The sequence below is a fragment of the Lactuca serriola genome, chromosome 3 (genome assembly GCF_051521515.1).
Source record: "Lactuca serriola cultivar US96UC23 chromosome 3, Lser_US96UC23_V15, whole genome shotgun sequence".
Classification (NCBI taxonomy): Eukaryota; Viridiplantae; Streptophyta; class Magnoliopsida; order Asterales; family Asteraceae; genus Lactuca; species Lactuca serriola.
This window is the reverse complement of record NC_136410.1, coordinates 1,683,256-1,812,402: the sequence shown is the minus strand read 5'-3', so window position 1 is coordinate 1,812,402 and position 129,147 is coordinate 1,683,256. Positions and strand designations below refer to the sequence as shown.

At 36.9% G+C, this 129,147-nt stretch overlaps 9 protein-coding genes and 1 pseudogene across 9 annotated transcripts; 8 read left to right on the top strand and 2 right to left on the bottom strand.

Moving 5' to 3' along the window:
- The first annotated feature begins 13,792 nt into the window (after positions 1–13,792).
- LOC145094230 (vesicle-associated protein 1-1-like) lies at positions 13,793–15,768 on the top strand (annotated as a pseudogene).
- Positions 15,769–23,659: 7,891 nt separating this feature from the next.
- Positions 23,660–24,738, top strand: HSP23.6-MITO (mitochondrion-localized small heat shock protein 23.6). The gene is made up of 2 exons (XM_079029012.1): positions 23,660–24,030; positions 24,186–24,738. Exons 1-2 carry the CDS (start codon positions 23,805–23,807, stop codon positions 24,605–24,607), a joined length of 648 nt encoding a protein of 215 aa, XP_078885138.1. The 5' UTR covers positions 23,660–23,804; the 3' UTR covers positions 24,608–24,738.
- A 28,132-nt stretch (positions 24,739–52,870) lies between these two features.
- On the top strand, positions 52,871–53,788 carry LOC145094229 (uncharacterized). The gene is made up of 4 exons (XM_079032530.1): positions 52,871–53,009; positions 53,090–53,461; positions 53,554–53,615; positions 53,707–53,788. Exons 1-3 carry the CDS (start codon positions 52,881–52,883, stop codon positions 53,560–53,562), a joined length of 510 nt encoding a protein of 169 aa, XP_078888656.1. The 5' UTR covers positions 52,871–52,880; the 3' UTR covers positions 53,563–53,615; positions 53,707–53,788.
- Positions 53,789–53,972: 184 nt separating this feature from the next.
- Positions 53,973–55,313, top strand: LOC145094214 (uncharacterized). Its single transcript, XM_079032516.1, has 4 exons — positions 53,973–54,080; positions 54,169–54,435; positions 54,510–54,689; positions 54,790–55,313. The coding sequence occupies exons 1-4, from the start codon at positions 53,973–53,975 to the stop codon at positions 55,201–55,203; spliced, it is 969 nt and encodes a 322-aa protein (XP_078888642.1). The 3' UTR covers positions 55,204–55,313.
- Positions 55,314–64,520: 9,207 nt separating this feature from the next.
- LOC145094228 (4-coumarate--CoA ligase 2-like) lies at positions 64,521–69,655 on the top strand. Its single transcript, XM_079032529.1, has 6 exons — positions 64,521–65,824; positions 68,053–68,251; positions 68,326–68,471; positions 68,564–68,631; positions 69,200–69,302; positions 69,390–69,655. Exons 1-6 carry the CDS (start codon positions 64,703–64,705, stop codon positions 69,498–69,500), a joined length of 1,749 nt encoding a protein of 582 aa, XP_078888655.1. The 5' UTR covers positions 64,521–64,702; the 3' UTR covers positions 69,501–69,655.
- A 1,832-nt stretch (positions 69,656–71,487) lies between these two features.
- LOC145094213 (uncharacterized) lies at positions 71,488–72,105 on the bottom strand. The gene is made up of 2 exons (XM_079032515.1): positions 71,815–72,105; positions 71,488–71,721 (listed from the first exon to the last, which is right to left on the bottom strand). Exons 1-2 carry the CDS (start codon positions 72,103–72,105, stop codon positions 71,488–71,490), a joined length of 525 nt encoding a protein of 174 aa, XP_078888641.1.
- A 6,460-nt stretch (positions 72,106–78,565) lies between these two features.
- LOC145094227 (uncharacterized) lies at positions 78,566–80,337 on the top strand. The gene is made up of 2 exons (XM_079032528.1): positions 78,566–79,585; positions 79,683–80,337. Exons 1-2 carry the CDS (start codon positions 79,232–79,234, stop codon positions 80,229–80,231), a joined length of 903 nt encoding a protein of 300 aa, XP_078888654.1. The 5' UTR covers positions 78,566–79,231; the 3' UTR covers positions 80,232–80,337.
- Positions 80,338–80,414: 77 nt separating this feature from the next.
- Positions 80,415–81,825, top strand: LOC145094212 (uncharacterized). The gene is made up of 3 exons (XM_079032514.1): positions 80,415–80,933; positions 81,011–81,242; positions 81,329–81,825. The coding sequence occupies exons 1-3, from the start codon at positions 80,415–80,417 to the stop codon at positions 81,823–81,825; spliced, it is 1,248 nt and encodes a 415-aa protein (XP_078888640.1).
- A 24,064-nt stretch (positions 81,826–105,889) lies between these two features.
- LOC145091316 (phosphatidylglycerophosphate phosphatase PTPMT2-like) lies at positions 105,890–108,023 on the top strand. Its single transcript, XM_079029011.1, has 6 exons — positions 105,890–106,521; positions 106,808–106,930; positions 107,075–107,168; positions 107,256–107,338; positions 107,420–107,509; positions 107,585–108,023. Exons 1-6 carry the CDS (start codon positions 106,288–106,290, stop codon positions 107,900–107,902), a joined length of 942 nt encoding a protein of 313 aa, XP_078885137.1. The 5' UTR covers positions 105,890–106,287; the 3' UTR covers positions 107,903–108,023.
- Positions 108,016–119,632, bottom strand: LOC145091315 (uncharacterized). The gene is made up of 12 exons (XM_079029010.1): positions 119,464–119,632; positions 110,192–110,276; positions 110,051–110,102; positions 109,933–109,953; positions 109,792–109,845; positions 109,608–109,658; positions 109,314–109,376; positions 109,148–109,213; positions 109,041–109,079; positions 108,786–108,908; positions 108,624–108,716; positions 108,016–108,514 (listed from the first exon to the last, which is right to left on the bottom strand). The coding sequence occupies exons 1-12, from the start codon at positions 119,561–119,563 to the stop codon at positions 108,233–108,235; spliced, it is 1,029 nt and encodes a 342-aa protein (XP_078885136.1). The 5' UTR covers positions 119,564–119,632; the 3' UTR covers positions 108,016–108,232.
- Positions 119,633–129,147: the final 9,515 nt, after the last annotated feature.

The window sequence follows — 129,147 nt, the reverse complement described above, 5'->3', positions numbered from 1 at the left end:
ATCCACTTTACTATCTAAAGTTTTAAACTGAAAAATAATAAAATTAATACAACCATATTTCATGGAACATGAATAACAAATGGAATACTAATTTTCTGTTAGTCATAAATCATACATAGATATTTGTAACACCCTGTTCTGGATTATTTTGTGATTTAAGGCCCGTGGTCCTTAATCCGAGTATGAGAAGGTTTTGAGGCATTGAAAGAGAAAGGTTATGCCCTTTTGGGATGTAAGTGAGGTAGGTTGTGTGATAAAAGTGTTCGATTTGTGCTTTAGAGCCCAAATGTATTGTTAAGGCGTTGGTTCGGGCTTTTCATGAATTTTGGATATTAGTTCGAGTGGGATTCAGGAGGAATAAAGTTGATACAAGTGTAGGGCTTCTCTTTAGCTTTCCGTGGATATAAAGATCGTCGGAAACGGACTTATAACGAAGAAGTTATGACCTTCAGAAGTTTTGTGTTTTAGCCGAGTACGCTGGGCATAATTTGGAGTACGCTGGGCGTATTGACCAGGGAGGGTCGCGAATGTTCTTCAGAGTACGCTGGGCGTACGCCAAACAAACCTGAACGCTATTTTAGGGTCTTGGACCCTATTTAAGGTCCTTATCTCATAACCTAACGCTAATACCTTCAGCCCCCATCCCTCTAAACCCTAGAAATCGACCCTAAGCCTCCATTTGAGTGATTCTTGAGCATTTTGGTGATTTAGTGAGTTTTTGGTGCATATTGTGGAAGAAGGAGTTTCTTGAGGAAGCATTGCTTGGCTTGGAGCTTGTGGATCTAAGCCCTAATCATGTTGATCTAGCTCCAGAAAGCATAAAGTTTGAATCTTGGTGGTTTTCTCATATGGATCTAGTGGGGTGATGACTTATTATGTGTGGCCTTTGAAGAAGAAGGAGCTTTGAAAGAGAATAACTTGAGCATCTAGCTTTTAGATCTATGATCTACTCTTGTTGGTGCATCTTCCAGAGGTATCAAGTTTGAAACTTGCTTATTGTTGTACTAGTTTTGTTTTGGGTCCATTTTTGGGGTTTTTGGTCCCAAAGATTGAAGCTTTGTGAGTTGTAAAGCTCCATATCCTAATATATGTCCCTTTAAGTGTTTCTAGTGGAAAGGATTCATAAAAATGAGTCCTTGGATGTTGGAATCAATCCATGCATGAGATATGAGAATTTTGGGTAGTAAAGAGTGAAAGTTTTTGTGTTTGGGACTTGATCAGCCATGCAAAGGCTTAAAGTCACGAGCTTTATTGAGTGTGAGCCTTTATGGAATCCAGATCTAAGAGTATAGCTATGGTCTTAACTGATTAAGACCAAAAGGAGTTGAAAAAGTAAATCTGGGCGTACGCTGAGCGTAAATCTAGTACGCCCCGCGTACTGGGTTGGTGTCCCCGATCAGGATTCGTGTACGATGGAGTACGCTGAGCGTACCAAGGGAGGTACGCCCCGCGTAACCCCACTGTGGACTTTTTTGGCTAAGTCTTATATTGGGCCTTAAGTGTTGGGCCTGGAGTTTGGGCTTGTTGTGCTAGAGATTTGGACCAGAGAAATATGTATATGTGCCTTGGGCCCTTGAGTTGGGCTTGCCTCTTGGACTTGAGAGTTGGGCCTCGGTAGATTCCATTTATTATTGGGCCTTGGTGGGCCCAATGGGTTTTGGGGTTATTTATGGACTAGTTAGTGGACTACCTTTAGACCTAGAGAATGAGGGTTGGGAATTAGATCCTAATTTGAGATCATTGTAGATATGGCTCAGAGGTAGAGGCTGGTGCGCAACGACGACATTTGTAGGAGCCGTTCATCATTCGAGGTGAGTCTTCTCACTATACGTTACATTGAGTGGTATTATGAGTTGACCAGAGGGTCTTATGTGCTATGTATGAGATTACGTGCTATGTATGAGATTATGTGCTATGTGTTATATGTATGTTGTATGATTGTGTAGACCGGACCGGAGGGTCTAACGATATAGACCAGATCAGAGGGTCCAACGATTAAGATCGGGCCAGAGGGCCCAATGAGCTATGACTGGACCGGAGGGTCCGACGAGCTACGGGACTGGCGGGTCCCGCTGATACATCTTGACCGGAGGGTCGAGTTTAGCCTTGAGTGGCGTATTTGTGATATATGGTATTTTGGGGAACTCACTAAGCATTTCTGCTTATAGTTGTTGTGTTGATGTCTCAGGTACTAGCGAGGACCGTGAGAAAGCGACGGCGTGACACATACACACACCGATGGAGTTTATTATGTGTAGAGATTTTGGGATTTGTTTTGAAAACACTATTGATTATGGATTTGAAATTGTGATGTGATACATTATGTGTTTTTGAAAACGAAAAATTATTTTGAAAATTTACGGTGTTACAATATTTTTTCTTAATATTAAACAAAGTATTTGATTTTACAACTGATTGGTCAATTTCGATTAGAGGGCATAAATAATAAATAAAGCTTAAAAAAATTATAAATAAAAGGGCCTATATAATGGATTATTTGTTTTATTTTTATTGGATAAGAGATTGGGTCAAATTTTTGGAAGAGATAAGATTTCAAAGGTAATCAGATTAAACTTTAATATTATTTTATTCATGATTAGTTGTATTTTATGCTTAGAGAGTTGAACGTCTTAAAAAAATAATATTATTTTATTGGATCTATTTATAGAAATAATATGATTTCTTTTATAAGTTAATATATATATATATATATATATATATATATATATATATATATATATATAATATTTCTTTTTCTAAACCATTTAAGCCATCTTATTTGGTCAAAACTATCATCCATGCAAATCTGCCAAATAGATGAGAGTGGAAGGGGAAGCTCATAGAAGTTAGAAAGCACATTTAATATTATGATTAAGAAAGGGTCTTAATTATATTATTATTTATGATAAGTAAAATTAAGCAAAACATATAAAAAGTGCAATTATGTCATTTTACATGGATTCCAATTTTATTTCCCGTGAACTAAATAGAATCTGAAATTAATTTTAATTTCATTTCTTGTCAACCATACATGATATGAAATTAGATTCAAATTCCTGACACATTTCTTCATAAACATTTTACGAACTAAACAACACCTTTGAGGATTTGAATGGAATGGAATGGCGATAGTTGGTTTTAGTGATGACTAATGAGAGAGTGTTTTTGCACCTTAAGTCAAACAAATTATGGCTAGGTGGATGTCTATCTCTTTCTCTTGTTTGAGATTGGGGAAGTTGATTATGATGATGATCTTGACATGACATGTTTCTCTCTTGTTCTTGTAATTGTTGGAGGTAATTGTCTCGACTCACCTCTAAAGTATGTATGATGGATAGTACAAGAGCTTGGTGCTAGTATAATTTTAATTATTTGTCTGTTCACACAATTAACACATACATTGGCCTGACAATGGAGCGAGTTTTGACCCTGATTCGATCCAAACCCTTATGAATTATATGAGTTTGGAGCATAGTTTTTGATTCGTTTACCTGTTAACGACCCATACCCGCTAACCCTTTTATTAAAAGGGTCGGGTATAGATCATCACTGATCCGCTCCGTTTATAACCCGAATCGTATAAATTTTGAATTATTGGTTTATATTGTATATTTCTTAAAGTTCAATTTTAATTCCAATCGAAAGTCGAAAGGGAAAATGCCAAAGTCCAAAATGTTTATACATAAGAATCGAAGAGTCGATTTCTAGACTTCCAGTCTTCTAAGAATTATGATTTCATTTCATTTATATTTCATCAAGCAATTATCATATTTCATTCATAAATCAATAAATTCATTCATCAACTGAATGAAAGTTTGTCATTGATATTGTCTATCACTACAATTGACAGTAAAAAATAAATCAGAAGTTACTACAATAGTGATTTTCAATTCCAATCGGAAGTTCTCGAGTACGTAATGTATTTTCTAAATCAACATTTGTTTTATTTAAGAAATATTATTTTATGAATTAAGTAAAATATGTTTGATAATTCAAAAAGCCTATGAGTTACGGGGCGGGTTTGAATATCCGTTGATTCGGTAGATAAGAGTATGAATTTGATTATTTCAAAACCCGACGGGTTACAGAGCGGGTTCAAATCAGATTTTGAAACTTGTTAAAAGGGTTTGGATCAAACTCGATTCGTTCCAAACTCGCCCTATTGTCAGGTCTACACGTACATATATCATGACAAGACACCCATTAAATGATGAACATTATTAAGTAAAGACAAAACTGCACAAATGGTCATTGTGGTTTGCTGAAAATTGCCACTTTGGTCCAAAAAGTTTTGGACTAGCACCACAGGTCAAAAGTTTTCATTTTTTTGTGAGTTTGGTCCAATTTACTTTAAACTTTTTTGTAATGACGATTTTACCCTTCTTTTTTGTTTTTTTTAGTTTTTTTTTCTTTATTTAAATATTTTTATGTTTAAAAGAAAATACCTCTCTCTCTCTCTCTCTCTCTCTCTCTCTCTCGATCAAGGGTTCCAGACTTCCGACATTCACTCTTCCCTCTCTTGTTTCTTGGAAACTCAGATGATGTTCTTCAAACTTCATACATTCCCAAACACCAAAATTTGATTTAAACCCATCGATTTCTATCAAGCAAAACTATTGTTTAAACAAATTGATAAATAAAAAAACAAATAATCTAGGATATAGTCTTTCTATTAATCGTTATCTTCCAAAAATTACGTATTTATTGTCATTTTAATGTTTCCAAAATTTTGAGACATGAAGGTCTAATTTTTAATTTTAGGCTATGAAATCTGATTTATTATTAACATTTTCTTCATTTCTATTTTAAAATAATATAGAATATAAAAATAGTAAACAAATATATTTTGTTGATTTCAGATTTTCAAAATATCTGAAAATTCAAAAAGGCAACTATTCGAATAAGAATCCGAAAAAACGGATATCCGAACATCCATATATCTAAAGTTTTGGATAATTTCATTTCGGATTTTCGGCTTGGATTTACGGATACATATATTTTTTAACACCTCTAATGGCAAGGGAGTAGAGGAGAAGAGAGACAGAGAGGCAAAAATGAGAGAAAATAGGGAGGCAAAGGAAGATGACGAAGAAACTGAAAACAACATGGGAGTGCCAAGCTTGGCATGTTGAAGACTCTCGTTTTGGAGGCGGGGAGGTGTGGAGCTCGGCAAAAGCATGCAACATCATCATTGTTATGACAACACCCCCGACCTAACAAAATATGTCACATCATCGATAAAATCGAGAAATTTTTTTGTTGTCATTTAAAATATCTTATTTTCTGTATTGAATCATAATCAATCATACATATAATTAAATCAAATATATATGAAACTGTAGCGTCCCAAAAATGCCAATAAAAATTTTCATTTTAAAATATAGAGTCATACAAACATTGGTTCCAAATCCAGTCAATATCAATTGTATTTTCAAACCTCATAGTATATCAAAAGTAATCAATGCGAAAAAAGCCATCGGCGGATGCAGTGCAGTCAAGTCGGACCCTTCCTTCTGGAATTAGAAATACTTGAAAAATGTTTAAACCACAAACCGTAAACTCTAAGCTTAGCGAGTTCTCCAAAATACCACATACCATACATAGAATAAGGAATGTTATGTGCAATCCATAGTCTTACAATCATTATCATGCCATGAGCCACATCATGGTCTTTCCTTCCCATGCCGGGGGCCAAAACTCAGGTCTTACAAACAAGTGCCAAGAGCCACCTTGTGGTCTTTCATGCAAGAATCACAAAGACAACTAACATCCTACATATAACTGCCAGGGTCCAGACCTGATATTGCATACAATTGTTAGGAGCCACCTCCAGGTATTTTATACAATTTCCAGGGGACATCCCCTAGTCTTCCTATATGGTATAGTGAGAAGACTCACCTAACTCACAAAGCTGACTAAAACTCAGCTCAATGCCACGCCGTCCTCATCTATTAGATTCCCCCAACCAACGAATGGGTGCTAAACACCTCCTAATAATCCATACAAGGTAAACCCTAAGTCTACCTTCTAAAGATAGATATTTGACCAAAGGTCAACCTATGCCAAAAGTCAATGGCCAAGGTCAAAGTCAACAACCATCAATTTCAGCCATCTAGCTGTTGGGTAAGCAGTTTATCATACCGAGCAGTTTACCCAAAGGAGCACCGATCCTGTTTGTGAAGAAGAAGGATGGTTCACACCTGATGTGCATTGATTGTCCGGAGCTGAAAAAGTTGACGGTGAAGAACCGTTATCTACTTCCACGGATTGATGATCTCTTCGATCAGTTGCAGGGTGCATCTTGGTTCTCCAAGATCGATTTGAGGTCAGGGTATCACCAGATGAGGGTTAGAGAAGAGGGCGTGGAGAAGACAGCGTTCCGAACTCGTTATGGTCATTACGAGTTCGTGGTGATGCAGTTTGGGTTCACCAACGCACCCGCGACATTCATGGATTTGATGAATCAGGTATATAGGCCGATACTCGATCGTTCGGTCATTGTTTTTATCGATGATATCCTGGTCTATTCCAAGACCAGTGAACTGCATGAGGAGCACCTTTGAGAGCTGCTGGGAGTTTTGAGGAGGGAAAGGCTTTATGCCAAGTTCTCGAAGTGTGAGTTTTGGTTATAGGAGGTCCATTTCTTGAGACACCTCGTTAACCAGAACAGAATTCTGGTCGATCCGACTAAGATTAAGGCAATTATGCAGTGGGAGGCCTCGAAGTCTCCTTGAGAGATCAGGAGTTTTGTGGGTTTAGCAGGGTATTATCGGAGGATTATTTAGGATTTCTCCAAGGTTGTTGTACCTCTTATTCGTTTAACGAGAAAGGGTGTGGATTTTCGCTGGGGCCCTGAGCAACAGGCTACGTTCGAGACGCTGAGACAGAAGTTATGTGAGGCCCTGTGTTGAGCCTTCCGGAGGGCGTGGAAGATTTTGTTGTATATTGTGATGCTTCCATTACCGATTTGGGACAATATTCATGCAGAGAGGGAGGGTTATGGCGTATGCTTCTAGACAGATGAAGTCGTATGAGGTTTGATATCTGACATATGATCTGAGATATCTCATGGATCAACCGAATCTGAATATGAGGAAGCATAGATGGCTTGATGTGGTCAAGGATTATGACTGCAAGAGTATGTATCATCCCAGGAAAGCGAATGTGGTCGGTGATGCTTTTAGTCCCAAGTCAGCTAGTACTTATGTTGGGGGATTATGTATGAGGATTTCTATCGATTCACCGCTTCTGGATTTGATTGGGGAGGCTCAGGCTGAGGGATTCAAGAAGGAAAGTTGGAACCAGGAGATAATCAGGGGTGAGATTGACAAGTTTTCTACCAATAACTGCAGATTGTTGACTCGGTGCGGTCGGGTTTGGGTTCCAGATTTTGGTAGGGTTAGGCAGACCGTGATGGAGGAGGCACATAAGTACAAATTTTCGATATACTCCGGAGCCACAAAGATGTATCGAGATTTGACTTAGTTATTGGTGGATGTGCATGAAGAGGGAGATAGCCTGGTATGTTGAGAGATGCTTGACCTATCAGATGGTCAAGGCCAAGCATCAAAGGCCACACGACAAGCTTCAGCCTTTGGAGGTTCCCATGTGGAAATAGGAACATATCACCATGGGTTTTATCACCAAGTTACCCAGTATGGTTAATGGATTTGATGTGATATGGGTCATTGTGGATCGTCTGATCAAGAGTGCCCACTTTCTAGCTATCCGGGGAGAGTTCCTCAGCCGATAAATTGGTTGATGTGTATGTGCATGAGATTGTTACTCGACATGGCGTTCCAGTTTCCATTGTATCTGATCGAGATGTTCGATTGACATCAAGATTTTGGCAGAGGTTCCACGAGGAACTGCGTATGAGATTGCCTTCAACACCACTTATCATTCGCAAACTGACGGCCAGAGTGAGCAGACCATCCAAACGCTTGAGGATATGTTGAGATCCTTTGTCATAGATTTCGATGGGAGATGGGCCTCCTACCTTCCCATAGCTCAGTTTTCGTACAACAAAAACTATCATTCTAGTATTGTCGCATCGCCTTTTGAGCTTCTTTATGGGAGGAAGTTTTGGACCCTAGTTTGTTGGGGGGAGGTCTATCATAGGGTTATGGGAAGGACCGAGGTGGTTCTTCAGACGACAAAGCTTATCCAGTAAATCAGGCGGAGGTTGCAAACAACTCAGAGTTAGCAGAAGAGTTATGCTGACAAACGTCGATCCGAGTTGAAGTTCCAAGTCGGCGATATGGTTTTACTAAAGGTATCACCCTGGAAGGGTGTAATACGTTTTAGGAAGAGGGGTAAGTTGGGGCCCCAATTCATTGGTCCGTTTCGTGTAATGGACAGGATAGGCAGGGTAGCCTATCGACTGGATTTGCCCGAAGAGCTTAGCCGGATTCATAACACCTTGCATGTTTCCCACCTTCGGAAGTGTGTAGCTGATAATTCAACAATGGTTCCTTTGGACGATATTCAGGTTGATGATCACCTGAACTAAGTTGATTAATTAAAATCATTTTAATTAATTAATTAAAATCACAATAAAAATTTTGATTTTAATTAATTAAAATCATTGTTTTCAACCAAGACCCAAGTCATAAGAAACCAATGTCAAATTACAATTATTCCAAAATAATTCTATCATAATAATCCAAAACATGTCACCGAAGGATGTGTACGATCAAACTTTCGCCTTGACCTGATAATATAAAGTACCTGAAACATAAAACTTAAACTGCAAGACAAATCTTAGTGAGTTCCCCAAAATACCACACAATATAACATATAGAAATAATACATAATGGGTCCACAACCTCCCGGTTAGATTACCCCTGGCCCACAAACTTCCGGTTAGATTACCCCTGGGCCACAACCTCCTGATTGGATTGCCACAATAATATATATTGGGTTCACAACCTCCTGGTTGGATTACCCTTGGCCTACAACCTTCTGGTTGGATTGCCATAATATTACATACTGGGCCCACAACCTCCCGATTGCATTACCCCTGGGCCATAACCTTCCGGTTGGATTGCCCCTAACCCACAACCTTTTGGTTGGATTGCCCGACTTTATTGTTTGGTAGCACAAAGCAGTACTGTCTCAACCCTCCCACGCTATATCAACATGTAAAACAGATAAAACACATAATAGAAAAAAAGATAATCATACAGATCTTAACAGATCACTACTATATAGCAACATTCTAAACCAGAATACATAATCTACTGGCTCAACATTGGTGCATTCGACCCACAAGTACAACGAGGAAAACTCACTTGAACAACTCAACAGAAGCTCCACAGCTACCTCAGCAACAACATAGCCAACCCAAGCTTCCTAAGACTAAGCCGAGACTAATCCTTAGCTAAATATTCAATTCTACCTAAGTTTGACCAAAAGTCAAATTGGTCAAAAAGTCAACGGTCAAAGCCAAGGTCAAAATTGCCAGCAATAGGTTTCAACGTCGTGGCCTTCCTTGGTCGCGTCATGGGTACTAAATGCCAAAATAGTCGTTGATTCCCCAATCGCCATGCTGTGGCAGCCTAAGGCCACACCGTGCGGACTAGTTTGAACAACTCAAACGAGCTTAATCCATTTTCTTCCGATTTCAAGAGCTCTAGAGCTCAGATCTAATCCTTTCCAAGGTCTTAATGGATAAAGTTTCTAACTTTATCAATTAGGAACGTCCAAACCACCAAGATCTAGACTTTAAGTCTCAAAGGGACCCAAAAATGCATCTTTCTCAACTTAATCCATTAAATCAAAGTCTTCAACCTTCTGAATCAACATGATGTATATATGGATAAAGTTTCCAAGTTTATCCATAATAATGTCTCAAGCTTTCAAGATCTAGACTTTACCCTAAAATAACCTAAACGACCAAGATAACTTGCATGGATGAAAGAGAAGGCAAAAGATCAAAACTTTCATAGTCCAAGAGGTCCAAGAAAACATTCTAAACTGATCAAGAGGGTGTGGGAGTCTAGATCTGAAACATACAATGCTCTTGGGACCTTGGAGAGTAATAAAGTTGCAAACTTTATTCCCAAATCTCACTAAAAGCTCATTAAAATGGAACAAAACACCAAATACACTCAAGATGAATATGCAATAAATCTTGGAACTTTATAACTCACAACGGTCTAGAAAGTAGATGAAAGTTAAGATCTCTAATTGCCAAGCTTCAAGGATCAATCTTGCATGAAAACATTGCTCCAAAACCACCAAAAACTCCAAAAATGGATGAGAGAGGAGAGGGGAGGCTCAAATCTTGAAAATGGAGGCTAGGATTTCTCCCAAGAGGTTCTAGATATGATGGAGGCTAAGAAAATACCCTAAAACATGAATCCTTACCTTTAGATACCTTGAAAACCCTAAAAATTTCGTGGGCTTTGGGCTACACAGTTCTCATGTTGTGAGAATAGGTTCTCATCTCGTGAGCACTCTCACGTCGTGAGAATTACTTCTCACCTCGTGAGAATGAGTTTTCACCCAAATTCACTCTAACTTCAAACAATCATAACTTCTTCGTTTCATCTTTGTTTCGACGATCTTTATATACACGAAAAAGTATTGACGAGCCCCTTACTTCTATCTAGTCAATTTTGGCTTAACACACGCTGTACTAAAAACTATAATTCATGAAAAGAGTCAACAACATCACTTTTCCCATTTTATCCTTTTACTCCAAGACATAAACCAAGACTTTAATCACTCATCCAACATTCTCATCATCCAATAAAAGATCTAAATCCTATTTCCGTGAAGCCCAATACACTTACTTGATCAATTTATTGTTAGCAAGTAGTATTTTCCTAACTTTTAACGTCATTTTTTTAACAGAGTTGGTCATAAGAACCATCCATGGAACAAGTTAAAACAACAACGAAAAACCATATTAAAAAAAATTCCACGAAAACTATATATATATATATATATATATATATATATATATATATATATATATATATATATATATAGAGAGAGAGAGAGAGAGAGAGAAAGAGAGAGATAGAGAGAGCTAGGTTCAAGTATTCTAACTAACTAGGCGAATGCCCGCGCGTTGCGCAGAAACACCTATATAGTTGAAGTCTTTACAAATATATGATTTTTTAAATATAACAATAACGTTGTTGTTAAATTTGATATAATAATTTATATATACTAAATTGATATAATACATTGATTATTTTGAATTATATGATAATATATACATTTATTATAACTTCATAATCTCAATCGTTTGAATGACTTCTACCTGTGAGTTACACATGAATAAAATTAAATATAACATATGATTTGATGCTATTTATAGTTGTTTTTATTGTTAATTAATTTTTTAAAATTTATTTGCTTAATGTTTTAATTTCTATCATTATAATTATTTAAAACATAAAACATTGTTTTTTTATTTTAAAGCTAACAATATAATCATTTATATAGAGTTGTTTTTAACTATTGTTATTGTAAGTTATTTTAAGCTATTTATTTGTAAACTTTTAACAATTATAAAAATATATTTAAGAAATATTTTATTTAAAATTGAAATTACAATTTAGTTTTTGCTTTTATCACTACAATTTATCACTTTTAATTATTTACAAAAAATTCTTTAGTTTTTTTAAATGGAACTGAAATTTATATTTGAGTTGATATTGTAATGCGCAGAAACACCTATATAGTTGAAGTCTTTACGAATATATATTTTTTAAAATATAACACTAACTTTGTTGTTAAATTTTATATAATAATTAGTATATTAATTGATATAATATATTGATTATTTTGAATTATATGATAATATACAAATCTATTATAACGTCATGATCTCAATCGTTTGAATGATTTCTACTCGCGAGTTACACATGAATAAAATTAAATATTATATATGGTTTAATATTATTTATAGTTGTTATTTTTAACTAATTTTATAAAATTTATTTGCTTAATGTTTTAATTTCTATCATTATAATTATTTAAAACATCAAACATTATTTTTTGATTTTAAAGGTAACAATATAATCATTTATATAGAGTTATTTTTAACTATTTTTATTATAAGTTATTTTAAGCTACTTATATGAAATTTTTTAACGATTATATAAATATATTTAGGAAATATTTTAGTTAAACTGATATCACAATTTAGTTTTTGCATTTATCACTATAATTTATCACTTTTAACTATTTACAAAATATTATTTGGTTTTTTTTAGTGGAACTGAAATTTATATTTAAGTTGACATTGTAATGTTATATTTAAATTAACAATTTAAGTATTTTGTCCAAACTGTTAAAAAATTATAGCTTTAAACTGATAATGGTTTACATACAACAACATTTTAAATCTAATAAATTAATTATAATATGTTAAAATTTAAAAACATAACTTTATTAATAGAAGTAAATATATTATTTTAAAATTGAAATTTAGTCTATTTATGATTACACTTTAGGTTTGATATTTATTTAACCTTATTAACCAACTTACAATCATTATTAGAAAGACACTAGAATTTATCACTTTTAACTATTTGTAAAATAATTTTTGGGTTGTTTAAGTTAAATAAAATTTATATTTAAGTTGAGCCTATAATGTTATATTTTAATTAATAATTTAAGTATTTTATACAAATTGTTCAAAAATTATACATTTAAAATGATAATGGTCTACATACAACAATATATTAAAACTAATAAATTAAGTATAATATGTAAAAAATTAAAAAACATAATTTTATAAGTAGAATTAAAGATATTATTTTAATATTGAAATTTAGTTTATATATGAATACACTTTAGATTTGATATTTATTTAACCTAATTACAAAATTATAATTATTATTATAAAGAAATTGAAAAGTCATGGGAGTTTCAAATGAATGTGGTGAAAGGAAAAAAGAATGAGGGTTTCAAATGCATGAGATTTAAGAAAAAATGCTAGCTTTATAAGTATGTATGATTATTGTACATCTATTGTATGCTATGAGAATGATAAAGAAAATATGTTGTTTGATAAAATAAATACGTTCAATCTTACATAACATTGTCATTAACACACATTCTCACTAATTAAATCGTTTATAAGGTTATTATACACTTATTATTATTATTCTCATTTTTGTCAAAATGTTGTCAGAATGTTATATTGGGTCGTATTTTGTCAGAATGAAAATGAGTGAAAAACGATATGTGAGAACAAAAAAAATAATAATTAATGAGAATGCATGAAAATGACGATATTCTTGTAAGATTGAATGTATTCGCATTGCTAAACAACTTATTCTCTTAGTAATTCTTATAGCATACGATAAATGTACACTAATTAGTTCGAATAAAATAACCAAAGCCTATATATATATATATATATATATATATATATATATATATATATATATATATATATGCCAAACAAAAACTATTTGTATAACTTTTTTTTCATTACTGTTTGTATTCCATATCTATTATCAGTCATTTCTGTTCAATCAAACAACATCCTAAATAAACTATTCAGCTAATTAACACGATGATCTTTGATTTACAATATCAAACCACCTAGTCAACTAAGAATCGATGAAAAGTCAACGATTTGTCGATGATATACGTTTCTGCTTACGTTTCATGGAAAACACTTTCTAGTTCTACAAGGGAAATCTCTCTCTCGGATCACATATCTATCTCTAATAATCTTGTTATTTTTGGAGTAGCCAAACTGCAACAATCTTTTAATCAAGTTACTTATTGGGTTGATCGATTTTAACCTCGCAAAAAAGAAATGAGTACAAGGGAGCTTCTCAACTTCAAGCATGTGGAGCTCAAATTCCCTTGTAAGTTCTTCGATCCCATAAAATCTTTTCAAATAAACCGCCTTTTGTTATGTGATTCTGAAACTTGTTCTCTCTTGTTTTTTGTTTGATTAAATTAGTCGAATTTAAGAAACAAATATCTTGCTCCATTCAGTTGTCGAATAAGACAGAGAATCATGTAGCTTTCAAGGTAACATTCTACTAAATTCTTAATCAAAAATTTAATTTTGATTTTTATCTCAATTGATCTCGGACATATTATGTTGCATTTTTCTTTTCAAACTTTGGTTATGATCTAAAATATCGAGGAAAGGGGTTAGGGTTTCTAAACTTTAAGAAATACTGTGTTCGTCCGAATAATGGAGTTGTCCTGCCTCGATCAACCTGTGACGTTACAGGTATGGTTTCCCATAAAATTAGTTTTTGGCATCCAGAAACCGAATCAAAGAAGGTGAGGTTTTCAGTATTTGTGGTCTGTTTATTAAATTTGTGGTTTCTGCTACAGTAACGATGCAAGCTCAGAAGGAAGCCCTTGTTGACTTGCAATGTAAGGATAAGTTTCTCCTTCAGAGTGTAGTTGTTATGACAGAAGTATACAATCAACAAGACTAATAGAAATAAAACAAACGAAATTGAAATATATATGTAATATACAAGAATCAGTTTACAGAAAACATACTTGAAGATTTATGTTTACAACAGAAACATAAAAACGAAATTATGTAGATTGAGGTCTGCAAATTGCAGTGTCCTAAGACAGAAATTTCCCTAGTAGGGATCTGTCTAGAGGATTCAACAATCAATCCAAGAAGTAATCTTGAATCTGTCGAAATTTCTATGTCCTCTTCATCTTCAGGAAGAACGAATTTTGAAGAGAATTTGTGGTGATTGTTTCTGTAACCCCTCACAAATGATCACAAATGATAGAACTCATGTATTTATAGGTATTGATTATGACAGTTAAAAACTGTCAAAACCGAAAATAACTTCCAAATACCTGTTATTCAGTGATTACGAATTTAATAAAAATAAAGAATAAAAATTAATTTCGTAATTAAAAATTACTTAATTAATCATGAAGACCCCAAGAGCCCCAAGGCCATCTTTTGACCATTAAATATTCTCTTGATATTAGCCTATTTTGAGTCCAATTAGGCTAATCCAACACCACAACCCAAGCCCAATATGCTTAATCCATTACTTGACCCATTTAATTAAATGAGCGGGACAAGACATATAAGGTGGGAGAAGGTTTTCTCTTCCACCAATGTGGGATAAGTCCCACATTGTTAAGCAAAGTTCCAAAAGTAGTTGCAGGTCCTGGAGCAACCACAAAGGATGTTACCCCTGAAATGGTAAGAAGATTTGAGAATTTGATAGGTTTTAGCTATGGTGATTTTGTGTTAACTTAAACTACAATTCAGTAAGGAGGCAGGACATGATGTTGAAGAGTGGAAAATTGAGAGTTATTTATCTTCCTCCAGCCCAACGACCTCCACCAGTTCCAGAAGAAGAAGAACCAGAGGAAGGATCTTCACCAAAAGCTACAATATCCAATAATGGGAATTCTTCTAGTGGCTCTGAGGTTTGTTTTACTTTTACGTTTATTTAAAGATTTTTAGATCTAATAAACAAGGGCATGGATAATGGATTTTCAGATGAAATCTCTTATTTCAAAGTTGACAGATGAGAAAGATGCTGCTATCAAACAAAGTAACAGAATCCGTCAAGAAATGGTGAGTTTGATGTTGTTCATGGATGGTCATTTGTTAAAAAAAATGTTAATGTTTGGTAATTCTTTGTGTAGGAACTATTGAGGCGTGGAGGCAACAAAACTCAAGCTGTTGGTTTCTCGTTCATCTTTGTTATTGTGGTGGGGTTCATCGGTCTACTTTTGGGCTACATCATCAAGAAGTAATTTGTTTTCTTTTAAGTTGTTAAAAATTGATGTTTTTGATTAATTCTTTTTTCTTTTTCTCTTTCTGATTATAGTATTATGACATTAGAACTTGAAAGAAGACATTGTTTACATATTCTTTTGTGATTCTTGTGATAGATTAATCCATACCATGCATACGCCTTTTGAATGCGCTGATAACCAGTTTTCTTCTCACAACAATAGTTCAGATGGAAAGGATTAATTGTGCATTATCTTGTTTTTCAATATTCACTTCTAACAAGTTATTCAATGCAATGAAGTCTAGGTTTGTTTATGCAAAATTTCCAAGCTAAAATGAAATTCTGATTCTAAAATTAAAATACAGTCCAATGTTTTCCATTTTGGTTGTGTTTACCAACCTAGTTGACAAAGGTAGCTTATAAACTAACTAATAAAGTAATAACGTTTTATAAAAACTACCTGATAATCCAAATGTCAATTATCAAGGGGTTGAAGGTTGAAGTCTCGCTTGAGACATTAATACACAATTTATAGATAAGATTAGGAGCCGTTGAGCAGAACTAGATTTCAATTATCAAATGACATAAAATAACATGTAGATATATAACTAAAATGAGGTTAACATAAAATTTGGGTACCACCCATAAAAGTTGTCCTAACGAGTTTCTAAGTTTTTTCTATGAATTTACTTTTGTACAAATTTACTTTAAATTGTTTTTTTTCCAACTCTTTGCCTAGCTCTCTTCATTCTTCAAACTTCTTTTACATGTTTTTAAAAAACATGTAAAAGTGAATATGTTAAAAAACATTGTATATCTTTTACAACTTTTGTTCATTAGAATAAATATATACAAAAATGAACGCATACGGGCAAATACGAATAATCTCAATTTTTTTTGTATAAATGATTGAGGATGTTGGGAAAATTTTGTAAAAAACATGTGCACAAATAGCTACGAAAATATGTAAAATAATTGTAAAAAAGTTTGACAATATAAAGTTTACATCTACAATATCCCTTTTACATCTATGTACCGGCTAAGGTGCACATATACCGGTTTTGAACCGATTTTGGTTTTCAGAAAACTATTTTTTAAAACTGGTTATTGCCAAACATGATTCGGTTATAATTGGTTTGGTTTTTTAAGTGAAATTTCGTTAAATAAAACTGTCATGTGTTGGGAAAAATGGTTTCAAGAAAACTAGCTTCGGTTCGTTTGTAGGTGTTTTCAGAAAACCGGTCTGAAAGGTGCTAACAATTCATGTCCAAATATTTTAGGGTTAATGACCTAGAAAGGTAACGAATTTTTGTCTGAGTCCACATTTAGGTAATCATGTTTTTTTCGTTCACATTTGAACATCGAACTTGTTTGACCTGTTCGAAAAAGGGTAATATGACCGGTAATTACGATAATATTACCCTATTATGAACAGGTCAAACAAGTTTATTGGTCAGATGTGTACGAAAAAAACATGGTTACCTAAATACGGACAAAAACCAAAGTTTCTTACCCGTTTTGGTAATACTGGATCAAAACCGTTTTAGGGACTGTGTGCCCTGGAATCAAGCTCCGATAGTTAATGAACAATTATGTTAGGCTTGTTCTAACCCAGTTTAGTCCCGACTAGTCATGGGCTAAGCTGTGTTGCTCAGTCTTTAAAACACATACAACCTAGCCCCTTAGGCGTATACAACCTAACCCCTAACTAGCTGGGCCTAAACTGGGTTGGCCCAAGACTTAACCAACTCCTCATACATAAGACCAGACAACCCAATTTCATTTCACATCATTGGATATTATGACTACTTGCACTTAACATACATAACCCAATATTTCCAAAATAGGTAAGGAACTTTGATTTTTGTCTAAATTTCGGTAACCATGTTTTTTTTCGTACACATTTGACCGGTAAACTTGTTTGACCTGTTCATAATAGGGTAATGTTACCGCTAATTACCGGTCATATTACCTTATTTTGAACAGGTCAAACAAGTTCAATGGTCAAATGTGAACGAAAAAAACATGGTTACCTAAATGTGGACAAAGACCAAAGTTCATTACCTTTCTAGGTCATTAACCCAATATTTTATGGGCCCTATGTATCTACATTAAAAAAGGCCCCAAATCCGTATGCACAGTAATATGAAGATTATCAATTTAAACGAGCCTTGAAAAAAAAAACTCCTTGACAGAGAACCTTTGGAAAATATTCAAATCCATTGACTAGTTTGTTGATTGCAAATGGATATAAGAATTAAATTACATTTGTTTGGAATTCAAAGTATAATTTTTTTTATAAGATTTGAACCCACATTCTCTTCGTAGGAGGTTAAATAGCTAACTTTGCTGACATTTTTACATCATAACTAAAATCTATTTCTAGATAACGGTTATGTATTAGACCTTTTATATTTTTGGAAAATACTGGAGTACATTATAGAGCTGAGCTTGAGTATTGGAATACTTGGCTCATGAAACAAGCAAGCTTAATTGAGCATTGTTATATTTATATTTTTATCCTTTGGTTTATTCGTATTTACGTTTTGTATAACCAAACCGAGACGAACTCACGAGTTTAATATAATTTTTGTTGTAGTTTAATGTAATTTTAATTTTCTAATAGCAAATTGAGAAGAGTCGAGCCGAGCTCGAAAATATCGGTTGCTTTATCGTGCTGGAGCTCGAGCTTGAATTTAAGGCTCGAGTTGAATTTAATGCTCAAATTTTCTCTAATCGAATCAAGTTTCGACCTTGTCGGTATTCAACTCGACTCCTCTTGATTACATCCTATTAAAACCACACGTGAAACCATGTTGGCTTAAAACTTGCAAAACCATACACGGACATCGACAATATTACATAACTAGGTTATAATCCGTGGGAACCATGGTTATTAAAATAATTAAAATTTTATACTAAAAACACATAATTATTAATCAATTAATTTAATATGACATAGATAATAACAATAACATACTTACATGCCATAAAATTACAAAAACTTCTCGTATTCTAATAAAAACACTTCGTTCCAAGATTACTGAATATAAATTGTTCTCTTTGCTAACTATTTCTCAACTATAGGACCTTCTCTACTCCTTCCATGTTCAAAATCCTAAAAAGAAAATACAATTTTACAAAGTAGGATGCTATAAATAACAATTTAAAGAAAGTAGAATGCTATAAAAATGTTTTTTCTACAAGTTTTCCACCTATGTTAGAAATTCTTAGAAAGGGACCATTTTACAAAGTAGAATGCTATAAAAGATGTTTTTTATTTAATTTTCGGTCTATGTTCAAAAAAACGTTTAAGGAAAATAGAATGCTATAAATGGCATTATAATAAAGTTGATTGATATAATTGAAAAAGAAATGAAAGTATAACTCTATATTCACATTAAAATGAAAGTTGAATGTTATAATTGAAAAGAATGGAAGAAAAATGTTATAATCGACATTAACATAAAAATTGAATGTTATGATGGAAACAAAAATGAAAGTAAAATGATATAATAGACATTACAATGAAAGTTGAATGGTATAACTGAAAAAATGCAATTAAAATGTTATAATCAACAATAAAATGAAAGTTCAATGATATAATTAACAAGAACATGAAAGTTGAATGCTAAAATTGAAAAAAAATGAAACTATAATGCTATTCACCAATACTTGATCACAATGGGAAAGATCAATAATTAGAGTTATGCATAATGCAATTATCAAATACAACTTTTCAGGAATTAAGATTACCTGCTTTTGTAAGCCCTAGGACCAAAAATTCTAATTTCAACAAATTAATTTCTTTTTTCGGTTTTATGTAACAATATAATAATCACCTCATGCATAAGTGGCTTAACTTCCTTTGTTGTTGCTCTTATGCTAAAGTAGATTACACGAAGGCATCCCAATTCCTGAATGAGTGTAAAGAATAAAACACATATAAAAGCCAAGTTTATAACAATGACCAGTTAAGTAAAAAAATTTATAATGAACATGTGTGAACCTTTTGGAAATGAATGCCTTAATAACAAATGATATATTGTCGGCAAGATGGGCTATGATTAGACCACCTTCTTGCATCCCCATATTTTCATACTACAATTAGTGTCTTGATAAAAAATATATATTATATAATAGAAAGAACTACACTATTCATTCAAGTAAACAAAAGTATGGTGTTTCCCTTTAAATGAACCTTCTTATTCAAACAAACACTTGACGATTGTAAATCAAAATCACCAGCTTTTGCTTTTGTGGCGAATTTTGCGGCTAAAGTTACCTAATTTCCATTTGGTGGTAGTTAAGGTGTAAATTATCATGGGTTTAGATTAGAAAAATAAAAAAAATGAAACCTACGCTTCAGGGAAAATGTGTCCAACAAAATATCCGTGTGAAAATGGATGGATTTCCATAGAAATATAACCCTTCTTTTCCTATGATCTTTGCTACCGATCTTCAGCTGCAAGATTTCCATATAATATTTGAAGATGACGTGTTTTCTTTATTGGGTTTTTTTGGTGTTTTTATAATTTTCTATAAAAAAATAACAAATTATTGCTATATTAAATGAATTTTCAAGAGAATTTAGGCTGCAAATCAAAAAGATTATGATATGTCACATGTCCTTCGGATAAAGAAGATAAAAAGTTTTGCATTTTCTGCCAATGTCTTCCCTGTAACTGAAAATAACCAGAAAAAACAACTTCAATTCCTTAAACTATAAAGAATATCGAACCACTTTATAAAAAATACAAGCAAAAGCACTAATTTTTACAAGAACACAGAATTTTGGACAAATGGTGTTAAAAAAGATGGTTCTTTTGGCCATTAAATCTCCATAACATGTCCAAAGTTCTTAATTTGTGTTAATTTTAGAGTTTTGTAGTGTTTTCACAAGGATTATAAATTGCAATAAAAATTCAAGTACAATTGTTCGAAAGGCCAATAGTCAATTAGTCAAACACTTGTTTTTATTATGACTACCTGTTATGCAATCTCCATCTAGATACCCAAACTCCAAAAGGTAACGAAGGATTACAGGTGTTCCTATAAACTAAACAAACTCAAAAGAATTAAAGAAATGAATATAGAATATAGAAAAAGTTTAGGGTATTACAAAATGACCTTACCTGCAAGGAAGAGACATTCTCATGCTGTGGTATTAGCAATATACATTCCACCATGTCCCCTGCCCCTCGAAAAGATATATTAGATTATTAGAGGCTTAAATGGTAAACTTGAATATATGTAGGAAAGACCACTAAAAAGAAAACTTGAACCTACCGTGTATAACGTATGACCCCCATCAAACCCATGAATATTCCATAACTGAACATATTATTTTGAGACATAAATATACAAACAAATAAAAGAAGTAAAATATAAATTTACTGATTTCATTTTCACTCGATGCCAAATTCAGTTGCACAGATGCATGATGACCATGCTTGTTAAAAAAAGGTTTTTTGATTCTTCACCAATTCCATTATCTTCATTGTTTGCTAAAGTAAAGTAATCATTTCAGGCATTTCATCGAACACTTGCTCTGCAACTTTAAGTTCCCCATAGTTTCCATTTAACTTTGAAAACTTTAATACCCACTACCAAATAATAGCATTCCATGGATGGTTATAGCCTTTATAAGGATAATATCTTTGATGCACAAAGGAAAAAAAAACAAAATTGATTCAGAAAATGATCTTTGTACAAAACAACTTTTTTTATGTGAAGCTTACCATTGCAATCACTTAATAACAGCTGAAGTAAGGCAACTGAACATGGAATTTTGAGAAAGCACTTACGATTCTGATTGGAATATGCATATCCACTTGAAGTAAACTGCAATTTAAACAAAGATAAGAGAGAAACTTAGATCAGTGCAAGAATCGAAGGTGAAGATTATAGTGGTACTGTGGCAGGCGACCGAGTTATGGAGATAAAATGAGTGAAAAAAACCTACTGCTTCATTACTATTGTTCTATGATATATTGCGATTTAGAATAACATATATTAGTTGACGATTCATACGAGGGTTGTAGGTATATATTAAACGGAAACCCTAAACATGGAGGAGGAAGAATGTAACTGAAATCATCAAAGATATGAATTTTGACTTTCAAAACCTTAATCCTTCATTTTCTCCTTGATTCTTGGTATCATCAATTCATTATCAGTAGGGATGAAAGTGGGTCCAAACCTAGACCAAATGGACGCGAACCCGGAACTGGTTAACGAGATTTTGTAGAACCGGAAATCGGACCGGTATATAGGAACCAGTTCCGGTTCGGTTCCGGGTAAAGTGGGTCTAGAATCGGAAAACCCGGAAACATCAAAGTGGGTAGGTTGGAACCGGATAAAGTGGGTTAGACCCGGAAAACCCGAAAAAACCGGAATTTTTTGGTAATTACTTACTACTTAGCGGGTTGAATTTTGAAAATTTTCATATTGATATCCTGACTTTGGGGGACTGTAACTCATTGAATAAGAAACCAAAATTAACATAATTATAGTCTAAAATCATGTACAAACTCTAAAATATACTCTGGAAAAAACCGCATGTCAATCTGACTTTAAACAAATGAGATATGCATGTGTTAACATTTTCACAGAAAGCAAATTACAAAAACAAATAGCTGAAAAGTTGAAAATTTTCAGTTTTGATATCCCAACTTCAGAGGACTGTAAATCATTGAATATTAAACCAAAAATGACAAAATTATAGTCTAAACTCATGTAAAAACTGTAAACTATAAGTTGGAAAAAACCACATGTCAATCCATCTTTATACGAATTAGATATACATGTTTTAAAACTTTCACCGAATACAATAAAACTAAAAACTTCCAGCTTTGATATCTCGATTTTGGGGGAGTATAAGTCAATGAATATAAAACCAAAAATGGCAAATTTATAGTCTAAAATCATGTACAAATTCTAAACTACATATTGGCAAAAATCGCATGTTAATGGGAGTTGAAACGAATGAGATATGCATCTTTTAAATGTTTCACAAAAACCGGTTCCGACCCTAAAAGTGGTTCCGGTTCCAAACATTGGTTCCGGTTTTTAGACCCGGTTTACCCGGACCCGATGGACCCAAACCCGGATTACTCGGATAAAGCCAATTTTAAAACCCGGAACCGGAACCGGTTCTATATTTTCCGGTTTCGGTTCCGGTTCTAAATCTCATCCCTAATTATCAGTGGATATAAATGGAAACAAACAGGTAATTTAAAAGTATGAGCTGATTTATAAGAGATGATATAATCGAATTTGTGGTGCAAAGAATGGGCGGGAATTTGAGTCAAAAGACATCTCTGGTAAGGACACATGGCAAGTTGGAGGTGCAAAAGAGGGACACGTGGCGTGCAAAGTACTCTTTTATTAAGAATAGAAGAGTTTATCTTTAGATAACGAAATGGACACAGTTCAATTTTATTATACACTAGGTGTGAGACTCATGTATTACATGAGTTTATTTTAAAAAAATTAAATATGAAACTTTAACAATTTGAAAAGTTTGAATATATATAAAAAATGAGAAATTTTTTGAATTATTAAAATTAATAAGTCTTTAATGTATTGAATACATTATATATATAAATCATTTCTAATAAATACCTTACATATTAAATGTGGAATTTTAATTTAATAAAACGAAAAATACAATAAAATAATAAGTGGAAAATATAAAATTTAAAAGTTCTAAAAAATATCATGTGATCAAATGAAGGAGAAAATGACATGTTAAAAAAAAAAAACTTTATTTATTTATTATATTAGATTACTTTTTATAGTAATATTCAAAAGATTAAATTAAAACAAAAATAATTGTTGTGCTACGGGAGAAAAAATGAGACTTTAAAAATGAAAACCGATTCCAGAAACATCGAGTGTCTTTCTGGAAGAATCGACACCTCTCTTCAAGCTTCTCATTTCTCCACCTATATATACGTATGAATATCATCGGACCCTGCTTTGCTTCACAACTCAACAAAGCAAGTGACTTGACAGTTAAAGTCGTCATCCAGTAAAGAATCTAAACCTAGACAATAGTCATCAATTGTTATCGGAGAAATGGCAGCTTCACTCGCTGTTAAGAGGGGCACCATTGGCGTTGCAACCGTGCTTAACAAGCTATTAAATCCACTCCGATCTGTTTCTGCTGTTCCTTCCGTCCAACGGTGCTTCAACACTAATTCGTCCCAGATGACTGCCTATGACGATGACAATCGCGGTGTCGATGTCGATCGCCGCGCCGATACAACTGTCTCTCGCCGCCGTGATAATGATCTATTTTCTGGTTTGTCTTTGCTTCCAGTTACTCGGTGTCTCTTTTTCTACTTGATTGTCTTAGTGGCTTATCTAAAATAATCGCAATTTCGAAATTATCTCTCATCAGATTTTGTTGTTTCTGGTTTTCCTAGTATTAACATCTCCAATTTGCACTGGTTTCAGACGTATTCGATCCGTTTTCTCCACCGAGAAGCCTAAGCCAGATCTTCAACATGATGGATCAGTTCATGGGGAATCCACTTATGTCGAGCTCTCGAGGAGGAGGATTCAGTACGAGACGGGGATGGGACGCAAAGGAAGACAACGATTCTCTCAACTTTCGGTTCGACATGCCAGGTATAGACAAAGACAACGTTAAGATCTCTGTGGAACAGAACACTCTGGTGATTCGTGCAGAGGCGGAGAAGGAAACGGAGGATGAGGAGGAGCCGCCGCGGAGGTACTCTAGCAGGATTGATCTGCCGCTAAACGCATACAAGGTTGATGAAATAAAGGCGGAGCTGAAGAACGGTGTACTGAAAATTAGGGTTCCGAAAGTGAAGGAAGAGGAGAGGAAAGATGTGAGGCAGATTCAGGTGGAGTGAATAGTGATGATGTGGATTTGTTGAGACTTCTACTTTTGTTTTTTGTTTATGTGATGATGATGTGTCCGTTTTCTAGTGATATATGTAGTGAAAAAAAATAATAATATACTGCAACTAGTTTTCAATGGGAATTCAAATTCTTCTCTTTTTACTGTCAATTTATCATCATTTTTATAGACGATGCAATTAAATCATAACACACTTAGCTCCAGTGATAGTATCAAGCAAGTTGTTTTGTGGTTTGGCTGGTATTGGCTGCCGGTGGAGCTGGGCTTCATTTGCATCGTCGACTGTTTTTCTGATACTACCCACACACATGTTCTCTTCTCTTGATCCATGATCCATTGTTTTCTTCTCCAATGGAATCCATTCCCTCCATCTACCGATTTCTCTTAATCACTTGATGATGATGCTATTTCAAAATCTTTAATCTTATTTATGGGTTCTTCTAGATATTGGTTTTCGCACCCTTGACACACCCGTCGACCTTGATTTGACACCCTCTTCTTCCTGGCTTAGGCCTAAATTCTAAATATCGTATAAGTCATAAATACCCAAATCGATTTTTTTGATTATTTTTATTGATTTATAACATTTTTTACAATTTTAAAATCATTAAAGCTAAAAAACATTTGAAATAGATAGTTTTGCCCTTGTTTTTAAATTCCAAAATTCATACCCACGTGAACAGATAGAAATCGCAGATTCGCATCCTGCTTCATCAATCGGCTTCCCTTGCGTCTTCGTCGATCAACAATCACACACACAATCCTTCCCCGTCTTCTTCATTGAGTCCCTGGTCGTCCGTAGGTAAGCATTTCACAATAACTAAAGTAGGAAAACAACGTTCGAAATCATCATCGTCATGATCAAAAGTTCTTCTTCTCGACCTTTAATTAATGTCCGCTCTCTGATTCAGTCTATCCAAAATCTATGAGGTACACCTTCAATTTCATATGTTTCCAATTTTTGGAAATTTTGATGATGTTTTTGAATTGTTAAACCTTAAATTTCATATGTTTTTTTCAATTGTTGATTATTTTTCCGACATACTTGAAAGGATGGTGAACATGATTGATTTATTTACCATTTACTATCTTTTTTAAAATTTGTTAGTTTTCCGTGGTTAAAGCATTTGACACGATTTCGTTATTCATAACATTATCTTCCATAGGTTCAACTTTTTCCTTGACATTAGATTGTGTTTGTCATAGCTTTTAAAGTGATTTTTTTACTTTTTTTTTTTTTTCTAAAAGTCAAAAAGATGTTTGGTAAAATGAAAATGACTTTTGTAATCAACTTTTTCAATAGATGAAATCTTGTCTTGTTGAAAAGTCACGTAAATAGTGACTTTTTCAACTTTTCAACCACTTAAAACATTAAATTACCTTTATATCCCTAGCTACCGTAATCAATGTAAATATGTAAACATGTCACTTTTAGTCATTTTACATGTAAAAGTTAAACCAAACACTTTTTAAAAAACAGCTTTTGTAAAAAGTCATTTTAGAAAAAGTCATTTTACAAAAGGACTTTTGCCCCTCAAAAGCTAAGTCAAACACCCTCTTAGACTTACGCGTAACTTTCAACATTTTAGCTTTAGGTTATAAGCTTGAGCCTTACCTTTCCAATTTATGTGTATATAATATAGTCTGCTTTTTTAAACGACAAATACAAATATATACTAAACTACTCCTAAATTATTCCATTTATATCCATAGTGAGACTTGAACCCTCGATCTCAAGGAGAGAGGGCAACACCAGATACCACTGGCTAGAAGCCCTTTAGTGTGTGTATTTGTTACTTTCTTGTGCAGTTGCTGGAACAAGTAAAAATTTACCTTCAATTCCATTCTCGAAGGTATATTATGACTACTAATTTACTAAATATTGTCAATTTTAATGGAACTTGAATCCCTAATGTTGCAATCATAGGACTGTGAAGATATGAACTGGAAAGGTGCTGAGGATATGATAAAGAATATAGGCAAAGGAGTAGTGGAACTCATAAATTGTAGTATCAAAGGATTGTAAGTACTCATGTTTCTTTCTTTCCTTTTAAACTATCACCTCTTTTGATCGTATAAATTATGGCTGACAAAATTGTACCATGACAAACCAATCAACATGTTACCAACCAAACCAAGAAACTTGGTAGTCAATATATTTGGTAGCCAACATGTTTGGTTGGTAGTACCATATCAATTGATCAATGTTGGTACGGTAGTGGTACAAAAGTTTGAATACCATGGTAATACCGTACCAACCAATTCATTTATTATTATATATATATATATATATATATATATATATATATATATATATATATATATATATATATATATATATATGAAATCGTATATTTCAACTGTTAATTGTGTTTAGTGTTTATAGTTTTAATAACATTATATTAGTCATTTTGTGGTATTAGTCAATAGTTATTACCACTTTAAAGCAGAAAATTAAAATGTTATTTTAGCGTTTCTTCAGTAAAAAATTTTGTGAACTAAAAGAAGTATGTAACTAATTTCTATACTAAACATCAAAATTCCGATGTCTTTGCTTATTTTAAATCTTCTAATAGAAAATTAAAAGAATTTGGTATATACCATTACCAATTTGTACCAGCCAAACTTGTTGGTAGCTAAATATATTAGTTAAATATACTTGGTACGGTACCGATAACAATATTTTAATACCAATTTACGGTTTAGAGAAAAATGAATTAATATCGTATCAATTCCACCCCGAATATAAATTACTTAAAAAAATCTTATTCTCATTTCTAGACCACACTTCTTATATATCTTCTGTTTGACATTCCGTATCCTTCTTTTACTCTAATTACTATAGAAATACCCGACTAAACCAAATACCCAAAAAAATGCAAAAAAAAAAAAAAATCATTTTCTTAATTTTTGTGTGTTTATAACGTTGCTGAAATCAAATACCTTTTGTGACCTTAATAAGGTATTGTTTGATGTTCCTTTGTCACCTTCTTCATGACAACTTGTTGTTTCCACTTTCTCTGTGCATGTGCGTCTTTGTATCTATGACCACCACCTCTTTACAATACCCAACTAAACCAAATACCCAAAAAAATAAAAAAGTTTGCTTTCTTAATTTTTTTTGGGGTTAATCTGGTATAAAGGGTATTCGTCGATTTTTCCACTTCCACTGAACTTCACAATATATCATCCATTTAATCCAATGTTTTTGTAGAGATAAATTGTTATTTCATTTACATGGTAGTAGGTAGTAGGTTGGCTTACTAAATGGTCTTTTTATGAATCATGGTAAAGTTGATGTGTTTAATGGTATCAATATGGGATGATGGTTACAGTTTGGATATAATCAGGTAATGGGAGCTAAAACATGTTAGTTTCTTACTGTTTTACACCAATTACATTTACTTTGATAACCATTGTTTTCCTGATTGTGTTTGGATGTGCTAATGATTTTTTTAATTCTTCTTAGTGAAGATTTCCTAAATTCATTTTTCATCTCTATTATCTGTTTTATAATACAAGAATTCTGTTGGTGCCAAATTAATAACAACAATATGAACACAGACTTTTTTTGGAAAAGGAACTTCCCTAACGAGGGTTTCCGGGCCAGCTTTCGCGCACCGACTAATCCCCCGCTGCAGACACAGACTTTGAAGATTCACAATGTAGAAAAATCACCACGAGAACAGAAAAATCGCCAACTTAGTACATAAACTCAAGCTTCACTTTTGATTTTTTGATTTGTTAACCTAAAAATGTGAAGGATAATAAGTAAAACAATCTTTTATATTTGTTAGCTTGCATACTACCAAGAAGAATACATCAGGTAAAACACTAATAAGAATGCACAAGGATGAAAGGGAGAAATTGAAGCATGAACATGTGAATTAATTCTTTCTTGAATTACCTACTATAGTTGGTATTTTTTTTCACAACTCTTTTACTTTATATATTTTTTACCATCTTTTTTATTGTTTAATTTAACTTTTTTATTACCTTACAGAACTCACTGAGCAAAATAACGATAAAGCGTGTATATAGGGTGAAATTGTTTGTGTTGTGAAGGACATGGTTTATTAGATCAGTTCCTTAGAAAAGGAAAATGCAACTTTACTCTATGAATCACAATATATAAGGCTTATTTTATTTTATTCATTTAATATATATATATATATATATATATATATATATATATATATATATATATATATATATATATATATTATTGATTATCATTATTTTTGTTGGGCAGGTGATGGTGAAAATAGATGAAATTGAAGATTAGACTATTGGTCTACATAAGTAGATTATCATAAAAGAAAGAAGACAAAAGAATCAATGTCTCAATAAATATGGACCTAAATGCCCCTGCAATAGAAATAGAATCCCATGAACTACAATAATATTTAAATCTTTTTTTTTTGGAATTCCTGTTTGCCATCCACAACCGAAAATTGAACCGAATAACATTTTGGATAAACGGTTAAAATGAAAACCAAATAAACGGACATATTACGAGACGAGACAAGAAAATATTATGTAGTCTTCTTGCGATATAAAATGGCCAAAACTATGAACGCCTGATCGAGTTTTTATTTTTACAAGTGACGGTGGGGCATGATTGTTTTCGTAGATATACTGATTTCATGGTGGGTAACAAGGCACAATAGGATGTTGACCAAATTACTATTTTACTCATGACTAGTGTCCATTTTATAATAAGGGAACAAGGATATAGAAGGGTATGAATATCCAACTAAAATTAGGAATGACAGTTTCAACGATCTCATCTCTTTGCTACAACATCTAATCCAACAGACAATGCTTCGTTATCATATATAAAAACACAATTAGGCATTGCAACACCTCTCTAAAAAATACTTGGTTGAATAATTTTTAAAGGTAAAACAAAGAGTAAATGTTGTAATATTGGGAGAAAGAGAGAGATAGCCCATCGTTACTTTGAGTCTATTTCGTTTTTTGCTTTTTAACTATATTGCATCGTAAAATCAAATTGCAACTCTTTCGGATTAAATCTTGACCTCATTTTGTATTTTTTTTTATTATTAGATTTTGAAAGATGTGTCCTGGAGGACTTTTCAACAATTCTCGTTAAGCAGGTCAAATTTACATGTTTTACATTAAAAACAGAAATAAATTCGACCTATATGTGCTATTTTTTAATTTTGTTTTGTTACTTCTTTTTGGAACAAATCATGTCGATTTCTTGTAGTTTTGGAATGAAAGTTTTGTATAGTGGTCTCCATTGGGAACCTACTTAGCCACTATCCACAAGAAGGGTGCTGCTGTGTGGTGTGGTGCCACCATATTCAACCGCCTAATACGCTATGCTCATCCACAAGTTCGTTATGATTAAGATTTTATCCAGAGTTAAATGCAAGAAATAGTAATGTACTTACATATATTTGTTTATAATACTACTTTAATTTAATCGTATTTTAACACTAAATTCGATTGTGGGCTGAGGGAGGCAAGGTCGGTGGATTTGTTTGTTCACTAAATTCAATTGTGGGTTTGTGGGTTTCCTCTGATGACTCCATTACACTGACTCCCTTACAAAATTATGTTTTCTCTCAAATCTGTTTTCCCTTTTACTTCTCATTCTCACCTCCATCAAAACAACACTGCCGACCTTGCCTTCCCTATCCCCTTCTCCGACGTCATTTCTATCTCTGGTCTCCCAAACCGTTAACCCGACACATAATCTTCGTATCATAAGATTCTATTTTATGCCCTTCTCCGACGTCTTTTCCATCTCCGGTCTCCCATACCGTCAACCCCGTACAGAACCATTGTATCATAAGCTTCTATTTTCTTTCCACCTATGGTTATCACCCACCAGATGTATCTCCTTCGACCGTCTACGAATCCCATCTACTCACCGCCTATCTCTCATGTTCCTTATTCTATGTCAAACACACATTCTCCCTATCGTTTTCTCCATTCTATCATATTCGTCTGCTTTCTTCAACCATCACCGAAAAATTAAATGTTTGTGACTCACCGGTAGAGAAGAACTCGATGAGAGACCACCTTGGAGTTGCTGAAGGAAGAAGAGGTATATTACCGATGGCGAGGCATTGCAGATATTCAGAGTTCAAATTTTAGGTATGAAAATGGAATTGAAGTTAATTTGATTACCATTTCTGAATTCATTCGGTTCCTTCTCCCTCAATCTCAAGATATGCTCATTTCTTCTTATTTTTTGTTATTTTGTGAACATAAGCATTGATCGAGTTCAGTAATCCCTGCTAAGTATGATTTTTGGTTTCTTATCCAGAGAGATCTTTGCAATCCCCCTTCAAGTACGTTGTCCATAACTTGGTGATTCTAATTCATTTTATTGCATTTCTTTTTTTGAATTTTAAGATTTTAAATTCGATTAGGGTTCTCCTGTTCACATATCGATTTTTAGTTAGGCAGGTTTAGTTAATAGATATCTAAATTTGATTAGTCTCTGGTTACTTGTGCTTTTGAGTTTAATTAAACATTCGATGTTTGATTATTATTATTCATTTATCATTTTCATAGAACTCGATGACTTGTAACACTTAGTTTTCGGATGTTCCTATTATCGGGACAGTGGGCCTTAAATGGATCGAGTAAAGGTTTTGGGCTTCAAGGGAATAGTGTTTAGTCTGTGACAACCCTGAGAAATTTAGTCACTAGTCACCATTAGGAAATAATAGGAAAATAAATTTAATAGAAAGCATTGTAATATTTGATTTTTAAGATAATAAGAATCATATATGCTGTTACATTTATTTGCTAAAAATCGCCCATTAGGCTCTAAAAATTAGTGATCAAAAAGTTGTGACATTTTTCGATTTGGTTAACATACTTTGATAGTACTTGTTAACGTGATCTCAAGGATATAAGATTCGTAAAAACCCGACTCCGAAGGAGAGAGTTATGGATTTTATAAAAATAAAAATCAACCACGTACTTAAAATTAATTATGTCAAAACGATACTTAGACATTGGTTGAGTTTTGACTAAAAGTGCAAAAAAGGAGTTTCGTAGTACTCCTCGAGATATAAACTTTAGGAAAAAGTTTGTTGAAAATGGGATCCATATGAGTAAGTTATGATTTTATAAAGTCATTAACTCTTACCCCCGCTAGGCTCGAAAATGAAAGTCAAAACCTCCCAAAACAACATAAAGGAAAGTTGTAGTATCCGTTGAGATCGTCACATAGATATAAAGAGGGTCTAGATTGGGGCAAACATGAGGAAGTTATGATTTACAAAAAATCATTAATTACGCATCACGTACGCGCCTCTGCGCACCTGACACTGGATTCAGACAAATTGCGAGTGACGTGGCTGAGTAAGGAGATGGCACGTGGCAACTTCCTATGGAGCCACAGTTTTTGAGTGCACGCCGCGCATAGGAAATGCATGCCTCACACCCCCCAAAACTCGACTATAAATAGAAGGTTATGCCATTCGGTTCCAGAACACCTTCATTCACTTCTCTCTTTCTCTCTAGTCCGTGTGCTACCTCGTGGAGTGGTCCCCAGAGTTTCGAGCTCGTCTCTACCCTACATCAATGGTTTCAAACCCTAAAGTGATTTCACGACCCATATTTTACCTTTTTAAATGTTTTTAGGGGGAATACATGCTTATTAAATGGTTTTATATAAATATTTGTTTTATAAATGTCAAATCATTTTATAATAAGCTAGATGCCTTAGGATAGTATAATTGTAGATACTATGCCTTGTTTTAAGCTACGATCTTATGTCTAGAGGTTATAATGCCCAATAATATAGGAGTAGGTGTTACCTAGATGTTATAATGACCAAATCCCTAGGAAACCTTAGTACCTAGGAGTTATGCTAGACAAGATTTAGGATATGTACAGTACTTAGTTGTTACTTTGCCCAAATATCCTCTTAAAATAACCATAATTAGGGTATATAATGACGATTTATATATATATATATATATATATATATATCAGATAATTATGAGATCATAAATATAATTATCAAATACATACATACACACACACACACACACACATATATATATATATATATATATATATATATATATATACAAAAATCATTTGATGATATTGATGGGTTTTATGCATAAGAACAACCCTATATGCTCATACAAACCCTAATGCTTTGATCTAGGTTTCTCTATTGTACATTCTTTGAATCCAAGACTTGCAACCCTAGATCTATCATATATAATTCGAAATCAACATCATAATAATAGATCTAAGTGTTTACCTTTATTAAATAGCTTGAAATCCTTGTAGTCTTCTTGATCTTGAGCTTAGAGTCACAATTGTAAATCCTCTAATGGTTCACAAACCCCACAAGCAAGAAGGCAATATGAGAGAGAGTGAGAGATGATAAAATTGGCCCTAGAGTTCTCTTGGAATCAAGTGTAGCCGATTTTCATAGCCTAGGTGTCATATTTATACAACAGGCTGCTAGGGTTTCAGTCTAAACCCTAATGGAAAACTTAGCCACCAAGCAGCCCAAGGAACCTTCTGGAATAAGGCCTTGGACGAAAATATGATGGATCCCCATCATAATTTCGTTCCCCCTTTAGTCCATTAGGTTTCCCAGCCCAAAACTCAACTATCATACATTTGACAGTTTATGCCCCTTTATTTTATTAATCTCTTTTAGTCACCAAATTAATTCCTAATTAATTTATGACCAATACTAATTAAATAAATATGATTTCCCCTTTAATATATTATTGTTATAATATATTAATAAACCATAATATTCTCTCTCTCTACTTAAATTACCTTGTCAAGTTGCTTTGGTGAAGGCAACCCAAAAGGACCATGCACAACCGGGTCAAGTACATACCAAATATAGTTACGGGCTTAGAAACTAATCCAACAGTCTCCCACTTGGATAAGTCTAGTAACTATATCTCACATATGACTTCAGGATCCGATTAGCAATCGTAGCTCTTATATGTCGCTGTCAACTCTGATCAGCAACGTGTCCTTCAGATAAGGGATCGTATAATCCTCTGTTCTAGATATTATGCTAACAATGCCTATTGTCCAGCATTTGTTCCTCGACATCTGACTTTTTTGACATAGAATTCAGTTGAACACATCAACTTCATTCTGACCGGGCCCGACACATAAGTCAAACCAAATCATCAAGTGACCAAGATATCACCTTTATTCTCATAGAATAAAAGGAACAAATTAACTTCGACTCATATGCATCTATTATTTACCAATTAAATCATGCACAACAATGTGTTTTATAACATCAAGTTACTAATACGTTTACACATCATCAATGCATAATCAACCAGCAAACAACAACCATATCTCTAGGTTTTAAGACTATATGATATTATCGCTTTGCAATCACTTAAGGTAAAATACCACGAAGTGATACTAGCAAACGCGGGTTTATTCCAATGCTCAAATCATATTCATAAGCACTCATGAACTTGCAGCAAACCTTTGCTATTCCCAAAACCTTTTGAAAAATCTACAAACAATTCATGACAGTCTTCATTCATATCTACTTCCAAAATATGAACGACTGTGGACTGTTCGAATAATCCTATCATTCAGGAAGTCAAAACATGCAAAATTGAAACAATAGATAAATAAACAACACAAGATAGTAGCTTTACTCATAAATAACACAACTTTATTTATTCATCGAATGTCAAGCACAAATTATCTATTACACGTTTCCTATCTAATCCAAACTTATATCATCCTTCAGCCCAATGCTCCTAGCGTGCTACAAGTGTTTGACCCTACTTAGTCCCTTCGTAAGGGGATCTGCTGGGTTTTCTTCAGATGATACCCTCTTCACAACGAGGAGTCCCTCTTCTACCCGATGTCTGATAAAATGCTATTTTCTGTCGATATGTCGAGATCTACCATGATCTCTTGGTTCCTTGGTTAAGGCAACCGCTCCTTCATTATCGCCGAAAATTTCCATTGGCTCTTTTATGGATGGAATAACTCCAAGGTCTCCAATGAAGTTCTTCAACCATATAGCCTCCTTTGACGCTTCGCTTGCCGCAATGTACTCTGATTCGCATGTTGAATCAACTACGGTCTCCTGCTTGGAACTTTTCCAAGTCACTACTCCTCCATTTAGGGTAAAGACCCAGCCCGACTGCGATCGGTAATTATCCTGATCCGTCTGAAAACTAGCGTCACTATACCCTCGTACCCTTAAGTCATCACTCCCACCGAGTACTAGAAACCATTCCTTGGTCCTTTGTAGGTACTTAAGAATATTCTTAACTGCAATCCAATGAGCTCTACCAGGGTTCCCTTGATATCTGCTGACCATGCTCAAAGCGAAGGCCACATCAGGGAGAGTACAAGTCATAGCATACATGATAGAGCCTACTGCAGAAGCGTAAGGTACTCGGCTCATATCATCTATCTCTACCTCTGTACTCGAGCTCTGAGTCTTACTCAGCTTAGTATTGCTTTGGATTGGCAACTCCCCTTTCTTGGAATTTTCCATACTAAAACGCTTTAGTACATTATCCAAGTATGTATCCTGACTGAGTCTTATCAGTCTCTTTTCCCTGTTTCTCGCTATCCTTATTCCCAGAATATAAGCAGCCTCTTCGAGGTCCTTCATAGCGAAACATTTCCCAAGCCAGGACTTGACCTCCTGCAAGGTTGGGACGTCGTTTCCTATGAGCAGTATGTCATTGACATACAATACGAGGAAACTCACTATACTCCCACTGGTTTTGACATATACACAAGATTCATCTTCGCTTCGTAGAAAGCCAAAATGTTTAACTCTCTCGTCAAAACAAAGATTCTATCTGCGAGACGCTTGTTTCAATCCATAAATGGATTTCTCAAGCTTGCACACTCTATTTGGATGCTTCGCATCGACAAAACCCTCTGGTTGATTCATGTAAACATCCTCAAACAACTTTCCATTAAGGAAAGAGGTTTTCATGTCCATTTGCCATATTTCATAATCATGAAACGCAGCTATTACGAGCATTACCCTAATAGACTTTATCTTCGCAACTGGTGAGAAGGTCTCATCATAGTCAACTCCGGGAGTTTGAGTAAAGCCCTTCGCAACCAATCGCGCTTTATAAGTATGCACTTTCCCATCCATGTCTGTCTTCTTCTTGAAGATCCACTTGCACCTGACTGTCTTACGACCCGGTACATTATCAGCCAAATTCCAAACTTGGTTGTCGTACATGGACTAAATCTCGCTGTCCATCACCTCTTTCCATTTAGCAGACCTTAGGCCTGCCATGGCTTCCTTGTAGCTGTTAGGTTCGTCCAAATTCATTAGTGTTTCATCACTAATAAACGTATCCCCTTCACTAGTAATATGAAAACCATAAAACTGGGGTTGAACACTAACACTACTAGTACGTCTAAGAGGTAAGGACTCGTCAACGGGCTCAACAAGAGTTTCCTTCTTGGGTTGCGTGCTAGTTTCAGAGGTTCCTTCATTGCTTTGCTCTTGAATCTCCTCAAGATCAATTTGCCTCCCACTGTCCTCTTGGCTTATCAATTCCCTTTCTCGGAAAACTCCTCTTCTAGCAACGAAGACAACATTATCACTCGGTCTATAGAAAAGATAGCCAAAAGACTTTTGTGGATAGCTGATGAAATGACACTTCTCACTACGAGGTTCGAGCTTGTCGTGAGTCTCTCGTCTTACGATAGCCTCGCAACCCCAAACCTTAATATGTTCCAACAAGGGAGCTTTCCATGTCCACATCTCATGAGGAGTCTTGGTAACCTTCTTGGTGGGAACTAAGTTAAGGATCTGGGCAACAGTCTCTAAGGTATACCCCCAGAAAGCTATTAGTAACGAAGTCCGACTCATCATAGAACGAACCATGTCCAACAAGGTCCGATTACGTCTCTCAGCCACACCATTCAATTGTGGCGTTCTCGGAGGCGTCAATTGCGAAAAAATTCTGCATTCTTTTAGATAGTTGTGAAACTCAAGACTTAGGTACTCTCCTCCTCGGTCTGACCGAATGTAACGCCCGGGTTTCAGGGCTAAGCATTTTTGTCAATGTAATAGTCTAGGTCAACTCTTGTAACTCTTTTTGAAGTAATAAAGATGAAATATTTGAGTATTATGTGAATTATATGTGTTTATTATTTAATTATAAATGTATAATTAATAAAGAATAAAAATGAGCGTCAAAATTAAAGTGTGAGATAATCCCGATATCTCTACATAAAGTTGTAGAATATGTCTCAAGGTTTCCGTGCATATAAGGAACGCCGAAATCCGAGTTATAACGAAGAAATTATGACCCGTCGAAGTTTCACGACAGAACCGGCACGATACCGGGAAGCGTGAATAGTGAATTTACAATAGAGCGAGATTTAGCCTTAGTGATCTAAACGAAAGTCGTAGAATATGTTAAACTAAGAACATCGATAAAAAGAACGCCCAAATCTGACTTCGTATGAAGAAGTTATGAGATTTTAAACAGACCAATCCTGTCCCGACTTGTTAAAAATATAACTTTAAAAATAAAGTCAAATTAGCCGACGGAGTCTAAACGAAAGTTGTAGAGTACGTCTTCACCTACGCGTGGATATAAAGAACGTCAAAAACGGAGTTCGTATGAACGAGTTACAAATTATAATAACATATTTACGTATTAAAATAAAGTATAAATCATGTATACGTACACATATATATACATATGTATATATCATTAGAAAGGTATCGACGATGCGGTCATTATAAGACTAATGTTGAGTTCTTTCGACATTAGTTTAGTACAAATATCATTAAATCCATTTATAATAGTATTATAGAGGGGTGTTTAGTTGTTTATATAACTAAAAGGTCATTAAGTAATTATGGAGGGTAGTTTTTGAAAATTCAATTAGTATAAATAAGAGCCTTGGGCTCTCATATTTCTTGCACCATTCTCTTGATTCAAGAGTCTTTCTCTCCTTATCCCCCGAGCATTTCAGTCCCTCGTGATTCGACTTCTCTTTCTGTAGCTTAGTATAGTAAGGTGAGCGCTGAAGCGCTGCACGAATCTTTCTTAGAAAGATTCAGCGACGAAGTTCTGCCCCTGCAGAGCCTGACTCCTAGCTAAAACCCCCTTGTAAGTAAGTTATGCTTACCTTATTTTAATATAGCTTATATTTAAAATTAGTATTGTTATTATGAACTTATAATAAATATTTGAGCTATTATTATAACTTATATAAGTGTCGTTATAATATTTTTTTTAACTACTCGCGGTACGGGGAATCTGGTTTAAAGGGCCGCATAGGGTTGTTGGATTTCAGAAGTGCTATATGCCAAAATGGTCCTGCCCTCCGGTGTTTTATGTCTGGCCCCTGTCTGTACATAGTGGTTGGAAAATATTGTTTAACGCTTATATAATAATAATAATACTAAGACTAATAGTTGGTCACGGTAAATATTAGACTAAAATTTAGCGATAATAATGCTAGGTTTCATCGAAGGAAAATAGAATCGTTAGAAGCAAGCGCTACCCGATTTTGGAATCATCACCTTAACAAGTGAGTGCATAGTTACTTTCAACTTACACATAGATATGAAGTATTTTATATAAATTACGTGCTATGTGTGCATATTATCTGAATACTTGCTATCTATGCTAGATGAACGTTGTTATACATGTTTTCAATGATTTAAACTGTATATGTATTTTATATCTACGAAAATGTTGGGGTAAAACATGGGTAGATGCAATAGGGGATGTGTGATAAAATGATGAGAGGCCTCGATGTTGATGTTGTTGATTCTGTCATCTAGCGGAGTATGGATGACGACCACGGACTCTTCTAGACAGTCCAGTGGAACACTAGCAGGCTCGCAACCTGTAGGTGTTTGTGAACGATATGTTCACCGGTGTACTCCATCCCCCACATGGTTGCCTTTAGGACATTTATTGCTGAGGAATCCCCTTAGCAGTAGTGTCCATCCCGATGATGATCCTTAGGCTAGGTCCCTTATGATAGGTGTTTAGGGACGTAAAGTGAGGATAACGGGAACGGGTAATCGGGTTATTGTTGATCGATGAAATTAATAAACTTATTTATTGTGGGTTGAAAACCCTATGTGCTCACCAGGCTCCCAAGCCTGACCCACTCAGTTTTATGTATTACAGGTAGTGGCGCATGAGCATAGGTGTGATGTTTTGGACGAGGGATTACGGATATACGCCTGTAGATATGAAATAATGTAGTAAGGCTTATATTGTACTGTTTATGCTTTTGATCTGTACGAACATGACATCCCGAGTCTTTTAATGAAATACATTTCTATGGAAATGCTTTTGATAAATCTTTATCATATTTTTGTTTTGGGACAAATTCCGCAACACTTTCATTTAAAATGTAACTCTGATTTTTAAACAAAGCATAAACAAACCGGTCTTTTCTGGCCGTGATTTTGGGGATGTCACACCGAAGCATCTTGATTTTCCTGCCCAGCTGATTCTCCACTTCATTCTTAAACTCTTTGAACTTTTCAAAGGTTTCTGACTTTTGCTTGATTAAGTAGATATATCCATATCTGCTATAATCATCTGTAAAAGTCACGTAGAAGCGGCAAGCATCCATTGTGGTGGATCTAAAGGGCCCACACACATCAGTGTGTATGAGATCCAATAGAACCTCACACCTTTCACAAGTGCCAGTAAAGGGTGAATTGGTCATCTTCCCAAGTAAACAAGATTCACACATATCATCGTCCCTAAGGTTGAATGACTCCAACACCCCATCCTTTTGGAGTTGGGATATGCGTTTCTTGTTGACATGGCCAAGGCGACAATGCCACAAGCATGCTTTGTCTAAGCTAGTAGACGAATCAATATTCAAAACATCATTTCCTAAATTATCAACAACCATCACTGATTCATAAATCCCATTACAAGGTAATGCATTGAAATAAAAGACACCATTCAAATAAACATTAATAGAACCATTGCTATTATCAAAAGAATATCTGAAACCTTGTCTAAACAATCCATGAAATGAAATAATGTTTCTTGCCATATCTGGAGAATAACAACAATTGTTTAAATCTAGCCCTAACCCATTACTCAACACTAAAGAATAAACTCCGACTTTGTTCACAGGCGACGATCTTCTGTTTCCCATAATCAAGTTCATTTTTCCATGTTCCACTTCCCTACTTCTTTTTAGGCCTTGCAAATTAGAACAAATGTGGAATCCACACCTTTTATCAAGAACCCATGAAGTAGCAAATGATGATTTGTTAGATTTAATAGAATACATACTTGCAAAGGTGGGCTTAATCTTCCCATCCTTTATATCTTGCATATACTTCGGGCAACTTCGTTTCCAGTGGCCCTTTTCGTGGCAATAGAAGCACTCTGCTTCCTTGGGATCGGAGGAGGGTTTAGCAGAGCCTGCTTTTGTCCCACTAGATCTTGAACCATCACAAGACTTTCCCTTTTGGTGGCTCTTACATAGAGCCTTCCTCTTTTTACCCTTTCCTTGACCTATTTCCATTACAGGAGCAACCACAACAGGAGATGGTGCAGCAGATTTGTCTTTGAGGTTTCTCTCAGTAGTCCTTAAGAGTCCTTGGAGCTTGCTCAAGGAGAACTCTTCCTTGTTCATGTGGTAGGTCATCCTAAACTGGTTGTAGCATGAGGGCAAGGAGTGGAGGACTATGTCGATAGCCAAATCCTCATCAAACTTAACATTAAGTTTGAGAATATGATCAACATACCTCTGCATTTTCTGCAAATGAGAGGTTAGGGATTCTCCACTCCCCATCTTAGCGGTGATCATGTTAGTAATGATCTCATACCACTCTTGCCTCGCGCTCTGGTGATACCTGTCCAGCAAATCCTGATGCATTTCATACGGATACATGTCCTCATAGGACTTTTCGAGTTCGAGGTTCATGGTAGCCATCATGATGCAATGAACTTTCGTAGCATCACGCTCGTGGGCCTCAAAGGCGTCCAACTCTTCCAGAGTAGCAACATCTGGGATGATCTTCTCAAGCTTTTCATCGAGGACATATTCTTTGTCCTCGTAGCGTGTGATCATGCGGATGTACCTCATCCACTCGTTGAAGTTTGACCCATCAAATGTCACCTTTTGACATAGGTTCATCAACGAGAATGACCCAGAAGCGTTGTTGTTGTTGTTGTTGTTGTTTGCAGACATCTGAAAAAGAAAGGAACAAAGTTTGATTAGAAATGAGTCCCTAATTAAACACCCAAATGAGAAATTAGGGCTAGGATCCAACAACATTATTTACAACTTAGAAACGGATGTCGTACTCTAAAAGTAAATAATTTGAAGGTAAGTGAATGACGATTCAATAATTCTCACAAAAAAAAAAACGAAAAAGAGATTTAGGTTTTAAATGTATTGAAAACTCCTAGATCTTTGAGATTCATTGAACTTTTCAATGGCATGTTTAAATCTCGATATGCACTTCAAATTTGTGACTAGGATACCGAGGATCGCAAACAAGCTGTGAATAACCATGCGAATCAACATGGTGCACTCAATGTCTCTATAACCTAATCAATGTGTCGGCAAACCACACACACTCCATTGATCTATGACAAACATCGAGTCACCCTTCGCTACCAATGTCATCCCCAAATTAGTGTGTCGGTTAACCACACACGCTCCACCAACGTTTGACAATGGTACAAAGTGTAATGCAACAGATTAGCATCATTTTCACATTTTACCCTAAAGTAACTAAGATTGGGAATTTGTAAAACATTGTAGTTACTTTGTATCTTACATTATACTTTTAATGAGGAGAGGATTGCCCTATCCTACCCGTTCGGCTAACGACCCTCCACCAGTCAAGCAAGCGGTGGGTGTGAGTGTACACCCATTAAGCGTCATTTTATAGGCAGCAACCTTATACACACCTTATAGACTGGCTTCGTGAATGAGGCCTACTAACGATAATACTAGCATTTTAAGTTATACATATATATATATATATATATATATATATATATATTATGCTTGTAATAATATAATAGTATAGGGTTGAATTTTAAACTAGTAAAATTCTAAGGGTTTGAAATTTAAATTATTCAAAATTAAACTTTTAATCATAAAATTTAAATTTCAAAACATGAGGACAAGTTTTTGAACTTTTCAAAACAAAAGGGATCAAATAACAAATAATTTAAATTAAACAATTAATTTCATAATTATCTATATTTGACCTAATCCAATTGTAGTCACAAGAGAATTACCAAATAATTTAAATAATCCATATTTATCATATAAACAACTAATATTCAAAAGATTTGAAATTATCTATTGTTTTGGCAGGGATAATCATTCAAATACAATAAAATTCGGATTTTATCTTCAAAAAAAACGATTTAGGCATTAATCCCATGACAAAACAGCAACAAAATCTCGAAATACCCTCTGCCTGACGCACAAGCTCGAAATATCCTGTACCACCCAGGCAAGGCTAATGTTGTAGCCGATGCACTGAGCCGTAGGGCGGAGAGCGCCCAATTGCGAGATGTATGTTTGAGATTGACGGTGATGACCCCAGTTTTGGATGCTATTCATGGGGCCCAGGCTGAGGCTATGTAGCCTGAGAGCCAGAAGAGGGAACGAGTTGTCGGGCTGGTATCAGAGTTCGTTACCGATAGCCGGGGGCTTATGACATTTTAGGGTCGGATTTGGGTACCGTCCGTAGGCGGGATGCGTACCATTTTGATGGAGGAGGCTCATCAATCGAAATTCTCGATCCATTCTGGGGCCACTAAGATGTTTTTGGACCTGAAAAAGGATTATTGGTGGCCATGTATGAAGAGGGATGTTGCATGTTTTGTAGAGAGATGCTTGACCTGTCGTAGGGTTAAGGCCGAGCATCAGCGTCCACATGGTAAGTTGCAGCCATTGGAGATTCTAGAGTGGAAATGGGAACAGATTGCCATGGACTTCATAACCAAATTGCCAAGAACTACGAGGGGTGTCGATGCAATTTGGGTGATTGTGGATAGGTTGACAAAGAGTGCTCACTTCCTGGCCATCAGTGAGAGCTCTTCCGCGGAGAAGTTAGCGGAGATGTACGTGAGAGAGGTGGTATCACAGCATGGAGTACCGATTTCGATTGTCTCAGATCGAGATGTACGTTTCACTTCCAGATTCTGGAAGAAGTTTCATGAGGAATTGGGAACGAAACTGCATACCACCCACAGACCGACGGACAGAGTGAGCGGACGATTCAGACACTCGAGGACATGCTCCGAGCATGTGTGTTGGATTTCGGCGGAAGTTGGGACACGTATTTGCCCTTGGCAGATTTCTCTTACAACAACAGCCATCATTCGAGCATTGGCATGCCGCCTTTTGAGCTGTTGTATGGGAGGAGGTGTCGGACCCCTATTTGCTGGGGAGAGGCAGGGTAGCCTATCGTTTGGAGTTGCCAGCAGAGTTGGGTCAGATTCACGACACTTTCCACGTGTCGCAGTTGCGAAAGTGCATAGCCGACGAGTCGGCAGTAGTGCCACTAGAAGATATTCAGGTGGATGCGAGCCTGAATTATGCTGAAAGACCAATGGCGATCAGAGATCGGAAGATCAAGGTCCTGAGGAATAAAGAGGTGCCACTGGTGTAGGTCCAGTGGCAGCATCGGAAAGGGTCAGAGTTAACTTGGGAGCCGGAGCGTGAGATGCGTGAGCAGCATCCGAAGTTATTTGCAGGGTGAGACTTCGAGGGCGAAGTCTGATTCTAGTGGGGGAGAATTGTAACATCCGGATTCCCAGGTATTATTTTTATTCTTTTATTTTTGGGTGTTGTGAGGAGACTCGGCGAGTTGGAGTCTAAACTCACCGAGTAGGATCGCGGTTTTTGCACGCGGGTTCGCGTCTGGACTCGGCGAGTCCAAGGGTGGACTCGACGAGTCCACGCTGTTTAATGAAACCCTAATTTCGAGGGTTTGAGACCTATTTAAAGGGGCTTATGGTCATCATTTGCGGCCACCAACCCCGGAGAGAAACCCTAAAGTGATCTTGAGCGTTTTGGGAGATAGAGGAGGCCATTGTTAACCTTTGAAGCATTGTTTGGCAAGGCAAAGGAGGTTCTAGCTAAGAGGAAGCAAGGGAGGTGGACATTCTTCGAATTTGGAGCTCAGAGCATCACTTTGGAGGTAATATTTTGGCTCCCTTTCTGTTGTTATGATAAACATGGAGATTTAGGGTTTCTTGACCTCTTTGTTGGTTAGATTTGATGTCCATTTCGTCCCTATTTGTGATGAGGCTTGGGATGGGATCCATAGAGGTCCAGAGAAACTTTATTCCTCAAGCTTTTTGAGGATTCATGGGAGTTTTGACCATAGGTTATGAAATATGGGGCTAAAACATCATATAGGAGCAAATAGATGTTGTTTGAGCATCAAGGTTTGGACTTTACGTGATTATCATGCTTGGGGAGGCCAGATCTATGATTGAATGGAACAGATCTGACCTCAAAAGTGGTTTTGAGTTTATGCATGGCATGAACTCGCCGAGTCTGAAGAACAGACTCGGCGAGTAGTATGAAGTTTGCCCGTAATCACTCAGTGAGTGGACTTGTCGAGTTGAGGGAACGACTCAGTGAGTCAGGGTGAGTCAGGGGGACTGGGTTCAAGCCGGAACTCGCCGAGTTGTTCTTGAGACTCGGCGAGTTAAGTCGTGGTGGCCCCGCGATTCATGCCAGGTGGAACTCGTCGAGTCAGGGAGGTACTCGGCATGTCAAGAGAGGATCTAAGAGAGTCAGTGGACACGAGTAGACTCGCCGAGTCGCCCTAGTGCACTCGCCGAGTCCGGTCAAAGTTGACCGTTGACCTTGTTAACCTTTAGGGTTGAGTACAGTTGTATTTATGAGTGTATTACTTTGTGTGATTAGGCGGATGCTAGATCACATTTATTCTGAGTCAGATATTTACCGAGACATCGAGGTGAGTCTTCTCACTATACATTACCTAGAGTGGTATATTGTGTAGACCAGAGGGTCTTATGTGTTATGTATGAGATTATGTGTTATGTGTTATGTGTATGTTGTATGTTGTTATAGACCCGACCGAAAGGTCCAACGATACAGACCGGGCCGGAGGGCCCAACGAGCTATGACCGGACCAGAGGGTCCAACGAGCTACGGGACTGGAGGGTCCCGCTGAGACACATCGACCAGAGGGTCGTAGTATAGCCTTGAGTGGCGTATGTGCTGTATGCGGTATTTTGGGGAACTCACTAAGCATTTATGCTTACACTTGTTGTGTGATGTGTTTCAGGTACCAGTGATGAGCGCAGGAAGGCGCCGACATGATCCGTACACACTTGAGGAGTTTATGTTTTGGATTCTGGGGAGATGTTTTTGTGAAAAATACATTTGATACAATATGTTTGGTGTTATTTTGTGAGTAAATGAATGTTTTGAAAATTAAAAATTGTTTTGAAATTTTACGTTGTTACAGGTGGGTGGTGCCCGATCTAGTGGAACCCTAACGGGCCTAAAAACTTAATCTTGGACTAGGCTGATTTGTGATTGGGCTAGAAACCCTAATTAGGGTTGAGAAAACCCTAATTTTGGGTTTGTTAGTTTGGATTTTGTCGGGACCCGCGGTTGGACTATTAGATTGATACTGTGAATTATGTCTGACTTCATTGTGTGAATGGCCTAGTAGAGTGATGGACTTAATGGGTTAAGTGAGTAACACTTAACCCTAATCGTCATTTTATGTGAAAACCCTAATTTTGCTTGGGCTTTGAATTGGGCCTTTCTATTGGGCTTTGGTGATTGGGATATTGATGGGCCATCCAAGAGCAATCATGTGGACTAGAATATTTAAATGAGCTTTAGGGTAAGGCCCATAGGAGGCTTTGGGCCCAATTTGGAAAGTTGGGCCATTAGTGGACTTTTGTGGATCCATTTGGTATTGGGCCTTAGTGGGCCCAATGGGCTTGGGTTATTTATGGACCGAGTTGGTGAACCATATTTAGACCTAATATGTGCAGGTTTGGTCTAGATCCTAATACGGTTAATTGTGGGTTTGGCTCAGTGTTAGAAGACGGTGTACAACAATAGCATTTATGGGATCTGTTCGCCATCCGAGGTGAGTCTTCTCACTATACTTACATGCGTAGTAATTTGTGTGTGACCGGAGGGTCTTATTCTTGTTAATGACCAGAGGGTGTTATTTACACTATTGACCGGAGGGTCTTAGTACATTATTGATCGGAAGGTCTCAGTACATTGTAGATCGTAGGGTCTTAATACATTATTGACTGGAGGGTCTTACTTGTTTATAATGTGATATGTGTTATCGTGCATACTGTCTTTGTGACTTATGGTATTATAGTAATTTGTGTAAGTATTGATCGTATATGCTTATAATGTGGTATGTGATATCATGCATTCTATTTTGTGATTTATGTCGTATATTATCTTGTGCATTGTTAAGATAAGATAAAAGGGTCCACCCGAGGTGTGGAACCGAAGGGTTCCATTGAGAAACAATGACCGGAGGGTCTTACTCAAGATATAGCCATGAGAGGCTAATGAGATGTGTGTGGTATTTTGGGGAACTCACTAAGCTTCGTGCTTACCATGTTATGTGTTATGTGTTTCAGGTACTTCTCAAGGATCACGGGAAAGCATCGGCTTAATTGTACACACGAGATGGAGTTATGTTTCTGAGGATCCCGGATTTTATTCAAACAATTAAGAACATGTGTTTTAATAATTTGACATTTTGGGGATTTTGTGATATGTTTTGATGTGATTTATGTGAGTTTAAAATGAAAATTTTGTATGAAAATTTTCGGTGTTACACAAAACGTCAACAATATATTGGCCCAACACTTTTGTGTTTGCTTGCCGATTTTGAGGCTGCAAATGTGTTGAAGAACATGTGTGTTCATCAAAAATTTTGTCACTTGGAAAATTCCATTAGAATTTTTTATTCAATTTTCCCTTATCAACCAAGAATAACTTTCCTCATAAAAAACCTATACCTTGATTTGGTCGATAATGTTATGTTGGTCTAAAAACCTCCGTCAATACTTTTCTTCTAATCGTCACTTTAAGTTCATCTTGCTATCAAATATATGTGGGCATTCAATCTTTTAACTAGGGTCTATCCTCTATGATGGAATATTGTTATTACAAAAAATTGTACATGACAGTAAAGGGGGAATACCATACAAAAGGGTATCCCAAAGCCTAGGTTTATGTTCATTAACCAACTTTTCTCCATCATAAATACTTTCTAAGTTAGATATATCTAAATTAACATTTGCAACATCCGCAAATTCCCTGTAACGATCTAAATTTTCATCGTTCTGAAATGAATCTTTTCATTTTTATTTTCATCTTACTACGCTGACATCGTCAACATGAACTTGTTGTGAGTCCTCAGTAATATAATATCCACCCACATCATTAAGATATGTACCAACATCATCATCATCAACATGCTTATAATTTTGAGGATCCTCATAGAATCGGTGAATGCACCATATTTATATTCAGAAACCTAATGAAACTGAGGTATACTAGGAGTGATAAAAGTACATATTGGGTTGTCGCTCTCTTTCTTGTTTCCTATTAGATATGTTTGCAACATGTGTTTTTCCTCTATCGTCACCTTCTTTAGCATCACTTTCACCAACCACCACATACATTTTCATAGGTTTTCCTCCAACCACTTTAATTACGTTAATCAATTGTCTAATATCACTGACATCAACTATGACTATATAATAATGTGTTTTTGGATGTTGGAAACCAAGAGTCATTAGATTTATCTATCAAACCAATTTTTATTTTCACAAAATATAAAAATCAGTTAAATTAATATCCTTTGAAAATATCAAAACGAAATTGCATATGCTAGAAATCCTTTCATGTGGCCAAAACGTATTCTAGATTTTTCTAAACTATCTCCTACCTCCTGCCAGTTACAACCACAACAAAATATTCACTAGAACTTATTTAAATAAAAAAAATTAAAATTAAAACTCAAAAGAAAAAATTGGTATTCTAACATTGTTTACATAATTTTTCTATATAATCTTGTGTAATTGTATTAATTGATAGTAAAAAAAATGTCAGATATCATAGTCGAAAGCAACAAATTCGTAGTCAAAACTTACACACTTTTTTGGGAACATAAATAAAAAAAATCTAGAATATACGAAGGGAAATCGCATGCAAAGGAGAGGAAATCAAAGTTAGATCACACCCAATTGTGATTTCAAAAACAAATGCTTTTTATAGCTACTCATTTTTGTTGGGCCATGGGTCGAAAACTGAACAAAATCATAGTATAATAAGTAAAATTGCAACCGGAGGCTAGAAAATAACAGATAGGGTTTACCACTTTACCCTTCCTAGGTTAGTTTTGGACTATATATATATATATATATATATATATATATATATATATATATATATATATATATATATATATATATATATATATATAAAGAGAGAAAGAGGTAGGTTCAAATATTTCTCACATCTATAGTGTGTTAGAATGCACCAATAAAAATTGAGTATACATTAAATGTATATTAAATGATATCTATATTTATAATTCTTTTTTATGGAAACTAATTTAATTGGTTATTAATGTCAATAATAATATTCTTTCAGAATGAATTCATATATAAAATAATAAGAGTGTATTCTAGGAGAACGAGAGTATATTCTACTATAATACACCCTCATTCTCTATATTTCATACAAATTTATTGGATTTTAAGTGAGTGAGTGTTGAAATAATGTTATTACTGATATAAAAACCTAGATACGAATTTATTCTGAAAGATTGTTATTGCTGACATTAATGACGAATTTAATTAATTTCCATAAAGAGAAAATTATAATTATGGATATCATTTAATATACATACAATTATAGAAGCCATTTAATATCTATCATTATTTAATTAAATAATAATATAATTTTACTAAATTCCTATTGGTGCATTCTAGCACACAATAAATGTAAAAAACACTTTACAAATAAGAAGGAAAATTTTGGTAGGAAGGTAAGAAATTTTTTATATGCTTATTTTCTTAGCAAAAAAATAAAATGAATCATTAGATGATTCAAAAGTAAGATGATTTACAAGAAAAAATTTTGAAAAAAAACACCTTTATGATTCATTTTTAGGTAAATCAAGAAAAAAATTCACTTTTATAACAATTTTAGTGAATATCAACAAAATCATCATAAAAATGAATCATCAAAATGTTTTTTTCGGGATTTTTTTTATGAATCATGTTATTATTGATGCATTTAGTGATTCATTTGTTTTGTTTGCTAAAAGATAAGTCGAAAAAAAATTTCTTACCTTACTACCAAAAATAATTTCTTACCGGATATATATATATATATATATATATATATATATATATATATATATATATATATATATATATATATATATATATATATAATTTTGGCTAATTTTGTAAATTATCTATAAAGACATGTGTGTTAATAAGCCCGCATGTAATTTATAACAAAAATAAAAAAAATTTAAGGTCAAAACTTAGAATAAAAACTTAAAAAATGAAAGATAGACAAAAAAAAATTGAGTAATTGAACCCTTATAAATGACCACTTTAACAAAAATGTTTTTTTAATTTTAATTTTTATTATTTTTTTTTTCAAAGTAACTATATTCTTCGGAACACATGGTTCCAGAGAGGTCTCCGGAATTCCGGAGTACGATTCTGGACCATGGTTCCAGAACATTTGGTTGTTTTTTTTAGGGTTAGTTTACTCAATTTTCATTTATATAATGATACATTATTTCGGACAGGCCTCTGGTACACTGGAGTATGATTTCAGACAACAGTTCTGGAACGTTTTTCTTATTGTTATTTGTGTAAATGTGTTTTGTTTTTTTTTTTTTTTGGTAGAAGTTTTGTTTATATATATATTAAATAAAATGCAATTGATAATCTTAAAATTAAAAAAAAAACAAATAAATTTATAAACTAAAGGGATTTGTTAGAAGTAATATTACAATGTTCAAATCATCTTCTTCCTTGTATTCCAAAATATTTTCGTCATTCGTTTACGATATGACATAGCCCATGTACTGCTTGGACCGTCTATACAATACGAATTTCCGGTGATCAACGCTTCTAGGAACCAATACAAAAACACCCCAAAATCCCCCTACTCTCCATCTGTTGAAGCAAAAAGATCCACATCTACGTTATGAATGCCTAACCACCTCCTAAAACATGTATTCTGGAACATCGTCTCGCATTCGGGTCTGTCTCCGAATGCCGTAAGAATTTCCCCGCTAATATTGGGTTTGCAAGAGAGTGTAATGGATGCATCAAAAATCCTATCATGTTGCACAAATAAAAAATGTGTTATCACTTCTTTCTGAAACGAAAACTGTCCAATATCCTGGACCAGTTCCTCGTGTTCCGGACGAGTTCCTCGTGTTCCAGAACAGTTCCTCGCATTCTGGAGGCTTCTGGAATGAAATTTTAAGATCTGAAATAGTACATTTTGATGTAAATAAACAATATCCAAACATCTAAACTACTTTTCAGTTGATCCTACACCAATGATTTCTTTAATTTAAACTCTGGAACGTTTTCAGATCATTCCTGAGATGTTCTACGCATTCCGGAATAGTAATTGTAGATGAATAAGCATGCCATACAAACAAGAAAACTTGGTTTTTAAAGTGAATATCGTACCTGTAAAATAATGGGGTCGTAGTGGTCTTCTTCCATGTCGGAGTTGTGTGCGGAGATCGGAGTTGCGTGTCGGAGATCGAAAAAAGTATCGGGGTTGCGTGTCGGAATCGAATTGGAAAGTCGGAGCTAGATCCGGAATGAAGGCGAAGGTCCAGATTTTTTCAAATTATATTCGGGATTTTGAATTTCAAATTCCTGATCCTAAACACGGACAGATAGTCCGGAATCGGAATTTCGAAGACTCGGTCTGAGCTGGCCCACCCGAAAATGAGTCCTAAATATGTTCTGAAATACCCCATGCCGAAATAAATGGTCATTTAAAAAAATAAAAAACTATATTTTTAAAAAACACGAAAAAAGATGGTTAGATTACTCAATTTCCCTAATAGACATGGGAAGGATATAATACATTTTTGTTAGGCTGCAAGTCAGCAAACCGAATAGATGAAAACCAAGTTAATCACATTAATTTTTATTTTGTTTTTTATATTTAAAATCTATTTTTATTTTTATTTGAGTTGTTACGCATATTATATAACAAAAATTCTAGTCTGAACTCGTAATTTACGAATGTTACATTTAAATGAGAAAATGACAAAAATAGCCAATTACACTAATTGCATTACAAAAATAGCCAAAAAAATCGGGATTACATATTTAGCCACCCATTTCGCAGATGAGAAGGTCCCATCTGCGAAATGGGTGATTTTTAGGTATAAAAACGTTTTTTTTTTTTTTTTCATTTTCACCATTCTCTACACAAAAACTCTCTCTAACTTTGAGCTTCTCTCGGAATTTTGGCTAGTTTTTGAAGAAAATGGAGGATTATGTCAACAATCCCGCAAATATGGTTAGATTTTAACTCTTTTAATGTTTAAAGTTATTTTTTTTTTTTTATCAATTGTTGTATTATTTAGTGTTAAAAAAGGGTAATTTTGTTGTGTTTGATAGTTTTAGTATATTTTTAGTATACTTGAAGTTTAAATGCAAGTAGAGACAAGTAGAGACTGCGTAGATAATGTTTACAATTTGTTATTTTTGTAGTTTTTTTAGTTGTTGTATAACCTGAAATTTTGTAAATTTTTATCCTATAATTGTTTATATAAACTGCAAAATAGCTGTTTGTATATATATTTGTCGTATAACATTTGTATAAGTTGAAAATTTGTCGTATATATATTATTAGAAATTGTTTTTATTTGTCGTATAAGTTGAAAATTTTGTATAAAGTAGTCGTATAACTTGCAAAATTGTTAGTTTGGTTGTCGTTTTATTTTTAAATTTTTTTGTTTATATGGTTATATAATGTTAGTTTTAATTAGAAAGATAAAAATTGTTTATATATTTGTCGTTTAAGTAAATTTGTTTAAGTTGAAAATATTTATTAAATATAATTATGTATGATATTGTTTTCTATCGTAAATATATTTGTTGTATAACTTGGAAAATTATTTATATATGTGTATGTTATTGTTTTTTATCGGGGAAATATATATATTAGTAATTAAGAAAGTATTTGCAGTTCGTAATCATATATTTAAAAAAAAATATATATTTTTTAGTTATCTAATTTGTTTTTGTGTTTTTTTTTGCAGCATGATTTTAGTTTAATGAATACGAAAGCCTTTGCGAACCTAAAAGGCTCTGGCGGTAACATATGGGAAGTCTTTGAAGTTTTAGATGATGCCCGACGTGCTATTTTCAGAAATACCGTCTTTGGCTATTTTATTGATGTCCCTCGTTTACAAGGCTATGCTTTATTGTTTCATAAAATGTTCCTTCATCAGATCCGGCCGGACCCTGTTTTATCTCCAGATGGAATAAAACGTTTATATTTTCGAGTAGGCAATACCAAAATGGTTTATGGGCCGGAAGAGTTTTGTTTGATTACCGGCTTCAATTTTGGGGAGTATCCAAAAAACATTGGGAGAAAAGGGTCGGAAAAATTAATAAGCAGTAAAAAAAGATGTTTACTGCGTGAACGGCTATTTCCGGACCATACTAATAGTTCGGTGAAAATCGGCGACCTGAAAAGTTTAATTTTAAATCAAACATTCCTAGCACTTGACGACCTTGATGCAGTTAGAGTATGTTTGATATACATTTTGTGTGAAGGTTTTTTGGGCAAAGAAGTTAATGATCGGGTGCCACAAGATTGGTTTTATTTGGCTGAGAATTTGGATCTCTGGAATAGGTATATTTTCTTTACGTTAAAAGTTCTATTTTATTAAAGTTATAATTTATATAATAATCAATTTTGTTTTTTTTGTTTTGTTAGCTTCGCTTGGGGTAGCTATCTATGGGATTTTACTTATGTTGACCTTGAGGATACGTGGAATAAGATACATCATTATTTATCACTTCCTGAGCGTGGTCAAACTTTAAAGTATTCCGTCTTAGGATTTACGGCTCCAATTAGGGTATAAAAATTTTCTTATATTTAAATTGTTTTATTGTTATATTTTTTATTTTAATTTTAACTTTTATTACTGTTATTGTACAAAATTGTAGATATGGATATATGAGATGATTCCGGCTGTTCGTGCATGTGGATTTGCATTGAGAAAAAATAAAGACTTGCCTCGGATGAAAAGATGGAGCGGAACAAAAAAATTGAAATGGGTTGACGTGAACAAGATTTGGTCAAAGATGCAGGTTTAAAAATATTTCGTTTATTATTAATAAAGTTGATTATTATAGTTTTATATGCATTTTTAATATGTTTAATTTTTTAGGAGGGGCTACCACCAAGACAAAACATGTTACCGGGTGATGGTGAGATGACATCTTTTTATTATATGTCATTTCAAGAGTATGTATATGGTGAAGGGAAAGCAGTTCCATCCCCAGTACGAGACCATTTTAGGAGACAAGACGAATCTTCGTCTAGTATGTCGTCCAGTGGTCGCTCTCATGGTAGAGGTCGGGGCAGTGGGAAACACAAGCTAGACGAGTTGTTGAAACGGGTACATGCACTGGAGCAGCATGTGTTTATGAATCAACAAAAACCTACAGAGGTTTTTTTTGAAGAAGTGAATAATGAACAATTTTGGAACGACATTATTTTTGAGGAACCGACAGTGTCACAAAGAAATTATGATGAACAGGTTAGTTACACGCTACATTATTTATTAAATTTTATTAACATATATGAATACCTGTGTTCATATTTTATATTTGAAAATATAGGTTGTGCAAGATGAAGTGATGAATAAAAACAATACAACTCAAAATGTTTTTGGTGATACTCAAGACGACAAGGTTGTTATAGATGTTACCTTTACGATTTTAATAATTACTTTTTAATAAAGTGTATTTTGTTATTAAGTAAAAAGTTATATTTTTAATGTAGGTGTTGGAGGAGAGTACTCAGTATGCGGGGAACAAATTTGATGATGATGTGTGTGATGTAAACGATTATAGTGAAGTTAAAGAGATTATTATATAGTTACATTAATATTAATATTTTGTTTATTTAGATATTATTGCTTATTAAATTATGTGTATTTCGTTATTAAGTATAAAGTATTATCTTTAATGTAGGAGTGGGAGGAGAGGAATGACAATGCAGGGAACAAATTTGATGATGATGTGCCGGATGAAGACGAACTTATAATAATGGGAAATGTAGATTATTTTCATGATGATGATGATGACAAAGAAGTTACACCCGATAAACCTAGGAGTCGAAAACCATCACAATTTTTATACACTCCTTACACCGAGGTATTCGTTTTATTTATAAACTGTTGATTTTATGTTTATGTGAATTATCTGAAAGATATACATTTAAACATTTGAATATTGTTTTTAGTTGCACACGACACCGAAACAAAAAAGAAGAACAAAAAAGAAGGTTGGTATGAAATCAACAAGCCCCGTTCCTCCTCCAGTTTTTGGTGTTGCTCATGACTTCTCCAGGTTGCGCCTGCAACCTTACGTAGCAGGCGGTGAGGATGTCATCCAAAATTATGTATTGCATTCATACGATGTGCAGCATCGTTTGTTTAATTTCGTGTTAGATAGAGATTTTTGGAGCTCATTGTTTGGGCATACACACGACGGATGGTTGGAGTCAGCGGTAAATAAATTGTTAATTAATTCTTTTAAAAGTTAATTGTTTTTTAGTCAATAACAAAAGTATCATGTGTGCAGCATATAACCATTTGGTACCGACTTTTGATGGAGAGACGGTTTGAGAGCGACCGACATACAATAATGCCTCCAAATTTTTTTGTTTCTCATGCTTTGGAAGAAGGACAGGACTGGAGGGCGTTTATGGCTGGTATTGCTACATACCCCAACTTCATGGTTGCTTGGTGGGATGTTGATACGGTAAACTTAATAGTTTATATTGAAAATAATATCGTTTTTTTGTTATGTTTTTGTATTGTGATGTAAATAAACATAATTTTATTTTCTGATCCTTATACAGGTCTTATTGCCGATTCATTCATCCCCTAATCATTGGCTATTTGGGGAACTACGATTAGCGTCAATGGAAGTGCATATTTATGACAGTCTTGGTAGAGGTGCTTATGAAAAATTCCAATCCGAAGGAATCTTTTCCAAATTTGAACGTCGGGTGGCAAATTATTTGGACAAGATTAAGTATTGGGCGCGGAGGAACATCCCAAGGATTCCATTGAATATGCAATTCATTTATGAAGAAAACGTTCCCCAACAAAGTAGTCATTTGGGAGATTGCGGTGTTTTTCTTTGTATGTTTATGGAGCAATTGGTTTCAGGTCAACCAATACGTGTTCTTATTGACCCAAAGAACGCAGCTTTAGAGTTCCGTCTCCGGATGGCAAAAATTATTTGGGGGTCTAGTCTTGCTCCTCTGTAGTTGGATTATATAAATGTATATACAAATTAATGTTGGATTTCATTATTAGTTTATCTTTAGAGTTTACTCAACGGATGACAAAAAATATAACGTTACGACAATTACAACAATTTAATGACCTACTAATTACTTATTAATAAATTCAACAAAAGAACGACCACAACATTTGTTTTAACGTTACAAATACAACAATTTATTGACCTAACAACTTCAAAACCATAAAAACAATATTGAAAAGCTTACAACTTGTAAACAAGAACTGCCAAGAACAACACCCAACTACAAACCAACGCTATCTTTAACTTCTTATTTTCTGATTGAAAGAGCTTATTAGAGTTAGCTACTTTAGCTATTACCATAGAAGATTGGTCCTTCTCTTCATCAACCCACGAGGGTATAAATTTGAATGACGGTAAGAACATGATACCAAATACGGGCAAGCGTAGAACAATCTTCCTGGGTTTTTAGCTGTACCCGAAATCCTAACGATACGTTCTCCTCCACAATTGCAGTATGCCATTAGCCTTCTTATTCTTTTAAATCGGAGTTACTTTCTCAGTTAAATTTTTTCATAATGAGTGACACCCATTTATAGAATAAATCATATTACGGACAATTCTTTTTGACTATGAAATAAACTGGTTTGACTATGAATTCAAAAAGTTCAACTATGGAATGCAGACAAGTACATTCTGTAGTATTGTCATGTCGGTCAGTGAAATTTGACTATGAAATGAACTGGTTTGACTATGAATTCAAAAAGGTCAACTATGAAATGCAGACAAGTACATTCTGTAGTATTGTCATGTCGGTCAGTGAAATTTGACTATAAAATGAACTGGTTTGACTATGAATTCAAAAAGGTCAACTATGAAATGCAGACAAGTACATTCTGTAGTATTGTCATGTCGGTCAGTGAAATTTGACTATGAAATGAACTGGTTTGACTATGAATTCAAAATGTTCAACTATGAAATGCAGACAAGTACATTCTGTAGTATTGTCATGTCGGTCAGTGAAATTTGACTATGAAATGAACTGGTTTGACTATGAATTCAAAATGTTCAACTACGAATTTAAAGGGTTAAACTATGAATTTTGATCAGTAGAGATACAATATCTTCTATTTATAATTCCATTTGTGTGATCATTGTAGAGCACAATTATCGGTATTGAAAATGAGTAGTCACAGCCAAAGAACCTTTTCTCAACTACCAATTTTCTTGCATAACCTTCAAAGAACAAATCCTAATACCTTCATAGCCATTAAGAAAACCGATAACAACCGCTTTCAATTCTGTTTTGTGGCTTTAGGTTGCGTGGTATAACATACTTCTTTTATTGAGTTATACAATATTTCATGGTAATGTATGTCGATTAATTCTTACATAACACTAATATGTGTTCGTTTTTATGTAGATTCGTACCTTCCTTAGGTGCATGATACCGCTGATATATGTGGGTTATTTACCCCTTCTTGGGAGCTTTCTGACAACAATGTACTTCGCAGTGGCTTTAGATGAAAATCATGAGCCACTACTCTTAGCACTTGGTTTGGGAACCTTACAGTGTGAAGAATCATGGAGATGGTTCATGATGAGGTTAAGAGATTGTTTAGGTGAGGACACTGAGGTTGGTTTCATAAGCAACATGTGTGATAACATAGACTTTGGTGTTGACAGTGCCTACCCGGATTCCTATCATGGATATTGTCCTAAAGATATAGCTCGAAAGATACGTGAGTCTATCGGACATAACAATACGGAAGTCGACTCGTTGTTTTGGAAGTCATGCAATGCATATAGCGTTGATGATTTTTACTTGTGTTTCGAAAGGTTGCAAAGTACATGTAGGCAACCACCTTTCTGCACCTTGCTTATGAGTCCAATTTACTGGCTTGACGATATACCGATTTCAAAATGGACAAGAGCATTTTTCCCAAAAATACGTTACAATGTTAAATCGATTGACGTCCCTGAAATTTTGCAAATTATATCCTCACGTGAGTTTCCTATAACAACGATAATTGAGTTAACCACCACGTCGATAAAATCAAAGTATGCTGAATGGGCCGAACTGGCTGGTAAGGGAGATTGTTATATTTTGTTTTTTTATTGTGCTGCTATTTTTATTAAAATATCAAATTTTACAGGGAGGTTGTCTGGTGGGTTGACCCCTTACGTTGAGAGTAAGGTTCAAAAAAGTCTCAGCAAGTCTTACAATTGTAATGCAAAACGTTTGTATGGGGATACATTTGAAGTCCATGACACTTTTGCCACCAGCAACGTACAACTTGAACGAAGGGTATGTAGTTGTGGTAAATGGCAAAAAAGCGGTATACCATGTGGCCACGCTATAGCATGTCTAAGAACCCGTACATCTGAGTCCATTCAGAGAATGGTTGAATGCAAGTTCACTAATTATGTGTATCGAGTTGCATATGGATATGAGTTGGTGAATGGTATACCATCATATGAGCATTGGGAAATACCAAATGAAACGGTGGTCCTGTTACCTCCCTCAATGCAGTAGTTATTCATGTAGCACATTTATGTTTTATGTAGTATTATGTATTAGTTTTTTATGTACTCCGTTTTTATTTTACTGTTGTGTTACGTATTAGTTATCCATGTACCCAGTTTATTTTTTATGTCGTATTATGTGTTAGTTATTTATGTACCCCGGTTTTATTTTATTGCTTTCTAAATATTGGCTATTGAGGGAACAACATACATTAAAAGAAATGGACGTTTATTAAATAGTAACGACTAGACACATACAACAACAAGCAACTTAAATAACGAAAAACAATTAACTTAACCAACATGCATATTAAAAATAAGGGACATTCTTTAAAACATTCCATGCATCTAAGTGGGTAAACTCGCTACCATCGTATTGAAAGCGGTATAGTTCCAAAGCCACCTGCCGTAGAATGTCTTCATCCGTATTTGCATGTTCGTTATCCAACTCGTTATAAATACGTTAAAATTGTTTCACCTTCATTTTCATATCCAGAAACTTCGCTTTGACATCTCTTCTTCTTCGATATTGAGTGCGGTTCATTAAATGGTGAAACAAATGACAGACACGAGACCAAAATGATCCAGCACGAACTTGTGGGGGACCCGGTGGAAAATCCACCTCTACAGTTGTAATCCAAGCTTGAACCAAAGCGACCTCCTCTGCGTTCCTCCATATATGTGGTGAGTCCATAATTGCAAGGAGGGAAGTAATAGAATACAATTACAACGGATATTGAAATCTATTTATAACGACTCCTTACTTTCCTGGTGCAATGAGTTGTCAACTCAAACAGCAATGTATTGTGTTGTCATTCAACCGGGGATGAATTGTCAACTCGAACAGTGATCTGTTGTGTTATAAGTATAGTACACTGCATTTGTCAGTTAATTTTGACTATGAATTGCAGACATATTAGAAGTTTGAACTGCGATTTTGTGTAGAAACTACTATAAATTGACCCTAAGGTACATGCAAAACGTTATTAAATTAACCAATATAGTTGTTCAAATATTGTTTTTTAGATTCTACCCTCTTTGTTTCAATCCAAATGACTTCTATATCATGGAGCAATGAAGAGTTCTTGGTTCTTACACATGCTTATATTCATGTGTACGAGACAAGCAAGTTGAATGATCCAATGTTTTGGAGCCGTCTAACAAATATTTTCAATGCTGAAAACCGAATGGCTACAAGAAACGATCGTGACGAACTAGACATCTTAGCAAGATGGTATGAAATGAAAACCGAAGTTCTATTATTCAACGATCTTTATACCAAAATTGACGACACCCGTTTAAATGCTACTGAGGATGTCATCTTGGAAGCTGCTAAGGAGGAATACAAGTCATTAAGTAACGGGTTGGAATTCCAGTTTGAAGCCCCTTGGAATATTTTGAAATATATCTCGTTTGTTTAAAATCTATTTTAGTTTATTATTTGAGTACTAGGTTATTTTCATGTATTTCTTATGTATTTCGTATGTATTTCGTTTGTTTAAAATCTATTTTAGTTTATTATGTGAGTACTAGGTTATTTTCATGTATTTCGTATGTAATTCGTATGTATTTCATATGTTTAAAATATATTTTAGTTTAGTATGTGAGAAACTCGTATGATTAAGTTGAGTTAATATATATATTTTAGTTTATTATGTGAGAAACTCGTATGATTAACTTGAGTTAATAAATGGCCATTGCATTAGTTATCAAAAATATTTAGAATACATTAGTAACAAGATTCCATGAACCATTAAAACATCACAACAATTACATGAAAAAAACGACATAATACGAACAAAGCATTAACGTAAAACACAAGTCCATGGCTTATTCTTAACACAAATTAGAGCGGTCTACTTGAAATACTGTTTATCTCTAACAACCTTCCAAACTTCCTCATATTCGAAGTCTCTGCCTTCATGCTCAAAGATGTAAAACTCTGTAACAACTTCCAAGAACTCTTCTTCGTCACGACAACGAACATTGTTACGTTTCGCATAACTACATGCTCGATTGAACCATGTCACTTCCTCCTTTACATCCGTCCACTTAGTAACAACATCTGATTTTTCTCTTTTTTGCCCTTCTCCCATCTCATGGTTAAACAAAGATGTGATGCGACTCCATTCATCACCAATTAGGCAATGCGGGGGAGCAAGTAACGGTTCACCATCCTTAACACTTAGCCAGCACCGTGTTAAAACTAACACCTCCTTTGTCGTCCATGGCCTTTCAGAATTGGAACCAGGTACTTCATTCGAAGAACTTGCTGCATTCGACGACATTTCTAATAATGGGAATTCGTTTCGTTTAGGTGATTTGGGTGTTTGGTTTATAGATCTTAAACATCTATTTATATAAATAAATAGACTATGAAATAATACTTTGACTACGAAATGGTTATATTTGGACTACGAATTTCAGCTTTATGCAGTGTTTTGTCATGTCAAACTGTCATTTATCTCTTGTCACTTAAGGGACCCACTGGGATGTGCAGGTTACTACAGTGACTTGTCATTACTGTCTAGTCATTTCAAAGTTGGACTTCTCATTACTGTCTAGTATGTATAAATACCACTTATTGCTCCAGTTTAATACAACATCGATTTTATTATGAGTTCCTCACACAAATTCGAAATTTGCTCATGCAACGAAGTAGATTGTTACTACTGTGATTCGGTAGACCCTTTTTTTACACCCTCTTCAGCTGGGTCATATATGTCACATGAAAATTTTGAAGAATTAAAGAAGGCTGAAGCACAACAAGAAGAGGACAAAGAGTCATCCCGACTTCTCACTCAACTTGCTAATGATATAGGTTCGGAATGCAAACAAGCTGAAGAATGGATTGACCTCAATAAAAACAAAATCAAAGAGCATAAAGATTGGATAAAAAAGAGTAAGAAGGCAATCAAAACGACTGAAAAACGGCTTGCTGAGAAGGATGAGCAGTTGATACACATTATGGTAAAAAAGGATCATTTCGAAGACAAAATGAGAATTAGGGATGACTATATCACAATGGAGAAAGAGAAGTACCCGTTGCAGTTCCCTGAGTTTAAAAATTAGTTATAAAGTTGTTGTAATATTATCATGAAACAGATTAGGTTGCCAAATGATCGTTTGTTGTTTTTTTTTTAAATAACATGTTGTAACTGTTAAAATAAATCTGCAAACTATATTTTATAATATAAAGGCTTCTTTCATTGTTATAATCAACAAACTTAACTAAAATATGAAAGCATAGCAATGTCTTGTAAGAGTTAATAAAAATATTACAATACATAATAAGCTAACAACTCGTCATTACTCTTAATTTCAAGGTTGTTTTATATCAAAATCAGCGTTATGGGTTTGTGAGCAACCCGCTGAACCACCAATATTATATGCCATTTCTGCAGTAGAAATTATGTGACCTGCTCTGCTACCAGACGCCCTTCCAGTACAATTATTTCTCGTGTGTCCTAGTTGACCACATGTAGAACACTCTTTTATAATTGGACCCTCGCCTTGGGATGGAATGCGGTCTGTGTTTCTTGGCCTGCCTGGCTGACGTTTATCCATTATAGGTGGCTTAACAATCATCAAATCATCGGGGATCTCCCATTCGGATGGCTTCGGCAGAGGGTTTATTGATTCCTCATATGTTTTCCTCAGTGTTTCGGTAAAGTAAGCATTTAATGCAAACCTCGAGCAGTCTTGGTAATTGTTCACTGTTAAACATCTTATGACATGACCACAAGGTATCCCATCAAGTTGCCAATGCCTACATGTACATGTCATATGTTGAAAATCAACAATCACATTTTGTGCCCCCTTTTTGACCTCGCATTTCGTATTTGAGATCATGCGAACATCCCATTTGGTAAAATTTTTCTTGTTTTCTTTTACAACTTCATCCGCCCAAGGGGTAAGTGTTGTTGTTGCTTCCGCTAAAAAAACAGCCAAAATGAAGAAGTTAAAATCAATAACATCGAAACTAATAAAACATTAATATTACAAATTTACGTAATACCTGCAAAGTTACGTCTTTGAAACCACCATTGTTGCATTGTAGCACGAAAAAAATATATCAACATAAGTATTGGCACCTTACGTGCGTGTCTAGATAATGCATTTATAGACTCCGCACTGTTGGACGACATAAGATTGTATCGGTTCCCTTTAAAATGTGCCCTTGACCAGGTTTCTGGATTTATACTTTTTAAGTACTCCCATACTGGTTCTTTTGTCTTTTTCATAACATCCATGGCAGCATCAAAAGCATCAACTGTGTACGCCCTACACGCCTCCCAAAAAATTCCTTTAACCGTCTTACTCTTGCCGAATCTAGATACTATGTTGAAATACAAATGGACACCACATATTCCATGATGAGCGTGAGGAAAAATGTTGGCAACGGATGTTGCTATAGATGGAGACCTATCAGATATAATTGTAAGCTCCTGCATATTTCCTATGCAATCACGTAGTTTTTGAAAAAACCATGTCCAATAATCAGTACACTCATTTTTGCATATACCATATGCAACCGGTAATATTTGATTTTGTCCGTCCTTAGTAACTGCAAGTAGCATGGTACCTTTGAACTCGCCCTTTAGGTGAGCTCCATCTACTACTAGGGTCGGCTTACAAAAATTGACAAAAGCTCGTACCTACAATACATTGTATATCTATTCAAATACACCAAAATAAATATTAAAAAAAATTAGGATATGATAATACTAACCGAGCAACCGAGTGCGACGTACAAAAACTCAAACCGATCATCAGCATCTGTTTTAATATGTGTGACAGTACCCGGATTATGTTTGGCCAAGTTGTGACAATACGCCGGAAGTTTGGTAAAAGAATCCTCTTTCGTACCCCTTAACGACAACAATGCATATTGCTTCGCACGCCATGCCTGATGGTATGAGATATTGATATTCAATTGAGCATTAATATCATTAACAATTTCTTTTCCCCGATAAACTCTACTATAGTCTTCAGCCAAAACATCAGCAACATATTCACCCAAAACATATTTGTTTGCTTGTCGATGATTAGGTTGCAACAATGTTGAAGAACATGTGTGTACATCAACAAATTTATTCACTTGGAAAAGTCCATCAGTATTTTTAATTGCTTTTGCTCTTAGTAACCAAGAACAATTTTTCGAAACACACACAGCTTCATACCTTGATTTGGTGGATCTACTTGTCCTCGTCTGGAAACCTTCTCGAAGACATTTTTTTACCAATACACCGCTTTAAAAGTTCTTTGTTTTTAAATATACTCTCACATTGAATCTTTTGAAGATTAATGTCTACCATCTGTGTTGGGATATCTTCATTATTATCAACTGGCCATGCTGGTACAGGGGGCATACCGTGAAAAAGGTTATCGGGATACTTAGCTTTAACTTCATCACCCAACTCATCTCTATCAGAATTACTTTGTAGCTCGGTTATATCTAAACATATATCACCAACATCAACATAATGCCCGTAAACATGATTTTTTTCATTTTTTTGAGTTGAATTTTTTTCTTTTTAGTTTTATCTACCACACACCTATTCATAAGTTTAACTTCTTGTTCGGCAACATCATCACAACGACCACCAACATGATTAAGATATGTACCAACATCATCATCACCAACATACTTGTAATTCTCGGGATCCACATATTGAATAGGTGAATAACTAACATTAACATTTTCAGCAACACTGTGAAACTGAGGTACACTAGGAGTATTGAAAGTACCTATCGGATCGTTGCTCCCTTTAAAACTGCATAAATTACCAACAACTTCGTTTCCAATTTCACCGCCCCCATTAACCTCCTCAACTTCATCAACCACCACAAACACTTTCACAGCCCTTCCTCCACTACATTTGATTACGTTTATCAACATTCTAACATCCACGTCTTCAACTATAGCTATATAATAATTTAATTTAGGATGGTGGAAACGAAGACTAATTCTATATTTGTCTAACAAACCAATTTTGCTTCTTACCATAGATACAAAATCACTATAACTAATATACTCATAAAATATCAAAGCAAGTTCAGAAATACCTCCCTGTGGACATATGTATTCCAGATTAGTTTCATTAACTTGCCATCTCCCACCGGTTACAAGACAAACCAAATATTCAATCATTTTTTGAGCAAATTGTAGAGATAGAGAGTATTTCACAAACCAAATAACAACCAAAATGATATTTTTTCTACAAAAGTTTTTATATAGCAAAGCCCATTTCGTAGTCAAACCAATTCATTTCGTAGTCAACCTTAAAAAAAAAAAATAAATAAATAAATAAATAAAATTGCATTTCGCAGATAGGATCAGAGGATTTCGCAGATGGGACCTATTCCATCTGCGAAATTACCCCTATTTATACCGAAAAATTTAAAAAAAAAAAAAAAATTCTCATCTGCGAAAGTACAAGTGCCTAAAGCACAACTGTACTTCAGGCACTTGTACTTTCGCAGATGAGAAGCCCATTTCGCAGATGAGACCTTCTCATCTGCGAAATGGGTGGCTATATATGTAATCTCGATTTTTTTTTGCTATTTTTGTAATGCAATTAGTGTAATTGGCTATTTTTGTCATTTTCTCTATTTAAATATCATAATACCCTAACCACACGTAGTACAACTTTACATTTATTACATAAAAAAGAGAATTTTAAGATTCAAAAAAGAAAAAGGAAATAAAAGGATCATGATTTTGTAGAATATTAATAACTCGCAGTTTCTTGATTTCGTATCACCTAACTCTAAATGTCCCCCCATCCACATTGTCCATGTTATGTCATATAATTCATTCATCTAACCCTTCAATCACCATCTTGCACCTCCTCTTCTACTTTCACAAATTTACAAGATAATTTACGACACAATTCCATAAGAATTCCGCTAAGAAAAACAAATTACAAGCATCAAGAAACATCCTCATAACACAAACGAAACCGAGAGGCATCATGCTTTCTGTCGAAGCTCAAAAACAAGAAACTCCACCACCTCCACCCCTTGCGTCGTCCTCTTCATCACCAGCTTCTACTTCTAATAACACTAATACAAATAACATTCATAAAGTCGATGATGGCTCCAATAGACATGTTATTTTCAGATCAAAACTACCAGACTTACCCAACATCGCAAACCATATACCTCTTCACACCTACTGTTTCGAGAATCTTTCCCGATTCTCTGACAAACCATGTCTCGTTGTTGGTTCCACCGGAGCCACCTACACTTTTTCCCAGACACACATTCTCTCTCGCAAAATAGCCGTTGGATTATCCGCTCTTGGTATCTCCAAGGGTGATGTGATTATGCTCCTCCTCCAGAATTGCGCTGAATTTGCGCTAACTTTCATGGCCGCTTCCATGATTGGCGCGGTGACCACCGCCGCAAATCCCTTCTACACTGCTGGTGAAATCTTCAAGCAGTTCAATTCCTCCAATTCCAAGATGATAATCACCCAGGCGCAGTACGTCGACAAGCTTCGTGATCATGGGGAACACAACCCAAAAATGGGTCAAGATTTCCCGGTTATAACCGTCGATGACCCACCAGAGAAGTGCCTACATTTCTCAATGCTTTATCGAACAAATGAAAACAATATTCCGTCTGTTACAATTGATCCGGACGATGCCGTGGCATTACCGTTTTCGTCGGGAACGACAGGACTGCCAAAAGGTGTCATCTTGACGCATAAGAGCCTGATCACGAGCGTTGCACAACAAGTCGACGGAGAAAACCCAAACCTTTATCTAAAACAGGAGGACGTGGTTTTATGTGTGCTTCCGTTGTTTCACATATATTCACTAAACTCAGTGTTATTGTGTTCTCTGAGAGCAGGGGCCTCTGTGGTGCTGATGCCTAAGTTTGAGATAAGATCGCTACTTGAGTTGATACAAAGGTATAGGGTGACGGTAGCAGCTGTCGTACCACCGCTGGTGCTTGCGTTGGCTAAGAATCCGATGGTCGGGAGCTACGACTTGAGTTCGATAAGGGTGGTATTGTCAGGGGCGGCGCCGCTGGGGAAGGAGCTCGAAGATGGTCTTAGAAGTAGAGTCCCACAGGCAATTTTCGGTCAGGTAATTAAGTTGCACCATTTTTCTTTTCTTTTACCCAAAAATATTTAATTACAAAATAAATATTAAAAAATAAAAATAAAAAAAAAGTTGCTGGGTGACGGTCAATGATTGTAAATTAAGGAGTAACAAAGTTGTGGCACTCATGACTTGTGTAAAATAAATTACAACAAAATTATTACTAGATGACAATATATATATGAGGCTCAGATTCTGATTTTGGTTGGAAAGTAGTTGAAAGGTTATTTTTGGCAACGAATAGCACTATATAGTGTTCCGTGTTCCGATTAGATGAGTCAACAACTAACCTTTAATTTGCTCAAGATTGGTTTATTCGCCAGAAGAAAGTAGCATTGACTTAATCTCATTCTCATATATCATGGTCATATAAGCTTATAAAAATTGAAGTTAAACGTAAATAGCATAATTAAATAAGTGGCGTAAATCAATTGGTCTCAAATATTGAGTATTATGTGCTCTTATGAAATGATATAAACATCTATAGCTTTTTACTACCAAAGGGCCTTGCCTCGGTAGGAGCGACCTCTCCTCTCATTTTTATTTTTCTAGGGGTTTGAACCATGTAGGTGGTATAGGTGGATTTGGAAGTTAATTATAATTTGCAGATTTAAAAAAAAATTGTAGATTTGTACTCTTTTTTTCATCCAAGGCTGCAAGCGTGATCATCAGCTTCTGTTAAGCATTAGTTGTTTTGCGGTTTTCTGTTTTTCCCATCCAAAAGGAAAGTAGATTTTCTTGGTTTAGGTCATTTAATAGCATACGTTGCTTAAACAAACATCTAATTACCCGGCTTATTGGTTGTGTTCTTTTATTAAATGCAATACACGTAAAGCCTTGCTGATGAATTGTAGCTCCATTCCATTTGCATGATGTCTCCTCTCCACAAACTACCTTACACACACACACACACACACATATATATATATATATATATATATATATATATATATATATATATATATATATATATATATATATATATATATATATATATAAAGGTTGCTTGGTAATGTTAATACGTTCAGCTTCACATTAATATTGTCATTATCAAACATTTTCATTAATTCTTATTTATTTTTTTTCTCACGCATCATTTTTTATTCATTCTTATTCTTACAGTATACGATTATCAAAGAATATATTTTGACATAATGAAAATCATAAAAAAAATTCTATAATGCTCTTATAGACGATTTAATTAATGAAAATGTGTGATAATAATAATAATATGTAAAGATAAATATATTCACATTAACAAACAACAATTGTTTTTTAATAATTCTCACATAATCACAATGTTCACAAGTCCACACAATAAATGTCAATCCACATATGAACTTAACTCTCTCTCTCTCTCTCTCTCTCTCTCTCTCTATATATATATATATATATATATATATATATATATATATATATATATATATATATATATAGAGAGAGAGAGAGAGAGAGAGAGAGAGGGGGGGGGGGGGGGGGGGGAAGGGTTATATGTAAAACAAAAAAACCCTAAAAATCATAAAAATACATAAAAAAATACTTAGAGATTACAAATTTTTTTTTGACATTTTTTTCCTAAAAATCACAGGTTTATTTACAAAATCGCTGAAAAATAAAAATATCGATTTTTTTTTTTGGTTTTTTTTCAAAAGAAATTTCAGCGAAAATAACAAAAAAACTGCGAAAATTCATAATATAAAATCAAAAAAAAAATAGATTTGTGATGTCTAAGTGTTTCTTTTATACATTTTTATGAGTTTTAGGGTTTCTTGTTTTCCATAGAATCTATATATATATATATATATATATATATATATATATATATATATATATATATATATATATATATATATATATATATATATATATATATATGCGCACAGTTTGTGATATGAACATATACATCTATGTTGACGAGAAAGGTGCACATATGCACATTTGCAAAAAAAAAAATAAATAAATAAAAAATAAAAAAAAAACATTTTTTTTCGAAAAAAAGTTCAAGGATTTGCCAAACATACGTGCGTCTAAGGCATATGTGTAGTTTTGCTTGAAAAAAATAACAAGAAATAAGTTGGAAAAAGTTCACGTATTTTTACGAATCTTGTATTTTTATATATATATTCACTTGATGAGGCGATTCTAAAGAATAATTACAATTTACATATTAAAGTAATGCACCATGTATACATGTACATGTATACGCAAGACAGGGCTATGGGATGACAGAAGCAGGACCTGTGTTGTCAATGAGTGTCGCATTTGCTAAACAACCATTGCCCACCAAGTCGGGTTCTTGTGGTAGTGTTGTCAGGAATGCTGAGCTTAAGGTTATAGACCCTGACACCTATTCATCACTTGGATATAATCAACCTGGTGAGATATGTATCCGTGGTCCTCAGATTATGAAAGGTATGTAATGCTTCCTTTTATTAGTTTTCCTTGTATATTTATGTTAAATATAATTAATACATATGATGTGATAGGATACCTGAATGATGCCAAGTCTACAGCTGCAACCATAGATGAAGAAGGTTGGCTTCACACAGGTGATATTGGGTATGTAGACCATGATGAGGAGGTTTTTATTGTGGATCGAGTCAAGGAACTTATCAAATTCAAAGGCTTCCAGGTACTCCATGGCTTTTAGTTGGTTCATTTATCAACTAAACATATTGACTAAATGGTAATATTGAACTTAATATGTGGTTGATGAATCATTAGGTTCCACCGGCAGAGTTGGAAGGCCTTCTTGTGAGTCATCCTTGTATTGCAGATGCTGCTGTTGTCTCGTAAGTGTAAATTAATGATGATGTATGTACTATATATATACTAGTTGAAAACTTGTAGGAACCACGGTTAAAAAATTAAATAAATTTTTATAATAAAAACTCAAAATTATTAATTAATTATTTTAAATAAATTATTAATTAAGAGTTTTTTTTAGTTATATAAATTTTAATCATTAATTTAAATAAATATGTGAAATTATATCATTTGTATTATTTTTATTTTAATTTTTATTCTAATGTTATTAATTTATTGTAATTAAAGTGAAATTTTAAAATTGTAAATTTGAAATTGAGTTGACAAGTGGCATACATTAATTAGGATATATAATAAAGTGACAAATGGCAAAAGTGAATAAAATATGCATTAATTAGGAGGCTTAATAGAATTACACATGTCAAAAGGAAATTAAAACTATTCTTTTATTAGAATATATATATATATATATATATATATATATATATATATATATATATATATATATATATATATATATATATATATATATATATATATATATATATATATCTGCAAATGCTGAACAACACAAGTAATACTTAACAAAAACAGGCAAAAAGATGATGCCGCAGGGGAGGTGCCCGTTGCTTTCGTTGTTTTATTGAATGGGATGGAGCTCACTCAAGAAGCTGTAAAAGATTACATTGCCAAGCAGGTAATTATTAATTAACTAAAATGAAAAAGAAAAATAATCATTCATTATACTTACAGTTATAATTAAAATGACGATGCATGCATGTAGGTGGTATTTTACAAGAAACTGCACAAGGTCTACTTTGTGGCGTCCATTCCTAAATCTCCATCAGGAAAGATACTAAGAAAAGATCTGAGAGCCAAACTCTCATCCACATGATCACCTTGTCATGTATTTTTCATAATACTTAATAACGTCCATGTATACGTATAGCTAGTACTTTCCACTTTTCATTCCATAAGGTCATCTATTTTCCTAAAATATATAGAATTGTGTAATATGGGTCATCACATATATCCGACCAACATACATGTCATGCCAACATAATTATTTAAGGACATTGATTAACTTTAGATCAGGTAGATGGCAGAAGTTTATAGGCGATTACAAATCAACTTGTGCTTAATCATTCACCTTGTAAAGAAAACCCAGATGCCTTGAAAATCAGAGCATCATATGGTGTATACGTTTGAGATTTTTAGGACAACAAAAACCAAATTTATATACTTGAAGACCGGAGGAATATGAATCTACATATGCCTACTAAACAAAGTACTCAATTAGTAGTAGGTATATCACTAGAAGTTCACAATAGAGTTTGATTAAAATAAATTCGAAATGATCTATTGCTAGATACAAAATTAAACAAATTTAATGCATAATTAAGAAACAAAGAACAACTCTCACGATGTTTGCAAGGTTTAGTTAGAGTTGGTCAATTCTCATTAATGGCCTCTCTTATTACTTCTTAATTTTCATTTTCAATGCAAATTGTCTTCTTGATGCATGCCTCTGAATACACAACAAACTCTCAAAGAACCTTTTTTAAGAACTTATAAAATTACATGAATTCTCAACAAAACAATTTATATATGATCTATCAAGATCAATTACGAAATATAAAAACTTGAATAGAGTATGTGATTGTGTGCTCCAAACGTTTCACTTGATGTCTCAATTTCCATGACATTCAATCGATAAATTATTTCCATTTAAATTTGAAATTCATATGGTTCGAGTGTCAACTCACCCATGAGTTTTTTGAATATAGTTGGTGATTTTGTGTGTCATATGAAGTCACGAAAACCGTTATAATTGCAACTTATTGTAATCTCTTAGTTTGTGAATATTTATAATGTTTTGCATGTTATGCATATAAAGATATATATTTGATTTAGTTCTAAACGAATGTAAATGTATTTTTACAAATATGTTACAACTTACTATCTATATTTTTGTTATTCAAATCGACATCTATTTTTTTAATTTATATAATATTTATTTATTACGATAGCAAAATAAAATTTGGCATAGGCTATTGTAAATTTATGATTTCTATGTATTTTGTATAAGAGATAATTTCTCATTATTGATTAATTTCATTTTATTTCTTTGTATTTTCTCAGTTACCAAACAATATAATTTATGACTCATTTCATTCCAAATGTGCAACTAACTAGGGTAGTGAAACAGTAATAATTCATTTTATTACATTATCTATTTCACTATTTGGTCTACAGTATTTTTTTTAAACCATTAGGTGTGGGTAATTAGATGTAACATCATTTTGGTGTCATATCACATGTCACATCATCAATTGTGTTATAACATCAAGTTAGGAAATAATCACTATGTTGTATCTTGTTATAACACCAACTTTTTTCCATTTTATAATTTATTTATTTTTTTTTGGATTTTTTTTTTAATTTAGACAAATATTTTTTAAATATAACATAATAAATAAAACGTAATGTTTAAAAATTATAAATAACATATAATAATTTTTAAAGATTAAAATTAACATAGAAATTAAATTACACATAACATCCAAACTCAAAAAAAAAAAAAATAACATCCAAATTCAAAAAAAAAAAAAATACAACGCTATTCGTTATCGTTTTGTTACCATAAAAGATATAATCCGTCAAGTCTTCTCGAAGTTGTCTGTGTTTATTTGCGTCTTGATATGTCAACAACGTGATGCAAATACTCTGTTGTTCCTGGTTGAAACTGAACGTGTCTGGGCTCCGTTGGGATATAGTGTGCAATATTTCGCCTTTTATCTTCTACTACCATGTTATGCATTATGATACATGCATACATGATATATCGTAGAGTTTTTAAATCCAATGGTCGGGTTACATGTTCAACTATATGTCACTTCGCCTTCAGCACGTTCCACATCCTTACGTGCTCCTTCTTGTCTTCTCTTAAAAAAATTATCTCGTTCTTCAACCGGGTGGCGGAATGCCTTCACGAATGTGGAATACTGAGGATATATTCTATCTGTAAGGTAATACCCATATTTGTATTCGTTTCCATTCACCGTGAAAGGAGCATCCGGGGCCTTTCCATTCAAAAGATCGTCGAATACTGGCGACTGATCAAGAACGTTAATGTCGTTGTTGGAACCCGCAACCCCACAAAATGCATGTCAAATCCATAAATCTTGAGAAGCAACAGCCTCTAAAACCAACGAAGGTGATCCGTGATGACCACTTGCGTATTGCCCTTTCCATGCTACCGGAAAATTTTTCCATTTACAGTGTGTGCAATCAATGCTTCCGATTATTTCGGGAAACCCATGGTGTTCTTCATGCACCACATACAATTCTTGCAAATCATGCAACGAAGGTTTCCGCAAATACACGTCTCCAAATGTTTCAACAACACCCCTTGACAATGTATAGAAACTCTCCCTTACGGTTCTTTCGGACATTTTCATATAGTCGTCCATGATGTCGGGTGACTCCCCCACAGCCATCAAACGAATGACCGCAACATGTTTCTATAACGTTGTAAACCCTCGTCTACCTCTAGCATCATATCTCAATTGAAAAAATTCATACCTAAACATAAATTAACTACAGTTTAAAAATATATTGCATATGTTGTAAATTTAAAAAGAAACATGTAGTACATTTTTATTTAATTTGTATAAAAGTATAGTAAAGAAGCGATACCGGCTTTCCAAGGCATTGGTGATTCGTAAGAACACATCCTTACTCAAACGAAATCATCTTTTGAAGTCCTTCGTCCCGTATACACAATTATCCGCAAAGTAATCGCGATATAGATGCGCGTATCCTTCCTCGCGATTTCTGTTTAACATCGCACATCTCGTTAGCAGTGAGGCTGGGTCTGGTTGTAGTAGGTCGTTAGTGTAATAATGATACATCATCCTGAATAACATATCGGCATTGGAATCATCAGATGAATCGAAAGAATCCATAATTTTTTTTAAGATAATTGAGGTTATATAGAGAGAAAAAGAGAAGGTATTTGTAAAAAATTGTTTAGATAATAGGTGTTTATATAGGAAAAGAATAAATAATTTTTTTTAATTAAGTCAAAGGTTTAATACACCAACGGTCAAATTTTTTCTCGTTTCACCCGGTGGTAATGGCCACAAAATCCACCGCGACGAGCTGCAACGAGTTAGTGGGGGGGGGGGGGGGGGGGTCCCCCGTTAAGATGACGTTGCGCCTCGTCTCTTCTCATTGAGGCCCATATCGGGTACTCTTAGACAACCCATTTCATCTAACCAACCGGAACCTAAATGGCTTGGAGCATCATTAATGATATTTATTTGTAAAAAATAAAAATTTACAACTTGTATAAATATTTTTATAGGTTTTTATATACCATTGATGTGAAACGTTTTTTAATATTAGATGAAAATTTATGATAAGCTACTTTGACTAATTCTTTTTTAATCTTTGATATTTATATTAATTTTAATAGTTTTGAGAAATAATTCATAACAATATAAGTTTTGATAAATATATTTAGTTCTATTTTTTATGTTTAAAGAAATAGATAACTAATATATACATAATAATAACTTCATATATATATATATATATATATATATATATATATATATATATATATATATATATATATATATATATATATATAACGCCTGCGGATTCGGGCTTGTCAATTTAGAGCCAATAAGCATCAAAAATGAGTTTTTGATGGAAGAATATTTAGAAAGAGTAATCTTAACCAAGTTATAGTATATGTTACAATCCGAAATCCGAGTTATAACGAAGAAGTTATGGTCCGTCGAAGTTTCGCGACAAAACCGACACGACCCTGTGAGACGTAAATAGTGAATTTACGATAGAGGACTTTTTAGCCTTAGCAATCTAAACCAAAGTCGTAGTATGCATTAAACTGTGAGAGTTCATAAAAAGAACGCCCAAATCTGACTTCTTATGAGGAAGTTATGATTTTTCTAAGATTTCGGTTAGCAGTGCACAGCCCTGAATTCAAATTTTAGATCGAGCGGTTTTTGGCCAATGCGACCTAAATGAGAGTTAAAAATCTCATTAATAGGGGCTCAACGGTAAAAAGACAGACGAAAACGGAGTCCGTATGTAGAAGTTATGAATTTTACGCGGTCATTTAACAGTATAATCTCACCCTACTGTTAAATTTAAGATCGGTCGAGAATTAGCCGATGGACTCAAAATGAAAGTTGTAGATTTTATTTTTACCTATGCGTGGATATAAATAACGTCAAAAACGAAGCTCATATGCAAGAATTATGAATTTTTGAAAATCGGCTAATTTACACCATGTGTGCGATGACATGTGTCAGCATCAGACTCAGCCTTGGTGTCTCCAGCTAGCTCACGACGTGAGCACTAAGGACTCACGACGTGAGTGACCCCAATTCACCCTATAAATAGATGAACGAAGGCTACCAAGTTCCTTACACCTCCCATTACTTCTCTCTCTCTCTCTCTCTCTCTCTCTCTCTAGAACCTCTCTTTAGCCCCCTAAACCCCCCCTAAAAGCCTAAGGAACCCCCTAGAATGAGGTGGAAGCCCCGGAGCGCCCAATGGCTCCGAAAAGAAGAGCCTTCGGCTCAGAAACTCTGCTTCGGCGGAGCTCGGTTTTGAGAAAAACCCACTGTAACTGAGATACGCCTACCATACTTTAAATATAGCTTATATAAAAATATAATATTGTAATTATGAACCTATAAATAAGATTTATCAGTGATTCAAAGTCATTATACTGATTAATCTACTTACGGGAATGATGTCTAGGTTGTGATTTAGTGAGGTGTTTAAAGTGGGATTTCCAAATAGTATACTTCGTAAATTAAACGGACCCTACCTCCGATATGATCCTACCTGGTTGTTCCTTACTTGATAGATCTTGAAGTAGACTTTGAGTTAATGATGAATCTAGACTAATAATTAGTCGCAATAAAGATTAGACTAAAATCTAGTGCTAATAATAATAGGTTTCGTCAAAAGAAATCATATTGTTAAGAAGCGAAGCGCTGCTCAAATTTTGAGTCGTCACTTTAACAAGCGAGTGCATAGTTACTTTCATCTTATACATAGATATGAAGTATTTAATATAAATTACATGCTATGTGTGCATATTATCTGTATACTTGCTATCTATGTTGGATGAACAATTTTATACATGTTTTAAATGATTTAAAATGTATACGTATTTTATATCTACAAATTATGTTGGATAATACATGGGTAGATATGAGAGGTGATATAGACCATGAGATAAGGGTGAGAGGTGAAAAATAAGAGAATCCTTTTTCCCAAGCGTTAGACCCGTCATCTAGCAGAGTATGGATGACAACCACGGACTATTCTAGACAGTCCAGTGGAACACTAACAGGCTCGCAACCTGTAATGTTGTGAACGATGTGTTCACCCGATGTACTCTAAACCCTGGCGACTATGAGACTTAGTGCCTAAACCCTGGCGAATATGTGACTTAGTGCATGTTGTATAAACCCTGACAACTATGAGACTTAGTGCCTAAACCCTGGCGACTATGTGACTTAGTGCCCGCTGTATAAACCCTGGAGACTATGCGTCTTAGTGCTTGTTGTATAAACCCTGGCGACTATAAGACTTAGTGCCTAAACCCTAGCGACTATGTGACTTATTGCCTGTTGAGTAAACCCTGGCAATGATGGATTTTGTGTCATTTACTTAGGATGATCCTTAGGAACGAATGAACGAGGAATAGCTAATTCTTAGGGTAGATCATTAAGAGTAAAGAAGATAATGGGAATGGGTAATTGGGTTGATTGTTTGATGTTTACACATAATAATTATATTACTGTGGGTTGAAAACCCTATGTACTCACCAGGTTTCCCAACCTGACCCACTCAAGCTTATTTGAATCGCAGGTGCCGATACGAAGTTACATTACACTGAGAGATTAAAAAGGTGTAGATCATTATTGTAAAGGAATGTAAGTTCTGTTTATGCTTATGTTTTTGTATTCACAATGACATCCCAAATGTTTTAAAATGAATAAAAATATATTTCTTCAAAAATGCTTTGATAACGTATTTATCATGTTTTATTGGGAACAAATTTCGCAACATTTTTATTAAAAGAAGTACTCTGATTTTTATAAAGCATAAACAAAATCGGTCTTTTCTGCCCATGAAAATGAGGATGTCACAATATATATATATATATATATATATATATATATATATATATATATATATATATATATATATATATATATATATATATATTAGTAAACCGTTGGCGCGCATGATTTAAGATAATAATATTTTCACTGTTGGTTGCACTAATTGTAACATCCATAAAATTCATGTAAAATTTAAAATTTTCAAACATTCCAAAACCATCCATTGTTTACAAATTGTTTTCAAAATAATCCAATATCAGATTTTTCCCATAAATTAATCATGAAAAACAAGGAGGTACACGATCAAGCCTTCGCCTTCCCGCGATCATCAGATGTACCTGAAACAAAATTCACAACTATAAGCCAGAAGCTTAGTGACTTCCCTCAAAATACTGATACATAACACATAGTACACATAATAACAACATGTAATGGGTCCATAGCTTTACAGACTAGATTACCCCGAGCCCACAGCATGAGTCTGGCTTGCCTATCGGGCCCACATCTCATGTCTGGATTGTTCCCGAGCCCACAACATAAGTCTGGCTTGCCCCTTGGGCCCACATCTTATGTCTGGCTTGCTCTCTTAGTCCTTGGATTGGCATACAAAAGATTAGCCCATAGTACGAGTCTCGCATACCCTGCTCGGCCCTCAGCTTCTATATGGAATGCTCATAAGTCCTTAGTATGATTCTGGCATGCCCTCCCTGGCCCTCAGCTCAATCTGGCATACTCCAAGGTTTGTCGGCTACAGCACAGAGCAGTACAAACTCAACCCAACCCACAAAACATGTCGACATGTAACATATAATCACACATACAGATAATCAGACAATATCACAGGTAGTCCTACAGATCTACCAGACTAGCATATCAAACTAGCATGCATATCTAACTCATACTCAACATATCAATAACTACTAGGATATCAATCCAATGGGTCGGTAATATCAATCCCAACTCATAGCTCCAACTCAACTACCTACAATCACCAAGTGACTAACCTCATCAAAATCCCAAAATACCCAAAATACCCTCAAGGTAAAACTTGGTCAACCATGGTCAAACTCAAAGTCAACAGTCAAGTTCTATAGTCAAGGTCAACGGTCCATGTTGACCCAACTCGTCGAGTGCATCTACTGACTCGTCGAGTTCCTTCATATCTCAGAAAATCGTGAAAAGCTTGAGACAACTCGTCGAGTTACCAGAGCAACTCGTCGAGTTCTTCATCATTCCAGAAAGCGGGAAAGCTCGAACCAACTCGTCGAGTTGGCAGAGCAACTCGTCGAGTTTTCCTAGCCTTAATGCATTCAGACACTTCCAAGCGAAACCAAATCCCCAAACTATAGATCTTGTCCCTTAGGACTGAAATACCACGTAAAGTTGCTAGCTTTACGTCCATGCATGGCATCAAGAGGGCTAAAACACTCATGTAGGGTTTCAAAGCACTCCATGGATGATGGTAATGAGCCCCTTGATGAAGTGTAGGTTAAAAGCCCAAGACTTGTCTTTTCCCTATAAATAGTCATGTATTATTCATTATTAGGGTTAAGAGTGAGGCAAAATATAGCTGCCACGTTGTGAGGTTTCTTATGTAGTGTTAGATTCTTTAATTTATGTTGAAAGTGTAATTTATTCCTCATGTTTGAATAAATCTAGTGATCATTTGATATATCTTCTTTATTTGTGTTTGTTCTTATTTTCTGCATCTTGTTCATCAAATCACAATTAGGGTTTTAATCCCAACAAGTGGTATCAGAGCGGGTCTTTGAAGATCTATTGATTGATGATTTTCTGCACAAGATATTGAAGATTATTGGTTTTTTAGCGTCTTGGAATCATAATTATGTTCAAGCTACTGTTCATGAAAATTCATGATGTTCCTCTACTCTTCATCGTGGTATTTTTTCTCTCTGTTCTTTGGATCTAATTTGCTTTGAGATCAAAATCTTTTGATTCAATTATTTTTCTATAAACCCTCGTTTGAGTACAAATCGTGTTCATTGTTATTCATTTTTTTTTTGGATCTGATTACTATACATTCAACCGATCCAATACCATTTTTTTACCTGAGCCCATTATTGCCAATTACTGTTCATTCGATTCATCTTCAGCCCAATTTCAATTACCGTTCATATGAGTTTTGGCTTGTTGTTGATGGACATCGCCGATTCACGTTGTTCTCGTAATTGTTGAAATTATCATGATCAAATTTTGATTTAAGGCCGAATTCATTCGATTTTGATCTCTATTTTTTTGATTCATTCTTCTTACCAATATTGAGTTGTTTCAATTCAAGTTAATCGGGTTCGAATTCTAATCAACGTTTGTAATAATACTTCCTTATGACTGATTGATATCCATTTGATGCTTTGATTTGAGAATCGAGTCTTGTTCTGCAATCAAAAAGTGATGTTTTCTTCAATGATTCTGATGAAATCTGTGAAGTTGTTGATTTGGTGTTCGTTGAAGAATAAAAATCAAAATTTGGTGTTTTGATTATTTGGAGGGTGTTTGTTTTATCTTTTTGAACCAACTTTTACACTTTATCTTTTCCAAAAAGTTAAAATGGGGTAAAAGATGTTTGGCAAATGTAAAAGATCTTTTAAAAGTTACTTTTCATAAAGAAGGATTTAAGGCATTTGGAAAAGTCACGTATCTGTGACTTTTTGAAACTTTTGAAGGCTTTCTCAATTAAATGACTGATATACCCCCGCTACCCTAAAATACTCTTCTCGTTCTTTTCTTTTTCTTCTCGTTCTGTCCACCACCGTTCCTCTCTCGTTCATCCCTCTCTCTCGCTGTCGTTCATCATCAACTTCAACAAGTCGCCGGCAATCTCCAAGGCATCGACGATCGTCCGACGTTTCACACAAAATCCGGCGATCTCCTTTCTCTCTCTCCGACCAGGTATTACTCCGATTTTGGTTTTTTTTTTGTCTTGATTTTCGATTTTAACAGCAAAAAACTGTGAAGCTTCGTTTTTGCTTGTACTGTAAGTGGATTTGTTCCTTAGATTTCGATTTTCCTAGAATTATATGTGATTTGTTCCTTCAATTTGTTCCTTGTTCCTTGCATGGATCGGTCCCTGTAGCTGTTAACAGTTTGTGTTGTTAACAGTTTAATACAATTGTGAAATTGATAATTTATTGGATAATTATTAGTGGAATTCATGAATATATGGATGATATTGATTAAAGTGATGAAATTTTTTGTTCCCAGGGACCAATTTGTGTTGCTAACAGGTAACATTTGTGAAAATTATTCCAATTTCTTTATTCTGGTTTGTGTTATTTTCTTCTATTGTTGTTCTAATTTTTCTGTTTTAATTAAACTATAGCTCATGAATCATATAAAAGATTGATTAGCAATTGTTTAAATTGATAAAACCATTTAGGAAGGTTATTGAAATTGGTTTGGTGTTAAAATGTTGATATGAAATTCACAGATGGACGAAAACCTCACCACTGTTGTTGACTGTGAAACATCTTTAAAAATGAAAAAACCAAAATTCGGATGGGATAATCGTAGCTTCATGGTGTTTGTTGATTCATGTGTAACTGAAGTAAAAAAAGGCAATAAAACCGGTACTCACTTAACTAAAGTTGGGTGGGAGAATATACAAAAACACATGAAGGACAAAACAGGTTATGTTCTTGAAAAAAAACAACTAACAAACAAATGGGAGAATATGAAAAAAGAGTGGAAGCTTTATGACCGATTAATGAGGCTTGAAACCGGACTCGGTGGGACGAGAAGCCAGATAGATGCATCGCCCGAGTGGTGGGAGGAGAAAATAAAGGTATTTACTATTCTTTGTAATTACTTTAAGTGATGATTGCATATATATTGCATATAGATTGAGCATATTTGATTTACATTATCTTTTTGTCTTGTAGGAGAATAAAGATTATGCAAAATTTAGGAACACATATTTGAGCCTATTTGATGAGAAATATGCTTTTTTGTTTCGGGATTCCGTTGTCGTTGGAGATCAGACTATGACTCCATTACAGTTTCAAAACAATAGCAATCCAAACGGAGAAAATGTGGAAGGCAAAGGAGATAGTGATGATATCAATTTAGATGATGATGTTGAGCCGCTTTTTCCTAGTTTCCATGAAAGTAGTTCAAGTAAGAAGAAAAGGTCTAAGCTTTTTTCCAACAACCGTTCAACCAAGAGTAAAAGTTCAGTTTTTGAAGAAAAAGTAGATGCTTTATTGGATGCCATATCAACAAAAAGCACACAAACTTATCCACAAAATAATCCTTCGCCAACAATAGCAGATTGCATGGCCATTGTTACCAAGTTTCCCGATTTTCGTGAAGGCTCCAACGAATTTTCACAAGCATTGTTTGTGTTCACCAAAAAGCAAAACCGTGAAGCTTTTATGTTTCCAACGACTGACGAAGCCAAGATGGGGTTCCTTAAATTACTTATGAAATAATGATTTAGAAATATGTGTTATGCTTTGACATTATGTTTTAGGAATATGTGTTATGTGTTTACAATGTTTTAACATTATGTGTTGTCCTTTGACATTATGTATTTGACATTTTATATTATGTGTTATTGTTTGTCTTTATGTTATGTGTTATTGTTTGACATATTTTTATTTGTATTATGTAGGATGGATAGTGATGAGTCTAATTCTTCTAATGATAATGAAGAATGGTGGGTGGAAAAGGATAGACAATTTAAAATGTTATGTGGATTAGCTTTAAAAGGGATAATACTAGCTCGTAACGTACGTATGCCATGTCACACTTCAGACCGCACAGGGAACATGTTTATTAATGAAGTACTAAATGGACATCCTAGACGGTGTTATGAGATGTTCAGATTGCACGTACCGGTTTTTAGACAGTTATGCGCAGATCTTGCTACAAATTACGGGCTACAACAAACACGAAATATATCTATTGAGGAATTTGTAGGAATATTCTTGATGATGTTGGCTCATGGGTGTAGCAATAGATTTGTGCAAGAGTTTTTTAACCATTCGGGGGAAACAATTCATAGGCATTTCCATACAGTTTTGAAAGCCGTGCTAAAACTGAGTGCCGACATCATCAAGCCAGACGCAAACTATAATGATGATGTTCCTGAATATATATTAAATAACCCTCGGTATTACCCAATGTTCAAGGTATTATCTAATGTTCATTTTCTTAGTAGTCAAACTTTAACAAATCGTTTATTTATGATACATTTTTGTATTTGAAGGATTGCATTGGTGCTATAGATGGGACACACGTTAGGACATCAGTTCCACAAAACGAGGAAGCGAAGTACATTGGTCGAAAGGGATATGCTACACAAAATATAATGACTGTTTGTGATTTTAACATGTGTTTTACATTTGTATGGGCCGGTTGGGAGGGGACTGCACATGACACAAGAATTTTCAATGAAGCCCTACAGAGACCAGATCTTAATTTTCCATATCCAACTGGTGGTTAGTATAATTTTTTTTGGAACACAAGTTTTATATTTTTACTACTTTTTTGAAAGGAAAAAATAATTTGTTTGTTTTAATTACAGATAAATATTACGTTGTTGATGTCGGATATCCAAATACTAAAGGGTATCTTGCTCCATACAAAGGCACAAATATTCGTTATCATTTACCGGATTTTCGACGTGGACACTCGGCTACTGTTCGTGAACCTCGTGGACCGAAAGAGAAATTTAACTATCTCCACTCATCATTGCGGAATATCATTGAACGAACTTTTGGAGTGTGGAAAGCTAGGTGGGCGTTATTAAGAGAAATGCATGTTAATTACAAGTATAAGAACCAAGTTAAAATTGTGATAGCATCGATGGCGATCCATAACTATATTAGAAAGTTTGATAGGTTTGATGAAGCGTTTAATAGGGCACAACAAGAATCCTACAATCCCATACGAAGTGATACTAGTAGTGAAGTTTACGAAGAAGGTCCAAGTACACGTCGCACGAGTGGTGATGATTTATATATGGCTGCGATACGAGATATTATTGCACAAGATATAAACACATTGCAAAGACAAATGTAATATTATTTATGATATTTTTTATGAATTATTTATAATTTGTATGAACATTTTTTAATGTTATAATAAAAAATTTAGGAATATTTAAAAGAAATATATATTTTATATTTTCTAATAAAATGTTTACAAAATTATAATATGTATTTAAAAAAAATGTTAAGTTGAAAATAGTATATGTAAATTACTAAATAATTGTAAATATATAAGCATGTTCTTTTTAGTCATTTTACATGCAAAAGTTAAACCAAACACCTTTTAAAAACAACTTTTGATTTTTGTTTCTCAAAAGTTAATTCAAACACATTTTTAAAACCATCTTTTGTGAAAAGTTCTTTTACAAAAAGTACTTATGAAAAAAAAGGACTTTTTATGGCAAAAAATAAAAGAAACACCCTTGGTAAGGAAGAGCAAGTTTAATCGAAACGAAAGGTGTGGATTCGGGAAATTTTATCTACAATCGGAATGAAATAATATGAAGAAGATTTGAACTAAAGTAACAGAATTGCAAACGTCTCGTTTTTGTAATCAATTGTGTCATAGTCTGATCGAAGTCTTTGCTGTGATAAGCCAATTTCGCAATCTGAAGAGTGATGATCGGAACGAACGAAATTGGGATTGGAGTCATTTGTGGGTCAACCTGAAAGTCAAAATTATGAATGGCTTCTCCTGCGAACATTCTCGGTATCAGAAAAATGAACGTAAAAAAAAGCGAACATGTGCTTGGATTCGGGGGCTAACGTTGATTCGCATCTGCTCTTAAAACATTGATTCGCAGCGAAACTGGTTACTGTGATTCGCATCTCTCAGTCGATTATGTGTTGTGCATTGGATTGATTCAGAACGAAGGTAAAATCGGTGTTATTTTAGACTCAATGAGCTTGGAACTGGAATGGTTTAATCGGTGGAATCGGAGTTTTTAGTAAACGACTGGAAATAGCTGTGTTCATCAATCATTCGTTTAATTGGGGAAGAAAACTCAAAGTTTCATTTTTGGTCCCTGCAACTTTAGCAATTTGATGGTTCTGGTCCCTATATTTTTCATGTCATGGCAGTTTTGGATTATATTCACAAATTGTTACGATTAAAGGGGGAAATTGATGCAGAGTTACATTTTCAGTCCCTAACTTTCAGCAGTGTGACAGTTTCAGCCCGTTTTTTCGACAAGTTTACAAATTTAAGGGCTGGTGAACAGTTTTGGATTTTTTAACGCACGTATTTTTTCGTGAATAGAAAAATAAAGATTCCATCAAGTCTTGGCGGTTCAGAAAGTCGTTTTTCGTGATAACGTCAAATTTTCATGGCTTTTTCGGATTTTATACTTCATTGTGTATATCATTTTGTCACGGGGGAGCACGATAATTATTTATCCATTCAAGATCATTCTCATGACCATTTAAAGGCTTTATAATCACATTTTTTATTATAAATCGGGGGAGAATTTGGTATGGTCATTCGAAATAGGATTTGTGACTTTTCAAAGTTGAAGATTTTTTATAAAGCTTGTGGTATAATTATAAAGGTAGCTTTTATAGTAGAAGTTCTTCATCGAGCTCTGCTAAAGCTTTTACAGAGAAGTATCCTTTACAGTAGAAGTTCTTCATCGAGCTCATCTAAGGACTTGTTATATCTCCGACTTCTAGTATTTTCTCAATCTAGTGGTGTTACGAATCTTAAAATTTGGGTTGTTACATGATAATTTTTGGTGGCTTATATCATTAGCTTATTTGAAGATCATTGTGACTTAGAGGGGGAGCTCTTCAAAGACAAGAAGTGATTCGGTTTCTTTGTTCTGAAATGAGTTTTTATGACGGGTTTGGTTTTCATGAAGATTTTTTTGGGAATACATTCGAAAATGAAGTTTAAAGACATTACTTCAGTGCTTGATTTATATATCCTAGAGCATGTGTTTGAAGACTATTGAAGAATCAAGATTCGTGGATTGCTTCATCTATTCCTCATTGCAAGATCTTTTTATTTACTAGATTCTTGTTTTGGAAGTTAAATCATTGTCATCCATTCCATACTTTGAGGGGGAGATTGTAGGGTTTCAAAGCACTCCATGGATGATGGCAATGGGCCCCTTGATGAAGTGTAGGTTAAAAGCCCAAGACTTGTCTTTTCCCTATAAATAATCATGTATTATTCATTATTAGGGTTAAGAGTGAGGCAAAATGTAGCCACCGCATTGTGATGTTTCTTATGTAGTGTTAGATTCTTTAATCTATGCTGAAAGTGCAATTTATTTCTCATGTTTGAATAAATCGAGTGATCATTCGACATATCTTCTTTATTTGTGTTTGTTCTTATTTTCCGCATCTTTTTCATCAAATCACAATTAGGGTTTTAATCCCAACAACTCAAATAAGGCTTATCAAGGGACTTAGAGCATGAAGGAGGGCCAAGACTTGATAAAGTTCGCAACTTTAAGTCCATGGAGGCCATGAGGTGTCCAGATCTGAAACCATGGCTTCATAACATGCTCAAATCCAAGAATGGTCCCAAAATAAGCTAATAATGGCCATAAACTTTCAAAAGAAGAGATCTAGCAAAGGGATAATCAAGATAACGACTTTATACCTCCAAATGGTTGCAACAACACTGAAAATCTTGGATCTAAAGCTTCTCCCTTCAAATTTGCACCACCAACTTCACACTCCTAGGAATGGGGGTGTTACAACTCTCCCCCACTTGAACTAGGCTTCGTCTTTGAAGCCAGTTGTAGTTCCCGCATTTCAGCCTCCGACTCCCAAGTCCACTCGGATCCCTTCCGATGTTGCCATTGTTCCTTTACCAAAGGTATCTCCTTGTTGAGTAGAACCTTTACCATTCTTTCCAAAACAACCATCATCCTCTCAATGTAGTTCAAGCGCTCGTCGAACTAAATATCATCCAATGACACAACCACACCCTCATCCAATATACACTTTCGCAATTGCAAAACGTGAAATGTGCTATGGATCTGAATGAGCTCCTCCGGGAGATCCAATATGTACACCAACTTGCCAACCCTGGCAATAATCCGAAATGGCCCAATGTATCAGGGACCCAACTTTCCCCTCTTCCTTAAGCGGATCACACCCTTCCAGTGTGAGACCTTCAGCAACACCATGTCACCGACCTGAAACTTCAACTCAGATCGGCGCCGGTCGGCTTGACTCTTCTGCCGACTCTAAGCAGTCTGCAACCGCTGCCTAATCTGTTGAATCATCTCGGTAGTCTGTAGAACCACCTCCGTCCGACCCATCACCCTATGACCAACCTCTCCCCAACAGACTGGGGTATGACATCTCTGTTGGATTAGTGTCTAAGCTCGTAACTATATTTGATAAGTATTTGACCCGGTTGTGCATGGTCCTTTTGGGTTGCCTTCACCAAAGCAACATGATAGGATGATTTATGAATAAAGAGGTTATTATGATTTATTAATATGTTATATGAATAATATATTAAAGGAGAAATCATATAGTTTAATTAATATTAGACAAGAATTAATTAATTATCATCCAATGACACAACCACACCCTCATCCAATATACACTTTCGTAATTGCAAAACGTGAAATGTGTTATGGATCTGAATGAGCTCCTCCGGGAGATCCAATCTATACACCAACTTGCCAACCCTGACAATAATCTAAAATGGCCCAATGTATCGGGGACCCAACTTTCCCCTCTTCCTTAAGCGGATCACACCCTTCCAGTGTGAGACCTTCAGCAACACCATGTCACCGACCTGAAACTTCAACTCAGATCGGCGCCGGTCGGCGTAACTCTTCTGCCGACTCTAAGCAGTCTGTAATCGCTGCCTAAACTATTGAATCATCTCGGTAGTCTGCAGAACCACCTCCGTCCGACCCATCACCCTATGACCAACCTCTCCCCAACAGACTGGGGTATGACATCTCTGTTGGATTAGTGTCTAAGCTCGTAACTATATTTGGTAAGTATTTGACCCAGTTGTGCATGGTCCTTTTGGGTTGCCTTCACCAAAGCAACATGATAGGATGATTTATGAATAAAGAGGTTGTTATGATTTATTAATATGTTATACGAATAATATATTAAAGGAGAAATCATATAGTTTAATTAATATTAGACAAGAATTAATTAATTATCATCCAATGACACAACCACACCCTCATCCAATATACACTTTCGCAATTGCAAAACGTGAAATGTGCTATGGATCTGTCTGAGCACCTCCGGGAGATCCAATCTATACACCAACTTGCCAACCCTGGCAATAATCCGAAATGGCCTAATGTATCAGGGACCCCAACTTCCCCCTCTTCCTTAAGCGGATCACACCCTTCCAGTGTGAGACCTTCAGCAACACCATGTCACCGACCTGAAACTTCAACTCAGATCGGCGCCGGTCGGCGTAACTCTTCTGCCGACTCTAAGCAGTCTGTAACCGCTGCCTAATCTGTTGAATCATCTCGGTAGTCTACAGAACCACCTCCGTCCGACCCATCACCCTATGACCAACCTCTCCCCAACAGACTGGGGTATGACATCTATGTTGGATTAGTGTCTAAGCTCGTAACTATATTTGGTAAGTATTTGACCTAGTTGTGCATGGTCCTTTTGGGTTGCCTTCACCAAAGCAACATGATAGGATGATTTATGAATAAAGAGGTTATTATGATTTATTAATATGTTATATGAATAATATATTAAAGGAGAAATCATATAGTTTAATTAATATTAGACAAGAATTAATTAATAATTAATTATGTGGCTAAAAGAGATTAAATAAATAAAGGGGAGTGGAACTGTCAATTGAGTGATAGTTGATTTGGGCTAAGAATCCTTTTGGATTTGAGGGGTGGAAGAAAATTAGAGTGGGAGCCCATCTAATTTCGTCCAAGGCCTTTGTTCTGGAAGATTCTTTGGACTGCTTAAGGCCTAAGCTATATTGAAACCCTAGCAGCACAAGTATAAATAGACCCCTAAGGCTTCAGAAATCCGCTACCCCTACTTCTAAGAGTACCAGAGCCGACTTCAAGAGCTTCCAACCTCTCTCCAAGATCATCCTCTTGCTGTGTGGTGTTTGTAAGCCATTAGAGGAGTGACATTTGTGACTCTAAGCTCCAAGGACAAGAAGATTCAAGCTTTCGAGAAGAGGTAATTATCTAGATCTGTTTTGTTATGTAAATTTCGAATTATATAAGCTAGATCTAGGGTTTGCAAGTCTTGGATGAATTGCAAGTACAATAGAGAAACCTAGATCCAAGCATTAGGGTTTGCATGAGCATATAGGATGTTCTTTTGGCTCAAACCCATCAATCTCCACCCATACAACAACTCAAAAGGTGGAGCACCAATATTGGTGTAAAAGTTGTTGTTGTAGGAGAACTCAGCAAGGGGTAGGTAGGAGTCCCAGCTCCACCAAAATCAATGACGCATGACCTCAACATATCCTCGAGGGTCTGAATGGTCTGCTCGCTCTGGCCATTGGTCTTCGGATGATAAGATGTGCTGAAATGCAGTCTCATGCCCAATTCCTCATGGAACTTCTGCCAAAAAAGGGAGGTGAACCGAACATAATGGTCTGACACAATAGAGACTGTCACCCCAAGCCGAGCAACGATCTCGCAGATATACATATCAGCCAACTTCTCGGCCGATGAACTCTCCCGAATGGCCAGAAAATCGGCACTCTTGGTCAATCGGTCCATGATGACCCATATAACATCAAAACCCTTTGTCATCCTTGGCAACTTGGTGATGAAATCCATCATGATTTACTCCCATTTCTACATGGAAACCTTCAGAGACTGCAGCTTTCCATGCGGCCTATGATGCTCGGCCTTGACCATCCTGCAGGTCAAACACCTCTCAACGTACATCTCTCTTTTCATGCACAGCCATCAGTAGCTCAGTCTCAGATCCCGGTACATCTTGGTGGCCCTCGGGTGAATAGAAAAAAAAGAGTCTTACGAGTCTCCTCCAATACAATCTGCCTGACCCCACCAGACACAAGAACCCATATGAAACAACCCAAAAATACGACCAAAAATTTCATTTTTCAATATAACCAAAAACCATAATCTGAGTGTCATATCATAAAACCATACGTGATGTATTCCAAACATGATAAAAACACTGTGCGGAAAAACTGTATCATATCTATGCCATATCAAAATCAAAGAAACTAAATCAACTCCCAGGATAAAAGCTGAAGCTATATATGGTGTGTGCGATTCCATCATCCCGAGCTCTTCCCTCTGCTTGCGGAAGTACCTGAAACCAAAACTGAAACTGTAAGCACGAAGCTTAGTGAGCTCCCCCAAACTACCACATACCATACAATACATATATAAAGCACATGCTGGGCCTTGCCCACTGCATCAGACCGAAGTCTGGAACTAACTGCATCGGACCGAAGTCCGGACCTGACTGGGACCTTGTCCCCTGCATCGGACCAGAGTCCGGAACTAACTGCATCGGACCGAAGTCCGGAACTGACTGCATCGGACCGAAGTCCAGAACTAACTGCATCGGACCGGAGTCCGGAACTAACTGCATCGGACCGAAGTCCGGAACTGACTGCATCGGACCGTAGTCCGGAACTGACTGATCATGGCATAGCATAAAATATAACAACTATTATAAACACATAAACTGTATACTGCATCGGAACAGAGTCCGGAACACATAACACAAACATGCTTGTATCACAAAGACATCAAGCACTCTAACTACTGCATCAGACCCAAGTCCGGAACTACTGATAATTAAACGGGCCGGCATTGTGGCCGTAGACCCGTTCCTACCGAAAGGAACTCACCTCATGAACTGGCTGCTGAGTGTATGGCTCTGGAAGCTAACTGCTACTGCTCCGGTATCTCCCCGGCTACAAGTCCATAAACACACTCAATCAAATACTAAACACTGAACTGGGTAAAATGACTCTTTTACCCTTGGTCAAAGTCAACTCTCGGTCAAAGTCAACTCTCAGTTGACCTGACTCGCCGAGTTGGTCCGCCAACTCGCCGAGTCCCTATTCTCACTCCTCGACCCTACTCGCTGCTACTCGTCGAGTATGGCATCGACTCGACGAGTACCCCCCTCGATCCAAGAACTCAGACAATCTTCATCTGACTCGCTGAGTCATATGAACGACTCGACGAGTTGTTCTTGAGTCTAAGGAGATTGCCTTGGACTCGCCGAGTTGTATGAACAACTCGCCGAGTCCCTCCATTACTGAGTCCACCCTCAACTCACTGAGTCCACTCCACTACTCACTGGACCCACTCGACACCGCTCAAAAGGAAGAAATCGGGGACTCGCGACTCAACTCGCCGAGTCTCCGCCATGCAACTATTCTACACTCGATTCTGTTCGAATCCAACACATACAGATGATAGATCTGAGTCCAATAAGCTGATTTACCATGTAAAGTTTCCAACTTTACGTGTACAAACATATGAACAAGGGAATAAAGGCTAAAAAGGCACTTAAAAGGGGTAGATCTTGGGTTAACATGCAAAATAGCTCCATAAAGGCAATAGATCTGGGCTCTACAACTCCTAAATGAACAGATCTAAGGATATCTCGGCATAATAGAGTTTCCATCACAACATAAGGCTTGAGAAAGGCATTAACAAGATCTAGAAAGGGTTTTAAAGCATAAAAGGGAAGGAAATCTGAAGAATACCTCAAAGAGCTCTTGCTTTCCCTTGAATCTCTACTCTACAATCCTACTCCTTGCTCCTTTCTTCTTCTCCTTCTTCAAGCCTTCACAAATGCACACAAAATCACTTAGAATCACTCAAGAACGAATTAGGGTTTTCTCACAGCTTTTGAGGGTGAGGGAGGCGAGGTTGGGGGCTATAAGGTGGCTTAAATAGTGGGCAACCCGGGGATTTAGGGTTTCTCCCAGACGGACAGACTCGCCGAGTCCAGAATATGGACTCGCCGAGTCGCCAACTAAAACGTGCTCGAAATCCCGCCCCTACTCGGCGAGTCAGGCTATGAACTCGCCGAGTCCCTTTAACAAAACTTCAAAATAAATACCAAGGAATCATCATACCGGAAACGGGTCGTTACACCATACCCGACCATAAAGGGTCAGCAAACCACGACTGTCATGAACAAATCAGGTAATCTCACCCCCCTGATCCTCTCAATCTTCCAATTTTCTTCCCGTACCCCCTTGCCCTGAGCCTATCTAATCAATCCCACAAGTGAGTAATCCACAGATATCCTCATACACAACGCTGTAACAGCAGATCCAACCGACTTGCGGCTCAGGACGTCCGCCACAACATTCTCTTTACCTGGATGGTAAAGGATCCCGTAGTCATAATCCTTGACTACGTCTAGCCACCTGCGTTGTCTCATGTTAAGGTTCGGCTGATACATGATATGTCTCAAGCTATTATGATCCGTGTATATGGTACAACGGACCCCATATAGATAATCTCTCAAGATCTTGAGGGCGAATACTACCGCTCCCAGCTCAAGATCATGTGTGGGACATCACGTCTCATATGGCTTTATCTGCCGCGAAGCATAGGCTATTACCCATCCTCTCTGCATGAGGGCTTCCCCTAACCCGGTGATGGACGCGTCACAGAAAACCACAAAATCCTACACTCCCTCCGGTAAGGTCAACATCGGGGCCTCGCAAAGTCTCTATCGCAGGGTCTCGAATGTCGTCTGTTGCTTAGGTACCCACCGAAAATCTAGTCCCTTCCTCGTCATATGAATGAGGGGTACCGCAATTTTGGATAAGTCCTGAATGAATCTCCCATAGTACCCTGCTAATCCTAGAAAACTCCTGATATCCGAGGGAGATTTCAAAATCTCCCACTGTATCACCGCCTCAATTTTGGCTAGATCAACGAAAATTCCATCCTGGTTAACGAGATGTCCAAGGAACTTAACCTCTCGCAACCAAAACTCGCATTTCAAGAACTTGGCATAAATCCATTCTCGCCTCAAAACACCCAGAAGGTCGCGGAGATGCTCCTCATGTTGCTCTCTGGTCTTGGAATACACCAATATATCATCTATGAACACAATAACCGAGCAATTGAGCATCGTCCTGCATACCCGATTCATCAGGTCCATGAATACTACCAGTACGTTGGTGATCCCGTACGGCATCACCACAAGCTCGTAATGTCCATAATGAGTCTGGAACGCAGTATTCTCCACGTCCTCCTCCCTCACCCTGACTTGATGGTACTCAGATCTATCTTGGAGAGCCAAGATGCTCCCTGCAACTAATCGAAAAGATCATCAATCCGTGGAAGTGGGTAACTGTAACACCCTGTTCGGAAAAACATTCATTTATGGATCCAGAAGTCAAGGCTAGGGGCGTTTTGGTCATTTATGGTTTTTGAGCTTTATTCGAGAAGATTTTCAGGCCGGGGTGTTTGTTAGAAGCGTAGGGCTTCTCGCCACCTTTCCGTAGATATAAATTTCATTGGAAACGGATCTAGAATGAAGGAGTTATGACACTTCGAAGATATCGACATTTATGGCCCCTTAATGGAAAAGTTGACAAGGCAGTCCCTAGCATGCACAAAGTGCACAGGTGTGTTTAGCTGTGTACGTCCAGCGTAAGGCTGGAGTACGCCCAGCGTAGTGGGGCAATTGATCGCGGGTATTGAAGGCGTATGGCCAACGTACGAGAAGTACGCCCAACGTAGGCTAAAAGCCTTTAAGCCCTATTTTTGGGAGTGCCACTATATAAAGAACATAATGGCTTCAACCCTAGCCCCCATATCAGCCTCCCCAACATCAGAAGAAGCCCTAGAATTCCCCAACCTTCATTTTGTGAGATTTTGACCTTGGGAAGCTCATTTTGGTGGTTTAAAACTTGGAAGAGAAAAGAGGAAGATTAGCAAGGAGGAACCTTGGAGGCCACAGCTTATAGATCTAAGATAGCATCATCTTCTAGAACTCTTTAAAGGTATAAAGCTCACAACTTTTCTTAAGGTTGCTTAGATCTAGTAAGGTTTAGTTTTTGGTCCAAATGCGAAAGCTTTATGGCTTAAATCCGATTTCCAGACCAAGGGTTGCCTCCCTTGGTGCTAAATGACTCCCTAGAACAGAAAATTGATATCTTGAGGGTGAAAACGAGTTCATGCATGAGTTAAGACCTTTTTCCATGAAAATAGATTATGGTTTTTGGAGTTGGAGCTTATGTGAGTCATGGAAGCCATAAAGTAAGCAACTTTATGGTTTAAGACATGAAATAAGACCTGGATCTGAGTTTGTAGCCTCTGAATCGGAGCATTAAGAACTTAATGGAAAGATGGCATAACAGGATACTATGCTGAGCGTACGTGCAGGTACGCCCAGTGTACTCGTCGTCAAGCCTGTACGCTAAGCGTACATTGGAGTACGCCCCGCGTAGCACTGCCAGTTGGGTTTCGAGCATTTGGGCCTCGGTGTGGGTTGTACTTTGTGCTATAGGTCTTTGGGCCTTAGTGAGCCATCAGGAGTCAGTGATTATGAGCCAAGTATATGTGTTGGGCTTAGGTTAAGGCCCAATAAAGGGATTGGGCCCAAGGTAGCAAAGTGGGCCATTATTGGGCCAATATGGGCTTGGCAAGCCTATCTAGTGTTGGGCCTTTTACATTATGTTTGGGCCTTTGTTATGGACCATATTGGAGGTAAGGGTAAAATGGTCATTTTACCATGAGAAGGACTATTGCATTGAGCTAAGTGTTATTTGATATTGGTAGCTCGGGGAGCTGAGGGAGCAGTAGTCGGGGAAAACTTCAGTTAGCAGCCAGAGGGTTATCAGCAAAGTTCAGCAGTGCAGGTGGGTTTCCCTTTGTGTGATTGGGTCTACAGCCACAATGTCGGCCCATGTTGTTATGAGTATGAAGACCCGGGGGTTAGCCCTAGGCACTATATGCTAGTAGTTATTTCGGACCAAGGTCTGATGTCGGGCGGGTGCCTGAGGATGGTTTATGTGTTAGTTATTCCGGATCAGGATCCGATGTCGGGGTAAGCCCGAGGAAGGTTTCATGTTAGATTATACTCGTTGTTTGTATGATACTTGTATGTGAATGGTAGGGAGGTGAGTGTGGGCGAGGTCCCGTATCTCACCATTAGTAGAGTATGGACGGGGTTCCATATCTCATTAGTAGCAGAGCAGGGGCGAGGCCCGAGTTAGGAAAGCAGTGAGTGTGGGCGGGGGCCTGTACCTCATTATCAGTAGGAGTGTGGACAGGGTTCCATGACTCACTAGTAGCAGCACAGGAGCGAGGCCCAAGACATGCGAGGCCTTAAGACAGTAATGCAGTAGGGTATGTTCAATTTATGTGTTATGTGCTATGGTTATATGTTTGCAGGCGTTTAGTGGGTGGGGCCTAAAGTAAAACATATATGTATATCGAGCAGGGCTCAGAGACAAGCAGGGCCCGAAGTAGCGGGCGAGGCCCGATATAGCAGGCATGGCACAGTGCTTGTAGTATGTGTTTATGTATGGTGTGTGGTAGGTTGGGGAACTCACTAATCTTCGTGCTTACAGTTTTCAGTTTTGGTTTCAGGTACTTCCGGTAGCAGAGGGAAGAGCTCGAGTTGATCGCATGGCACACACCATTATTTAGTCAGTCTTGGATGTTCTACTTTGATAAAATAATAGAATGTTTTGGACATGATACTCTGATGTGATATGTTTTGAATGAATGATTGACATTTGTGGTTTATTTATTAACTTAAAAATGAAATTTTTAGTCATGATTTTTGGGACGTTACAAGTTGGTATCAGAGCCTTGGTTTGAGGGATTTGGGCACACTTTCGGGTGTGTCTGAACTCAAACTAAGGAATTGGTATAGAAATTTTCAAAAGGAAAAATCAAATTTTGTAAAAATAGAATTTTGAGAAAAGAAAAGAGTTTTAGAAAAAGAGAAAAGAACTTTGAAAAGAGAAAAGGGTGTGGTGCATGCAATCATCCGAGCTCAAGTAAGTACCCCAAAATACCCATACAAGTTTATGTTATGATTATCAGTTAGTAGAACAACATGCTAGATTAGGACTAAGGATCTAGGAAGGATGCCTTATGTGCCTGTTATATGTGCTTTTGAGCTGCATGATAGTATTGGTTAGACAGTGGTAGGATAGCCTGTTTAGGTTATGCCTGATTATATGAGCTTTATGAATTGTATGCTAGTACAGATTCTTGTTATGTGGATAGAATTGCTTGATTATGTTCTAGTTAGAATTTTCCCTTTGGTCTGAATGCTACTTGCTTTGTGCTTTGTGGGACTCTAAGTGATGGAAGTTATCCATTAGGTGAATACGTCAAGTCACATGTGATCAGGGTTGAATATTATCAGAGTGTTAGATATGGCCCTATTGTGCAGCTCTCGTCTGAGTCCAACCGTTGTAAGGACATGTCCTTTACTCGAAGGATTATCTGAGTGATGTGTGTAAAACCAACTAGTTTTAATCCTACTAACTTAGACACAAAATAAACACACGAAAGGCAGTGTACCTATCGATTAGTAATATAGTTCAAGGAAGTAGGGTATCGAACACAGGGAACGGTAAACAATTAAAATAAATGCTAATATTATCTAAATAAAACAAATAACAAAAAGGGGGTTTTTTCTCTAGTTTTACAAGACTAGAAACTTAATTAGAATAACCAACACACAAATTAACTAACTAGCAACTAAAACAATTAATTACCAACTAAATTCAATAGTAAAGAGGACTTCTGTTTAGGTACGACTCATTTGTTCCCATGGAAGATTTTAATGTATCGGATTAATTCTTCATTGGCTACCGATTAAGATAATTAGGTTCATGTTCGCTATTCCTAATTCTTAGAAAACAAATTAACTCAAGCAATGGCCAGTTGTCTAAATTAACGGTTTTCCTAGATTATTGATTCGGGTTAAGTAAGACTTGTAGTGGTTAACTAAATTGACCCTTCAATTAACCTCTTGTCGATGTTCATCCAACAAGCTTACACATTAACTTACCTATCTTCTAGTTAATTCTAGTTTCACGTTCGTTATTCCTAGACATACAACTATGTGGTCATAATAAATCATATGAAATTAATAACTAAGAGATGTTCATACAACTTAATTACTGCTTTATTAACAGAAGAATAGTTATTGTCAACACATAAGGTTCTTTAACAAGCTTAACAAAACATAATTACCAATTAAAATTAATCATACTCAAATAATCAATCCATGTTCACAAAATTGTCTACCCTAACAGAAGAATAAGTTTTTAGCTCATGATTGCAGTAAACATAAACTCAAAAACGAAATCAAAGTATGTAAACATGATTCAAATCAAAAAGTTACTAAGAATAAACCAAATTGTCTTGATTCTCTTCACAATTGAATGTAGGGTTGATTCTTCAGTTCCTCACGACCTAGCAGCACTTCCAATCGTTTCTCAGCCTCCTAGGGTTTCTCTCCATGCTAGGGTATCGATCTGAAAGTCCCTTTATATAGATTTTCACAAAACAGAGGCTACTCGGCGATTCCAGTGACCTACTCGCCGAGTACATCACTTAAAACCCGTGTACGGCAAGTCAGCGCGTCCAGAATCGCGAAAGTTCGATACAACTCGCCGAGTAATCGACCCTACTCTCCGAGTACGTTTCGAATCAGCATTTTCTCAAAACACAAAAGTCGTCCGAAATTGTGTCTACTTTTCAGAACATTTTGAATCTCGTCAATCGGGGTTACGGTTCATGAGATATGGCCAAAACACTGACGAGGGGTCAAGCTGTCCAACAACATCCTTCTTTCTTCAAAATCCAAGATCCAAGCCTCCAATCGCTAATTCCGCTTCCTTTTCCATCCGAGCATGTCTTTGTTACTGAAAATGAAATATTTAAGCTAATTAAGCACCTTTTGTTCATTAAATGAGACAAAAACAACATAAAGTATTAAGATAATGCATGAATTTTATAACTAAATATGCCCATATCACTGAGCCTCGTCACATGTGATGGTATCCAGGTAGTGGCTAATTGACATTATAAAGATACCTTAAGTAGCTGAGGACTGGTTGCGGGTTGTAGGTTACCCTAGGGCAAGCCTAGGATGAGATTAGTGCTAGGAACAGTGTTAATAGAAGGGACTTGGTGGAGTCAAGGCAATTCTTGAGGAAAGTACGGAAAGGTGTGGAAGGTAGTATGGGCACGTACTACTGAAAGCAGAGGATCCGTACTCGATTCGAGAAGGGCTAAGATAAAACCGGGGAACTTGTAGTGTGTGTATGAGTGATCCCTCAACAAGAATGAGTATTTTGATAGTTATTGTGATGTGTTTTCAGCATGGTGACATTGCGTGGGAGACCAGTAGGTGGATTAGGCGCCGGAGAGGGATCAGGCTCGGGTTCAGGGACCGAGCAGCTCGAGGAGCGGATGAGAGAGTTTGTATCAGCTGAGATCACGCGCAGTATCTTAGACCAGACTCCTGTGATCTTTGGCACGGTCAAGGAGGGTATACTAGAGATTTTGGACGAGAGGCTTAGAGCCTTTCGCGCAGAGATGATGGCTTTGGTAGGAGCGCGTACCTTGACATTCCGAGAGTTTAGAGCCTGCAGAGCACCAGATTATCATGGAGCTAGGGACCCCATTGCTAGCAGTAGGTGGTTGGCCAATGTTGCCAACGCTTTCCGCACGATCCGGTGTCCCAAGGGGGACAAGGTCAAACTCGCCTCCTGTCTTCTGAAGGACAGAGCGCGGGATTGGTGGGAGGAGATTGGTCATGCATTGGGGGATGATTCCGCGTTGGACGTGATGACATGGAGTGATATTTCGGCCAGGTTCAGGGCTAAGTTTGCACCAGTTATTCAGGTGCAGTAGTTGGCACATGAGTTTCAGGACCTCCAGCAGACTACTGAGACAGTGGCGGAAATTACCGCCAAGTTCAGGGAGAGGGCTCTTCTTGTTCCGCAGTATGTGGCGGACGAGGAGATGAAGAAAACCCGGTATCACGAGATGCTGAGGAGTGACATCAGGTAGTTTGTGAGTAGGTCCAGCTGCAAAACGTTGGAGGACATGATTGCATGGGCTAGAGAGAGGGAGATTGACCTGGAGCAGATCAGGAAGAGGAAGTCAGATGAGATTCAGGTAGCCACGGGTTCGGGCAAGGGACCCATAAGGTCAGATTCGAGATCGAGGGATTATCAGAGCCGCAGCCGATACGGGAGGTGTGGCAGGACGCACGAGGGTGCGTATAGGAATGGTAGTGGTGGTAATTATGGCTGCTTCAAGTGCGGCCGGAAGGGTCATTTCAGTAGAGATTATACTGCTACCACCACTCAGGGATCAGATGTTTTCATTACAGTCAGAGGTGCCACAAGAAGGCCCAGTGTCTGATTTTTCCTTTGGCAAGACAGGTGATGACACCTGCCCCTGCGACCTTGAGGATCACGGACGGCCATCAGGGCCGAGCAGAGGCGCCTACGATAGGGAGCAAGGCTTTCCAGTTGTCTACAGTGGAGGCGCGAGCAGCACCAGGTGTTACAGGTGAGTATCTTTTGATTTCATGTCAGTTTTATTCTTGATTATATTGTTATGCTGCAACAATTTTGTTAAGTGAATGTATGTGATGATTTTCCTGTTGTGTTCGAATTGTATGCCAACTGCATACCATGGGTTTCGGTCGGTAGTTCATATTAGTGCCCTCTTATCTAGCCGATTCTTAAGATGCAGTCGCAGTAGTTGGTATGAGTGGGGTTTGGGAAGTGTTTTAGTAGTTTCAAGAGTGGTTCAATATTGGTGTTGGTGGGTAGAAGCGCTTGCAGTGGTAAGTGTTGGATGTCAGCAGACTGGCCTCTGAAAAGGATTGGGAATCCTTCTTAAGTGAGGAATGTAGGGACCTAGTCGAATCAAAGTGGGGGAGACCTATTCTAGAATTCAGGAGCGGGAGTAAGTGCAATTTGGGATGCCTTCGGATTAGTAGTCAGTGGTTGAGATAGAATGGTGAGCGTAGTAGGACTGCGGGATAGCCGCAACATTCCCAGCAGCGAGTTAGTGAGGGAAGTGATGTAAGACTACGGGTAAGCCATAGCATTCATTAGCAGTTTGGTTAGCGGAGTGTGGGCTGAGGCTCGTATCTCCTAGTTCATGGCGTATGGGCAAAGGCCCATATCTCCTATTTAGCAAGGTAGGGATCAGGAAAGGGAAGTTCGTTGATATTAGTATGAAGTTGGCCTGCGTAGCCCTAGAGAGGTGAGACCTTGGGAGAGGCCACTCCAGGATTCAGTTGGTTGAGACCCGTGGGCGAGGCTCGTATGTTAGTAGCAGTATAGGTGAGACCTAGGAGCAGGATTGCTCAGTAGTATGGTTTGGCTGAGACCCGTTGGCGAGGCTCGTGCGACAGTAGCTAGGCAAGTGAGACTAGAGGGATAAACCGCTCTAGGATATAGTCGGGTGAGACCCATGGGCGAGGCTTGTGAGATTATAGCAGCGCAAGTGGGACCTGGAAAGGACCTTAGGGTCAAGATAGGGGATCGAGGATCCCAGGACTTGTAGTGCCAGAGTGGCAGAGTAGATAAAGCAGCTTAGATAGCCGAAGTTTCTTCGGACGTCGCGGGGAGCGACTAAGAGATTTGTGATGGGTGTAGTAACCAGTGGAAGCCCGGCAACCCAAATATTGACAGATTAGTTGGGACCAGGGTGGTCTTAGTTCATCCGGAAGGCGGATAAGGGACAACAGAATTTTCAGTTAGTGGTGGTAATGATAAGATAAGTATGGTATGAAGCAGATGGTTAACCGAGGAGTGCTACGCCTCTCACAACAGGTTTGAATAATCTCAGAGGGAAGGAATTGACCCTGTTGCATGGCTCTCGTATGAGTCTAACCGTTGCAGGGATGAATCTTTTACTCGAAGGATTATCTGATTCATTCGCTGGGATGGGTGCTCAGCACTAAGTTATAGTAGTAAGAAGTATTCAGTGAGTACTGGCAGTAGTGACCAGCACTGGGAGTGGTTGGAGTAATGGATACCGTAAGGGGTATGTCCTTCACGGCAATAGAGGAGGTGGTTGGTTATAGAAAGTTGCCTTGGGAAGGCCAGTGAACGATCAAGGAAAAGGGGGTGGACCCCTAGGATGTCCATCATGGGTACCCGGGGAGTACCGAAAGGATTGTCGGTTGGGTAAGAGCCCTGTTCTCAGGATTTTTGGTGATTAGAGTGCTCTCGAGGTTATTATCTTCAAGGGCTAGTTTTAGTCGGAATCACCGGATGGGAGGCCATTGGAGGCAGTCCTCCGAGGATCTTATTCAGCAGGAGATGTATGCATCAGGAAGGCATGTGGTGGGCAGAGTACATAACAGTTGACCGTAGCAGACTTCGAGGATGAAGTCTAGTTTAAGTGGGGGAGAGTTGTAACACCCTGTTCGGAAAAACATTCATTTATGGATCCAAAAGTCAAGGCTAGGGGCGTTTTGGTCATTTATGGATTTTGAGTTTTATTCGAGAAGGTTTCAGGCCGGGGTGTGTTGTTAGAAGTGTAAAGCTTCTTGCCACCTTTCCGTAGATATAAAGTTCATCAGAAATGGATCTAGAATGAAGGAGTTATGACACTTCGAAGATATCGACATTTATGGCCCCTTAATGGAAAAGTCGAAAAGGCAGTCCCTAGCACGCACAAAGTGCACGCGTGTGTGTAGCTGGGTACGCCCAGCGTAGCGGGGCAATTGATCATGGGTATTGAAGGCGTACGCGCAACGTACGAGAAGTACGCCTAGCGTACGCTAAAAGCCTTTAAACCCTAATTTTGGGAGTGCCACTATATAAAGAACATAATGGCTTCAACCCTAGCCCCCATATCAGCCTCCCCAACATCAGAAGAAGCCCTAGAATTCCCCAACCTTCATTTTGTGAGATTTTGACCTTGGGAAGCTCATTTTGGTGGTTTAAAACTTGGAAGAGAAAAGAGGAAGATTAGCAAGGAGGAACCTTGGAGGCCACAGCTTATAGATCTAAGATAGCATCATCTTCTAGAACTCTTTAAAGGTATAAAGCTCACAACTTTTCTTAAGGTTGCTTAGATCTAGTAAGGTTTAGTTTTTGGTCCAAATACGAAAGCTTTATGGCTTAAATCCGATTTCCAGACCAAGGGTTGCCTCCCTTGGTGCTAAATGACTCCCTAGAACAGAAAATTGATATCTTGAGGGTGCAAACGAGTTCATGCATGAGTTAAGACCTTTTTCCATGGAAATAGATTATGGTTTTTGGAGTTGGAGCTTATGTGAGTCATGGAAGCCATAAAGTAAGCAACTTTATGGTTTAAGACATGATATAAGACCTGGATCTGAGTTTGTAGCCTCTGAATCGGAGCATTAAGAACTTAATGGAAAGATGGCATAACAGGATACTATGCTGAGCGTACGTGCAGGTACGCCCAGTGTACTCGTCGTCAAGCTTATACGCTAAGCGTACATTGGAGTACGCCCCGCGTAGCGCTGCCAGTTGGGTTTCGAGCATTTGGGCCTCGGTGTGAGCTGTACTTTGTGCTATAGGTCTTTGGGCCTTAGTGAGCCATCAGGAGTCAGTGATTATGAGCCAAGTATATGTGTTGGGCTTAGGGTAAGGCCCAATAAAGGGATTGGGCCCAAGGTAGCAAAGTGGGCCATTATTGGGCCAATAGTGGGCTTGGGAAGCCTATCTAGTGTTGGGCCTTTTATATTATGTTTGGGCCTTAGTTATGGACCATATTGGAGGTAAGGGTAAAATGGTCATTTTACCATGAGAAGGACTATTGCATTGAGCTAAGTGTTATTTGATCTTGGTAGCTCGAGGAGCTGAGGGAGCAACAGTCGGGGAAAACTTCAGTTAGCAGCTAGAGGGTTATTAGCAAAGTTCAGCAGTGCAGGTGAGTTTCCTTTTGTGTGAATGGGTTTACAACCACAATGTCGGCCCATGTTGTTATGAGTATGAAGACCCGGGGGTTAGCCCTAGGCACTGTATACTAGTAGTTATTCCAGACCAAGGTCTGATGTCGGGCGGGTGCCTGAGGAAGGTTTATGTGTTAGTTATTACAGATCAAGATCCGATGTCGGGGTAAGCCCGAGGAAGGTTGCATGTTATGTTATACTCGTTGTCTATGTGATACTTGTATGTGCCTGGTAAGGAGGTGAGTATGGGCAAGGTCCCGTATCTCACCATTAGCAGAGTATGGACGGGGTTCCATATCTCATTAGTAGCAGAGCAGGGGCGAGGCCCGAGTTAGGAAAGTAGTGAGTGTGGGATGGGGCCCATACCTCATTATCAGTAGGAGTGTGGACAGGGTTCCATGACTCACTAGTAGCAGGAAAGGGATGAGGCCTTAGGACAGTAATGCAGTAGGGTATGTTCAGTTTATGTGTTATGTGTTATGGTTATATGTTTCCATGCGTTTAGTGGGCGGGGCCCAGTGACAGGCGGGGCCTAAAGTAAAACAGATCTGTATACCTAGCGGGGCTCAAAGACAGGAGGGGCATGGGATCGGGCGGGGCCCGATGTAGCAGGCAAGGCCCGATGTAGAGAGCGAGGCCTGAAGTAGCGGGTGTGGCCCAGTGCTTGTTGTATGTGTTTATGTATCGTATGTGGTAGGTTAGGGAACTCATTAAGCTTCGTGCTTACGGTTTTTAGTTTTGGTTTCAGGTACTTCCGGTAGTGGAGGGAAGAGCTCGGGGTGATCGCATGGCACACACCATTGTTTAGTCAGCCTGGGATGTTTTACTCTGATAAAATAAAAGAATGTTTTGGACATGATACTCTGATGTGATATGTTTTGAATGAATGATTGACATTTGTGGTTTATTTATTAACTTAAAAACGAAATTTTTAGTCATGATTTTTGGGACGTTACAGTAACGGTTCTTCACCGTTAACTTGTTCAACTCCCGGTAATCAATGCACATCTGGTGTGAACCATCCTTCTTCTTGACAAAAAGAATCAACGCTCTCCACAGAGAACTGCTCGGACAGATTAACTGCTTGTCTAGTAGCTCCTGCAACTAAGATGACAGCTCCTACAATTGGTACGACGCCTTGGCAATAGGGGCCGCACCTGGCACACGGTCGATCCTGAACTCGACCTGCCTCTCAAGAGGTATGCCGGGTAACTCCTCCGGAAACACATCGGCAAAATCTATGACAACTAGAACATCTGAAACTGAACCTAATCCCTGACTCGCGTATCCACCACATACGCCAAATAACCCGCACACCCGTGCTGAATATACTGTCGAACCCCAGCTGTCGAGCAAAACCCTAAACCCAACATGGTGCCCTCTCCATAGATAACTAGTTCTCCCCCACTTGGGGTTTGAGCTACCACACACTGACCCTCGCAGTCGATCATGACACTGAAACAATTCAGCCAGTCCATACCCACTATCACACAAACATCCCCCATGGGAATCGAGATCAAGTCAATCGGGAAAGATACCCCCATAGATCTCTAGAACGCAACCCCGATAGACTAAAGAAGCAAAAATCCCATGTTCGTTGGCAATGGAGACTCGCAACGGACACTCTAGCTTTCCTAAAGGCAAATCGAACTCCCTACTAAACGATCGAGAAACAAATAACCGACTCGCCCCCAAGTCAAATAATACAAGAGCCGACAAGGAGTTCACTAAAAACGTACCTAACATAGGCACAAACATATGAGCATACAATAAACATAATCAATTAGATAAGGAATATAAACATACCAGCCACAACATCTGGTGTGGTCTTGGCCTCCTTAGCAGTGAGCTGGAAGGCATGTCCCCAAGCCCTTGGGGGCTTTGCCCTACCCTGACTCCCGTCAGTGATTCTTAGAGTAGCTGGCGCGAGAGCTTGCGTCGACTTGGAAGCGAGCAACGAACAGTTGGCCTTCACATTACCAACCTGATCAAAATGGTAACAGATCCTCATACTCGGAACATGGGCGGACTGGCAGCAATCCCTAGCATAATGCTAATCCTTGCCACATTTGTGGCACCTACTACTATGTCGACAAGCTCCATAACGAACCTTCCGGTACTTCCCACAAGTGCGGCCGCACTGACCTCTAGACCTAGAATTGGCGGTCTTGAACCGCTTCGGCGCCGGCTGTGACTGCGTCGGGGTCTGCCTCTGCTCTCTCAACTGCAACTTAATCTCAAGCTCACGCCGCCTGGCGGCCTCCTGTAACTCCAACAAAGTATCATATCACTGAGTAGAAACAAACTGTCTAATGTTTGTCTTGAGCATGCTCAAATGATGAGTCATCTGAGCCTGCTCTAAAGCAAACTTAGGGCAAAACATCTCCCTCTCAGTAAACATTTGGGTGATCTCTGTCACCGACTCTGATCCCTGCCTCAGCTCTAAAAACTCTTGAGCCAACCTCTCCCGCTCGACCCGAGGAATGTAGCGAGTGTGAAACATATCCTTGAACTGATCCCAAGATATTGCAGCCCTCTGCTCATCGGAGTATGATCATGTAACAAGTCTCCACCAGTCCTTCGCTCCGGACCTTAGGAGGTTCAGAACGCATCTGACCTTCTGGTCACTAGGGGATAAACAAGTGAAAAAGCATCCCTCCACATCAGATATCCACCTCATGGCCACAATTGGGTCCTGAACTCCATCAAAAGTCGAGGGATTCATATTATCGAAGTCTCGATACTGAAAGTCCCGACCTGTCCCCACACCTACAACCACCACGACTGTGGAGGCTGCAGCAGCAGCAGTCTCAGCAATGGTTGCGTATCTGTCATCAAAATACTCCATCATCGCGGTCTTGATAGACCCAAACATCTCCAGAATATGACCTCGTACAATCTCAACCACCTCCTCACAGATGATCTCCCTGACGCAATCCTATGTCAATTCTGGCCTATCCTGACTGCCAACTCTCGAATCCGGTCTCAAATCGCCTCGTAACCACCATATTGAAAATATACCAGGAAGATATCAGACTTTCCATATAAATAACGGGGAACCAACTCCTAACAAAGCCCTAGGGGTTGTGACTTCCTTGCTACGCGTATCGGTCATGTGCTTTCAGTAGTATAGGCCCATACTACCTTCCACACCTACCCATATTTGTCTCAATGATCATCACAACGCCTTAACAATCTACACAAAGCATAGGCGAGCACTCAATCCTTACTCATAGAGGAAGGCTAAACATCTCACAACTGGCCGACTGACCTTACACAACTCATCCATGAAACTTCCACCAACCCTGCAGCACTTGTGTATGCTAGCCATACAAAATGCTAGACCCTATAAACATTCGAATATCTGATCCTACCCTAAGCCCTTCATCAAACAAGAACAGGAAATAAGGTCAAACCAAACATTCTCAGGCTATAAGATCTTAGTTATATACAACCGTGATGCATACACTAAGCAACTACAGTAACGATGTCAATTTCATATAAGGGAAAACCCTAGGCTATCAGGCATCATATAATCAGGAAATTCGATCACGCAATTCTTGAAGATCCCTAGCCTATCACTAGCATGTTGTTCTAACATATCACAATATCAAATTACAGTATGGTATTTTGGGGTCTACTTACTAGCTCCGGCTGATCGTACACATTGCATCCTCCTTTAGTACTTTGAAAACCATTTGAAAATCATTTTTGAAAATCTTTTCCTTAGTTTGAGACTGGATTCATGCGATTGTTCATCCAATTCACTCAAACCAAAGCTCTTATACCAACTTGTAACATCCATAAAATTCATGTAAAATTTAAACTTTTCAAACATTCCAAAACCATCCATTATTTACAATCTGTTTTCAAAATAATCCAATATCAGATTTTTCCCAGAAATCAATCATGAAAAACGAGGAGGTGCACGATCAAGCCTTCGCCTTGCCGCGATCATCTGATGTACCTGAAACAAAATCCACAACTGTAAGTCAAAAGCTTACTGGGTTCCCCCAAAATACCGATACATAACACATAGTACACATAATAACAACATGTAATGGGCCCACATCTTTACAGACTGGATTACCCCCAAGCCCACAACATGAGTCTGGCTTGCCTATCGGGCCCACATCTCATGTCTGGATTGCTCCTGAGCCAACAACAATAAGTCTGGCTTGCCCTGGGCCCACAACTTATGTTTGGCTTGCTCCCTCAGTCCTTGGACTGGCATACAAAAGATTAGCTCGTAGTACGAGTCTGGCATGCCCTGCCCGACCCTCAGCTCGTATCTGGAATGCTCATGAGTCCTCAGTATGAGTCTGGCATGCCCTCCCTGACCCTCCCCTCATATCCGACATACTCCAGGGTTTGTCGGCTACAACACGGAGTAGTACAACCTCAATCCAACCCACAAAACATGTCGACATGTAACAGATAATCGCACATACAGATAATCAAATAGTACCACAAGTAGTCCTACATATCTACCAGACTAGCATATCAAACTAGCATGCATATCTATCTCATACTCAACATATCAATAACTACTAGGATATCAATCCAATGGGTCGGCCTTGGTGCCTTCAACCCCTAAGTATAGTGAGAAAAACTCACCTCACAAGTAGTGTTGAACCGGTAATATCAATCCCAACTGACAGCTCCAACTCAACTGCCTACAATCACCAAGTGACTAACCTCATCAAAATCCTGAAATACCCAAAATACCCTCAAGGTCAAACTTGGTCAGCCATGGTCAAAGTCAACAATCCATGTTGACCTAACTCGTCGAGTGCATCTACTGACTCGTTGAGTTCCTTCAACTCTTAGAAAATCGTGAAAAGCTCGAGACAACTCACCGAGTTACCAGAGCAACTCGTCGAGTTCTTCATCATTCCAAAAAGCGGGAAAGCTCGAACCAACTCATCAAGTTGGCAGAGCAACTCGTCGAGTTTTCCGCATCTCTCTCTCTCTCTCTCTCTCATCATTATACATTCACCGAGTATAGCCATTGAATTCAGCATGCCGAGTTGGTGGGATCGAGGTTTGCTCCACTCCACTCCGCTTAGCCTAATATTTTTGGACACAAGGCTTATATATTTTTAGGAGGGGGAGGATATGACATAGTTATATAGTTTTAGGGGGTCTATGGTAATCAATTCCAAATTATTAGCTTCGTGACTCCGTTTTCTTAAAATGTGGAAAAAGTACGAGTTGATAACTTCAAATATTCGAAACCTTGAAATTAGGGCTTAAGTGCTTTTTACTAAATCGATGCTACATCTCCTCTGTCATTCTCATTTCGTCGTGTTTCAGGGTTCATCTATTCGATTGCGATATCAAGTTTTGCGTAGTGAAAATCGTTGACCGATTGTCTATTTTGAAAGGCGTAGCTGTGATTTTTGGCAAGTTAATTTGGCTTTTCCTATGATCATCTTGGCCATCTGGAGTGTTTACGTGTAGTTGTAGATCTTCAAGTTTCCGTATATATGACGTTAATGAATTGAAGGATTACGTTGTCGTATGTTTGTCGGAGTAAGTTGTTGTGAATTTGGAAGGATACAATCCTGATTTGTTGGTGTGGTCAGTAGGATACTGTTTTGAGGTGATTATGTATATCGAAGATTTAAAGGGTGTTTGCGAGTCATCAGGGGGGAGGGAGGAGGAGGAGGAGCAGGAGGAGATTTTTTCTGTAGTGGCGAGCGGAGGGGCTATTGGGCTGTCTGGTTCTAAGAGGGTTCTGGTAGGAGCGGGTGCTCGTGCGTTGTTCTACCCGACACTCGTATACAATGTTGTTAGAAACAAATTTCAGGCCGACTTTCGGTGGTGGGATCAGATTGAGGAGGTATTCTTGTTGTTTAATATGTGCTAAAACTTAGTTGGAGTGTTATTGCGCTTTTTGTTATCTCCATAATGTTAGTAAAACTAGCTAGTCGTGGATCTGTATTGTAAGTTATGTTTCAGCATCGTATAGTTCTCATAATCTTCTGATGTTGGTCTCCTTTCACTAAAATACAGACATGATATTGTCACTTTGAGGTGTGGTGTACCTTGTTGAAGTTGATACAATTTCTGGGTTTTGTATTTTTTGTGTTGTATCTTATATAGTTGCTTCTAATTGCAATATACAGTTTCTGCTGCTAGGTGCTGTTCCATTTCCTAGAGACGTGAAACGACTAAAGGACCTTGGTGTTCATGGAGTGATAACCCTGAATGAACCATATGAGACTTTGGTCCCTACGGCTTTATACAAAGTAATCATCTCTCTTTGTTCCTATAATCTATCAACTTTTCATCTTCCTTTTTAGGCTATATTTGTGATTGATGCCACACACATACAAACCTGGTCCTATACATGCATGTATGAGTTGCAATTAATTATATGTTATGTATAATAGGCCCATGGCATTGATCATCTAGTGCTTCCAACAAGGGACTACCTATTTGCTCCGTCAATTGATGATATATGTGAAGCTGTAAACTTCATCCATGGTAAATGCAGTCTTGTGTTGTTGATTGGAATGGGTAAATGTTGGTGATCAAAATGATTGGCTAATGTTTTTTATTGTTGTTGTAAAGGGAAGACGCTTGCAAAGCAGGGTACATATGTGCATTGTAAAGCTGGTCGTGGACGCAGCACAACCATTGTGATATGTTATTTGGTGAGTGGAGTGTAAATACCATTACATACATACATACATATATGTTTTGAAGGTTTATTTGTATTATTTTTATTACAACAGATTCAGCATAGGCATATGTCGCCTGCTGCTGCGTACGCGTATGTAAGGTCAATTCGGCCTAGGGTTCTGCTGGCGTCTGCTCAGCGGCAGGTAAGAGTGAGTGAGTTGCACACTTTGGTTGATGTGAAATTGTAATTTTGTAATTTGTAATAAACAACAATGCAGGCAGTGGAGGAATATTACCATCTGAAACTGAAAGTGAAGAAAAGACAACAAGGTTCAAGGGACATTTGGGGGAATAGTTTTTTGGGAAGGTCTGTTATGGATATGGTATCGAGAGGTGTATTCAGATTTGATGATGGTTCTGTAGTTGTGATAACTACAGCTGATGTTGATGGATATAATGATGATGAAGAAAAAGATGGTTTGGAGCTAAATTTGGTTTGGCGGGTTCGAGTTGTTGGTGAGGCGGCCTTGGCGAGGTTTTCAAGTCTCCTGTGCCTCACCAACTCACAAATGCTCAAAATCAACCATCTATGTTAATAAACAATTAATGTCATACAAAATTACTGCTTTGCTTTGTGTACATATTCTTGTGAAAAACATAAACGTATATATATAATATGTTTTAACAAACAAAATGAAAACCTAAGTGCTTACTTAATTTTGTATCATGTTGTAATATGAAAATTTGTCCAATTATGGAGAAAATAAAATATCTAAAAATAAATAAAAGATTCTTCACATGGTCAAAAAATGAATGTATTTGAAATGCGGGACTGAAGAGCATGTTGGGTTCTTTTTGACAAAAACCGAGAGAAGAGAAGGAACTACAGACGTTGTAGCTAAGCATATGATGGTATGAATCCTCCATCATAGTCCAAGTAAATAGCTGAAAAAACTTTTGACTGATGGTGGCCATGTATAAGTTGAATATCCTGCTAACTCCAACTCCAATTCCACTTTGATGTTTGATGACGAGTCGTCATCATCATCATCATCATCATCATCTTGTTGTTTCAAGTAAGGAATGACATGCTTTTTAATGTCGTTATCGGAAATCCCAAGATGATTTCCCGACACGTTTATGAACTTCACTCTTCCACCTTCATCCAGTGCTTTCAGACCAATCCAGTCTTCAATATAAAGTTTCGTCTGTCGGTCAAAAAAAACAACAAAAGTCAAAACCCCCTTCACTTCATTTATAAGGACAAGGACTTTATGTTATGTATTTAGTTAGTTAGGATGTGTATGGTATAGCTACCTGCTGTGGAGCCAAAACTGGACTGAACTCTCCATCTGGGAAATATCCAAACCAAGCCGTTTCTTTTGGTATCACAACTGTGTCTTGCTCAAACTACACCACAACTCATATTACACACACATACAACAAACCATCAACATACATACATACATAGTTACATACCATGATAAGCACCAGATTTTGTAAGCTCATCAATCGCTCCTTGTAAGTCGAGTTTCTCTCTTCTGGAATCTCATTGTTAAGCTTTGGAAGAAATCTGCAGTGTTGTAAGTATGCATCCATGTTCTAACAAACAACCAGACAAACAATCAACTCACAGACAGAATATATATATATATATATATATATATATATATATATATATATATATATATATATATATGTAGATTCTACTACTACTACTACTAGTGGACTTACATTTGGCAATTTCAGATAACCACTGGGGGCCAAGTGTTCCTGCCAAATTATTTATTAGCACCAAACAGATATATGTATATAGATCATACCCTAGTGCAAGTACGTACCTGGATATAATCACTATAAACCTCTGACTTGATAAGTGCATCCGCTATCATGCAGAATATGCCAGACTGCAAACACCAAACCATATTAAAACTATTTAATAATAAATCCTGGTTTATTTTTTATTATTATTATTTCAACAAAACAAAAATGGAGCAGAGCACTTACACCACAAAGCGGCACTGATGCTGTACCAGCATGAGGTCCTCCTAAAGAGATTAAGTTCTTAACCTGTATATATAAATATATTATATCACAACCAGATCACCATAAACTTATGACACATGCTTGATGCTGATTCCCCACAAAATTAACTATTATTAGATGCTAAAATGCACCAACAAACCTTTAAGGGGAAGAGATTTATTTATTTATGGCATACAAACATGCCTATAGTTTTTTATGTAATGACTAGCAAGTGTTTTCACCTTACCAGAAAAAAAAAAAAAATCTTTGACTTGCCTGAGGTCCGCCATCACAGAATTCTACAACTCCTCGGCCTATTAGATTACCCTGTATTGTAATTTGTAAGTACACAGAGGGAAATTATATTATATTTATATATATACAGAGAGAGAGAGAGAGAGAGAGAGAGAGAGAGAGAGCAGTGCACTGGATGCAGAAGGCAAACAGATAGGCAGGTCACCTGGGAGAGGCCAAGTATGTTGTAACCATTACTGAGTTGTTTCATTTTCTTGACCTGAAATGTAATGACTAATGACTAGTAAGTGGAAGCAGCCTCAAAAACTAAACTCACAAGATAAGAAACAACAGAAATCATCTCCACCTTGTCGCAAACAACTTGAGTCTGGGAAACATAAAAAAGATTTCTGTAAGTAAAAGATTATTAAAAAAAAAAAAAAAAAAGATGATACGTTAACATCATCTCAAGGAAAGAGCTGTACCTGTTCTAGTAGTGGCATAAACCAGGAATCCCATGCTCCATCTCCAATCTCACTACACCATTGGAAGAATAACATGCCACCAAAGGATCAAACCATTTTACTTTTACATTATTAACAAAAATCAAACATCAGAAGGCTTACATGCAAAATCCTTGGGACTTGGACAAGTTGCTGAGTTCCTGGGTGAACTTTGTCATTCCTTTATTTGAACACTGATCTCCAATTCCTGGATACAAACATTTTAAGATGCTACTTATCAGCTGTGAGCTGTCATAAAAAAACCAGGAAGCTGTGGGAAAGTCATATGAAGTATAGGTTCCGAGCACACACAAAATATTCAAAGACTGGGGTGGGGTGGGGCCCCTTTATAGTATAAATTTTCTACATGAATGAATCCATTTCACTGTTAGTAACTGATAGGCTATGAATAAGAATAACTCACAAAGACACGTAAACTCCAGAATTCATATGATTAATGATAGTTCTCTCACAATTATAGAGGTGAGAGTCTCTCCAAGGTTCATAAGAACAATAACAAAATCGATAAACAGCCCTACACTGCAAACAGGCTTAAATATACTCCTAAGGGAATAATCCTCAAAAATAGGGACCACTGGGACCACAACCCAGCTGGAAGAATTCCCCACGATTACAGCAGTGCCACAAAGTTAGTGCTAAGGTCATAACCACCTGAAGGAATAACGGAAACAAAAGGATAAAGCAAAAAAGAAAAAAAAAGACACTGCACCACACTCCCATGCTGCTTTATTATTTATTGACCTTTCTACCCCTCCTGCTGGAAACTAGAAGTTCCTGAGGCTTATCAGTAACTACATCCTCCCAAACTTTGACCTTGTCCTCAAGGTCAAAACTGGAAAATTGCTGTCTAATCTTTTCCCCATCTTCCCAGGTGGCTTCTGCTGTGGTTAAACCCTGCCACTTAAGGAGCACTTCTTTCTGATCTTTCCCACCAATTTTCTTCATTCTGACTCCACACATCTCTTCTGGTTGCACTATTAACTCCAAATCACTATTCAGTTGTGGTAGTATGATGTTAGTTGGGGTTGGGGTACCTGTGGCTAGCTTCAATTGAGAAATGTGAAAAACTGGGTAGATAGCGGTTGTTTCTGGTAGTTCCAACTTGTAGGCTACCTTTCCAACTCGTTGAAGCACATGATATGGTCCGTAAAACCTTGCAGCCAGCTTCTCATACTTCCGCTTAGCCAGGCTCTGCTGTCGATAAGGCTTGAGTTTTACATACACCAGATCACCCATTTCTAATTCTACATCCTTTCTTGTTTTGTTAGCTTGATCCGCCATCTTCTGTTGAGCACGAATTAGATTCATTCGCAATTCATCTAGAATTGCATCTCTGTCTTCCAGTAGACGGTCAATGGAATCAACAGGGTCTGTTGTCCTTCATAGCGAATGAGGGGTGGTGGGTCCCGTCCGTACAATGCCTTAAAAGGGGTACATTTGGTGGCTGAATGGAAAGATGTATTGTACCAATATTCCGCCCACGCAAGCCATTTGACCCATTTGTTTGGTTTCTCGGAACAGAAGCATCTTAAGTAAGTTTCCAGGCACCGGTTAACTACTTCGGACTGCCCATCCGTTTTGGGGTGGTAGGAGGTACTATGCTTGAGATGGACCCCATGAAGACAGAATAACTCTTGCCAGAAATGACTTGTAAAAACCCGATCTCTGTCACTGATAATGGAAGATGGGAGCCCATGCAACTTAACGATTTCCTTCATAAAACAGTTGGCCACCGTTGTTGCTGTAAAGGGATGCCGAAGGGGAATAAAATGAGCATACTTGCTCAAACGGTCCACAACCACCCAAATTATATCCCATCCTTCCGATTTGGGCAAACCTTCTATGAAATCCATGGTTATTTCTTCCCAAGTTAGAAGAGGAAGGGTGATCGGCTGCAACAATTCTGCTTGGGTTGGTTGTAAGATTCTTATGTTTTTGACAAACCTCACACCTTTTGACATATTCAGCAATGTTATTCCTCATTCCCACCCAGAAAATTTCAGAAACCGCTCTTTGATAAGTCTTCTTTTCCCCCGAGTGCCCTCCAACCGGTGTATCGTGGAATTGTGCTATGATGTCAGGTATCAAAGGGGAATTTGCAGGAACCACCAACCTCCCCTTGTATAGCAGATTATCACGAAAAACTGCAAAACCCTTGTGTGAATTTGCATCCAACTCTAAATCCTTCTTGACACGGTTAATAAACTCATCTCGTACAAGCTCTTCTTTGAGTTTGTCCCAAAATTCCCAGTGCCCTGCACTCATGTTGTCACACGTGATCTCAGGGTTCTTTCGAGATAAAGCATCAGCCACCCGATTACTCGCACCTAGTTTGTAATGTATATCGAAGTCGAACCCCATCAATTTCGAGACCCACTTTTGGTAATCGCTTCCCACCATTCTCTGTTCCAATATATGCTTCAAACTGGACTGATCCGTGTGAACTATGAACTTCCTCCCAAGAAGATATGGTCTCCATTTGAGAACTGCCATCACTATTGCCATCAGTTCCTTCTCATATACTGATTTGAGCCTTGCCTTTGTTCCTAAGGTGGAGCTGTAGTAAGCTATGGGACGATTTTCCTGCATTAGCACCGCTCCCAAACCAAAACCTGATGCATCCGTCTCCAACACAAAGGTCTTTTGGAAATCAGGCATGGCAAGCACCGAAACAGTCGTCATTGCCTTCTTCAAGTCTTGAAAGGCCTTCTCAGCTTCTTGGTTCCACCCGAATTTATCTTTCTTGAGTTGCTCCGTAAGTGCTGAGGCAATGTTGGCATAACCTCTTACAAACTTCCGATAATACCCCGTGAGTCCCAAAAACCCGCGAAGCTCCTTGATATTCTTAGGCTTAGGCCAATCTATCATTGCTTGGATCTTCGTCTCTTCAGCTGACACCCCGCCTGCAGATATATCATGACCCAAGTATGACAATTTCCTTTGTCCAAATTCGCATTTCTTCTGATTCACAAAAAGCTTGTGTTCTCGCAATTTTTCCAAGGTTGTCTTGAGGTGAATTAGGTGCGATCCTTCATCCCGACTGTATATGAGAATATCATCAAAAAAGACCAAAATGAACTTTCGTAAGAAGAGCCGGAAGACTTCATTCATCAGCGATTGAAAGGTAGCGGGGGCGTTGGTAAGGCCAAACGGCATTACTTTGAACTCGTAATGTCTTTCATGGGTCCGGAACGTTGTTTTGTGTACATCCTCAATTTTCACCCTAATTTGATGATAACCGGATCGCAGGTCCAATTTGCTAAAAATGGTAGCTCCATGTAGTTCGTCCAAGAGCTCATCGATCACTGATATAGGGAATTTATCGGGCACCGTGACTCTATTTAGAGCTCGATAATCCACACAAAACCGCCATGAATTATCTTTTTTTTTTAACGAGGATCACCGGACTGGAGAAGGGATTGTTACTGGGTTGGATAATATTGGCTGCCATCATCCCGGAGATCATTCTTTCTATCTCATCCTTCTGAAAGTGGGGATATCGATAAGGTCTAACACTGACAGGGGACGCACCTTCCTTTAGGATGATTTGGTGTTGTAATTCACGTTCAGGCGGAAGTCCTGTGGGCTCTTGGAAGACATCTCTGAATTCTTCTAACACCTGCGCTAGGAAGGTAGGAACCTCCTTCACATTTTTCTCCTCCACCACTATGTTGCTCATCTCAATTAACAACCCATAGGAGTTTTTGCACAGCTCTTTTGACATGGCTCTTAAAGAAATTAGCGATCTTCCGAGAGAACGGTCACCTGTGAGCTTGATTCGTTGGCCTCCCACCTCAAATTCCATGGTTTGTTCTTTCCAATTAGTTTGGGTAGTTCCAAGTGTTTCCAACCATTTCATACCCAAGATAACATCTGAGCTTCCAAGCCGTAGGGGAAGGAATTCTTCCACCACATCGATTGAGTCAAGCTGGAGCAACACTCCTCGACAAACTCCCTGGCTTGGTTCGCTATCCCCGGTTCCCATCCGTACGCCATATGGTTCCGTCTCTTGTACATGAAGCCCTAATGAAATCACCAGACCTTCTGATATGAAATTGTGGGTGGCCCCGGGGTCAATTAACGTGACCACCGGCCGGTTCATTATAACCCCCCGGATCTTCATTGTTCGTGGGGAGGTTAACCCGGCTACTGAGTTTAGCGAGACTTTCACTTCCAAGTTGACTTCTGCCGAATCAAGGGTTGTTGGGTCTGTTTTTTCGAGTTCGTCCCCTTTCTTAGTGCCCAAATCTGGCGGGGCGACGTCGTCTTCCACCAAGATGACATTCACTTGGGTCTTGCACTGATGTCCTCGAAACCATCTCTCGTCGCATCTGCAACAAACCCCACGATTTCTTTTATCTTGTATTTGAGCTTCTGTGAGTGAATGGTGTTGGCGCATATTTCCGCCGATGCGCTCAGGTATAGCGAGAGTAGTGGTTGAAGAATTACCCCCAATCCCCTTTTTGCCCGATTGAAGGTTTCGGGTTGCTAGAGCTCCGAATCCGCTAGCCAATAATGCCCGATTTCTTTCCTCTATTTGTTGGGCTAAATCAATCGCCCGGCCCAAGTCCCTGGGAGTCCACATTCTCAGTTCACTTTTGATGTGGTCCTGCAGCCCATCGATGAAATTCCCTAGCGCGGCCCGTTCTGTCACCCCCTCTAATGGCGCCGATAACTCGATAAACCGTCGGACGTATTCCTCCCCCGTCCCCGTTTGTTTAAGCGCCGCCCATTGCTCGTACAGGTCGCCACCATGAATTGGTCGGAATCTGTTCAGGAACAACTCCTTGAGCTCCTCCCAAGTGTTCAACACCTTTCGTTGATTTGACCACCGGTACCAAGCTAAGGCGTCTCCGCTGAGGCAGAGGACCGCAGCAGTGATCTTTTCCTCATCCAGTAACTGATAAATCGCAAAGTAACGTTCCGCTTGAAGAACCCAGCCATCGGGGTCAGTCCCATCAAACGCTGGCATGTCGATCTTACGGTGTCAATACTCGTATCTTCCCCCGCCTCTGTCGTTACCGTTTTGGTAAAGCGTCCCAAAAATGAGGTCTGGTCCACCAAGGCCGCCTGGACCAGAACCGCCTTGTCCTGACCCCCCTTGCCCTGAGCCACCAGATCCGGAACCCATGATTACAGAGCTGGCCAGCCCTTTGTTTTTGTTCAACGCTGTTCCAATGGAAGTATTGATGCCAGGAGTAACCATACCTGAATTAGTACCGGGAGGGTGCCCCTTTCCGGCCCCAGCAAGGATGTCAAGTCGCTCTAACACCTTCTCCATGGCCGACTTTTGCTCATCTTGCCCTTGGATCAACGAATCCATTCTCATCTTCATCTCCTGGATATCTGTTCCATGCGAATGAAGCTGGATTTGCATCACCCCTACTTGTTCCTCTACCTTCTTCACAGCAGCCGCCTCTTTTGAAGCTCCTCCCATTGAATCTCAAGGCTCTGATACCAATTGATAGGCTATGAATAAGAATAACTCACAAAGACACGTAAACTCCAGAATTCATATGATTAATGATAGTTCTCTCACAATTATAGAGGTGAGAGTCTCTCCAAGGTTCATAAGAACAATAACAAAATCGATAAATAGCCCTACACTGCAAACAGGCTTAAATATACTCCTAAGGGAATAATCCTCAAAAATAGGGACCACTGGGACCACAACCCAGCTGGAAGAATTCCCCTCGATTACAGCAGTGCAACAAAGTTAGTGCTAAGGTCATAACCACCTGAAGGAATAACGGAAACAAAAGGATAAAGCAAAAAAGAAAAAAAAGACACTGCACCACACTCCCATGCTGCTTTATTATTTATTGACCTTTCTACCCCTCCTGCTGTAAACTAGAAGTTCCTTAGGCTTATCAGTAACTACATTTATTGAAAATGGTTATATCACAAATTACCAATTCAAACTCCACTATATATAGAAATTTTGAGGAGAGCAGCCCAATTGGCATACATACGTCTCTGAACCTATTCATTTAGGTGAATCCGGAATCACTAGGTCAAACACCATTAAACTTAGAATTTTGCGTGTTTATTCTACAAGGCCCAAACCAAAATGCCAATCTGGGATAATTTGATACATTTGTATTGGCTCCAACCTTGTGGTTGTCAATTCCCTGGAACAAGCTTTTGATTGTGTTAAGCTTTCAATCAATTTCATCATCTTCTTAAATCTTACTTACCATTCTTCTTTGTTACTTTATTAATTTTATTAAAACCTAATTTCTGTTTTGCATTGCCATTGACCTGCCGCCTTCATCATGGACATTAATTCGCTCTCAACAAACTCGATTGGATCAGTAGGAAGAACACCTTCATGCTGATCACAATCATACCAACTAAATCCTTTCTTAATTCAATCTCTCCTCAAGAAACATTTAAAACCCTCATCTACTCAAGTTTCCAGTTTTATCCTTGTAAACCAGTCAAACCTCTAGAAAATACAAGTCTAAGTTCCACGTCACGTATATACTCTTGGGAAACCAGCGCCTCATATGTTGCCCACAACTGATTATGGGTAAGATAGGTTAAGTTGCTAAGAGAAATTCTATACAAAAACTCAGAAGATTAAACTTTTAAAAATTCAACGAAACTTTTGATTGGATGCCTGACTCTGACTCTGCCAGTCAAAAAGCCCCAAATTACATATTCTCTTATCGCTGAAGACTTCTTGGCTAAGTTATAAGTGTGAAGTCTGAAGTGTGAAACTATACTACTAGAAAGCATGTTTCTTACTCCTGCCAAGTACAATTCGTTTTGCTAGTTTAGGTTACTGTATATGAAATTGGTACAACAGAAAATGAAGAAAAGTGAATAATAAGAGGTATATTACCACAAAATTTCGATTTTGACACCGAGCTATTTCTTTTCGCAATTATGTCCCTATATTTACAATTTTGTTGCAATATCAACCAAATGACCGATTCTTCCTGTTTTCCTGGTAACCACTTTTCCCGAATTGCAATAAAGTCACTAAGTTTACAAAATTTTGATTTTGACACTGAGTTTCAAATTGCAAAAAGTCACTATATTGCCATAAAATTTCGATTTTGACACCGAGTTTTTTTTTCAATTATGTCATTACATTTACAATTTTGTTGCAATGTCAATGAATTGACCGATTCAGGAGATGTTATTGTAGTTTAGAAGCTCGACTTTTAAAACAAATAAACCAAGGTTAGTCCAATGGTTCAAACTCACTTACAAGTCAACGAAAAGGGAATAATCACCCTTTCAGGATATGCTATTGTGGTTTAGAAGCACAATTTGTACAACAAGTAAATGAAGACCCTACAAGGTCGATTTGTACAACAAATAAATAAATACCCCTACAAGGTCGATTTATTTGTACAACAAATTATTGAAGACCCCTATAAATGAAGATCCCTACAAACTCGCTTCTAAACCAATTGACCGGTTACCATCAATCTAGCACGATAACAAATAAATGACATGACAATAATGTAATGTGGAAGCCATGTAAGATCTTATGTGGTAGGATTGAGTTTCAAATATAGGGTTTGCATCGAACCCAATTTCACATATCCTTTTAGATCGATCCAGTTGTTCAAAGTCACTTAAAAGTTAGCATAAAGGGCGTACTCAGCCTTTTAGGTGACATTTTTTTATTATAATGTTCAATGTTTAATTCTCGTCAGAGTATTTCTTCACAAATGCATCTTAAAGTCAATCTAGTGGTTCAAACTCTTTTAAAAGTCGGTGAAAATGGCACTCACCCTTTTAGGAGATGTTATTGTGGTTTAGAAGCTCGATCTGTACATCAAATAAATGAAGACCCCTACAAGGTCGATCCAGGAGATGCTTAATGAGTTTGAACCACTAAATCGACCTTATAGGGATCTTCATTTACTTATTTTACAAATCTTGCTTTTTAACCACAATAACGTCTCCTAAAAGAGTGATTATATACCCTTTTTACTGACTTGTAAGTGAGTTTGAACCATTGGACCGACATTCATTTATTTGTTATACAAATCAAGCTTCTAAACCACAATAACATATCCTGAATCAGTCAATCCGTTGGCATTGCATCAAAATTGTAAATATAATGACATAATTGAGAAAAAAAAAAAAAAAAAAAAAACTTGGCGTCCTAATCAAAATTTTGTGGTAATATAGTGACTTTCTTACAATTAGAAACTCGGTGTCAAAATCAAAATTTTAATCAACTTAGTGACTTTATTGCAATTTGGGAAAAGTGGTTACCAGGAGAACAGAAAAAACCGGTCATTTAGTTGATATTGCAACAAAATTGTAAATATAGTAACATAATTACGAAAACAAATAACTCGGTGTCAAAATCGAAAATTTATGGTAATATACTGACTTTTTTGCAATTTGGCTATATATATATATATATATATATATATATATATATATATATAGGTTCAAATGTTTCTATTATCTATTGTGTGCATGTAGGATTGATTATGGACCAATCATTTTAGTTATTTTAAGAAAATATTTAATACATATTACATGTTGAAGATATAATAATACATGTAATATGCATTAATTATTTTCTTAAAATAACTAAAACGATTGGTCTGCAATCAATCCTATATGCACACAATAGATAGTTGGAACACAATAACCTAACCCTATATATATATATATATATATATATATATATATATATATATATATATATATATATATATATATTTATATATATATATATATATATACACACACACACACACGCACACACACTTTGATGTTAGGATATATCTGTATTCGGATCTTGTGCAATTCTTCTTTCAAATGCAAATTTGATCAGATTATGATATTGATTTAAAACCAAAAATTATTTGTATCTACCATCTTTGTTGAAGTTCATTTTTATTGAAATTTTGGAACTAAATTGAAGTTCTAATAATTGTTTTTGCAGGGTGAAGGGACAACTGGATAATAGATAAATTGAACACCCAAGGCTTTTGATGTATTTACAAAAAAACAGTGTCAATAAAATAAATAGGAGAGAAGGCCATGATGCGCAAAATCATCAAATATCAGTTTTCAGTTAGAATAGAACCCGTTGAGCCACAAAACTTAAAATGTAAAAAAGTTATCTTATATTTCATTATATAGAGGGAATTGAAGCAACGGTATATGCTGTAATACTAATTATGATGGGCAAACGCCAACTAAAGAAAACACAGATGCAAATACTAGTTCATCAGATAGCAAGTAAGACAAAGGATCAGAAACTGTACTTATTCGTTTCCAAGTGACAATCCCATTTCAGTGGAAAACGAACGAAAGTCCTACTTAAAATCAATGAATCGCAGTGCAATTAAGAAAAAAAAAGCCCTAATTAATAATTATACATGTATTACCGTGAAGTACGATGAATGGAACAGAGAAAGATGAAGTCGGGAAGCATGTTAACAGGAAGACGAGGAACATGGTGATGGTGGGTGGTGTTGATGAAGCCATGGGTTAGGTTTTTTCTTCTTTTTGAATCCAAAACCCCAGAATTGATTGCGGGAAAAACAAGTCGAGAGGTCGTACCCTTTACCAGTGTTGAGGATTCCATTTTGACAAAATTGCAAAATGGTCCATACAATTTGTAAAATTACGTGGTTTTAGTCTAAAAGTTTTAGTAATATATACTAGTGGTATAATTTTGGATATTTTATGCGGTTTTGGTCCCTATAATTGATATTTTTATGCGTTTTTAGTCCATACTCTACCTAAAAGGATTAATATAGCCTTAGATAATTCTTTGTTATTCTTTTAATTAATTTCTAATTATTTTAATTAAAATCTCTCTCTCTCTCTCCATACAAACACAATTATTGGTGTTCTCTTATCTTTTTCCCATCAACCCTTTTTCAACTGGGTATAGATGTACTAAAACCCAAAAACTAAAGAACACACCTCTATTTCACAGTATACAAATTTGCAAACTCATCAACTTCATTATCTCCACCGGATTTTTACGTCAATGTGAATGATATCCCACCACTAAAGGCTCCATGTCTTGTGGGTGATTCGATTTGAGTTTAAATTCCCCCGTCGTCTCTGTTAACCCAATTCATTGCTCCTTCCCTGAAGTATAAACAAATCAGTGACGTATGAAGGTTTCCATGCGACATCTGGCGGCAGAAGGTGCATGCGAAGACCAGTGGTAGTTGGGGTGTTCTTGATTGTGTGTTTCCTCGAAATAGCGAATGAGATGTAAGAGGGGTAGAAGAGATTAGAGGTACCACTGATGATGAGGGAGAGAGAGAAAGAGAGAGAGAGAGAGAGAGAGAGAGAGAGAGAGAGAGAATATGTGTGTGTGAGTAATAAAGGGATAGTGGGTCATTCTATAATTTTTAATTACTTAAAATCAATAAATTAATAAATAAAAAAAATAAGATGGGCATAATCATCTTTTTATATGGACACAGACCAAATCCAATAAAAATATCTAATTTTGGACCATTGGTGCACCACTAAAACTTTTTGAACCAAAATCATAAAGTTTTGTCAACCACGGGGACCATTTTTACAATTTTGTCTTTTGTTTTCTGTCTGTGACAACTTCACTTCAACGGTTCAACTGACCCGGCCCAATTAAGCAAATACAATACGACGGTCTAAGTTTTTTGGTATTTTTTGCTCTTTTCTTCTAGTTATTACGAATATACAATTCTTTTTAATTGTTCACCATTCACCATGTAATGTGTGTGTGTGTGTGTGTGTGTATATATATATATATATATATATATATATATATATATATATATATATATATATATATGGTCTTTATGGTTTATCAAAGACTAAAGTGCAAAATTGGTCCTTGTGGTTTCGCAAAAACTGTGGATATGGTCCAAAAAGTGTCTGACTTGTATGGAAGGTCCAAAATTAGGAATTTTCTATTAGGTTTTTATTCAAAAACTAGTTTCAAAACATGATTTTAGCAACGGAAGACTTGATCATTTTTTGAATAACATAAACAAGTTAAACCGACCAAGGATCGTCTTGCAAAGTTTGGAAAGAAAACAAACACAACCAAAGAAGAAGAATAACAAATAACAACCTTTATAGTTCTTTGTATCCTTGTGACATCCCCAAAATCACGGCCAGAAAAGACCGGTTTGTTTATGCTTTGTTTAAAAATCAGAGTTACATTTTAAATGAAAGTGTTGCGGAATTTGTCCCAAAACAAAAATATGATAAAGATTTATCAAAAGCATTTCCATAGAAATGTATTTCATTAAAAGACTCGGGATGTCATGTTCGTACAGATCAAAAGCATAAACAGTACAATATAAGCCTTACTACATTATTTCATATCTACAGGCCTATATCCGTAATTGTAACGCCCGCAGATCCGGGCTAGTCAATTTAGAGGCAATAGGGGTCGAAAACGACTTTTCGACAAAAAGATTATTTAGAATAAATAATCTTAACCAAGTTGTAGAAGATGTCACAGGGTTTCCGTACATATAAAGAACGCCGAAATCCGAGTTATAACGAAGAAGTTATGACCCGTCGAAGTTTCGCGTCGGAACCGGCACGGCGCCGGGAAGCGTAAATAGTAAATTTATGATAGAGCGAGATTTAGATTTAGCGCTCTAAACGAAAGTCGTAGAATATGTTAAACTAAGAACTTCGATAAAAAGAACGCCCAAATCTGACTTCGTATGAAGAAGTTACGATTTTTCGAAGTTTCGGATTAGCAGTGTACAATCCGAAATTCGAATATTAGATCGAGCGATTTTTAGCCGACACAACCTAAACGAGAATTGAAGATCTCATTATTAGTAGCGTAACAATAAAAAGACAGACGAAAATGGACATCGGATGAAGAAGTTATGAGATTATAACGGACCAATCCTGTCCCGGCCTGTTAAAAATATAACTTTAAAAATAAATTCAAAATTAGCCGAAGGAGTCTAAACGAAAGTTGTAGAGTGCGTCTCCACCTATGCATGGATATAAAGAACGTCAAAAACGGAGTTCGTATGAACGAGTTACAAATTATAATAGCATATTTACGTATTAAAATGAAATATAAATCATATATACGTACACATATATATACATATGTATATATCATTAGAAAGGTATCGACGATGCGGTCATTATAAGACTAATGTTGAGTTCTTTCGACATTAGTTTAGTACAAATATCTTTAAATCTATTTAAAATAGTATTATAAAGGGGTGTTTAGTTGTTTATATAACTATAAGGTCATTAAGTAATTATGGGGGGTAGTTTTTGTAAATTCAATTACTATAAATAAGAGGCTTGGGATCTCATATTTCTTGCACCATTCTCTTGATTCAAGAGTCTTTCTCTCCTTATCCTCCGAGCATTTCGGTCCCTCGTGATTCGACTTCTCTTTCTGTAGTTTTAATATATAGTAAGGTGAGCGCTGAAGCGCTGCACGAATCTTTCTTAGAAAGATTCAGCGACGAAGTTCTGCCCCTACAGAGCCCGAATCCTAGCTAAAATCCCCTTGTAAGTAAGTTATGCTTACCCTATTTTAAATATAGTTTATATTTAAAATTAGTATTGTTATTATAAATTTATAATAAATATTTGAGCTATTATTATGACTTATATAAGTGTCGTTATAATATCTTTTTAACTACTCGCGGTACGGGGAATCTGGTTTAAAGGGCCGCATAGGGTTGTTGGATTTCAGAAGTGCTATATGCCAAAATGGTCCTGCCCTCCGGTGTTTTATGTCTGGCCCCTGTCTGTACATAGTGGTTGGAAAGTATTGTTTAAACGCTTATATAATAATAATAATAAGACTAATAATTAGTCACGGTAAATATTAGACTAAAATCTAGTGGTAATAATACTAGGTTTCGTCGAAGGAAATTATTTTAAAGTAAACGAAGCGCTGTCCGAGTACCGAGTCACCACCTTCTCAAATGAGTGCATAGTTACTTTCATCTTACACATAGATATGAAATATTTTATATAAACTACGTGCTATGTGTGCACATTATCTGAATACTTGCTGTCTATGCTGGTTGAATGTTTTATACATGTTTTAAAGGACTTAAATTGTATACGTATTTTATATATACGAAAATGTTGGGTATGAGATGGGTAGATGAATGATGAGAGATAGAAGATGACGTGAGTATACATTGGCAGCTACAGACTTAGTGCCTATGGGACAAACACTGGTAGCTATGGACTTAGTACCTTTTAGACGTTGGTAGCTATGGATTTAGTACCTGTAGGAATTGGTAGCTATGGACTTAGTACCTTTTGAACATTGGTAGCTATAGACTTAGTACCTATTAGATAAAGACTGGTAGCTATGGATTTAGTACCCGATGAATAGACTATAGCAGCTATGGAATTAGTGCTTTATCAACGAACATTGGCAGCTATGGATTTAGTGCCAGTCCCATAACCCTGGAAGTAAGGGACTTCGGAATAAACGAATGCAGGATAGATGACTCTTAGGTTAAATCCTTAAAGAGTAAAGAAGATAATGGGGATGGGTAATTGGGTTGATTGTTTGATTGAACATAATAATTATATTATTGTGGGTTGAAAACCCTATGTACTCACCAGGTTTCCCAACCTGACCCACTCAGTTTATGTATATCACAGGTGACGAAGTGAAGTGACATTACACTGAGAGATTTAAAAAGATGTAGATCACTAGTGTAAATCATTGTAAGTCTGTTTATGCTTATGTTTCGGTATTAACGATGACATCCCAAACATTTTAAAATGAAATAAATACGTTTCTTCGAAAATGTTTTAATAACGTATTTACCATGTTTTTCTGGGAACAAATTCCACAACCTTTTTATAAAATGAAGTACTCTGATTTTTATAAAGCATAAACAAAATCGGTCTTTTCTGGCCGTGATTTTGGGGATGTCACAGTAATCCCTCGTCCAAAACATCACACCTATGCTCATGCGCCACTACCTGTAATACATAAAACTGAGTGGGTCAGGCTTGGGAGCCTGGTGAGCACATAGGGTTTTCAACCCACAATAAATAAGTTTATTAATTTCATCGATCAACAATAACCCGATTACCCGTTCCCGTTATCCTCACTTTACGTCCCTAAACACCTATCATAAGGGACCTAGCCTAAGGATCATCATCGGGACGGACACTACTGCTAAGGGGATTCCTCAGCAATAAATGTCCTAAAGGCAACCATGTGGGGGATGGAGTACACCGGTGAACATATCGTTCACAAACACCTACAGGTTGCGAGCCTGCTAGTGTTCCACTGGACTGTCTAGAAGAGTCCGTGGTCGTCATCCATACTCCGCTAGATGACAGAATCAACAACATCAACATCGAGGCCTCTCATCATTTTATCACACATCACCTATTGCATCTACCCATGTTTTACCCCAACATTTTCGTAGATATAAAATACATATACAGTTTAAATCATTGAAAACATGTATAACAACGTTCATCTAGCATAGATAGCAAGTATTCAGATAATATGCACACATAGCACGTAATTTATATAAAATACTTCATATCTATGTGTAAGTTGAAAGTAACTATGCACTCACTTGTTAAGGTGATGATTCCAAAATCGGGCAGCGCTTGCTTCTAACGATTCTATTTTCCTTCGACGAAACCTAGCATTATTATCGCTAAATTTTAGTCTAATATTTACCGTGACCAACTATTAGTCTTAGTATTATTATTATTATATAAGCGTTAAACAATATTTTCCAACCACTATGTACAGACAGGGGCCAGACATAAAACACCGGAGGGCAGGACCATTTTGGCATATAGCACTTCTGAAATCCAACAACCCTATGCGGCCCTTTAAACCAGATTCCCCGTACCGCGAGTAGTTAAAAAAAATATTATAACGACACTTATATAAGTTATAATAATAGCTCAAATATTTATTATAAGTTCATAATAACAATACTAATTTTAAATATAAACTATATTAAAATAAGGTAAGCATAACTTACTTACAAGGGGGTTTTAGCTAGGAGTCGAGCTCTGCAGGGGCAGAACTTCGTCGCTGAATCTTTCTAAGAAAGATTCGTGCAGCGCTTCAGCGCTCACCTTACTATACTAAGCTACAAAAAGAGAAGTCGAATCACGAGGGATCGAAATGCTCGGGGGATAAGGAGAGAAAGACTCTTGAATCAAGAGAATGGTGCAAGAAATATGAGAGCCCAAGGCTCTTATTTATACTAATTGAATTTTCAAAAACTACCCTCCATAATTACTTAATGACCTTTTAGTTATATAAACAACTAAACACCCCTCTATAATACTATTATAAATGGATTTAATGATATTTGTACTAAACTAATGTCGAAAGAACTCAACATTAGTCTTATAATGACCGCATCGTCCATACCTTTCTAATGATATATACATATGTATATATATGTGTACGTATACATGATTTATACTTTATTTTAATACGTAAATATGCTATTATAATTTGTAACTCGTTCATACGAACTCCGTTTTTGACGTTCTTTATATCCACGCGTAGGTGAAGACGTACTCTACAACTTTCGTTTAGACTCCGTCGGCTAATTTTGACTTTATTTTTAAAGTTATATTTTTAACAAGCCGGGACAGGATTGGTCTGTTTAAAATCTCATAACTTCTTCATACGAAGTCAGATTTGGGCGTTCTTTTTATCGATGTTCTTAGTTTAACATATTCTACGACTTTCGTTTAGATCACTAAGGCTAAATCTCGCTCTATCGTAAATTCACTATTCACGCTTCCCGGTATCGTGCCGGTTCTGTCGTGAAACTTCGACGGGTCATAACTTCTTCGTTATAACTCGGATTTCGGCGTTCCTTATATGCACGGAAACCTTGAGACATATTCTACAACTTTATGTAGGGATATCGGGATTATCTCATACTTTAATTTTGACGCTCATTTTTATTCTTTATTAATTATACATTTATAATTAAATAATAAACACATATAATTCACATAATACTCAAATATTTCATCTTTATTACTTCAAAAAGAGTTACAAGAGTTGACCTAGACTATTACATTGACAAAAATGCTTAGCCCTAAAACCTGGGCGTTACAATTCTCTCCCCCTTAGGATGATTCCGTCCCGAAATCATGCATCAGCAAACAGATGTGGATAGCGACTCATCATGTCATCCTCTGTTTCCCAAGTGAGATTCGGCCCATTCGAATGTTTCCATCGGACTAGCACCAAGTCGACCATCTTGCGTCGTAACTTCTTAGTCTTACGGTCAACAATTGCCTCAGGCTCTTCGATCAACCTTTTATTTTCATCCATCCTTAACTCTGAGATTGGAATTATGTCGGGAACATCTCCCGTGAATTTCCTCAAATAACACACATGGAAGGTGTTATGAATACCATTGAGTTCTTCGGGCAATTCCAGCTTGTAAGCTTGGTTCCCTATCTTCTGAAGAACTTTGAACGGTCCAATAAACCTTGGACTCAACTTTCCTCGTTTCCCAAATCGTATAAGTCCCTTCCACGGTGAGACTTTAAGCAAAACGGAATCCCCAACTTCGAAAGTTATCGGTCGTCTTTTCTTGTCAGCATAGCTCTTCTGACGATCCTGGGCTGCTAACATCCTTTCCCTAATCACCTTCAACTTCTCAGCAGTCTCATGGACTATCTCGGGGCCCATAAACTGCTTCTCTCTGGCTTCAAGCCAACAAGACGGCGTACGACACTTCTGCCCATACAAGGCTTGATAAGGAGCCATCTTGATGCTCGAGTGAAAACTATTGTTGTAGGAAAAATCTACCAGAGGTAAGTGCTCGTCCCAATTCCCTTGGAATTCGAGGGTACATGCTCTCAGCATATCTTCCAGCGTCTGAATCGTTCTTTCGCTCTGACCATCAGTTTGCGGATGATAAGCAGTACTCAAACACAACTTTGTACCTAACTCCTCTTGTAAACTCCTCCAAAACCTTGACGTGAAACGACTATCACGATCTGATACAATCGTAAGAGGGACACCGTGAAGTCTTACAATTTCCTTCACGTAAGCATTTGCGAGCTTATCCATAGACCACTTCTCGTTGGTTGCTATGAAGTGTGCACTCTTGGTGAAACGATCCACGACTACCCAAATCATGTCGTGACCGTTCTTCGTCCTGGGCAGTTTAGTCACAAAATCCATGGTGATGTCTTCCCATTTACCCATGGGTACAGGTAAAGGTTCCAAACTCCCATACGGTTTCTGATGTTGTGCCTTAACCCTCGCACATGTTACGCACTCGGCCACATACTTCGCAACATCGAGCTTCATCGTCGGCCACCAGTAGTAGGGTTTTAGGTCCCTATACATTTTAGTGCTACCGGGATGAATCGAGTACATGGTCTTGTGTGCTTCTTCCATCAGAAGATCTCTTATTCCTCCCATCTTAGGTACCCAAATTCGATCTTGGAATACCTTCAGTCCTCGACTGTTTGTACCAAACACTAACGTTCTTCCCAAACGTTCTTCCTTTCGGTCATTTTTCTCTAAAGCTTCTTCTTGAGCTTTCCTGATACTTTCCACAATCGTCGAGACGACTTCAATTCTTAACGCTCTTGGCCTTTTCCTTTCCAGATTGACTTTCCGACTGAGAGCATCAACAACAATATTTGCTTTACCTGGGTGGTAAAGTATCTCACAGTCGTAGTCCTTGAGAAGTTCTAGCCAGCGTCGTTGCCTCATGTTCAACTCCTTCTGATTAAAGAGATACTGGAGACTCTTATGATCAGTGAAGAGCTTGCACTTCGTGCCGTAGAGGTAATGCCTCCATATCTTTAAGGCAAAAACTACCGCTGCCAACTCCAGATCATGAGTGGGGTAGTTCTTTTCGTGCTCTTTCAGTTGTCGAGATGCGTATGCTATCACCTTTTCTCTTTGGGTCAGAACACAACCCAACCCGACTCCAGAAGCGTCACTATAAACCGCGAAATCTTCGACTCCATCGGGTAGAGAAAGTATCGGTGCTTCACATAACTTCTTCTTTAGCTTCTCGAATGCCTCATCGTGTTTCTCACTCCACGTATACGTAGCTCCTTTATGAGTCAAAGCTGTTAATGGAGCAGCTATCGAAGAAAAGCCTTGGATAAATCGTCAATAATATCCGGCTAATCCTAGAAAGCTTCGAATCTCCGTGGGACTCTTTGGACGTTCCCACTTCATTACAGCCTCGATCTTTGCGGGGTCAACCATTATTCCCTCCTGGTTAACAACATGACCCAAGAATTGGACTTCCCGTATCCAAAAGTCGCATTTGGAGAACTTTGCAAAAAGCTTCTCCTTCTTCAACACTTCTAATACTTCTCGTAGATGCTTACCATGCTCCTCTTGGCTTTTCGAGTAGATGAGAATGTCGTCGATGAACACTATCACGGATTTATCGAGGAATGGTTTACAAACCCTATTCATCAAATCCATGAATACTGCGGGAGCATTGGTTAGCCCGAATGACATAACCAAGAACTCGTAGTGTCCATATCTCGTTCTGAATGCAGTCTTCTCAATATCCTGCTTTCTCACCTTTAGCTGATGATATCCTGACCTAAGATCGATCTTTGAGAAGTAGCTCGAACCTTGCAGCTGATCGAATAGGTCATCAATCCTCGACAATGGATACTTGTTCTTCACCGTTGCCTTATTCAGCTCTCGGTAGTCTATACACATTCTCATACTTCCGTCCTTCTTCTTCACGAATAACACCGGAGCTCCCCAGGGTGATGAACTAGGTCGAATAAAACCGTTGTCCAACAGCTCCTGAAGTTGCGTCATGAGCTCCTTCATCTCCGTCGGTGCTAATCGGTAAGGTGCCTTTGCTATCGGTGTTTTTCCTGGTAACAAGTCTATACGAAACTCCACTTGCCTATCAGGTGGTAATCCGGGAAGATCTTCGGGAAAGACTTCCGGATAATCACACACAACCGGTATATTCTGCACCTCTTTCTTCTCCTTTTTGGCATCGATTACGAATGCCAAGTATGATGCACATCCTTTGGACAAACATTTCCTGGCTTTCATCAGGGAGATGATTCCAGAATTCACTCTGCGTTTG

Bases quoted from the DNA above. Each gene is read 5' to 3' on its own strand.
- HSP23.6-MITO (XM_079029012.1), top strand. From the start codon at position 23,805: ATGGCAGCTTCACTCGCTGTTAAGAGGGGCACCATTGGCGTTGCAACC. The intron at 24,031-24,185 runs GTTTGTCTTTGC...CACTGGTTTCAG, and splicing joins TGATAATGATCTATTTTCTG to ACGTATTCGATCCGTTTTCT.
- LOC145094229 (XM_079032530.1), top strand. From the start codon at position 52,881: ATGATTCCGGCTGTTCGTGCATGTGGATTTGCATTGAGAAAAAATAAA. The intron at 53,010-53,089 runs GTTTAAAAATAT...TTAATTTTTTAG, and splicing joins AGATTTGGTCAAAGATGCAG to GAGGGGCTACCACCAAGACA.
- LOC145094214 (XM_079032516.1), top strand. From the start codon at position 53,973: ATGGGAAATGTAGATTATTTTCATGATGATGATGATGACAAAGAAGTT. The intron at 54,081-54,168 runs GTATTCGTTTTA...TATTGTTTTTAG, and splicing joins TATACACTCCTTACACCGAG to TTGCACACGACACCGAAACA. The intron at 54,690-54,789 runs GTAAACTTAATA...ATCCTTATACAG, and splicing joins CTTGGTGGGATGTTGATACG to GTCTTATTGCCGATTCATTC.
- LOC145094228 (XM_079032529.1), top strand. From the start codon at position 64,703: ATGCTTTCTGTCGAAGCTCAAAAACAAGAAACTCCACCACCTCCACCC. The intron at 65,825-68,052 runs GTAATTAAGTTG...TACGCAAGACAG, and splicing joins CACAGGCAATTTTCGGTCAG to GGCTATGGGATGACAGAAGC. The intron at 69,303-69,389 runs GTAATTATTAAT...GCATGCATGTAG, and splicing joins AAGATTACATTGCCAAGCAG to GTGGTATTTTACAAGAAACT.
- LOC145094213 (XM_079032515.1), bottom strand. From the start codon at position 72,105: ATGGCTGTGGGGGAGTCACCCGACATCATGGACGACTATATGAAAATG. The intron at 71,722-71,814 runs GTTTTAGAGGCT...GTTCTTGATCAG, and splicing joins ATCACGGATCACCTTCGTTG to TCGCCAGTATTCGACGATCT.
- LOC145094227 (XM_079032528.1), top strand. From the start codon at position 79,232: ATGGACGAAAACCTCACCACTGTTGTTGACTGTGAAACATCTTTAAAA. The intron at 79,586-79,682 runs GTATTTACTATT...TTTGTCTTGTAG, and splicing joins GGTGGGAGGAGAAAATAAAG to GAGAATAAAGATTATGCAAA.
- LOC145094212 (XM_079032514.1), top strand. From the start codon at position 80,415: ATGGATAGTGATGAGTCTAATTCTTCTAATGATAATGAAGAATGGTGG. The intron at 80,934-81,010 runs GTATTATCTAAT...TTGTATTTGAAG, and splicing joins GGTATTACCCAATGTTCAAG to GATTGCATTGGTGCTATAGA. The intron at 81,243-81,328 runs GTTAGTATAATT...TTTTAATTACAG, and splicing joins TTTTCCATATCCAACTGGTG to ATAAATATTACGTTGTTGAT.
- LOC145091316 (XM_079029011.1), top strand. From the start codon at position 106,288: ATGTATATCGAAGATTTAAAGGGTGTTTGCGAGTCATCAGGGGGGAGG. The intron at 107,169-107,255 runs GTAAATGCAGTC...GTTGTTGTAAAG, and splicing joins AGCTGTAAACTTCATCCATG to GGAAGACGCTTGCAAAGCAG. The intron at 107,510-107,584 runs GTAAGAGTGAGT...ACAACAATGCAG, and splicing joins TGGCGTCTGCTCAGCGGCAG to GCAGTGGAGGAATATTACCA.
- LOC145091315 (XM_079029010.1), bottom strand. From the start codon at position 119,563: ATGGCTTCATCAACACCACCCACCATCACCATGTTCCTCGTCTTCCTG. The intron at 109,659-109,791 runs GTGACCTGCCTA...ATTACAATACAG, and splicing joins ACATACTTGGCCTCTCCCAG to GGTAATCTAATAGGCCGAGG. The intron at 108,909-109,040 runs GTAAGTCCACTA...GTTGTTTGTTAG, and splicing joins GTTATCTGAAATTGCCAAAT to AACATGGATGCATACTTACA.